At 44.0% G+C, this 144,179-nt stretch overlaps 1 protein-coding gene across 1 annotated transcript; it reads right to left on the bottom strand.

The window, feature by feature from the left end:
* Window positions 1–9,801: 9,801 nt before the first annotated feature.
* Window positions 9,802–78,208, bottom strand: Frmpd3 (FERM and PDZ domain containing 3). Its single transcript, XM_026402639.2, has 14 exons — window positions 78,061–78,208; window positions 74,199–74,301; window positions 71,341–71,386; window positions 57,111–57,215; window positions 53,084–53,191; window positions 50,151–50,282; window positions 48,114–48,233; window positions 41,966–42,102; window positions 41,512–41,638; window positions 39,108–39,197; window positions 36,824–37,003; window positions 25,948–26,092; window positions 14,669–15,490; window positions 9,802–12,854 (listed from the first exon to the last, which is right to left on the bottom strand). The coding sequence occupies exons 1-14, from the start codon at window positions 78,206–78,208 to the stop codon at window positions 9,802–9,804; spliced, it is 5,316 nt and encodes a 1,771-aa protein (XP_026258424.1).
* Window positions 78,209–144,179: the final 65,971 nt, after the last annotated feature.

A 144,179-nucleotide genomic window follows, 5' to 3' on the forward strand; every position in this document is an offset into this window, starting at 1 on the left:
GTTTATCAGTATCCTCTTGCTTTCCTACAAATTCCTGCGTTCTGTGTGGCCAAGGCCATATAGCACTTTTTTTGGCCTATGAGTCATACTAGGAAGCAGGAATTGCAAACAACTTGTCCGTACTGCAGATTTATATGAAGTAGAGAGAGACAGATGAGACCCTTGTTTTCTTGTTTATTTATTTATTGAGGTACTGGGGATTGAACCCAGGGATGCTTAACCATTGAACCACATCCTTAGCCCTTTTTTTAATTAAAAAAATTTTGTAGTTGTAGATGGACATCATGCCTTTATTTTATTTATTTATTTTTATGCAATGCTAAGGACTAAACCCACAGCCTCACACATGCTAGACAAGTGTTCTGACAGTCAGCTACAGCTAAAGCCCCCATCCCTTTTTATTTATTATTTTGAGGCAGGGTCTCTCTATATTGCTTAGGGTCTCACTAAATTGCTCAGGCTGGCTTTGAATTTATGATCTTCCTGCCTCAGCCTCCTGAGTCACTGGGATTACAGGTGTGTGCTACTGCATCTGGCTGAGGCCCTTGATTTATAAGGGAGCAGGTGTAGGACTGAGTGATTAGGGTTCTAGAGAAGGCAAAGAGAACAGATGTTACCTCAGTGGCTTGGGTATTCCTCGCTGTCATATCCTATAATTGAGAGAAGGAATTTCTGACAGCCACATTACCAGGATCATACAGCATGCATATCAATTAAAAGATCATATTCATCACATCTTGCATTCAGTGTGAGTACAGTGTACGTGACTTTGTAGGAAATCCTTAGGCTCAGCACAAAGTACTTTATTCAGTTAATCACATGACTCAAAACCTAACATATGTCCTTAACGCCAGTTTTTTGCTTTTGGAGAGAAAGTAGAGGAGGACATTAGTTTGAAGCCAGGCCCAGGAAAAAAAAAAAAATAAAGTGACTGTTCTTTTAAAAGACAAACATTTGGGTATGATAACACCTGCCTGTAATCCCAGCATCTTGGGAGTCTGAGGCAGGAGGATTACAAATTTGAGGGTGGTTTCAACAACATATCCAGGCCCGGAACAACTTAGTAAGAATCTGTCTCAAAATAAAAAATAAAAAGGGCTGGGGGTGTAGGTCATTGGTAAACTGCCCCTGGGTTCAATCCCCAGAAAAAAAAAAAGAAAAGAAAAAATAGTCAATACCCACCCACCCTCCCTCCCTTCCTTCCTTCCTTCCTTCCTTCCTTCCTTCCTTCCTTCCTTCCTTCCTTCCTTCCTTCCTTCCTTCTTTCTTTTTTTTTTTTTTTCAGTGCAAGGGATCAAACCTGGGGCCTTGTGTATGGCAGCCAAGGCTCCCACCCCCACTTTTTCCAGCAAGGTAAGTCTAAATGTTGAAGAATAATTAGAAATCCAAATCTCCTTTAATGATAGCTACTTGCTACTTCTAGCAAGGAGGATAAAGATGACTAAAGGGCAGGAGGGCCAGGCATGGTGGTGCAAGCTTAATTACTTAATTACTACTCCAGGCTGAGGCAGGAGGATTGCAGGTTTGAGGCCAGCCTGGGCAACCTAGTGAGAATTTGTCTCAAAATCAAAAATAAAAAAGGGCTGGGGATGTGGTCTAGTGGTAGAGCGCCCTTGGGTTTAATCCCCAGTACGTGGGGGAAAAAAAGAAAGGGCAGGAGGAGGATGTCAGAGAAACAAGCCACAAGCCAGGTAATGGCCAAAGGCCAAGAAGAGCCTCCGTTCTGCCTGGCTTTTCACTTAGAATAGGGATTCTCCGCAGAGCTAGCCGGGAGCTTTGTGATTTTAAAATGAGGGGCGGGGCAAGATCTTGCATGTTGCTTTTGTTAATACTCCATTTCTTTAAAACTTACTCATAGATAGGTAGAGAGGAAGGACCCTCTATTTCTTTTTTTTTAATATTTATTTTTTAGGTGTAGATGGACAATGCCTTTATTTTTATGTGGTGCTGAGGAGTACTAGGCTAGTGCTCTACCACTGAGCCACAATCCCAGCCCCCTTGCATGTTGCTTTTGAAGGGAACTGACAGAAGATGGTTTTGCCTTGAATAACTATTTGGAAGAAATAGACCCCTAAACCTGCTTGGGCCAAGTTGCCAGTTCTAGGACCTTGATGTAAGCTTAATTAGTTTCTGTGGACCAACTGCAAATGAAATGGCTGGATTTGCACTTGTTAAGCTTGTATAGCTAGGAGTCAGGAGTTTTTATAGCTGCTTTTTCAGCATCACCTTATTAGTCCTCACAGCTGCAGGGGGAGGCTGAAGGCTCAGTCTTCTTTCATTTTAGGGAAGAGGCCCAAATAGAATAAATGACTTGTACCATCATATAGCCAGTCGTTGGCTGATTTCAAAATAGAACCAAGCTCCAATTCTGAAATGAATGGCTCAATTTAGTCCACAGAACCTTCCTGCTCTGCTTGCTCATTGTATGTGCAGAAACCTCCAACTTGCAGGGAGCCTGGTTCCCCCTGAGTCTGTGTTCAGGGCTGACCCTCTATTTAAGCATGTAATAGGCAATATGGGGTGGGGATGGAGGAGGAGAGGGAGTCTTTTTGTTTGTTTGTTTGTTTGGTTTGGTTTGGTTTGTTTTTTGGTACCAGGAATTGAACCCTGGGGTGTTTAACCACTAAGCCATGCCCCCAGCATTTTTAAAAAAATTTTAGAGACAGGGTCTTCCTGAGTAGCTGAGTTGTTTAGGGCCTCACTAAGTTGCTGAGACTGGTTTTGAACTCGCAACCATCCTCCCTCAGCCTCCTGAGCTCCTGGGATTATAGGTGTGTACCACCGCACCAGGCTAACACTGTCTCTTCTCTTGGTCTCCTTCTGTGGCACTTCTCCTGGTCTCTTACTCCTAGTCTTCATTCCTTCCAGGTCCCTTATCCCTGAAGAAGTGCCTCACACTTACCTGTGCCCAGATTCATGGAAACAGACCAGTCTTAGATGTCCTTCCCTTAGGGCTTATGCCACTAGCTGGAGCTGATAGACCTTAAGTGTGTCCAATGTTTTCATGAAAGCATATCTCATAGTAGAGGAGAGTGAACTGGAAGCCATGTGGGTGGGCATGGGAATGTAGCTAGAAGCACCAGACAGTCTCAAGTGTCTTTGAAATTACACATATTCTTTAAAAGGCATGCAACTCTTGCATTCCTCACCATGATATTTTTACATAAAAATATTTAACATGTCATTCAAATGGTATTTTCCTTCAAAATCTTTGAGAAAAACTCATGTGTCAGGAGTATGGACCACACTGTAACTGTGACTTTTAATGTCTGCCAGCAAATTTCCACATACCCTGAGAGATTCAGACCCCAGTTGAGGAGCACATGGGGGTCCCATAAAAATGGGTAGATAGGAGAGTGTAAGGGCCTATGTGAGAACTCACATGTGTATTTTTTTTAGGGGGTTAATAGGGATTGAACCCAGGGGTACTCAACCACTGAGCCACATCCCCAACCCTATTTTGTATTTTATTTAGAGACAGGGTCTCACTGAGTTGCTTAGTGCCTCATAGTTGCTGAGGCTGGCTTTGAGCTCAAGATCTTCCTGCCTCAGCCTCCCGAGCCACTGGGATCACGTGTCTATTTTGAGGGTGGCTTTTGGAAGCATCACTGCTCTATCCACAAATTTCCATCCACATAAACTGGCTCCACAAGAGACATACAGTACATGGGTAGAATAGTAAAGAGAAGTTGGGGGAGGTGAGTTTCCCTGTATCATACATTTCATACTCCAACATTACCTACCACTTGTTACCTACAGGCTGCCTGGACCCTGAGCAACAATTCCAATCCATCTTCTGATCAATGTGGTTGTATCTCTGCCTGTTTCCAGGGAAGTGCTTTAAAGGTGGGGCTGGGCTGAGTACTGGAGGGTAGCAGTTGGAAGTATGGCTGGATTTGCCAACTGACTGGTTTATCACTTAATGTTGTGTGACCTTGGGCTAGTGACTTAACCTCTTTGGGCTTCAGTTTACTTCTCTGAGAAATGGTCATAATAACAGTGCTTCTCTGAAAGGATTTTTGTGAAGATTAAATGAGCTTCTGTGTGTAAAGTACTTAGCAGAGTGCCTGGCATATGGCAAGTGTTCATACACAGTTGGTTTTGCCTACTTAAGGGCAGAGATCAATTTTTCTGTGTTACAGAGGATCCCAACATAGTACAGACACATGTTCCTTTCAGACAAAGGCTAGAAAATAAGAATGAGGAATGATTCCCTGAGGGAAGGCCTTCCCAGACGGGAGAGCAAGGAAGCTCCAACTGAGCTCATTCCTAAGTGGTAGGTCCATCACCTGCAGCTGAAAACATCAGCACCAGCACTGGAATATGTCCCTGTGATGCTGGGACATGGATGCCACCCAAGGACCTAGTGTGTGGGTGTGTGGGCATGTGTGAGAGGCAGTCACCAGAAACAAGCTGTCCTGTATCTTGTGAGAAAGCAGACCTTCATTATTTCCTTCTAATGGTGGTTTGTAGCAGGTCCTGCCTGGAGTCCAAGACATTTCTCCAGGGCCCAAGACTGAATCCTCAAAGGTCACTTCCTCCCACTTCATGGAGGAGGACCTCCTCTTTGCTCTAGATGCACACCCACAGTCTGGCTTGCAGGCTGCAGAATGAGGAATAGGATGCGGTTTTCTCCCATCCAATTGGCTGCTTGGAGGAATTTGATTCTAAGACCTACATTTATGCCCCTTCCCAGTGTCAGCAATTGATCTGTCCCTGTCCCTTTGGCAGTAAAAATTCTGGCTGAAGCAGGTCCTTTCAATTCATTGCTGATGAAATTGCCTATTACCCACAGTGCCTTGACAACAGCTTTAAAAATATGACTGTACCAGCACCACTGGCATTTTGGACCCATACCAACAGTCAAAACCCGTTTTTCCTTTAATTGGCTGAAGTCAGAAAGGCGGGCTCAGCCTCCAGGGGGCTGGCATGGGGCAGCTGGAGAGCATTAGCTCCAGGCTTTGGCTCAGACTGAAGATGGTGAAGAAGATGCTGGTGGGAATATAGTCCCCCGCCCAGTGCTCCTAGCTATTTAAGAGAGTGGCTCTGGATCCACAGAAAGGGAGACCAACAGTCACCTCAGGGTGACTTGGGAAGTAGTTGGTGGAACACTGGACAATGGCCCTGAGTCTTCCTTCAATAGAAGAATGCTAGGCTGCTCAGCCACAGTCAACTACACTGCTCTAGATTAACCATTCCCAGAGCAAAGGGACCTTTTCACATGGTATTGGGGCCTGAGAGGGTTCTCTTATGAGGCATTCAACACTCATTCAACACTCATTCACTCAACACACATTTGTTTGAAGACCTACTATGTGCCCAGTACTATATAGGTAGGTATCCAGAATATAGAATCAAATAAAAATTCTCTTTTTCTGTAATTTGGATTGAACTCGGAGGCATTTGACCACTGAGTTACATCCCTAGTCCTTTTAATTTTTTTTAATTGAGACAGGATCTTGCTAAGTTGCTAAGGCTGGCCTCAAACTTACAATTCTCCTGCCACAACCTCCCGAGTCATGGGGATTACAGGCATGTGCCATTGTACCTGGCTATAAAAATGCTTTCAAGCTGGGTGCAGTGGCACACCACATGTCTATAATCCCAGTGACTCGGGAGGCTGAAGTAGAAGAATTGCAAGTGTGAGGCCAGCCTCAGCAATTTAGAGAGACCCTCAGCAACTTAGTTAGACCCTGTCTCAAAATAAAAAGAATAAAAAGAGCTGGTAATGTAGCTGTTATGGTTTGGATGTGAATTGTCCCCCAAAAGCTCATGTGTGATACAATGTAAGAAGGTTCAGAGGAGAAACGATTGGGTTGTAAGAGTCTCAACCCAATTAGTGATTTAATCCCCTGATAGGGATTAACTGAGTGGTAACTGAAGTGGTGGGGTGTGGCTGGAGGAGGTGGGAACTGGATCGTGGCTTTGAGCTATATATTTGTATCTGGCAAGTGGAGTCTCTCTACTTTCTGATCACCATGTGAACTGCTTCCCTTTGCCACACTCTTCCACCATGATGTTCAGCTTCACCTTGAGTCTTGAGGAATGGAGCCTGCCTTCTATGGACTGAGACCTCTGAAACCGTGAACCCTCAAATAAACTTTTCCTCCTTTATAATTTTTCTGGTCAGATCTTTTAGTCACAGCAGCAAAGAAGTTGACTAAAACAGTAGCTCAGTGGCAAAGCATCCCTGGGTTCAATCCATAGTACCAAAAAAAAAAAAAAACCCAAAAAACAAAACAAAACAACAACAACAACAAAAAAAAACAACCTTTTAATCTCAAGGGGCTATCAGTGTAGTTAGTGCAGGGCCATAGGGGCTCAAGTTTTTAGACTGTTCTTAGGCCATTTTAAGTGTCAGTCAATAGGATTCACTTTATACTGGCATTGACTTCCACTGAACCCCAACCCTGGTGTTGTGGGCCATCATAAGAAGAGCACTGCCCATAGTCCTAGACAGTCACCTGTGGTTCCTTCTAATGTGCTGAATGCACATCACTTTGGCATTGGGGAACCCACAGAGCAGCCCAGGCTGCTGGGGCTGCCTCTGGCTCCTCTTTCCTCAATACTTTGCTTCCAAACCTCTTTAGCAAGCCCCCCCCCCCTTTTTTTTTTTTTGGTATCCAGGATTGAACCCAGGGGCACTTAACCACTGAGCCACATCCCCAGTCCTTTTGTTATATATTTTATTTCAAGATAAGGTCTCATGGAGTTGCTCAGTGTCTTGGTAAGCTTCTGAGGCTGGCTTTGAACTCATGATCCTCCTGCTTCAACCTTCTCAGCCGCTGGAACTACAGGCATACACCACCTTACATGGCTTAACCAGTACCTTTTCAGACATAAAAAGAAGTCAATCTTTGTGAGGAAATTACTCATCAAGGCCACTGTACATGATTGTGTGGTCTGTGTACCTAGTCAATGAGGCAAGTGGGGCTAGACAGAGCTGAAACTACCAAGCCATGTGCCTTCAGGGCTATCATTACCTTAAAGGCCTTTCTTTCTTTACTTTTTTCCATTCTTTCCTTTTTTCTTTTTTTGGAATTGGAGATTGAAACCAGGGATATTCTATCACAGAGTTACATCCCCAGTCCTTTTTATTTTATATTATTTTTTATTTTGAGACCGGGCCTAGCTAAGTTGCTGAGGCTGGCCTCAAACTTGCCATCATCCTGCCTCAGTCTCCAGAGTCCCTGGAATTACAGGTGTGTGCCATGGCTAGAGATTTTCTTTTCTTTTCCAGTTCATCATGGGTGAAAGCAGCAGGGAGAACCTTTTTTTTTTCTAATTTGCACAAAGGCACATTATAGACCAGTGGGGACCTGTGATTCCCAGAAACAGTGAAGAGAACAGGAGAAACAAAATAATTTCTCATCATTAAGTAATTCAGAAAAGCCAGAGAGGTTGGCCCTGCTTAGGGTCCTGATGTTTCTATCCTATCTAAATCAGAGGCTATTGGAGGGGATTTGCTGGCCTCAACTTCAGGGGGCCAGTCCCTTTAATTTCCCAATCCCAACCCAAATGCTAGCCAAAAAAACCTGTGTCCTAACTCCCAGATCATCTGGCACACTAGGCATGGAGCAATGTTTTTGTCTGCCCCTAACTTTTCAGCTCTAAATTCACAGCCACGATGGTTAGTTGAGAGAAAAGGGTAGACAACATCCAATACTTGTGACAAGTGGCTTTAGCTTCTAAAAGAATCACAGAGGATCCCTTGCATATTGGTAAGGACATGGGAGGAGGAGGATCCTTAGCTCTCATTACCCACTGGGGCCCCGGTACCTGGGAGTAGAGACACAGGTGGAGCATTCACAGGGCTGCCACTGAACAATAATTCAAGGACACAAGGACACCCACACAGAGGCACTGCAAAGACTTATTGGGATAATAAGATGAATAGATTTAATCATTCTTGTCTGAAAAACAAGACATAAATTAGTGTATATATATATAATTTATATATTTATGTAGTATATATACTATATACAGACATTAGAAAATGTTCCCTCTCTATGAGGCTGAGGGAGAGGTGAATGATGGCAGTGGAATGACACAGGCAGGGCCTGAGTGGTGAAGGTATAGGATCAAGAAGTTGGGAGAAGAGGAAGACCACGCGAGCGCTCTGGCTGGCAGTGGTCGTGGGGGACAGGGTTCCCCACTGGCTGCATCTCTGGCCCATTAAACAACTTGGTCCTGTGGGAGCAGGGGCAAGGAGGGGGGGCTGGCTTCTTCAGAAGGAGCACCCCCCCCTCCTTGCAGGGAGGGAGAACTAACCACTCAGGGGGGTTATTGCGCTAGGGGTTACCAAGGATGGGCAGGGGTTCAGCACAGTGTACATCTTTATAAAACTCACAGAAGAACGAGAGATTTCACATGGGCCTCTCGCACAGTGATGAAAGAGAGGCAGACACAGAGCCTGAGGGCGCAGGAACAGGGAGGGATGGAGAGGTGAATGAGAATCAATCTATACAGAAGAAACATTGGCTTTCCTTGTTCCCTACAATGAGAGGATTGGTAGGGACTCCGTGTCTTCACTCCTAGGAAGGTTGCAGGGGGTGGGGGTCGGGGGAAGCACTGGTGGTGGTGGCGATGGCAGCGGCAGCGACGGAGGTGGTGGTGGTGGCAGTGGCGGCAGCGGCGGTGGTGGCAGCGGCAATAGGAGATGTGTCGAGGAGGATGCTAAACAGTGTGAATTCCCTTCCAGATGGCTCTGGAGAGGGAGAGAGAGGTGCAGGGCTGCACCGGGTAAGGCGCTCAGCTTCTTTTCTTAGAGAGACAAATCCACAGGGTCAATACACAGCCAAAAGCATATACTCAGGATTAACATATCACGCTAGCTTCCAGAAATTTAAGATATAGTCATCAACGCCCCCCCACCCCATCCCCTTCCCCCCTCCCCCCACCCCCCACCCCAACCATAGCTAAGTCAACTCCTAAGGACAGTCTGTCTGGTAGAGATGTCGAAAGAGGAGCCACACACCTTTGGCAACAGCCCCTGTGTGGGGCTGGGCTGCACCGTGTGGACTCCCAGGCCTGCGCTGGGTCTCCCCAGGGCAGACGTTTTCACCAGGTACCTTACCCAACGAGTGGAGTGATCCCAGAGGCTTGCTCCCTAGTGGACTGAGCTGCCCTGCCCATCAGTAAGGGGCAGGGTGCTTTGGAGATGGCTGGTGTGGAGCTGCTGGACCTGGGGGCAAGGGCTCCCAAGGCTACCAGCCTGTTGGGCTGGCCGCTGACAGCCAGGCACGGCTGTTTTCCGCACACAACCCACCTGGGCATAGGCCCTTGGGGTGGCTCCTGCCTGGTGAGCGGGAGCCCAAGGGTGGGCGGGCAGATCTGGACAGAGCGCCTCTCTCCTCAGCTTGGCGCTGTGGCCTACTGCTACTACCACTGTTCCCGGGAAGGGAGCAGATGCCAGGAGGAGCTCGAGACCTTGGCTCCCCTGCTGCCCAACTCGGAGCAGGAAGTGAGCCTGATGTCACCTCTCAGCCCCAGAGAAGAGATAAAATACAGCTCTGTGGTGAGCGTAGTGGCGAGGGGCCTCTGCCCTCACAGTGACACCAAGAGGCCAGGGAAGGGGTGAAGACACCCAGGGCGGCAGCTAGGCCTGCAGCCCTTAAGAGAGAGCCTCAGTCAAGGGAATTTTCACTCCCTGGAGACTGATGGGCTCTTGGACCCTGATTGGCCCAGCGTGCGCACACACACGCACACATACACACACACACACTCACCACAAGATGCAAGGACCACAAAGCTCAAACCTGGGGCTGTGGGTGGGGAGGGGGGCAGGCCTGGGCAGATGCCCTACTTAATAATGGTTTTTAAGGAGCGGGTGAATGTGCTCATAACAGTCGCTGAAGTTGGGGAGCCTGGTGGGGGCCCTGTGGCTGCCCCTGTAGCTGCTGCTGCTGCTGCAGCTACCTGCTGCTGCTGCTGCTGCTGCTGCTGCTGGTTAAGGTTCCGGGCTGTGGACTCCTCAGCTGCACGCAGCAGGAAGGTGTAATTCCTCACCACCTCTTCCACCTTGGCCAGAAGCTCTTGGCGCTGGGCCTCGGAGCGCACGATGAATACCAGCCGCACGAAGGTCTCAATGAGGCTGCTCAGCACCTGGAAACTGCCTGTGATGGCTGCCAACATGTGAGTCGGGCTCTTGTCCACATTGGCCACCCGGCGGCAGGAGGCCCGGAGCTCCTTGAACTTGAGAGCTAGCTCAAGCTTGTACTCAGAGATCTGAGAGACATAGGGCTTAGGGGCACGAGCCTCGGGGCTGGCCACACACTGCCTCAAGACTGTCAGCAGTTCATTGGTATCTAGCCGGGCAGCCAGGAAGCCATCAGGGAGGCCATAGGCATGGGCACGCAGGGCATTGATCTTGGCCAGGCTCCCCTCGAAGGTGGACACCCGAAGGTCAATCTCCTGGGTGCGGGAGGCCTCGGGGCTGCTGCTGCAGGTGGCAGCATCCAGCACCTGCAGGGTCCTGCTTACTACAGGCACCACCTGCTCATCCAACTTCATGCCAGGCAGAATCTTCATGGGGATGGAGTAGGAGAGCTCATCCTTGCCATCACTGGCATCATCTGCCATATCACACTTGCGGTAGTAGAAGCAATAGCGAATGGAGCAGCACTTGCTAGTCTCACTGTCCTCATCTAGATCGGCAGGCTTCCGGTACACCTCCTCTGGCAGTGAGAACACGGCCATTGGCCTGGGGCCTTTGGTCTCAGGGGTAACCTGGACATACGAGGGGTCTCCCAGGGTTGGTGATTCCACAGACTTGCTTTTGGGACCCAAGCCTAGGGGGAGGCCTGCCTCTACCTCCTTGGCCTCCCTGGGCAGCATGCCCAGGGGTGGGTGTGGGTAGACATCTGAGGTCAGCGAAGCCCTGTCACCTTGGTCCAGCTCACTGATGCTGTAACGGCGCATCAGCTTCCTGTAGTTGGGAGCTCCCAGACACTCACCCCCCGAGGCACACGTGGTCAGGCACGAAACACCACTTTCTGGGTCCGATCGGCACTCTCGAGATTCCAGGCTGGTGGAACGGATGCGTCGGATATTGATGGGGCTACCAAGGCTCAAGCCTGGGCCAGCCTCTGGCTGTCTCTGGGTAGGGGGGACCCTGTCCCTCTCCCTCCCCTGGAGGCCAGGCACCGGTGTCTGGGCAGCCTGTGGTCGGCCCCCTCGGCAGATGCGCTTGCAGTCACAGCTACGCCTTTGCTCGCGGGACATGCCAGGCCCCTGTTGCACGGGGCTGCTGCGTAGCTGGCAGCTGCAGCGGCCAGGTGCGGGAGGTTGCAGGTACTCAGTGCCTGGTAGCTCCCCCTGGCTTGGTGGCTTTAGAAGTTCCTCGAGGAACTCCAGCTCATACTGCTTTACCTTCTGCAGCTGCGCCTGTCGCTCGTCAGTCTCCTTCTTCTGGCGGGTGGGGAAGGTGGCAGAGAATAAATTGCGTAGCCGGAAAGGACCACGGGATGACTTGGGCTTTGTGGGACCTTCAGAGGATGAGTGGGCTCCATCCAGTGTCGTCTCAAGCTTCCTGGAGGGCATGGTGCTCACCTGCCGGCTGCTAGCCTGTGGCCTTAATGGACTCTGGCCTTGAGGTTGGCAGCTAGGGCTCTGGCCTCGCGACTGGCTGCTGGGGCTGTGACCACGGGGCTGGCAGCTAGGGCTGTGGCTTCGAGGCTGGCAGCTGGGGCTCTGCAGAGCCATTGGGTACCCAGCTCGGGGGGCCAGGCTTGTCTCCTCAAGTTTGCTGCTCTTGGAAGTACTTTCCAGTTGCCCCTTCTCTCCCTGGCTGGAGACAGTGCCCTGCTTGTGTGGCGGAGGCTTTGCACCCTCTGCTCCACCCTTGCCTGCCACCTCCCCTGGAGCTTGCTTGCCCACTGACTCTCGACTTGCTCGTGAAAGATGATAGCTTTTGGGAGGGAAACTTGGAACAGGAAGCCTATCCTCTTGTGGGGAGAGGTGTAGGCTGTCAGCCCGGCTGCCTGGGGGTGCTCTGGGGCTGGAAGAGACCTCTGTGCCCAGCTGCTGCTGGGAATTCCGTGAGGTCTCTGGAGCACTGGGGCTCATTTTAAACTTCAGATTCTTATTGGCGCTGCTGCTCACCATGCTAACTTCTGGTCTGCCCATGCTGACGTCTGGCCTTCCCCCACTGGCCTCCAACTGTCTCTCCCCTCTGCTTGGGGGGTTCACCAAAGCCCCGCCAGGAGTGGCTAGACTCTTACTGTGAACCACCTGTTGTAGGGCAGCCGAGATGATGGCTGGGGTCACACTGCCTTTTGGGTCCAGGATAAGCTTGGGGCTCAACCTGACCTCCTTGGGCAGATTCTCTCTCATTTCTGAGACCTGTTCTTCACTAATGGATGGTGTGGCTGCTCTCAGTGACATCTCTAGGCCTGCCTTAGTGTGGCCAGGCCCTTTGTCCTCAGGAACTGGGGGCAGTAGGCTCAGATTCTTCTGCTCACTAAGCTGTGGAGACAGCGCTGGGTGCACTGCCAGGGAGTATGATCGCTCTCCCTGTGTTTGGGTCTCTGAGTGGGGCAGCTTTCTCCGAGCCCCTGGGGGGCCAGGACTCTGGCCTGTGACAGTTGGCTGGAGGGATGGGTTGGGATCCGGGCGCCCAAGAGAGTAAGGGGCCGTGAGAACGGCCTGGGCTGCACAACTCTGGATCCGGAAGGGCAGGTCCTTGCGGGCAAGGAGGCTGTCCTTGTTGAGGTGTTGGGCCAGGAAGTAGGTGGTATTCTGGTGCTGCTTCATGGCCGACATCATCTCAGACATGTCTGTGAGCTCTGAAGAGTTAGTTTCATGGCCCGAGTCCAGCGATGATTCGGGAGTGATTGTGGCCAGCACAATCAGACCTGAATGAACAGGGATGGGATTTGTTATACTTACTGATATCAAGTTCTTTTCCAATCAGATATAGAGTTGGTGGAGGCCAAGGTTAGCCAACAGTGTTTAAAACTGGGGAAAACTAAGGCCTGAGAGGAATTCAGGGCTGAGGATGGGAGGAGAGGTGGGGAGGGGACAGAGAGGAGCAAGTTGTAAGAAGGGGTATGAAAGGATGGAATCCAAAAAAAGTAACAAAAGAGGTGAAGAGAAGATCTGGGCAGTTTGGTGGCAAATTAACATGCAAATCACATGCAAAAAACAGCCATGCTGATCAACATTATTTTTAGATTCAACAGCTAGGAAATTTCTGTTAATTGTCCTGAAGAGGGCTGGCAATGAGAGAACCCTCTCTATCCCTCCTCATCTGGCCAGGCTGCCCACAGTCTTTGCAGCTGAGGCCATTTAGCTGAGCATGTCCCCTCTCTGGCAGTCACATGGGCTTCAGGCCTGGGAGTAGCTAGCTCTTGAAGCTTCAGAGTCTAAGCAAAGAGAAATACTGGCCCCAGGGTTGGGGGAGGTGATAACAAACATGTAGGGGCTGCCCACGTCAAGGGGGCCCTCATATACAGAAATGGCAGGCTTCCTCTGATGCAGCTTCCCAGCACCCTCTCTGTCCACAGTCTTCCTGGCCTCATGTGCTTGTTCAGATCCCTTATTGCTCCCTATTTCTTTTCTGTTACTATGTCATTTATCTCTCTCTCTCTCTCTCTCTCTCTCTCTCTCTCTCTCTCTCTCTCTCTCTCTTTTGCACTGGGGATTGATTCCAGGGGTACTTTACAATGAGTTACATTCCCAGCCCCTCAGCCCCTTTAAATTTTTATCTTGAAATAGGGTCTCACTAAGTTGCTTAGGGCCTCACTAAGTTGCTGAGCCTAGCCTTGCTAGGATTCAGGTATGCACTACTGTGCACAGCTACCTCTTAAAAAAAAAAAAATATATATATATATATATATATATATATATATATATATATGGAGGTGTGTATTTGTAACTATGGGTACATGTCTGATGTGTTTGTCTAGAATGAACATACATGTGACTATTTCAGCCATGTTTGATGACTCTCCTATCCACTAATAGTTAATAGCAGTAGCTCCCACTTACTGAGTCCTTACTGTTGTGCAAAACAGTGTTTAAGTGCTTTGACTAAATGATTGCATTTAATCCTCACAATAACCCAACATGATGTGACTACTGTTCTCAAACCAATTTAAGATAACAGAGAGGCTCTGAAACAAAAAGTGCCTTGCATCGGGTCACACTGTCTGTGAATGAGGAAACCAGGACTCTGATGCCCCTGACTTAGAGCCATGTTCTCAGGTAAGATGAAGACCTTAGCCCTTAGCAGTGTTGGCTTCCCCAATCCTAGGTCACTAGGTGGTTAGTTAGTCCTGTTGTTTTTCTTCCAGTCATGTGCATGCTGATATTATTTGCCTAGCTTCTGTATATCTCAAGATTTTTTCTCTCATCCTTCCTCCTAGCCTGGCTCTGTAGATGTCATGGCTCTAATCCCTGGGTTCTATCTGTAAGACATGTCCAGAGAGATGGACTAGAGATGGAATGGTAAGGGCCAGACCTCTGGCTAGAGCTGAGGAGCCCATCCTGGTCACAGCACTGTTGCTCTGCAAACACTAACTGGATGACCTCTGTGGCATCTACTGCTACTGCTCTGACACACCATAGTGACTTTAATGTCTGTTTGAGAAGAAGCAACATTATCTGTTGGCTCTTCCTGGCCGGAAGAAGGAAGAGGAGGAAAAAGGGAGAAGGAACAGGCCATTACCTGCAGTCTGTGGGGGTGGGGGGTGCGGTCCATCTTCTGAAGCAGCCAGAGCTTCCAGAGCCTGCAGGGTGGACACTAGAGCATCATCTAGCTCCTGGGCATGATCTCGAACTGTCCGGGTCTGCACACTGTCAATCAGCGTCACTGGAATCTCATCATACAAGAGCCCACGAAGGTGGCGTCCTTGCTCCTGGCTTTGGACGGCTCGGCGCTTGGGGTCATCCTCATCAGAGCTGTTGTCTCGGAAACCAGGGGGTGGGGCGGCAATGGCAGGCAACAGAGAAGTTGTTTCATCTTCCTCTTCCTCCTCCTCCTCACTCCCAGGTGGTGGGAGGGACATCAAGTCTACCATATTGTCACGAGAGGAGCCAGGCCTCCCTCCTTTGCGAGGGCCCTGCTGCTCCTGGAATTTGGCTTTGCATGAGTCACAGTAGAAATTCAGGGCTTCAGCCCCTAGGGAATTGTCCAAGGTGTAGGACCGGGCCCTGCTGGCACAAGGCTCGTGGTCTAGGCTGGCTGCATCAAAGTCATCAGGGACCACGTCGTAACCTTGGCCAGAGCTTTTGGACGTGGGGTCAGACTTGGTCCGGGGCCTGGTCTCCTCAAAGAAGATTAGGTTCTCGTTGACATCTGTCCGGCTTTCCTGCTCCTTCCTTTGTTCCCGCATGTGGAGGTAGCAGAAGCTGACAAGCTCAGAGTCGGTAGGCGGGGGCGTGCAGCGGCTCGACTTCCTGGGGCTGGCGCCCACGCTGCCCACATAACTACTCTCCTTTTTCCCCAGGTGGCCCCCAGTGACAGGGCGGTGGGCACTGTGCATGTAATCTAAACCCAGAAAGAGAATCAACAGATGAGCCCTAATGCTGAGGACAGTGGCTGAGCTCCCTTGACATGTCTGGATCTTGTCCCTGTTGCACAGATGGCAAGCAGATACCAAGAGAAAGCATTATCTGGCTAGAGATCACAGGGAGGGGAGTTGATGGGCCATGTCCCTGCTGACCCTGAAAGTGGAGTGAGTGAATCTTAAGGCCTGAACTGCTAATAACCCCATCACCTTTGAAATGGGAAAAAGCATGGGGTGAGGTGGGGGTGGGGAAATGCCTGACAGCTGAGCACTGCTGGACTCCTACCTCCGGTATGCAGTCAGCTATAAACATTTAAAGAGGTGAGGTTTACTTTACTCCTTTGAGAACTGTCACTGTGGGACCTGCACTTTTTCAGAGCTATCTCAGCCTCCAGTGCTCTATTGCTCCTGTTATCTTGGTTCTCTCCTAGCCCAAGGAAATGCATCTGACAAGCTACTAATACTTTACTGAGAAAGTGTTAATCCAACTAGTGTAATGCCCAATAATTTGTGGTTCAAAGTGGGCTGTTGACAGAGGGGCCCTAAAAGAATAGCTATCTACTTAGTAGAATTCTGGGTATCTGAATGTGTAAAGGGTATGGCAGATATGACAGGATGTGCTATGTGGAAGAAGGGTGGGGTTGAATTCTCATAATTCTTCAAAGCTTATTACTTTCCTGTGTTCATGCAGGGCTAGCCCCGCCTGCTACACATACATGTGATAAAATGCTCTTATCAATAGTTTGTTCTTTATTTTTGGTACTGGGCATTGAACTTAGGGGTGCTTTACCACTGAGCTACACACCCAGCCCTTTTCAATTTTACTTCTATTTTTTGAGACAGGGTCTCAGGTGCTTAGGGCCCAAGTACCTGAGGCTGGCCTTGAACTTGCAATCCTCTTGCCCTAGCCTCCCAAATAACTAAGATTATAGGCATGTACCACCCCACTGGCATTAATAGCTCTTGATGGTAGGTGCTTACATCTGAGAACTATTTGCAGCAAATGTTTTATTTATTTTTGGGGGGTAGGTACTGGGGATTGAACTCAGGGGCACTCGACCACTGAGCCACATCCCCAGCCCTGTTTTGTATTTTATTTAGAAACAGGGTCTCACTGAGTTGCTTAGTGCCTCACTGTTTCAGAAGCTGGCTTGAATTCATGATCCTCCTGCCTCAGCCTCCCAAGTTGCTGGGATTATAGGAATGTGCCACTGCATCCGGTAGCAAATGCTTTATTTCTGAATGGCTTCTCTCTCATGCTGTTTTGGGAGCCCTTCTGCATGTTATCTGTGAGGATGCACTCAGACAGCAACAGCTCTTTCTGCTATCAGCAGGTAGACAGCAAGCATTAACAGGTCAATTTATTAAACATGATCCCATTTAATCTTCACAATCCAATGAGAGGAAGAAACTGACCCAGATGGTCACATGACTTATCTAAAGTCACATGAGTCATAAATGACAATTTGAATTTGATCCCAGATATGAGGGGCTTCAAAACCCATGTTTTCAACCATTACTCTACAGTTTATCATTGTGGTCAAGAATCTATAAAACAAGACTTCAAAATGCTTTCCAGCTGGGGATGTAGCTCACTGATAGAGCACTTGCCCAGCATACACAAGGCCCTGGGTTCAATACCCAGTACTATAAATACAAACAAAACACAAAAAAATGCCTTTCCATCTCCAGTTGAATAGGGCATGGTGGCTCATGTCTATAATCCCAGAGACTTTGGAGGCTGTGGCAGGAGGATGGCAAGTATGAGGCCAGCCTTGGCAATTTAAATAAAATAAAAAGGGCTAGGGTTCAGTGGTAATGTGCTTCTGTGTTTAATCCCAGTACAAAAACAAGAACAACAAACAAACTTTAGTTTGGCAGGGTCAGTATGTCAGTGTTAACTCTTGTTAGAGTTCATAGCTTTGACAAATGCACAGCACTGGAACTAACAACAGAGCCCCAAAACACATGAAGGAAAAACTGAATTTAAGGAAGAAATACACAATACAACTGTAATTGGAGAATTTATCTTTTTTTTTTTTTTTTTTTTTTTGGTACCAGGGATTGAACCCAGGGACATTTAACTGCTGAGCCACATCCCCAGCCCTTTATATTTTAAATTTTGAGACACAGTCTTACTAAGTTGCTGAGGGTCTTGCTAAGTTGCTGAGATTGGCCTCAAACTTGTGATCCTCCTGCTTCAGCCTCCTGAGCTGCTGGAATTACAGGCAAGCACCACAATGCCTGGTTGTAGTTGAAGAATTCAATATTCTACTTTTTATAATAGTTAAAACAAAAGCAGATAAACAAGGAAATAGAGGACCTGAACAATATTATAGACCAACTAGATCTAACACATCTTATAGAGCACTCTCCCTAACACCAGCAGAATATACATTCTTCTTAATTGCACTTGGAATGTTGTCCCAGATAGACTATGTGTTGGCCATAAAATAAGTCTCAATAAATTTAAAAGAAATGAAATTATATAAAGCATTTTTCCTGCACAGAACAGAATTCAATTAAAAATCAATAATAGAAATTTGGGAAATTCACAAATAAGTGGAAATTTAACAAAATACTCTTAAATAACCAATAGATCAAAGAAGAAATCACCAGAAAAAGTATAAAATACTTTGAGATCAATGAAAATGAATATATGATATGCCAAAACTTTTGGGATCTAGCTAAAGCAGTTCTTAAGGAGGTAATGTAGCTATAAATGCCTATACTTAAAAAGAAGAAAGATTTCAAATCAATAACCTAAACTTCCACCTTAAAAAACCAGAAAAAGAGCTATCTAAATATAAGGCAAGCATAAGGAAATACTGGAGGATAGAGGATTGGGAAGTAGAGAAAATTAACAAAACTAAAACTTGTTTCTTTGAGAAGATAAATCAAATTTATCTTTTTGCAACCATCAATCTGAAAAATAAAATCAGAAAACAATTCTATTTATGATAGTACCAAAAGAATAAAATAAATATGAATTTAACAAAAGAACACTTGTATCCTGAAAACTACAAAATATTTGTCAAAGACAGTAATGAAGATGTAAATAAAGGGAAAAGATATTCTATGTTCATGGTTTGACAGGCTTAATATTAAGATGGAAATACTTTCCCTAATTAATCTACAGATTCAATGAAGTCCTTATCAGAATCCAGGCTGAATTTGTAGAAATTTACAAGCTAATTCAAAAACTCATACATAATTGCAAGGGACCCAGAATAACCAAAATTATCTTGAAAAAGAACAAAGGAGGAAGACTCATGCTTCTTGATTTCAAAATATAAAACAAAGCAATAATAATCAAAATAGTGTAGTGCTGGCAGATCAATGCAATAGAATTGAGAGTCCTGAAATAAACCCTCATATTTATGGTTGAATAGCTCAATTTAAAAATGGACACAGTCAGGCATAATGACACACACCTGTAATCACAGTGACTCTGCAGGCTGAGGCAGGAAAATTGCAAGTTTAAGGCCAGCCTTGGCAATATAGAAAGACCCTGTCTCAATTATAATTTTTTTCACTATTTTATATATTGCCTTTTAACTTGATTTTCTGAAATAATTACTTCACTGTTTATGTTTTTTAAAAAGTTAATTATTTGCTGTTATAATTTTCCCTCTAAGTTCAACTTTAGCTACATTTCATGTTTTTGTTGTAAGTTTTTTCTTATTACTATTTCTCAATAAAATATTTTTAAAATGCAATAAAAGAAAGACCCTGTCTCAAAAATAAAATAAAAAGGGCTGGGGATGTAGCTCAATGGTAGAGTACCCCTGGGTTCAAGGTTCCTCCCCAGTATTACATAAAAAAGGGACAAATTATTTGAAAAAAAGTTTCATCAAAGAAGATATATAAATAGACAATAAATGCATGAAAGATGTTCAACATGATTAGCCACCAGGGAACCGCAAATAAGAACTGAGAGTTTGCATATCATCATTTCACACCCAATATGATGGACATTAAAAAAAGACAGACAATAACAAGCGTTAGGCTATGGTGAAATTGTAACTGTAATCCATTGCTTGTGGAATGTAAAGCGGTATGGTCACTTTGGTTGTTCCTCTAAAGGTTAAACACAGGGTTATCAGTTGATCAGCTATTCTGTTCCTAAGTAGATAATGAAAATACATGTCCTTGGGGCTGGGGGTGTGGCTCACTGGTAGAGCACTTGCCTAGCATGTTTGAGGCACTGGGTTAGATTCTCAGCGCCATATAAAAATAAATAAATAAAATGAAGTATTATGTCCATCTTCAACTAAAAAAATATTTAAAAAATATTTTTGGTACCAGCTTATAAAAAGCTGGACATGAATGTTTATAAAATTATTATTATTTTTTTTCCTTTTTTTTTATTGGTTGTTCACAACATTACAAAGCTCTTGACATATCATATTTCATACATTAGATTGAAGTGGGTTATGAACTCCCAATTTTACCCCAAATGCAGATTGCAGAATCACGTCGGTTACACATCCACAATTTTACATAATGTCCTATAAATTATTATTTATAATAGCCCAAAAGAAGAAACAACCCAAGTGTCCATCAACTGATGAATGGATAAAGAAAATATATCCATTCAATGAAATATTACACAGTCATAAAAGGAATGAAGTACTGATATATGCTACAACTTGGATGATCCCTGAAAATATTAAGCTAACTGAAAAAAGCATGTCACAAAAGACCATATATTGCATGATTTCATTTATATGAAACATTCAGAATAGGCTAAGCTATGGAGACAAAAAGTACATCAGTGATTGCTTAGGGCTGTGTGGCAATTAGCGGGAAAAGAGGAGTGACTACTACTAGTGTGTGTGTGTGTGTGTGTGTGTGTGTGTGTGTGTGTGTGTGTGTATTTTTGTTACGGGGATTGAACTCAGGGCACATGACCACTGAGCCACATCCCCAGCCCTATTTTGTATTTTATTTAGAGACAGGGTCTCACTGAGTGGCTGAGTGCCTCACTTTTGCTGAGGCTGGTTTTGAACTTGTGATCTTCCTGCCGCAGCTTCCCAAGCCGCTGAGATTAGAGGTGTGCTTTTTTAGAGGAGAGGTGAAAATGTTCTAAAATTAAAATTTGGAGATAGTTATACAACCCAGTGACTATACTAAATATATTTAAAAACACTGGTTTATGTACTTTAAATGGGTAAATTGCATGGTTTGGAAATTATGTCTAAATAAAATTTAACTATTTTTTTAAAGAGAGAGGGAGAGAATTTTTAATATTTATTTTTAGTTATCAGCGGACACAACATCTTTGTTTGTATGTGGTGCTGAGGATCGAACCCGGGCCACACGCATGCCAGGCGATCGCGCTACCGCTTGAGCCACATCCCCAGCCCCAAATTTAACTATTTAAAAATAAAAAGTGCTGGGCACATGATAAACTCTCAATCCTTATGAGAAGCAAAAAAAAAAAAAAAAAAAAAAAGTGCACTGCACTGTGAAACCACTTTGTGCAGTTTATCTCATGTAATCCTGTCAAATTCCCTGTGAAGTAGATAATATTATTATCCTCATTTTACAGATGAGGACACTAAGATTCCATTTAAACAACCAAGATATGGCAGAGCAGGGACTGGAATCCAAGTCTCTGTCTTCAGATGCCAAGTTCTTCTGGTTTTCTAAAGCTCATGGTGCCCTTCCAAATAGAAATTCAATAATTAGATTGAATGGGTTCATATCTGGCCTTACTGGTTATATCTATGGACCTCTGGATCTCTTGGGGAGATAGTATTTAATGACCCTCATACCAGGCCTCTGAGGCTTATGGAAGAAGCGCTCCAGGGGAACATTGAGCCAGAAGAACGAACTATCTATATATGATGTCTATCCACCTCAAGGTATTGTCTGCAGGTTTTTGGGGATGTACCGGGTGGTAACTCCTCTTAGGCAAAGGTTGGAGTTTTTTTGTTTGTTTTGGTACTGCTTATTGAATCCAGACCTGCTTTACCAATTAACTACACCTCCAGCCATTTTATTTATTTATTTTATCTTGAAACAGGGTCTTACTAATTTGCCTAGGGCCTCACTAAGACTGAGGCTGGAATCAAATCTGTGGTCTTCCTGCCTTAGCCTCCTGAGTCACTGGGATTACAGATCTGAGCCACTGCTCCCAGCCAAAGGCTGGAATTCTCCCTATAAACTGGAAGCATCTCCCAATAGTAGACTGTCAAGGCCAGGTCATGCCCCACCTACCACTTGGTACTGTGACTTTTAGGTCAGAGAAGAGAGTATGCCTGGAGAAGCTCAAAGCTCCTCCATGCAGAAGGTTAGAAAAGCCAGTGAAACTAGGTGTGTTTGGCGGATGGCTGGGACACCATGCCTCCTAGATTTCAAATCTTTGTAAATTGCTCATGAGCTTTCCCTGAGGGGGGGTGTCCTAGTTTATTCTTCTATATTCAGCCACTCAGAAGATTGACTTAAAATGCTTACAAAGAACAGGACAGTAAACTGACAGGAGTTACTAAACAGTATATGTAGATGCACACGCATATATACACAATCTGAATAACATTGACTCATCCAGCTTTCTAGTACTTAGTTATTTTGTATTCTACAATCCAATAATCACTGGTCATAATGATGACTTAGGGCCTTGCGAGAAACTCATGTTCTTTCTGAATCATCAAAAAAAAATTAAAAATCAAAAGGTCTATTTAGTGGCAGAGTACTTGTCTAGCATTGGTGAGGCCCTGGGTTCCATCTTCAATACCACCAAAACAAATGTCTATTATATTCAGTCTAATTTTAATATTCCATGCATGTTGCTGGGTTTTACCTACATGAAAAGTGATAAGTCATGTGTAGAATATTCAGTAGCCATTAACTAGAATATTCAATTTACCACAATAAACTGTTTCTAGCCATGATAGAAAATGTAGAGTGAATTCCTCCAACTGAGGTTCTAACAGGGGTCCCCAAGGCTTTATTTTCTGGGATTCCCTCAGGATATAGGGAGCTCAGGGTTAGAGAGAGATGGCAGCTGCCTCTGGATTTTCTGACCCCTCAGACTAGATGGAGAATTGGCATTCATGTGAGCCATTCTCTAAGTTTACAGCCTTTCTGGGCCTTCAAACACAGGTGTTGTTTTGTTGTGACTATTGAATTTCCCCTCTAAAAATATAAAGATATTAACTATATTAGCATTCTCCCCTTAATCATCTGTCTGTGTATATTTACCCCCACTGGACTCTAAGCTATGTAAAGTCAAGGATCATGTCTATTATTCCCAGCTGTGGCCCCCCAATGCCTGGTACAAAGAATATTTGAGAAATGTGTGCATAATGAACAAGTAAAATACCAACTTTGGTGAAATTACTGAGAGGGAATTCCTTCCTTACAACATCCCATTCTCCTTTTTTCCTGAGTATGGGAGTGGTGATGGCTTCTCTTTCCCAGTTTTTGGTTTAAAGGTCACGTAGGCTAAACACCATGTTAGACAAGCTGGTACCCAGAAACTCCTGTGGGATAAGAATACAGAGCTAGCCATACATCTTCCTCCTTTTGAGAGAGACAAGGTCCTGAGTAGGCTAAGGCTTTGGCTCCTCAGGAAAAGGCCCAGCTGAGGTTGGGTGGAGGCCTAAACCCTAAAGGCTTTTGCTAAAGAACAACAGTCAGCACTGGGGCATTGTTCTGGAATGAATGTTGAGAGGAAATGGATCTGAGCTTTGGATCTTGGTCCTAGGATTCTACAAGAGCAGAACTGATAATCTCTGCAATATAACCTGGGCTGAGGTCTCCTCAATAGCATCCTTTCTTTCCCTGGGACCATGAAATAAGAAGTGCACCCCATCCCTCCTTCTTTGCTGGGATAGCCACTGTTCTGTGAATTCATGCAGAGACAGGAAGATCACCTCACAGCACCTAGTAGCAAGAGTTCTGGGTACCTGCTATCAACCCAGTATCTAACAGTTCAGAAGGATAAGAAACCAAGGCCCTGGTGAGGTGCTACCAAGCTCAAGTTGTGGCTCTTGTCTATTTAGCCAGAAGAGATGGGAAAGGAAGATCAGAAGCTATTTGCATCTGTCCCTGAGCTATTTTTACACTAAGAAGAAAAAGCCCTATAAACAGCAGAGACACCACAGTGGTCTGTTTGGCTCCTGAATGTTCATAAATACACTGAGCCTCTGTCAGTTTGCAGATACAAGGGTTTATCAGGAATCAGGGAGGAGGGCTCTAAAGCTATGCCTAGCTGTAAGAGAATCCCATGAAGCAGATTTGCCTTTGGAAAAGTGACAGGGAAGCAACATGGGAGGTGTTTGCTCAGTAAGGCTGCAGGGACTCGTGATACCATGTCCTTCACTTGGTGCTACTATCCCAGAGCAAGGGGAACACTTGGAGCCAGCATTGGTTAAGGTGTTGATGGGATGTCAAACTTTTTCTCAAACAGATTGGGACTACGAGCTATCACTAGCACCTGCTAAAAGTGGATCCCCCTGAAAAACTCTGTCACATCTGGTCCTTGGCTGGGTTCCAGGTTCTTTCTTCTGCCTTCCCATTTCCCTTTTTCTCTCTCCCTCCTGCTCAGTAAGAGGTACAGTTTACTCGGATGTGATTAAACAGAAGAGGACCACAGGTGACACTGATAATGCTAATACTGGCTTTTCTAATTTTTGGCCATCTGTAGGTTTGCAAGTATGCACCTGCCTCTTCAGAGCTATTCACCTGAAGATGTGTAGCACCACCCTCCTCTGGTTTCTTCATATTCCAACTCAGCTCTTTTGCATCTCTCTGTGAAGCCCCCTTCATGTGCTTTGGGGCCACCTATCATTTCCCAAATATGTTTAGCAGATTTTCTTTTAATTCTTATGGACAATATTTTGGGCTTGTCATGAGATTTGTGATGGACTTGTTTGTGATAAAGAGAGGGAAGAAGACATGTATGTAGGGAAATGACACACAGGCAGGACATCCATCAGGACTGTGTTTCTATTCTCAAAAACACCTCAGGGGGCTGGGGTTGTGGCTCAGTGGTAGAGTACTTGCCTAACATGTATGAGGTACTGGGTTCAATCCTCAACACCACATAAAAATAAATAAAACACAGGTATTTTGTCCATCTACAACTAAGAATATATTTTTTAAAGAGAGAGAGAGGGAGAGAAGAGAGAGATAATTTTTTAATATTTATTTTTCAGTGGACACAACATCTATATTTTATTTTTATGTGGTGGTGAGGATTGAACCCAGCACCCCGCGCCTGCCAGGTGAGCAAATTACCGCTTGAGCCACATCCCCAGCCCCAAGAATATATTTTTTAAAAAACACCTCAGTCTAGATCAGAAGTGAAAAATTCTAAAAACCAAGAAATTATTCTTTTTAATTAGTTAATTATTTTTTTTTCAGTGCTACAGATTGAACCTGGTGCTTAGTGCATGCTACAGAAGTGCTCTATCACTGAGCCACATCCCCAGCCCACAAGAAAGTCATGAAGAGAGAAGAAATAGTCAACAGGCAAAGGCAAGTGGATCAAAAGATTTAAGCATGTGGAAAGGGTGACTACTAGATGTTAAGTTTCAGCTTTGCCCATGATACTTGGGAGCTGGGGTGGGGGAGCACTTCCTGCATGTATATGAGCCTGAGGTCTAATATGTGGAATACCTGCTCTTAGGGTCACCTTTTTCTCTAGCTTCAGTTCTGGGCAGCAGTGTCTGGACTAGGCTAATTTTTCCCAAGGTCCCTGGAGAGCTTTGAGAAGTATCTACACTGAGTTGCCTAACTGTTCAGAGGCTGCACTTGTTCTTCATCATAATCCTTTCCTACCCCAAAACCTTCTTCTTGGCCTGCCCAGACTCCCTGCCACCTACCCCACTCCAGCCTTCAATGGCCTTGTATTTCAGACAAGTTTGTGAAGCCCCACTATGATGATCAAAAAAGGAGGTCTCTCCTCATTATCAATCCCACTTCAACTAAGCCAGAACATGCAGGAATCTCCCCCTGGCTTACTATACCTCTAAAGCTTTGTCTTAGATCCATTGCAACTGTTATTTTGAGACAGGATCTCACTGTGTTTTCCATTCTTGTCTTGAACTTGCAATCTTTCAACTTCAGTCTCAGGAGTAGCTGGGATTACAGGTGTGCACCATTATGCCTTGCCAAAGCAATTCTTTAATTGGCTCTCCTGTGTGTGTGCTATTTTTATCTTATTCACCAATTTAATCAGAATGTGTTGCCACAGGCATCCTTTGTAGAATAGGCACATGCAAAGTCCTGCTGTCTTTCCCATGGGGTCAGGGTGTGCCAGTTAAGATGCATGCTACAGTGCTCACTAGTGGGAAACCTGGTGCTGTTTTTTTTTTTTTTCTTTTTTTTTTGCAAGGAGTAAGTGCTATGGCAGCAGAGCTCCTCCCTCCACATCTCTAGGGTCCAAAGGGCCTCTGGCACATGGAAAACTGAGGCTGAGCCCTACCTGCCTTGATCATTGGAGGTGGAAGAGGCTGGCTGGCAGGCCTAGAGAAGACCATCTTCCTGGAATCCAGCAAGAGGCGGCAGTACCCCGCAATCAGGCAGGCAAAGTTGGTGGCTTCAGGCCACTCCATCAACAGCACCAGAGGCTGCAGAAAAGATGCAAAGAAACATAAAGTTGTGAGAAAGTGGAAGGCAAGTACATTTCCAGGAGGATTGTAACAACACCAACAAGAAAAAAGATGGCTTCTATTGTTATAAGAACCATGTTTTCTGAACCAAAAATTGAGGCAAATAACCTGACAAACAGTTTCTTCTGATTTGAGAATTTCTGTGTAGTATTTTCTTACCCACATATCAAAATTCAATCAACCTTTACTCACACATTTGATGAAGCACCTTTACTGAAAAAGACCAGAATTATATAACATCACATAACTATTGTGGCTGGTTGTATTTGTGCTTTTCACAGCTCAGCAGATGTGCAGGCCAGTTGAGAGAGCTGGGGGTCTAGGCTAGGCTGAGGAATGACCTGGAACATCTTTATTTGTGTGTGTGTGTGTGTGTGTGTGTGTGTGTGTGTGTGTGGTACTGGGGATCAAATCCGGGGCCTTGTGCATGCAAGGCAAGTACTGTACCAACTGAGCTATATCCCCAGCCCAACCTGGGACATCTTTAACTGTAAGCAACTTGTGTGCAAGAATCATCTCATACTCATCTACATAGGCCCCTATAATACCCGGAGCAGTCCCTGAACATAGGGGACACTCTATGGAATCAAGTCCTAACTGTCCTTTTAGGGCCAAATACTTTCTGGCCTGCAGTCCTGCTCAGATCTTCTTGAATGCCCTCTCTTTCCCAAAATGGCCTTGAAATTTGCATTGGTGCTGCTTTTTATGTTGATACTGGGGATTGAACCCAGGGCCTTGTACACGAGGGCCCTACCACTGAACTACATCCCCAACCCTTTTTATTTCATTTCCAGATAGGGTCTCAGTAGGTTGCTGAAGCTGGCCTCACACTTGTGATCCTCTTGCCTCAGACTTCCAAGTAGCTGGGGAAAAAATAATACACACACACACACACACACACACACACAATTGAACCCAGGGGCACTTAACCACTGGACCATGGATCCCCAGCCCCTTTTTGTATTTTATTTAGAGACAGGGTCTTGCTGAGTTGCTAAGTGTCTCCCCAAATTGCTGAGGTGGGCTTTAAACTTGCAATCCTCTTGCCTCAGCCTCCGCAGTCACTGGGATTGCAGGTGTGTGCCATGGTGCCTGGCTAGCTGAAATTATAGATGTGCAGCACTGTATGCAGCTATGGTTTGGATGAAAAATGATTGCCAAAGATTCAGGTGTTGAAGGCTTGGTCCTCAGTGCAGCAGTGTTCAGAGGCAGGGCCTTGGAGAGGTGATTGGATTATGAGGGCTCTGAATTCATCAGTGGATTAATTCATTTATGGATTCATAGCTTCAAGCATTTTGGAGGAGTGGCTTTGTTTTAAAAGCGAGCTCTTTCCTTGCTTCTTCACTGTCGTGATGTGACAGCTTTTCTGTACCATGTGCTCCCTGCCATGATGTTCTGCCTCGCCTCAGGCCTGGAAACCATGGACCTCTGAAATCATGAGCCAAAATAAATCTTTCCTCTTTTAAATTGATTTTCTCAGTAATTTTGTCACAGTGATGGTAAGCTGGCTAACATAGATATCTAGCAATTATATACAAAAAAAAGTACCCTTTCAAGAAAACTTTCTAATATCTCTACTATAGTTTTAAAAGTATGACTTGATTACCTATGGATCACACTGAAGTCATTGAGGGTTCCAATCTCCCTGGTCTTCATATAATGACTACTGAAGACTGTCTAAAGAGGGAGCCATGGGGATGTGGGTGGCCACAGCATTTTGGAATTCCTAGACCAGGCATTAACAGATAGAAGAAGTAGGCTGGGTGTCATGGCACACACCTATAATCCCAGTGACTCAGAAGGCTTGAGGCAGGAGGATCACAGGTTCAAAGCCAGCCTTAGCAATTTAATAAGGCTCTAAGCAACTTAGTGAGACCCTGTCTCTAAATAAAATATAAAAAGGGCTGGGGATGTGGCTCAGTGGTTAAGGGCCCCTGGGTTCAATCCCTAGTACCAAAAAGGGGGGGCCCTTGGGGAGGTTTGTACCTTTAGTTAATGGATACCTTTCAGTCACAGCAGAATGGTCAATCTTACATATAAGGAAAAAGACACTGGGTATGGAACTGGGCAGGGTGAGTTAGATATCCCTGTTTTACACCCTGTCACCAATAGCAGGACACACAGAGGTTTGGGTGTGGATGGCTGCTACTACCATTACTCTGAGGGACCAAGACTCACTAGCTCTGCCTCAGGAGCATTCATAAACACCACGGCCATCTCTGCTGTCACCACTTCATTTGAGGCTCTCATCATCTTCCTCCCAGGCCCAAACTTCTCAAAGGATATGTAAATGGTTGACAAGTGTGCTGATACCAAGCCTCTCAGGCTATGGTGAAAAGCTGCCTCATCTGTGGGTATGTATTGCTGTATAGATTGTGACATTTGCTCATGATAAGGAGAAGGTTAGGACACATAAACCTAGGGACCTCCTTCTAATAGCCTCCTGATTGGCCCTCTGCCTCCAGTCTCTTCCCACTTCCTTCCACTTCACCTTCATAATGCTGCCCAAGGGGTATTTCTAAAGTACAACTCTAATTGTCACTTAAAATCTTCCATAGTTCATCACCTATAGGGTAAAATCTTAATGCCTTACAATGGCATACAAAGCCCTTTGGAACCTGGACCCAACCAATGTCATACACACACACATCTTCCTTACCTCTCTGTGTCTTTCTCATCCCATCGCTGTCCCTCACCCTATGCTCCAGCAATGACACATCATTTACAGTTCACCATGCTCTTTCATACCTCCAAACATTAACCTATGCTGTCCCTCTGGCTGAAATGCTCCTGTGCTGTTTTGTCCACCTGGCCAGATGCTACAAATGGGCCAGTTGCCCCCTGGAGAACATGACCAGTGGATGGCTACATCCATTCATTCCAGAACAGGCTGTCCCAGTCTCTATCACATGGACCTTATAATCTGGCAGGAAATAAGACTAATCAAATACTCACACAAATGAATATGACTGCAAGGTGTGATAAGCACTACGAAGGAAAAGTACAGAGAGCTATCAGTACATAGAATGTCCTAGAGCAGTGAGTGGGTGGGTGTGAAGATGTGTGTGTGTGTGTGTGTGTATGACATTTGATTTTGGAAGCTGGAGGAAGCTTCTTTGAGGAAATGGCACTAACAAATAGAATGAGGGAAACACTTGACCAGTGTACAGACTGAGTGGCTGGCTGACTGATGGACGGACAGGCTGACTGACTGCAGGGCAGTCTGACTCACTCTGGCATTGGCTGCCAAGATGGCTGCAGGAAGGCAGAATACTGAACAGCCTCCCATTCTGCCTGCGTAGTTACCTGGCTGGCTGGTTGTTTGGCTAATGAACAGAATTACTGACTGGAGGCTGGTGACTCACTGGTCAATTGACTTAACTGTCTGACTTTAATTCGTTTCCATTTACCCCCAATACAGCATGATGTCGGCACTATAACAGCATGAAGGTGAAATCCTGTGCACAGAGAAGGCTAAGCTCATCTCCAGCTGGCTCAGCACAGCACATCAGAAACCTCTCCTTGACATATCCCAGATGGTCAACTGGGCCCCAGCACACCAATTGTGGCTTGTAAAAGAAACACAGATGTGCTTTTTTGCCAACAGGGGTAAAAATCAAAGCAAAGGCAGGCCAGCAAAAAGGTTGGGTAGGTTTCTTAGAAACCTTCAAAAACAACATTTTACTTTAAGTAAGATTTTAATGATCAGGACATCTAATGTAATGCTTGTCCCTACAGAAAGTACTAGAGCAATACAGTTCAAACATGACAATGGCAGACACACAGGGCCACAAGAGATCCCTTGGGACATTTGTTTGACAGTTTCTTTCTTCCCCTTATGTGCTTCTGTGGTAATAGGGTATGGTAATGGCCCAGTGGTGTGTCAGTCCCAGACTGCTATCTCTTAAAGAAAGATATCTGAACACTACCTCATGTTCACTCCACGACAAGCAAATCAGCTGAGTGAAAACTGTAACTAAATATGCTCAGGCCATCTTCAAGTGGAAAATAAGATAAGGAGAATGGAGTCTGAGGCATGAGTCAGCCAGGAAAAGGTACAGCAGGATTAATTTGGCATGCTCCAGCCACATCTCCTTCCTGGGGTGCCGTGGAGTAGCCTCAGTTCACTCTAGCATCTCTGACAATAGAGAAAGGATGGAAATCCAGGGGTCTGGAGAGGCAAAAGCACAAGATGGAGGTCCTTGAGTCCCAGGGGATTAGTGTCTTTCAGTTCTTGCTTTCAGTTCCACAGTGCTGGGAAAGGCTAATTGGGTATAGTCAGCCAATTTGGGGATAAGGCAGAATATCACTTAAGGCAAGAGTTCTTGGGCCCAGTGTACATTAGAATCACCTGGGAAGCCACAAAGACCTATATATCCCTGTGTCCTACCCCCAGAAATTTTTATTTAAATGATTTGAGAGGAAGAGCTGGAACATCCAGTGTTTTTAAAAAATCTTCATATGTGATTCTTACGTGCAGTCAGGGCTGAGAATAATAATCTTTTTAAAAAAAAATTTGACCTGCCCAAATTGAACGAAGAAGATACAGAAAACTTAAGCAGACCAATATCAAGTAATGAAATTGAAACAGCAATCAGTGAATAATCTTAATTTCATCAGGCCCTTCCAGAATATTCCCAGACCAGAATGGCATATCTAGGGGGAAATGGGCCAAATTTGGTCTTTAACTTACATGCCTCTGTTAAGAAAATTTAGATCTCTGAAACAGAGTGTTCTCTACACAGTGGTGCACTGGCAAATGTTTTGTAATCAGTTCTTCCAAATCTTGATTTGTAGTATTTGCCATGTTCTCTGGTGTGCATATTCCCACTATGGCAGCTTTCAAGCTAACAATATGATGCAATCCATCCATTTTGCCTGTTGATTTATCTGAAAAGGGTTAAAAAGTGTCCTGCCCATCTCACAGAGCACAAATTTATAACCAGTGATGAATACAGAAGACATCTCTGATTATAGGTGTGTCTGATTTTACGTAACAGAGGTTTATCAATGAAATCATATTGATTCTTGCTATTTGAAGGAATCTCAGAGTCTATTAATTTCCTGTTGCTGCTATAACAAATGGCTATGAATTCAGTGGTTTAATATTATGCTTAGCAAAATAAGTCAAACTCTGAAATTCAAGAGTCATATGTTTTCTTTCATATGTGGAAGCTAGAGAGGAAAAAGGAAAAGAAAGGTGGGGATGGGGAAAATCTCATGAACATCAAAGGGCGATCAGTAGTCTATAGGAAAGGGACCAGGGGGAGGGAGCAGAGGAAAAGAGGAAATACTGGGGAATGATATTGACCAAGTTATATTGATATATCATAAATATATCTGAATATGTAACAATGAACCCCACTATTCTATGTAATTATAATGTACCAATAAAATATGAAAAAAAATTAGTGGCTTAAATAATACACATCTACTCTCTTTCAGTTCTGGAGGTCAGAAGTCTGAACTAAAATCAAGTGTAGGCCTGTCTGTGTCCCTTTTGGGAGCTGTAGGGCACAATCTGTTGCCTTGCCTTTTCTGGCTTTCTGGAGGCCTCCCACACTCTTTGGCTCAGGGCTCCTTCCTCTATCGTCAAGGCCGGCAAAGTTGGGCTGAGTCCTTATACCACATCTCTCTAGGGCTGGAGATGTAGTTCAGTGGTAGAGCATTAACTAACAGGTATCTAGGCCCTGGGTTCAATCCAAGAAACAATACATCCACAAAAATCTCTCTGAACTTCAGTCTTTGTTTTTCATATCCAAGAAATCTTGTGATCACATTGGTCCTCCTGGATAATCTAGGCCACCCTCCCTAGTTTATGGTCAGTAGATTAGCAATCTTAATTCCACCTGCAACCTTAATCCCCCTCTTGCCATATGCATACCATATCACAGGTTCTGACAATTAGGGCATGGACATTTTAAGGGGAGGCATTATTCTGACTACTACATAGGGTAAATCTCATTACAAAGTAGAGAAATTTTGACATAAAGTGGCTAATTTTTCACAGGCATGTTATCAGTTGCTTAAAGTGAAGTATACCTGAACCATCTACCACCTGACAGTTGTGTCTTTAAGCATTCATATCATCTACCTAACCATTAGCTATTTCCCACTTGCAAAGTGCAACCTTCTAGCCCCATCCATTCACTAATATCATCTCCTGTTTATCCCATAATGTAGTATCTCCTCGACACCCACTCGTGACACCCACAATAATCTTGAGGAAGTACTGTGCATGCAGTACTGTTCTTCAGTGCATTTGGGCTGCATGTAGTAGGCAATGGGGTTACATATATCAAAACATGTGCATTGTATGTGGCACAGAGGTGTATGTGGGAGGACACAAAGGTACATTTGCAGGTGGGGTACTGGGGACTGAACCCAGGGTGTTTTACCACTAAGCCACATCCCCAGCCCTCTTATTTTTTTTATTTTTGAAACAGGGTCTCACTACATTGCCAAGGCAGGCCTTGAACTTGCCATCCTCCTGCCTCAGCCGGACATTACAAGTGTGCACTACTGTACCTGGTTACACGTGCATCTTAATGAGTCTATGTGCTTCACACCTACTCTTTATCTTTAACCGCTGCTATTCTTCCAGCTCAGGCCCTTATTACTTTGCCCATGGACTGGTACCACAATCCCCTCCTCACCTCCCTGGCTTCACACTAGCCTTGTTCCCACCCATCTTGCACTCTAGTTCAAATCAGCTTGCATACCATCACCCTTCTGTTCAACAACCTACTATTCCTACTATCCTACCTAATTCAATGTAAATTCCTTGGACTGACCCTTGAGGCCAACTTATTCTGCCTACCCCCAATCTGTTTGATCTCCGTTCTTGTTATTTTCCTCTCCAGCCAAGCAACTATGCTTATCGACCTGCACATATGGCTTGCTTATTTCCATGTTTGCTCCTTGCCTTTGAACACATCTCACTTCTCTCTGCTAATTCATGCCTATCACTTCAAGATCCAGCTTAAAACATCCTCTTGTGGGAATCCAGTTCTGGTTAACTCCTTTCTGTTTTTGTGTTCTATGTTCCATTGCACACTAATCTATAATATTTATTTCCTATTATTGATGTTTTTCTTTTGAAAAAAACAATATGTATCATTTGTTGGGCACCTACTATGTGACAGGCAGTATACTAAGCCATTTTATGTGTATTTTATCATTTAATGGTCTTTTTCTTCCTTTGGTGAGTACTGGGGATTGAACACAGGGCCTTAAACATGCTAGACATGTGATCTACCATAGAGCTACATCCCCAGCCCTCTCACTTTATATATATATTATATGTACTAGGGATTGAACCTAGGTGTACTTACTCACTGAGTCACATCCCTAGCCATTTTTGTATTTTATTTACAGTCAGGGTCTCACTAAGTTGATCAGGGCCTCCTAAAGTTGCTGAGGCTAGCTTTGAACTCACAATCCTCCTGCCTCAGCTTCCTGAGCCGCTGGGATTACAAACATGTGCCAGCATGTGCATCCCTTCTCATTTAATCTTTTTAAAATTGTTATTGTATTTTTTATACCTTCATTTTATTTATTTTTATGTGGTGCTAAGGATTGAACCCAGTGCCTCTCATATGCTAGGCAAGCACTCTGCCACTAAGCCATAACCGCAGCCCCCTCTCAATCTTGATAATAACTTTTTGAGATAGGTGCTCCATTTTGCAGTTGAGGGAATTAGAATTTAGAAGTTAAGACACTTTCTCAAGATCACAGAGCTAGGAAATGGTAGGCCTGGAATTTGAACCACACTGGTCTGATTCAGAAATCTACAGATCTTTCTCTGTGCTCCTCCCTAATATCTCCCCATTCCTAACCTCAGGGGAAACAGGATTACCTTTCTTCCCCATCCTAAGCAGAGTTATCTGTCCCTGAGTACACACCCACTGTAGGAATGAAGTAATCCACTCTTTGGGGATGGTACTAGAAATCTCAGAAATTACTATCTCCCAAATTAACAAATGAATTACAACTCCAACAGAGAACAGGTGAAATGTAGCCTTTAAATCATCTTTTTAAAAGCCCCAAGTTCCCTCTGAACAGCAGAATCACAGCCTTTGGGATAGGAGTCCCCTGTGTTTTTCCTTTGCTAGCAAAGCAATAAAACTTCTTTTTCCTTTTTCTCAAAACCACGTCCTCATTATTGGATTGACATCTGGGGACAAGAACCAAACTTTTGGCAACAGTTGGCTGCCTCACTTGTAGAATTGGTCTGTTTCCTTGCAGACCTCTGGTGACACAGGTTTTAAACCTGTGTGCTCTCAAACTGGTTGTACTACAAAATCACCTGGGAAACCGAAAACAAAACAAAACAAACAAACAACCTAGGGGCTGCACCTCCAACCAATGAAATCATCCCTTCTAGGAGTAGACCCAGACATTTGTATTTTGTGAAAGCTCTCAAGAAAATTCTGTTGTGCAACCAAATGTGGAAAACTACCCATAGAACATAGAAGGAGACTCAGAAAGCTGATTCTCAGTTTTAAACCCCTTTGCTTTCTCAGGAAGCCACACCTCCCCTGCAGGTCCCGTCTTTCCTCCCCCTTCCCTACCAGTTCACTTGGCTTTTTACCTAACAACATCTGAGGAGGGCAGCGATCATTGGTTGAGGAAGTGGCTACAAGCCAATTAAACCTAAGCACCAGGCGGGTTCCTAAACCAATGGGAAGCCTGTGAATCAATTAACATACTAAAGCTTTCTGGGTTTCACAAATACAAAATAAAGTAAATAATTTGCTCTTTTGGAAACAGCAAACACTCCACCTCTTAATCTGCTAACAACATGGCCTCCTGGGAAATCCTTTAAGAAAAGAAAGCTGCACCTTCTCTAAACTGGCTTCTGACAGCTGGCAGGCAGGCCTGCCCCCAGCCCACGCTGGTCACTGTATTCAAACAGAGAGCTGTGGAGGAGGCAGCTGACCAAAGCTGCCAGGCTTTGCCCAGGTGAGACAGCTGCTTTCCTGCCTGAAGGCACTGTTCTGTGGGAAAGGTTCTGAGGTTCTGGAAGAGCTGGGCTCCGAGATGTGAAATGAGGATGAAGCTCTATCTGTTCCCCCCTCCCCCAGGCCCTCTTGGTTCTGTCCACATGCTCATATGCCCCCCTCCCCCCCCTGATTCAAAGTGAGTGCTCCCTGGCACATGCCTGTAATCCCAGCAAATTGGGGAGGGTGAGGCAGGAAGATTGCAAGCTCGAGGCCAGCCTCGTCAAATGAGCAAGACCTCGTCTTAAAAATTAAAAAGGGTTGGGATATGGCTCAGTGGTAGAGAGCCCTTGGGTTCAGTCCTCAGTACTACAAAGTGGGTGTTCCCCAACCAGTGTATGTGGTGGAGTGGGTAGAAATGAGCCAAAACATCCACTCCTTCAGCCTTTGAGGCAGCCAGGTGGGGCCTGGGATGGCTAGTCTATGGGGCTGCTCCATTGACCCCAAAGGTCCATGTGAATATAATTTTCTATGTGTGCTATGACATGAGAATGAATGGGAAATAATGGCCTGGGTTAGCTCCAAGTTCTCCAGGTCCCTTGCCCTGTGTAGAATGGAATCCTGCTGAGTTGACATTCCCTATCCTTCCCTCGTGCTGGCTTACCTTATAAGGTTAAAGCCCATGCCCCAGAGGGATGAGAAAGGAAAGAAAGAGGAGCCCAAAGGGGCCCAGGGCCTGAACCATTTTAGAATCAGTGAACTTAATTTTGAGATAGTAATTAAGAGAGAGAAAAATATCCTGAGTCTCCAAAGGTAGTGCCCTTGAACAATAAGAATGATGGAATGAACCTTTGAAATGCAAAACAAGCAACTCAAGAGCAAACCAACCCAAATCTTTAGCCCTCATTTTTGGCCCACACCCTGAGCCCACATCTTTGCTTGCAAGATGTAACCCGTAGCAGGCAGTATGAAAGTGCAGGGAAAACTGGTGCAAAATTGAGATATGTCTTTTATTTTATTTTTTACTTTATCTTTTATGATGCTGAGGATGGACCCCAGGGCCTCATGCCTGCCTCATGCTCTTCCCCTAAACTACACCCCTGGCCCACTGGTAATTCTCCTCTGACTACTCCTCTAGTCCACCCCTAGCTACTGTTCTTCTGTAAAATATTGACAACCCAGAACAAAGGGTTGCTGTCTCTCTGTTTGGAGATGGGCCCCATTCTCCCTTGAACATGTATTATTATTTTTTTTTGGTAGTGGGATTGAACTCAGGGGCACTCAACCACTGAGCCACATCCCCAGCTCTATTTTGTATTTTGTGTATTTTATTTAGAGACAGCGTTTCACTGAGTTGCTTAGTGCCTCTCTTTTGCTGAGGCTGGCTTTGAACTCAGATCCTCCTGCCTCAGCCTCCCGAGGCTCTGGGATTACAGGTGCGCGCCACTATGCCCGGCTGAACATGTATTCTTTGACTTACCCCAAAAGATGTCTTTCCCCTAAGATATCCCACATTTCCTCTTGAATGTGTCTTTGCTTTCCTAAATAAATCTGTCTGTGCCTCTGACTGGCACATGTTGAAATTCACATATGCCAAGGACCCCACTTGTCCTGAGTTGAGGTCCCCCTCTCCAGAAACTCCTCTAGTGACAACTTCAGAGGCTCAAACTCTCTTCAGAAGTTTAGTTCTTCCTCTGGTCCCAAAGCCTGTTCCTGGAGAGAAGTAATCTGTCAAAGTAGGGCTTACCTTGGCATCCATGATGCTGGTCTCCACACGGGCCACACCCTGGTTCTCCCGGAACAGCTGGATCTTACTGATCTTGCTGAACTCGGACAGCACAGTGGTGAGGTTGGTTTTGAGGTCAATAACATGGCTGATGCCGTGACGGGGTCCCACTAGGAGAGTGGTGGCTGACTGCTTCTCGTCCTGGTGCCCAAGTGTGGCAGGCAGCATTAACATAAAGAATGGGATAGGATGTGAGGAAGAAGAAGTAAAAGGAGAAAACACAAAATATGCATTGGGCTGGTTCTGCTGGTAGGGCTGGAAATATCTGGGGTTCAGTTCCAGGGCCAGAGGACAACCTTGAGGGGAAATGGTCTGGAACCTCTCTATTCCAACATAGGAACCCAAACCATTGTCTAAATCAATACCTTAGCCTCAACAGCAGGCTAAGTGGACAGCAGCAGAGCTGGTTCTAGCAAAATGGTGAGAATAAGTGAAGTTTGTTTTGGGGCCCTTGGAGAACCTTCCCTAACTAAGCCCTGCTAAACCTTCCAAGGTTACTATGGGTCATTCAGTGTCCCCATCCAGTGCTCTGCCTAAGCAGGCAGCATTGTGTCTGGACTTTACCTTCCCCCCTCCAACAGCTACTCAAACCTGAACTTCTCATCCAAAGCCAAAAGCTGAACTGACCAAGTAACTGCCTAAGGTGTTAAGGGTCGATTGAGTGCTTAATGGAGGCCTCCTTCCCTGAGGATATGTACCTTTTAATAGGCATTCTAGCAATCTTTATTCAAAAGAATGGCCAATGGGAATTTCAGCAGTGGCGGAGGGCAGAGAGATTTGATGGTGTGTGTAGGGGGTGGGGCAGGTCAGTGGGCTTTCAGTGTTCTGCAAATTCCAGTATGTAAAATGGCTACCTCTCCACCTGATGGACTTGATTCTCTTTAATGGTTCTGACAAGCTCCTTGGAGCCATCAAGCCTGAGCCCTTGGCTGGCCCATTCCCAGGAACCTCTTGTGTCTGGTTATAGGCACTTTGATAAGCTGCTTTCCTCCTGTGTGCTCCCTCCAGAGCTTGGTGAGCACCTGGATCCAATCAGCAGGATGATTTGCATTTCCTTTTACAGGGGTCAACTAGCCTGGGGCACATCTTGTGGGTGGAGCAAGCTGTGCCAGCCCTGCTGTGGCAGTGGAGGTGCTGGGACAGGGGGAGGGGGGGCAGTAATAAGGACTCAGGAAACCTGGGTAGAGGCCATTGGGAGTATCTATAAGGGCAATGGTTATGGCAACCTATGGCCTAAGGGCCAAATGATTCCCACCACCTGTTTTGGTATGGCCAAAGAGTTAAGAATGCTTTTTACATTTTAAATGGTTGTAAATAAATCAAAAGAACCATATTTTGTGATGCTGGAAAATTATATGAAATTCAACTTTCTGGGTCCCTAAATAATTATTGGCATGCAGCAAAACCCATTTGTTAATACATTGTCTATGGGTGCTTTTTTTTTTCTTTTGGGAACCGAGAATTGAACTCAGGAGCACTCGACCACTGAGCTTCATCCCCACCCCTATTTTGTATTTTATTTAGAGACAGGGTCTCACTGAGTTGCTTAGCTCCTCACCATTGATGAAGCTGGCTTTGAAATCAGGATCTTCCTGCCTCAGCTCCCTATCCCCCACCAGCTGCTGGGATTACAGGCATGAGCCACCATGCCAGGCTTCTGTGAGTGCTTTTATGCTAAGACAGCAGGGCTAAGTTGCCACCACAAAGACCCATTTGGTCTACCTGCAAAAGCCTAAAATATTTACTATCTGGTCTTTCACAGAAAAAGTAAAGTGCCAACCCCTGAAATAGAGGAAGGGGAACACAAATGGGGCGATGAAGGGATGCTGAAAACAAATACAGTCAGCCCTCAGTATGCATGGGGAATTTGTTTCAGGACTCCCTTGCAGATACCAAAATGCATGGATGCTCCAGTCCAGTAGAGAAAATGGCATAGTATTTGCCTATCACCTATCCTCCTGCATACTTTGAATCTTCTCTAGATTACTTATAATACCTAATCCAATATAAACATAAACAATGGTTATGCTATGTTGTTTAGGGAATAGTGTCAAGAAACATTCTGTACACATTCAGTACAGACACAATTTTTTTTGAATAGCTGTGATCCATAGTTGGTAGAATCAATAGATACACGACCTACGGATATGGAGGGCGGACTGTATTTTCCTCTCTTGTTCCCACCATGGACAAACGTCAACAAAAGGATGACACCCCTTCCCCCTCCCCCCTTTACCCCACTGACCAGACCCACAGTGTTGAACAAAACGCCGGTGAAGGTGGGAAGTTCATTCAGAATTCGAAGGTACTGGAGCTTTGCCTGAATTGCAGAGCCCTGTGGAAACAGCCCACCTCAAAATATGAGAAGCACAAGGAGCACAGAAAAAACAAACCATCTTCTCAAACAGGAGTCTTGACATACTAGGACAGGCTGAAGGCATTAAGCTACTACATTGGAAATGTGAGGAGGCCTGAGTAAAATAACAGGAAGGTTCCAGTTCAGAGAGCTTTCACATCTAGCATCCCATCTCACTTTCTAAACCCTCCTCTGACCCCCTGATCCTCATTTCTAAAGCATCCAGCTGACTACATTTTTCTTCTTGGATTCATTCCAACACTTTCCCAACTCTTTGTTTTTGTACCAGGAATTGAAACCCAGGGGCACTAAACCACTGAGCCACATCCTTTTTTATATTTCTATTTAGAGACAAGTCCTCACTGAGTTGCTTAGGGTCTTGCTAAGTTGCTGAGGCTGGCTTTGAACTCATGATCTTGCCTCAGCCTCCCAAGCCGCTGGATTACAGGTGTGCACCACTGTGCCCAACTCTTCCCCAACTTTTGACACCCTGCCCAATCTATGTATCTCTCCTAAGATTCTTCAAATCCTCAGAACCACCTAGATACTGGCTATCTCCAGATGGGGGTGTCTCAGTTAATGCTTTAATACTGAGCACCCCTGCTTCCCAAGGGTGATATCCATCCATTCCAGGTCTCCATCAGCATCTCTGGGGCAACTGAATCAGAAACCTGAGAGTGACACTGGACTCCTCCTCCATCCTTTGATCTGAGGGCCACTAGTCACCAAATTATCTTGATTCTTTCCCCTAACTCCCTCTCCAATCTACCCATCCCTCTTCTTTTGCTCCACAGTCACTGCATGGCATTCCTACCTGTGTCAGGGTGGCAGCCAGGTTACCTTTAGTACTAATATTTTTCCCCTCAAACACTTCCACACACTGTTAGAGGGGACATCCTAAAACATAGTAATTTAATCATATTGGCTTCCTGATTAAACCCTTAGATGGCTCCCTGCTGCCTACAGGATGAAATATAACCCCTTTTCATAGCACACAAGGCCCTTTAGGAACTGGCTCCTGCCCACCTCTCCCCTACCCAGCCTCCTCTCTTGTTCCCCACCCCCTTACCACATCCCTTGCATTCTGCGTACTTGCTTGGGTCCAGCTATTTGCATTTCTTTCCTCCACCAAGGTCTCTCCTATCCCTGGGCATTTGTATAGATGGATCTCCTACCTGGGAGAGTCTTCTTCCTACTGACCACCCCCACCATCACATCTAGAAAAACTCCTGTCTGCCTGTCCTCCAAGACCCAGCTCTGGCTTCAAATGTACCAATTCCTGGCCTTATTCTCCATTCTCAATCTAGGCTTGGGATCCCTCCTCCATACTAGAGCACAGTGCCTACAGCACTGTTGAGTCTGCTGATTGTGTTTCCCCACTAGATTGTGCTTGCTTCCAGGGCCAAAGTCAGGCCTTATTCATCTTTATATCTCCAGGAGGAGCATTGGAGTGCCTCCAAAAAAAAAAAAAAAGGAGCCAGTGAGCACTGGTGCTCTCAGCTGAGGAAAAAACAATCCGATTAAATATGCACAGCAAGGTGGGAATGGCTTAACTCTCCAGGGAAATTTGAATCTTAAAAGAGAAGCTAGTTGATAATACAAGAAATCTGGAATGGGTGGAATACATGGGGGTGACTGTGTCCTGTGTCTACATCTGCATGCTGATGCTAGTACCTCTCACCATCTTCCTGCCTCTTGGGCAGGAAGCTAAAGCAGAAAGAGCCTTTGAAGCCTAAGAAGGGCTTGCATGGCTAGGAGAGGTAGGGAGAGGGAGTTTCTCAGAGGCAAAGGGTTGTGTCCTAGTATAGCAGTGGCCTAAGCCCTCCTCCTATGCTTGCCCAGTGACCCATTCTCCAGGTCAGGCTTTGTCATACCCCCCTCCCCCCGGGGGGGGGGGCTTTTACCTCCAGAATTCCATATACCAGAACAGATGAATTAGAAAGCTAGTCTGGAACAGAGTGATCATTCCCATGGAAAATATGTGTCTCCCCAGGGTCTAGTGCTGTCCACATGACAGGTGCTCAATCCACACTAATTGGTAAAAGAACCTGAGGATGATCTCTGGCATTGGTCTCTTTGCTTTCAGGACCCAGAGGTCTGTCAGTGCCACTGAACTGTTTTTGGGACAGGCTCAGGCTTGGGGAAACTCCTTTCCATAACTGTCCCCATTCCCAGACATGATGGATGTGCACCTGAGTTAAAAAATGTGGCGAAGATCACCAGAGAAAATGCACCCCCCCACCCCAAGACCTCTAGTGCCTGAACATGGTACCCCATGGCCTCCTCTGGGTACCTTGGTGCCACTAGAAGGATGCATTTGGTGAGCCTTCAGTTGCTGTGAGAGAGATTTCCGAAGGTTCTTCTCTTTGATGCCTTGTAGGAGGGAGGGGGGGAGAAAGGGTTCCAGGCCCCACTCCTTCCTAAAAGCAGAAGAAAAGTAAAAGATTAGTGAGAGACAAAATGTGACAGAGAATAGAAGATGGTAAGTCAGAAACTGAATCTGAAAAGTACAGATGGAGGAATAGAGACTAGGAGAAAGAAAAAGAGGGACTGGAACAAGAGAACATTGGCCACACTTCTCTAATAGAAGCAGTAGCATCATGGGCTAGAGCAAGGTGTGAGGAACTCCAATTCTCACTCCCATTCCACTTCTTGCATTCCTGATAAAGGGCAATATAGCTCAACCATTTTACCTTCTTCCTACACAGCTATTTGCCCCCAACCCGAAGGGTCCCAGCCCAACTCACTCCACATTCTTGAGTGAGATCTTCTGACTAGGCCGAGTGGCTGAGACAGTGATATAGATGTGGAGGGCAGCAAGGCCCAGAAGCATCTCCGGTTTGGGGTCCATTCCAAAGCGTTCTCGGATAACATCATTCCGGCTCTGTGAGAGAAGGCAGTCCAAACCTGTTAGTTAAAGGCGATGTTCCCTCCCCACCCCCTATCTACTCCTTTATATCTCAGAAAAGAACCACCATGTTGGTAAGACATGGTAGATTAAAGGAAAGAGGAAGATGCTGCCCTTGGGGAAGAGACAACAGAGAAGTCTCAGGTCACAGAGACACTATTAGCTTTATTCAGCAGATAGTGGACAGTTTTCTCAGTGACAGGTGTGCACAATGGTAGGGTGCCAATGGGCATAAAGTAGTTACAGCATACCACTCCCTTTCTTTCCTCCTGTTAAAAAAGACCCTCCCACATTTGGGGTAGCAATACTCACCCCCACAATCATATAAAACTCTTCCACAAGAGCAGATGGGAACAAAGAAACAGAGACATGGGGAAGGACTCTGTATAGTGTTCTGGCCTAGAAACCCAGGGTGAGAGATGGATTGCAGGGATGAGGTAGACATTATGTTCCTTGGGGTGTGAAGGACAAAACATTGATGGGCCAATCATTCCTAGGCTGTTTTCATGTTGGTCTCCTGGAATTGCTGGCCAAGCATTATGGTAACCCTCGAACTCTAAGGACCAGGACCCCCAGCTATCAATGAATCTAGCTCGGTTAGAACAGTTGTCCATTTGGTTGAGGTGGACCCAGTTAAGGGACTAGGGAGTCACAGTGGTATAATTATAGCATGGGAGAAGGTAGAAAAGGAATACTTTTGAAATGATCGTCTATGTAGAAAATCCAATGGAATCTATAAAAAACTACTAGAACAAATAAGTGAGTTTAGTAATGTTGTAAGACATAAGGTTAATATATGACAGCTAATTGTATTTCTGATAGCAACAAACAATTGGAAATTGAAATTAAAAATCCAAATAATTGATAATAGCATCAAAAATATAAAACAATTAGGAATAAATCTAACAAAACATGTGAAAGACTTGTACACAAAAAACTATGAAACACTGCTGATGAAAATTAAAGACCTAAATCAATGTAGAAATACTGTGTTCATGGGTTAGAAGATTTAATGTTTTTAAGATGTCAATTCTACTCAAATTGATCTATAGATTTAACACAATCTCAATCCAAGCCACATCAAGTTTTTATCAGAAATTGATGTGTTGGTTCTAAAATTCACATGAGAACAAAAAGGATCTAGAATAGCCAAAATGACTTTGAAAAAGAACAAAGTTGGGGCTGGGGTTGTGGCTCTGTGGTAGAGTGCTTGCCTCACATGTGTGAGGCACTGGGTTCAATTCTCAGCACCACATACAAATAAATGAATAAAATAAAGGTCCATCAACACTAAAAAATATTCAGAAAAAAATTGGAGGACAAATACTACTTCATTTCAATACTTATTATAAAGCTACAAAAACAAAGTAGTATAATGTTGGCATAAGGACATATAAGTAGATTAATGGAACAGAATAGAGTTCAAGAATACCTCCACAAATATATAGACAACTGAATTGTTTTTGATTTTTTTTTTTTTGCATTACTGGGGGTTGAACCCAGGGGCCCAAGCATATGGGGCAAATAGTTCTACCACTGAGCTATATTCCAATTCTTAAATTTTATTTTGGGACAGGATATCACTAGGTTGCCCATATTAGCCTCAAACTTTGGATCCTGGCTCAGCTTCCCAACTACAGTGTGCCAGGTTAAATGACTTTTGTTTTCTTTTGTTCTTTGGCAGTACTGGGGATTGAACCCAGGGGCCCTCTACTACTGAGCTACATCTCAGTCTTTTTATTAGTTTGAAACAGGGTCTCACTAAGTTGCTAAGGCTAGCCTCTAACTTGCAATCTTCCTGTCTCAGCTTCCTGAGTCTCTGAGATTATAGTTATGCATCACTGTGCCCAGCTGGACAACTGATTTTTGACAAGGGAAATTCACTGGAGAAAGGACAATCTTTTCAACAAATGGAGTTGGAATATGGATATCCATATGCCAAAACACACACAAAAAAACTTTGATGGATACCTTATATGAAAGTCAACTCAAAATATATCATAGATCTAAATACAAAACCTAAAATGTTAAAACTTCTGGGAAAAATATAGAAGAGCTTTGTGATCTTGAGTTGACAAAGATTTCTTCTACGTGACACTAAAAGTACTGTACATAAAAGAACAAATTAACAAACTGGACTTCATAAAAATTCAACATTTGTTCTTAGGAAACACACTACTGAGAGATTGAAAATACAAGTCACAGACTGGGAGAAAATAATTGCAAATAACATATCCAACAAACAACTTGTTTCCAGAATACATAAAGGACTCAAATAACAATAACAAGAAAACAAATAGTCCAATAGAAAAGGAGGCAAATAATTTGAACAGATATTTCACCAAAGAAGATTCAAGATAGCAAATAAACACATGAAACATTGTTCAACCTCATTAGTCATTAGGGAAATGCAAATGGGAACCACAATGAGATGCTATTTTACACTAATAGAATGACTAAAATAAAAAAGTACGTGTGTGTGTGTGTGTATACACACGCACACACATCTCAAGTGTTGAAAATGGTGTGGAGAAACTGGAACTCTCAAAATCATCATGCTCATGGGGCTGGAGTAGTGGCTCAGTGGTAGAGCACTTGCCTAACATGTGTGAGGCCCTGGGTTCGATAGTCAGCACCACATAAAAATAAATAAAATTAAAAAAAAATCCATTGGGCTGGGGATGTGGCTCAAGCGGTAGAGCGCTCCCTGGCATGCGTGCGGCCCAGGTTCGATCCTCAGCACCACATACAAACAAAGACGTTGTGTCCACCGAGAACTAAAAAAATAAATATTAAAAAATTCTCTTTCTCTCTCTCTCTCTCTCTCTCTCTCTCTCTCTCTCTCTCAAAAAATCCATTGACAACATTTAAAAAAATCATCATGCTCAGCTAAAGAAGCTAGTCTAAAATAAGTATACATACTGTATGATATATATATGTAAATTTTAGTAAATGAAAACTGATCTCCAGTGATAGAAAGCAGGTCAGTGGTTGCCTGGTGATTAGAGGGAATTAATTACAAAGGAACCTGGGGAAACTTTTAAGAATAATAGATATTGCCATCTATCCCAGCTGGTGACATAATGCTGGGTTCACGAAATCTCACTATTCCAATAACTTAAGAAAACTGCAAAGAAAGCCTGCAAACACACAGAAGTACCTTTTCAAAATCCAGGACAGCTCTCTGACCTTAGAGGTCCGTGGAAAGAGAGAGAGCCAAAGTTATTGCGGGGTACAATAATTGTTCAGTATCTCTTGCTCAGGACTTAAGGGCGTGTATTTCCGGAGAGGCTCCCAACAAATAAATATGTTCAATATTTTGAATGTGTTGATATACACATATGGGTGTATACATATATGTGTCAAAATTTGTCACAGTATGTACTTTATTGTTTCAATTATTTATTTATTTTTTGGTGCCAGGTATTGAAACTGGGGGCACTTTAATCACTGAGCTACATCCCCAGTCCATTTTTTTATTTTGACACATGGTTTTGCTAAGTTGCCTAGGGCCTTCCTAAGTTACTGAGACTGTATGTGTGTGTGTGAACACGCACACACACATCTCAGGAGGATTGAAACTGTAATCCTCCTGCCTCAGCCTCCCAAGCTACTGAGATTATACACATGCACCACCATGACCCACACAATGTGTACTTCAAATGTGCAGTTTGTTGTATGTCAATTATACATCAATAAAACTAAAATATGAAAAAGAGGGAATAAATCTGATATCCATATCATCATAAAGGGGAGAATTTGGGTAGATATGGTCTTGTCATCAAATTTGGAAATATTAGAACCAAGGTGGTCCCCAGAAGCTTAAATGAAGATGTTATATCATATGCATGTACAAATATGTAACAATAAATCTCATCACTATTTACAAGTATAGTGCACCAATAAAAATGGGAAAAAGGAGGCTTGAACAAAGAAATTCAGGGTAAAACAAAATGAGAATTAAACTTCTAAAATTCATAGAGCATCCACACAACTCATTTCCCCCTGGAGGGTTGGTAAAGGAACTTAAGGCAGAGAAATGTTCCTAACATTTTAAGTTGTCAAAAAGGGCAGAAAGGACAATGATGATGTCTCATAGCATATTCCCAGTTGTCACTATCAGAGACAGATAAAGTCTGGGTTTATTTTTTCCTCTCATCAAGTGCTGTGTACATCCTGTGGGCATCTAAAACTCCACATGTCCCCGAAAGATCTCCTCTTGTCCCCAAACCCATTTCACTGCCTTTGTTTCTTAATTTGAGGAATGATACCACCTCTGCCAGACACTCATCAAGTCAAAGTCTATTGAATCCTCATTTTAAATATTTTTAAAATACCTTTATTTATTTATTTATTTATTTATTTGGTGCTGAGGATTGAACCCAGTGCCTCACATGTGCTAGGCAAGCACTCTGCCACTGAGCTACAACTGCAGCCCTTAAATCTCTCTTGATTCCCACCTACTCTATCATAGTTCTGATTCTGGCCCTCATCATTTCTTCTCTGGATAACTGCCATGGTTCTCTAGCTGGTGAATTTCCTTGGCACTGTGTGATCTTTTGAAATTGCTCATCTGACCAAGCTATTCTCCTTTCACCATTTTTGTACCTCCACATAATTTCTTTATCTGGATTGCATATTAGAATCACCTGAAGAATTTTAAAAATAGCAATATTTGGGAGTCAGCTCATAGGTCTTGATTTAATCAGTCTTGAGGGTGGCACAGGACATTTTTATGGTCTTGAAATGTGTGAATTTTAATAAGAAAATGAACAATCAGCCAAAAGCAGAAAAAAGCAGGGAGAGTGGGTCTCTTGTCTGATAGGAAAGAAGAGAATATTAACTTTGAGAGCACCTATATATTTCCTGCTTTGACACTGTGGGGCACAGAGCATTTTTTTCCAAAACTTTCCAGATAATTCTAATGTGCAGTTAGGGTTAAGAACCACTGTCCTTAAGCAATAATTCCCAAACTCCTTTGGATATCAGAATCCCATGGAGGGCTTATTAAAGCAGATCACTGATTTCTAACTCCAAGTTTCTGGCTCAATAGGATTGGGCTGGGCCCCAAGAATTTCCATCTCTAACAAGGTCCCAGTTGATGCTGATGCTGCTGCCTTTGGGACCACACTTTGAGAATCACTGCCCAGCCTCCACCGTAAAGCCTATACTTGCCATGGCCTGCCAAGCCCTTCACTGTCTGCTTCCTGTCTCTCCCACTTCATTTCCTACTGCTCTGTACATTACACCCTGTATCGCAGCTATAATAAAATCACTCAGTTCTCTCATTATACCATGCTATTTAGTGCCCCCATTGCTCTTGTAAAAGCAAAGTCCTTTGCTTAGAATATGTTCCCTCTACTCTGTATCTCTACACAGCAAACTTCCATTTATCTCATTGCGAGGAGCATGTGTTTATCACTTCCTCTGTGAAGCCTTCACTATCTCTCCCATGTGCAGTTGGCAAACTGCTTCCTGGGTGCCCTCATTGACAGTAAACCCCACCATTGTCATATTTATTTACACACAGACTAGCTTAAAGGAGCCAAGATAGTTCTTTTGTCATCTTTGATCGCCAATACCTAGGGTAGGGCCTGGAATAGAGTAAGCACTCAATGTTTTTGGGTGAAGTGAGTTGGGAATCATCTCCTTATCAGAGCATGGTATTGGAGGTTGAGGACCCCTGCAACCCAATGTGCTTGTTAGACCTTGCGATCCTGTGAAGGAGCCAGAGTTATTTGGGTTGATTGTTCCTGAAAACCAATGAGCTGCATGGTCAAAAAGACAGGACATTGAGCCACGGGCAGCTCAGGTCACCAGGCCAGTCAACTTCGCCATGGAGTACAATGGTAGTAGAAAAGAAAAGGGCCTTCAGAACTACCTGGAGGTTGAAAAAACTTACATAGTGACTTCACTGTGATGGCAGAACAGCCTGCCTGCTTGTTTATGTACTAGCTGTTTGTCTGTATCCCCAAGCCAGATTCTACCTGGATGTAAAGGTACTCGAAAGCAGCAGGATCCCGACGCAGCAGCTCCACGGGGTCTTTGGGAAAGAAGCTTATTCGGAACAGGCATTTCATTCCATGATAGTGTGTCCTCTGTACCACCTAAATCCCAGGGGTGAGAGGTGAAAGTAAGGATCTACAATGCTCGAGTAGTGGGCAGTCAGTTTGGTGGCTCCTTCAAGTGGGGCTTAGGGGAGAGTTAGGCTGTTGTTTCTCACTCTGTCTCCCACCTGGCAGATTCACATTCAGTAAACTTCGTCCAAGGTTTTGCTTTCCCCATATTCAGTTAGACATGGTCAACTGTAGTCTGAGAATATTAAATGGGAATTTCCAGAAATAAACAATTCATGTATATTCTTTCTTTCTTTCTTTATTTAGGGCAGTAGGAATTGAGCCCAGATGCAATTTAACCATTGAGCCAAATCCCCAGCCCTTTTCCTTGTTTGAGTCAGGATCTCACTAAGTTGCTTAGGGCCTAAGTTGTTGAGGCTAGTTTTGAACTTGCGATTCTCCTGCTTCAGCCTCCTCAATTGCTAGGATTATAGGCATATGCCACTGTTCCCAGCTTATTATTGTTTTTAATATCTTACTGTACTTAGTTTATAAATTAAACTTTATCATAGGTCTCTATGTATAGGAAAAAAAAACCAGAACATGTATGGTTCAGTACTATCTATGGCATCCACTTGGGGGGGGGGTCTTGGAATATATCCCCTGTGGATAAAGAGGTACTATTGTACCCTTAGAGGAAAGTAGAGCAAGGTCTTTTCTGCCCTTCTGACCCAAAGTGACTGCTATTTTAAAATCACTTATCTATTGCTTCTCAGCCTTTGGGCTAAGATTGCGTGTAAAATCATTTATTTAAGACATGGACTTTATCAACAATCAGGTCTAAGTGCTTAAACACTAGGTAGGAAGAGAGGGCTCTTGAGAACTTCTCAGGCTCTTTTCTTGCAGAGGGGCTCAGCTTCAAGCACAGTAACAGTTGCCAATTAGAGGTCAAATCAAATTGAATACCTATTTGGAGGTATAGATGAAACACTATACCTCCCAATATACTGTTAATGGTTGAAGCTGGGGATGGCTAATAGAGTTCACAATACTATATTCCTTCTACTTTTGTGTATGTTTGAAATTTTTCATAATAAAAAGTTTGAAACTTCTTTTGAAGTCTGGTTGTATTCAAAGTGCTGCTTGGGGAGGGGCTCTTAAACCTCCTCCAAGCCACTTACCCATGGCCTTGTCTTTCCTACTGCTGAGGCTCTTGTTTGGATCTGGCTGACAGCTGAGCTTGAAGAATTTTTCTTTCCAAGAACTCATTTGTGTGTGTGTGTGTGTGTATGTATGTATGTGTGAGATCTTGTTTTTTGTTTGGCTTTCATGTAGGCTTTTAGCCATGGAGTAGAATTTTTTCCCAATTGTCCTTCTCCAATTCTTTCTCATCCTACTTGGGAAACCTGTTTGCTACTCTGATAATTCTTGGTGCTTCATATTGGTAAAATCCCATCCAGAGTCCTAGATTTCTTCAGCCTTTTTTCTAAATGGTGTGGGCCAGGAAGATCACTTTTTCCTAGTCTACCTTGGAAGATAATATAGATGTCAGGGTGTCCATTCTTGGCCCTACTCAGCCAATTCCCAACTCTCACTTGATTCCATTTCCTGACTTTTCTATATCACAGCCTCATCTGAAAGGCCAATTTCTCTTCAGGAAGGAGAAAAATTTAACAGGTGGGCTTTCTGGGAGACAGAAGACTATTTGTCAGTTCAACATTCTGGGTGCCATGCAGTGAATCACTCTTCTCCCTAGAGACCAAGACTAATGAGCTTTCCTTAGGTCACAAAGGGCATTGCCCAAAGGCCCTCTGTGATGGGTAGTAACAAACTTAGGTATGAAATATGTCTTCTGGGAGCTGGCTGAGCATATCATTACGAATCTTCTAGGGAGGGAGTGCCTTGGGTCCTCTTCTCTAGTACAGGCCACATACAAAGCTACTGGGCCAAGATAAAGGAGTTACTTACATAAGCCAGGGGCTGCTTGTCTTGAAGAAGCAGGAACTTGTGACTTTGTTCTGGCCCAGCATATTCAAGAACAAGAGCAAAGTGCTCAATGTACCTCAGGGAGAGGCGGTCCTGTAATGTCACCATTACATCCTGTGGAAGAAAAAGAGCCATGAGAGGGTGATCTTTTTTGGCTTTAATTGACTCACAATCATGTGAGGAGGGGATTGAAAGCCAAGCACAGAAGTCCCATGGAGAAGGCTGAGACAGACACTAGCCTTTATTGTGGCCCAGGTACTGGGCTCCATGAAGGCTGCCCAGTGGCCTGGGCCCTGGAGAACACCACAGGTATAAGGGATGGAGGCAGGCATTCCAGAAACTCCCCAGGTGATGCATATGGCAAAAGAAGGTCATGTCCATCTCTCCTTCCTTCCTTTCCTTCCTCCCTTTCTCCTTCCATTTGACAAACTATTCCCTGAGTGCCAGGCACTGTGTTGGTTCTCCCCTTATCTCTCATAAGTCAGAATGCCCACTCGAGTTTGTGTGTCAGCTCTTTCCTTTAGGAATTAGCAAAAGCTACATTTCTATAATTTAAAAAAGTATACTATTTCCAGATTCATAATCTAATTCAAATGACTTCAGTTACTGGCAAAATGTTCATTTTTGACCATTGCTGGCTTTTAGAGACAATCAATTTAGCAACTTGAAAAATGTGTCCATGCAGAGGAACTATGTCACGTGTCTGGTTTACAGTCATAAATCTGACTACTTCTGGGCTCCGTCTGCTCTGCTGCCCTACTTTTAATACTAGGGCGTCTGGAAACATATTGGTGGGGGCTGTCCAAATGTCAGTTTGGAGACTTCTGCCATCTATTTGTTGTGACTTCAGCATATCCGCTGGGTTCCAGTGTGTGTGTTCAGCATCTCTCAGCCCCCAAAGCCTGGAAAGAAGCAGGCTTGGGAATGCAAAGCTACCTGACAGCCAGCAATGCCAAACAAGCCCTTCAGTGAACACAGAAAGGCGTTCAGCCATTTAAATAGTAGGCTGGAAATTGGTGGGTACTTGAGAGGATCTCTTTGTGTTATCCAAGTAGTCACAGAGGCACCAGTGTTGCTGGAGCTCTGGCAGGGACAGATGAGGTTTTCTTTGCAGTTCAGTTGCACTGGGATTGTGGACAGCCAAGCCAGCAATTGCCAACTGGTGTTACAAGTGTAATGGTCCCTGTGCCAGGCTGTCAATTCACCCAGGTACCTCTCTGGGACAAGTGGCTTGGCAGCCTGTCAAAGTTCCAATGAATAGCCAGTGCACCCTTACTGAAGTCAGAGTGAGACTGCAAGTGAGGAGAACACTGCTGTCCTGGAAGGCTGGGGCTATGGAGAAGCCATGGTAGCAGTGACATGTTGGGGGAAGAATACTCCGAGAAGCCTCCAAGGGGAAAGAGAGGGGGTAAACACTCCACTGTGGAGACAAGCTACAATGTGCATAGCAACCCATGAACAAACACCAGGGAAGATTTTGACTCAATAAGATATCCACATCTGGAGGAGTGGACATTCAGATACCCAGGGCTGCCCTAATTAGTTCTGCTTCACTCATCCCTCCCATATCCTGAGACCTTCAAGAGCTAAGAGACCATCCCATGACTTCCTAAGGAGTACATTTTGATCCTAATTCTCTGGGGGACCTGCCTAGGCCTAAGCCTTCCAAAGAAAGCTTTGATTCAATTAACATGGATTAAGTACTATAAATTGTACCCAAGATGCTACTGGAACTTTGAGAAGCACACTTCTTGATCTTTCATGGACTATCCCCTCGCCCTGGAGAACATTTAGTGTCTCTGACCTTCAGACACTAAACACTAGTGGCATGACAAATCATTGGGATAATACAAAACTTCCTTGGACATTTCCAAAAGCTTTCTAGGAATGTGTAGTTCTTACCCTACTGGAAAACTACTGGCAAGGCCCATTCCAGGCATCTGTTATCTCTTTTTTTGCAAACATTTACTGGCTCAGGGGCTTTTATATTTATAGGGTTGTCTTGGCCCCAGTGTGGGAACCATAGGTTATCTATGGGTCAAAGCAGGTTTTCTGGGTAGGTGCTATAGCTACATAGCAGTTTGGGCAGCATTGATTGCATTAAAACATTAATTCTGGGGATGATATTTTCTTTCTGGAAATAGTCTAGAAGAAGCAGAAAAGATATTTCTGTCCTATAGTAGAGTGAACCTTGGGGCAAATCATATCATGGCTTATACTCCTAGGCACTAAGAGAATCAGTAGGACTTTCTGATACCTGGCTGATCTGTTAACAATCACAGTTTTATTAATTGCTCTTCCTGTGTAAATAACAGCCAGGACTGAGGGTATAGCTCAGTGGTAGTGTGCTTGTCTAACATATGCAAGGCCCTGGGTTTGATCCCTAGAACTGAAAAAAAAAAAAAAAAGCCAAAGCAGTTGTGGCCAGACTTTTAAAATCTTGGTTTGGTGCTTAAGATGTGGTTGTTATTTAAAAAGCAAAGCATGGCTCAGCTAATTTCCCAAGAGACCGCATTTGTTTATTTCTGTGTGTAAACTTGTGTAGGTGTTATTGTATCAATATAAATTGCTTTTGCTTTATAAATGGCTTAATGATCTTCACACTCCTTAGTTCCTAAGAGTCCTGAATGACCCTGTGTTACATGAAAATAAAGCAGGTGACAAGCAGATGTGTACCCATGTGCCCACACACATTTTGACAATTATAGTCCACAATTGAGCATGCAAATTTCTGCCATCAGCCATATCTGAAGACTATGCATTTTTGCAGCTTTGTGTTCATAAGCATCGGGAGCTCAAAGGCCACCTTGCTCCAGCAGTAGCAGCATGTGCAGTCTCAGAGGAATGCGAGACAAACAGCTGTGTGTCCTCTGTAGAGGGCAATGTTGACCCAGGAGAGGAGACTCTGAAGGTACCTTAACAGTGGTCCGGCCATCAAATGTGAATGACTTGATCTGCCCGTTCTCTAAGAAAACCTTCAGGACGTTGGGGATGAGGAGGAGAGCTTCCTTCTTCATCATTTTCTAAGAACAGGTAAGGAAAAGTCAAGGAGAAGGCTCATTTAGAAGAAGGGGGAAGCCAGCGAAGGGTATGGAAAGGAAGGGACAGAAGGTTAAGGAGACAGAGAGTCAAAGGGACGGCAGGGCAGAGACAGAGAAAAAAGATCAACAATAATGTTATGTGGAGACAGAGGCAAATTCCCTAAAGACATTGGAAAATATCAAAAGTACATCTCTCATATGACATCACAGTGCACTTGCATTCTCCTGTGATTCAAAGTGTGGCAGCTTTGGGCAGTGCTTGGCCCATTTGAGACCACTGTATACAATCTGAAGACTTCCTTTGGAGCCCAGCTTACTCACCTCAGCTTATCACCTATACCTCCATTTCCACCAGGTCCTTCACAAGCCAAGACCGCTTCCTAGTCTGTGCCTTTGCTTTACTGTTTCTGCCCTTCTATGGCATCCTTATCCCTCTCTGACCTGGCCCCTGCCTACCTCTCTGGAGTCATGTCTTACCATTCTTGATATCTTCATCTTTAATAATTCTTTGTCCTTCAGGGACTATCTTGCTTCCTACAGGATACTCAGCAACTCTGACCTTGAGACACTAAATGACAATAGCATGAAAAGTCAGTGGGATGATACAAAACATCCCCATATGGTTCCAAAGCTCTTGGAGGGTGGGCAGTACTGATGTTGATAAGAACCACTGGCAAGGCCCCTTTTCAAACATCTGATAACTAAATAGCGACAGTTTTCCTGGTCCAGTGTTTTCTTTATTTATAGAGTGGTGCATGCTAATTTCTCAATAAAAATTCATTAAATAAAAGCTATTCATTCTGCTTTCCTCTTTTCCTTCTTGGAAAACTCCTATTCATCCTTCAAAACCCACCTTAAATATGTATTCTATAAAGACTTGGTCCAATATCATCATATACTTGAACCTTGTCTCCCCATATGTTCCTATAGCAACCTATACATACCTTTCTCAGTGTCTGCATACACACACACACTCACACACATGGTTTCTCTAATAATCCACATGTACCATAATATATGTATGTATATTCAAATATATATATATGAAATTAGAAGTGGGCTAGGAGTTGATTCAATCATTCCATAAGTGCTCATTTTTTGTGTGTGTGGTGGTGTTGGGGATTGAACCCATGGCTTTGCATATACTAAGCAAGTTATTTACCTCTGAGCCACATCCCCAGTCCAATAAGTGCTCATATTTTTGAAGACTATTTGTCTTTCATAATCAAACAGTAAACTCAGAGTACAATCACCATGTCTGTTCATCTTTGTAATTCCAACACTGAACTGGGTTCCTGGCACACGCTTGGTTCTTAACAAAATGGCTGCTAAATGAATGAGCAGTAGGTACTTACTTGAATAATTAGACTCATCAAGAGGATCTAACCATTTCTCTGGGCCAGCATCATCAGTTTTCTATAGAAACCCACAGGCTGAATAGATGGCCAGACTTCTTGATTCAGAGGGCATTCACTAAGCCTCTCCTCTCTATCAGCCCTATGCTAAATCCCCAGGATGGTGACAGCAAAAATGGAGGACTTGAGTCCTGCCTGACACTATTGTTATAGTGACCCAACATTCACATACTTTATGAAACCAAAACAAACCAATAGCATAAAATGGTTAAGGTTTCCAAATAAGCTGCATTGGGTTTTGATTCTCAAGGAGATGGTAGATGTGGATTATTAGAGAAACCAGATGAGAACAGTGATTGGTCACAGACAAAGCATTTCCACAGAAATAAATAAGTTCTCTGGACTTGGAGTACTGGCTGGCAGTGGTGGGAGTCAAGAGTCAAGTGTGTCTGGGGTCAAGCCAAGGTGGGCGGTGATGGGATATAAAGTTGGAAAAGTGTGACTCCCTGATCCTGAGATGACTCTCTCCTGCCAAGCCCAGAGGCCCCGGAGCCCCAGGCTGATGACGCTCAGTGGTGGCAGGTTTTATTTAGCACACTGGGTTGGACTCAGATAATTACTTAATTGATTTTGCTTAAAAATAGAGTTGACAAGAAACGCCCACAGGATTTATTTTTGCTCTGGCTGCTTAATAAAGCCTTGGAACACAAGGGGAAAGAGATGATAGGACAGCCCGGAATCACCTGGACTTGGACTCACCCAGGTCCCAACAGGCTGCTATGGTCCACACCAGTGGCAGTGGTGCAGTGGGCATTGTTATGACTTTACATGATTTCCTGAACATAGAGAGAACTAGAAGACTGATGTGCGTACCTCTCCAGATAGGAGTCTCAAACCACACTTGGTGGCCTGTCCAAGAGAAAGAGAATTAACTCTGGATTGGTTGTAGCTACTACTGTGCATTCAGGTTGGGCTGGAGTGAGGTCTTGATTCTACCTGTGGCCTACCTGGGAGGTATGGAGAAGGGAGTCATAGTGGAGGAAAGACAGCGGAGAAGGGAAAGAGGAAGGGAAAAGGAGAGAAGGAAGAGAAAAGGAGGAGAAGGGAGGTCTTTGAGGGAGTTCTGTACTGGATGTCCTGGTCTCAGTTGATTCCTCTGTAATGTTGAGAAAGGATAGTCCATACTTTCCAGATTCAAGTCATATGTACTTGGGGTATCCAAGGATTCAAGACACACATGTCCCCTTGGTGAGTTGGACCTCAGGATCTGCTTCACCCTATCTGCAGGAGCTCCCCCTTCTCCCTCTTCTCTCTGTGAACCAACTCCTGTTACTCTTCAATCTTTTCTTCCAAGATTGAGATGGATCTCATCTACCAATTATTCAAATAGCTTGTCAGTGGGGTCTGTTGTTTTTTCCAGCCTTTTTCATACAGGGATAGAGGAGGGCACGTGCTAGGTTTGGAGATGAGTATTAGGGAAATGGAGATGGAAGACAACTGTGTCCTCTATCCTTTCTTCTGAGTGGCTTTAAAGAAGCGCCTGGCATTCTGCTATTTTCCTGCTCATTTTCCTGCTTGTTCTGGGCTTGCTATCTTCTCTCAACAATTGCAGCTGTGCCTCAGTACATAAATGCTAAGGGCCCCTGACAGCTCAGCCTGTCACTGCCTACAAAAGCATACAAGAGCCTGCTAGCTCCAGTTATCCCTATCCACTGGGATGTCACCAACTTCCACAGATTCCTAGGGGACTTTGGCCGGGATCCATGACGGCTGGACACACATCTTTTTGCTCTCCATTCACCTCTTCTCATCTGAAGCAGACAGCTGACTGCCTGTAAACATCACAATGCAGTGAGAAACACTGTGGGCTGGCCAGTACCCCCCAGATCAGCAGCTGCATGACATGGGCTGTCAAATATTACTGCTTTTCAATATGCTACTGCCCAGCAATGGGTTCTCTATTGTCTCAACTGAGTTGCTTGTCCCCCAACACTACTGAGAGGTATCCAGTGCCAGGGATCAGTTATTTACTTTGCATCCCTTGTGGGGCTGGGAACACAGCAAGTGCCTAATAAAAACCTCATGATTTAAGAAGAGCCTGAATTATTTCCTTTTGGCAGATTTGCCCATCGCCACAGTCTTCTCCAGTCAAGATGTGGAGTTGCAGGAGCACTTCAATGTGAAGAGAGCTCAATTTCACCAGCTGCTTGTTCTCTGGATCTTCAGAAAATCATTACTTCCTTCCTGCTTCTATCAAGTAGCCAAAAGATGTTTATGGAGCACTTGCTCTGAGTGAAAGCTATTGTACTAGGGACAGAAATTTCTCTGAGCACCAAGAGCATCCTGAGTGAATCAATATATGATTCTTCTCCAATGCCTAGGGCCTCTCTTCTTTCCACTCACTATCCACTCACTCACAGCACCAGGATCCTCCCGCTCCGACCCCTTCTGAATGCCATCCACTGAGAGGAGCCCCAGAGCGAGACTTTGACAGCCAAGATGACTCTGGCCAAGGGCTGAGAATAGGGAGTTGAGACTATACTTACTGCGTCTATTTCTCCAACTGCCACCTGCTCAGAAAATCGGACCTTCACAGGATTGGACCTCAGCTTGGCCTTCTTCGCAGCACTGATGAAGGCAGATTTGGGGGACTGGAAAAATAACACAGAGAGCTGGTATGTTCTCCATCCCTGGGAGAAACTTGACTTTGTCACATCATAGTTAAGATGTTTTAGTACAGTTGCACTTTGCCTTACTGATCATGAAATCAATAAATAAGTATTGATTACCTACTAGGTGCAAGGAATCTGCTAAGGATCATCTCTCTATGTGATTGGTGAGTGGTGCAAAAGCTGAGCATGAATCCAAATTTGGGTAAATTGAATCCCATTATTAATGCTCTAAGCCTAGGGGAGTTTGCAAAAATTCTTTAGTAATAACATATATTGAATTTTTATATATTTGGTTTCCTTAATATGGGATATGCCTAAATGGTGGATTTTATTACATCTGAATACAAGCTTCCCAAAGGAGTTACAGAAATGAACATATTCATTTCACAGCTATGCCCTGCCCCTAGGAAGGAGGCGCATAACAAATATTTTTTAGATGTGGGAGAAAGGAGATTCAGCACTCCAAAATGACTCATCTAGTTTCCACACTACTCAGGAATAGAGATTTGAGAGATTTAACCCAGGTCTCCTGGATTTCTACTTCTGGGTTCTACCATTTTGTTTATCCAATTTTGTAAGAAATGCTCAAAGAATCAGCTAAGTTCTGTAGTTCTAGAAAACTCTCCCAAAAATTCAGCAGGAAGTATGATCAAGAAACACTTGAAATTACAGCCAGACCTCCATATCCACAGGTTCTGCATCCTTGGATTCAACCAACCACAGATCAAAAATATTTGAAAAAATTGCATTTACTCTGAACATTTACAGATCTTTTTCTTGTCTTTACTCCCTAAATAATACAGTATAACAACTACTTATTAAACACTTACATTGTGTTTGGTATTATAAGTAATCTAAAGATGATTTAAAGTATACAGGAGGATGTGGGTAGATTATATAAAAATACCATGCAATTTTATATAAGGAAATTGAGCACACAAGGATTGGGTATCCATGTGGGGAGGTTGGGGGGGGGGTGTCTAGGAACCAATGCACCATGAATACCAAGGTGATTTTTAGATCCCAGACAATCTAGCAGCCAGGAAACACAAGTGGAAGGGCATCCTCATGTCTTTATGGACATTTATTCATTTGACAAATTTAGGAAGGTCCTACTATGTATGTACCCCAGACACTGTTGAACAACAACAACAAAAACTTCCTGGCCTTATGGAGTGTCCATTCCATCAGGGCCAGACAGATGAAGAACAAGTGTCTTGAAGGTAGCAAATAAGGACTATAGTAGTCTCCCCTTATTCATAGTTTCAATTTCTGCCACTTCAGTTCCCCATGGTCAAACTCAATTTGAAAATACTAAATGGAAAATTCCAGGAATAATTCACATGTTATAAATATATTGTTACTCTTGTTCTATGATTAGTTATTGTTGTTAACCTTGTACAGTGCCTAATTTATAAATTTAGCTTATCATAGATGTATAGGAAAATAGTATATTTATAGTTCAGTACTATTCACTGTTCTTGGTATCCACTGAGGAGAGTCTTGGAACATATTCCCTGCAGATGGGGGGTGCTACTATATGAAGAAAACTAAAGCATGGTAATGAACTACACAAGAGAATGTGTAAGAGAGGATGGGAGTGGTAGGGGTGTTACTTTAGCAATTTTGAAGCCTATAATACATTATTATTAACTAGTCACCCTGCTGTGCAATAGATCTCAAATAGATCTTCAATGTGAACAGAGCTCCTGATACTTCGTATTTGAACAGCATCTCTCTGTTGCCTCCTTTTGCCCCAGCATCTGGTAAGCACCGTCTGCTCTGCTTCTATGAGTGTGATGTTTTCAGATCTCACATATAAGTGAGATCATGCTCAGACAAGCAGCTGGGAGCTGGGTCATGTAGGGTCTTGTAAGCCCGGGTGAGAACTTCAGATTTCACTCCAATGGCCAGTTTTGAGCAGACAGTGTCTGATGTGCATTTTAAAAGATGTCTCTGGCTTCCATGTGGAAAATAGAGTGTGTGTATTTGGAAGGGTGGGGCAGTGACAGTGTAGGAAGACCAGTTAGGCATGTCACACTGCAATATTGTAACTGTATTTGTAATACAATTAAAATATGATGGTAGCTTGGCTGGAATGGTTAATAATGGAGATGATGAAAAGTGGGCTATTTCAGGATATAGTTTGAACACTAAGCCAAGATCATATGTTGATGGGGTGGATATGGGGTGTGAGAGAGAGAGGAGTCAACTAGAAGAATGGGGTTTCCATTTCCTGAGATAAAGACTAGGGGCAAATCAGGTTTGGAGCCACTTCAAACCCCTTCCCCCAAGGGCCTTGCCATGGAGAGACTGTGAGTCCTACAATTAGGAATTTCTTTGTTATGGCCCTTGCAAGGGTCTCTGTCAGCTGGAAAGACAATATATTAAGCTATTATATGCCATTTACACTGTGGTTGGGATTCATTTGCCAAATCAGCCATAGGAGGGCAGGGCCATAAGATAAAGACACACCAGAAACAAAGGTCCTTATCTGGTCATGGGCCTCTGGCCCAGCTCTGGTTGGAACCAGCAATCTCATTCCATACAGAGGGCAGATTACAAAAAGCCACTTGTTCTACCTGAGTCCAGCAGGAACTTGAGCAGTGAGTCTTGGTCCTGGCTGCACAGTAGAAATGCTTAGAACTTTTAAAATTTCCAGGGTCCAGGTCCCACCCCAGACCAATTACATCAGAAGTCCTGGTGTTGGTCAGGCACAGTAACACATACCTGTAATCCCAGCAACCCCGGAGGCTGAGGCAGGAGGTTTGCAAGTTTGAGGTCAGCCTCAGAAATTGAGCAAGGCCCTAAGCAACTTAGTGACACCCTGTCTCAAAATAAAAAGAGCAGGGAGCTGCTTGGTGGTGCATGCCTGTAATCCCAGTGACTCAAGAGGCTCAGGCAGGAGGATTGCAAGGTCAAAGGCAGCTCAGCAACTTAGTGATGCCCTGTGTCAAAATAAAAAAAAGGGGGGGGCTAGGGATCTCACTCAGTGGTTAAACACTGTTGGGTTCAATCGCCAGTACCAAAACAAACAAACAAACAGCTGGGGTTGAGGCCAAAGCATCAGTATTATTTTTTAAAGCTTCTGATGATGTCAAGGTGCAGCTAAGACTGAGAACTGCTGAGCTAAAGGAACCTTAGACTTATCCTGAGCCATGGAGGCAATTTGTTGGCAGCTGACGATATAGCGCAATGAAATCCAGGGCTGGAGATGGTTGTAGAGAGTGATTACAGTATCGATTGTTCATGGAGTCAATAAATGCCTTTGTGTGTTGCACAGCCAGGTGCTCAAATCCAGGGTGGGGGCTGCAGGCTGATGCAGAAGTAAAGGGAAGGGGCAAGACAGAAATATCTGTAGTTCTGCTTAACCAGTGCTGTTTGACTCCATCTCCACAGTCACCCGACTTCCCACCAAGGTGCCACAGACAATTGGTGGGTGGAATCTTTGTTGTACCTGACAGCCACCCTCTCGCTTCTCTGTGATCATCTGCCATCAGATGGCTCCATGGCATAGTGTGGAGCAAGGCATCTCTAGAGACCTAAATGGGTTGTGCAGTACACTCTTCATCTAATTTTTTTTTAGTTGTAGATGGACACAATGGCTTTATTTTATTTATTTATTTATATGTGGTGCTGAGGATCAAACCCAGGGCTTCACCTTCAGTGGTAGAGGCAAGCACTCTACTACTGAGCTACAACCCCAGCACCCTACCCTTCATTTTTATATGTGAAACAGAGGCCTAGGAAGAAGGTATGGTTCATCCAAAGTACCAAAATAATTGAAGAGCAGAGCTGAAATTAGAACCCGGAGTTCTTGAACCTTGGATTAGTGATTGTCTCCCCACAGCAGGCTGAAGCTGGAAGTCTATTCCTTATCTTTCATCCACTGATTCTGGTTGCACCTTGGTCTGATTTAATGATTTCGAACAGATGAAGAACTCCAACTGGTATCCTTTTATGTATTTCCCCACAGTGGAGGGGAACAGCATTTTTGTTCATCCTCCCCCAAATCCTAAATTAAATTCTGTCCTGGAGATGTTTTGTTTCAATCACTATAAAGTGATAGATTCAGATATTTACAGGAGCAAAACCACAAAGGAGGAAGTGGAATTGCCAATATTTTCAGGGATTATAATCATTTCTGGTGTCTGTTTCAGAGCTATTTTTAGCTTGTTTATGCCTCATTCCTCATTGACCCTTGTCTTGTTGGTCTCTAAGACACCATCATATTCTCAGTCTTCAGCCTCGATTGCTAATGGTGACTCACACATTGCCAGCCGGTCTCTGCTAGATGTCACGGAGTCATGTCTAGCCTTATGCTTAGACACACAGGTGGGGCCTGTCTTACTGGGGGACATAAGGCAGCTCTCAAAGGTCTCCCTGTCCTGAAGCATCGTCAAAGCTCAGTTGTGGGGCCTGAAATTCTTAATACTAGGATCACTCTTTTGAATTAAAATATTGAGAATTGGGAAAGCCCAGGTCAAAATGCAAATGAGATATCAGGGAAGGGTGACAAACACTTCAGGTCCCAGCAAATGGCTGGACTGCATGGGCCAAAACTTGCCCAATTATCTGTTTTTGTAAAGAAAGCTGTAATTGGAACACGGCAGGCTGTGACCTTCACTTATATATTGACTGAGGTTGCTTTGGGGTTACCTCCATTGGTCTGAAAAGTCAAAAATATTTACCATATGTCCCTTTATGAAAAGTTGCTGACCCCTGCACTAACTTATTAGTAATGTGCTAATCCACTGCTTCTAAAACTTGCCCAAAGAATCAAATCACTGGGGAGTGTTTGTTAAAATACAGAAGCCTAGGCCCAAATCAGACTTAAAAAGGCAGAATCCCTGAGAGAGTGGGGCCCAGGAATCTATATTGGTGAAGATGTCCTAACCCATTAAGCACAGATTAATTGAGTGTCTTAAAGCTGGGACATCTGAGCTCTTCACTGACCCTATTTTCCTCCAAGCAGCTGGGAGTCTCATTTTGCAACAGGCACCCTTTCTGGCTAAAATGAATTTTGGCTTGAAACACAGGAGTAGAATTGCTAAGTACCTCTGGGGCCACTGCAAGCCCCTTGAAGCAAATATGAAGCCAGCAGCTAGGTGGAATAAGGAATTGGAGAGAGAGCCTGCCTCTCCCTCAGGGATGAATTTAGCAGCTGGTGATTCTTTGACCATTTTTTTTTAATTTGGTGGCTCTATTAGTACAGATTTCAGAGCTGTGATCATTCATATCTTGGCCAAAGTCAGGTATATGGTCAAACCTTTTCATGCAAGATAGGAACCCACTTTCTTAAAGTTTTATTTTTATTAATACATAATAATTGTACATATTTATGGGGTACAATTTGATGTTTTAACATGTTTTGTTTTAGTCAGCTATTTACTGCTGTGACTGAAGGATCCAACCAGCACAGGTTTATTTAGGGGCTCACAGTTTCAGAGGTCTCAATCCATAGACAGCAGTCTCCATTCCTTGGGGCTTGAGGTGAGGCTAAGCATCATGGTGAGAGAGTGTGGCGGAGGGAAGCAGCTCACAGCATGGTGATCAAGAAGCAGAGAGTCTCCACTTGCAAGATACAAATATATACCCCAAAGCCATGCCCTAATTCCTACCTCCTCCAGCCACACCCTACCACTTCAGTTAATCCCCATCAGAGGATTAATTCAGTGATTGGGTTAAGACTCATACAACCCAACCTTTCTCCTCTGAGCCTTCTTGCATTGTTTGATGCATGAGCTTTTGGGGGATACCTCACATCCTAACCATAATATATACATTGTATAATGATTAAATCAGGGGAATCAGCAAATCCACCTCAAACTTTTATCGTTTCTTTGTGATGAGAGCATTTAAGATAATCTCTTCTAGCTCTTTTGAACTATACATTATTATTAACTACAGTCACCCTACTGTGGAACAGAACAGCAGAATATATTCCTCTTATCTAACTGTGAAATTTAAAAAAGTTAATCTCAAGGAGTAGAGAGCTAAATGGTGGTTACCAGAGGATAGGGAAGGTAGGGGGGATTGGGAGAGGTTGGTCCACAGCCCCACTTTGATTACTGTAAATGGCTGGCACTCAGGTTCCTGCATGAAGCTTTGATGGTTTTCTGATTTTGCCTTTTTGCTGGCTCATTGTCTTTGACATCTGAGCCTACTTACAATCAATTCCCATAGCAACCATTGTGGGCATCTAGGATAATGGAGGGCGGTCATGGTTTCACCAGGCCATTGATGAGGGTACCAGACAACCTTTCTTCCTTCACTCAGGACTGTCTGGCGATGAACCCGACTTCCAAGGCCTCCCATAAGCTACACTTCACTCTAACCTCCTCCTTCACCTATCTCCAATATCACCTTCTGTTGCATTTGGTGGTTCTGCCTACAGTTTTGTGCACACAGTGGGTTTATTCCCATTTCTGGATTCACTTCATGCTGTTCCCCTCCCCTCCTTATCTTTCATAGCACCCCACCCCCACCCTTTGCAGTACTGGGGATTGAACCCTGGGCCAGTACTTTTATTTTTATTATTATTATTTTTGAGGCAAAATTTCACTAAATTGCTGAAGCTCCAAGTCTCTGGGATTACAGATGTGCATCACCACACTTGGCTCCCAGTGTCCCTTTTGACCAGCTAAATGCCATTTCTCTTTAAAAACTTAGTTCAGGTTCTAACTTGGTCTTAAATCCTTCCCCAATCCCTCCATTCTCCTCCCTGGATTTCTTGCAGTATCCCTATTAATCCACACTGATATAGCTTATCTCGCCCATCAGATTGTACAAGAAGAGATTATATTTTATATTAGCATTTCTCCCCCTATTACTAAGCACACAGTAAGCACAACATAAAATATATTAATTGATAGCTAAGATTAATAATAAATTAGTTCATTAATTCAGCAAATATGGTTTGAGTACCTACCATCTGTCAAAAACACTATACCTCAAGCAGCTCTGTGCAAAACCAGTTCTTCTGTTGTGGTTTCCATTATTTTGTATTTCCCCCTGGGCAAGTGGCTCCAAGCACTGGGGATTCAGGCTCTTTTGGTATAGGCTAAGTTTTCAGTATCAGAAAACTAGGATTTCCTTTGAAGGGACTGTCTGGACCTGCTTTACCAGAGCCATTCTAGGTGACAACCCAGTATTTTGTTTATCTATTTTAAAATATTTATTGAGGACCTACTATGGGCCAAGGCCTAAGTGTACCAAGACTTGTAAATATTCAGTTACTCACAGGAAACAGTTGGTCACTCAAAGATTAAGGAACACTTGTAGATACACAGAGGCTTAGTAAGTGCCTATGTAGTATGAGTTGAGGAGTCCTGGGAAAGGACACTGAAAATAGCCCCACAGTGATCTTCCATGGTACAAATCACTCTGTTAAAAGGAAAATGTCAAATGAAAGATTTCACATCAGAATCATTTGAGGGAACCTTTTCAAGAGCCCCATTTTCAGATTCTGATTCAATTAGTAAGGGTTAGAGCCTGAGTATCCATAGTTTTAAGAGCTGCTCAGGTGGTTCTAATAAATAGCCAGGACCAAGAACCATTACAACTGCATGCAGCAGTAGGTATTAGACCATTATCAGTTATGGAATATAGGAGCAGGAAGAAGCCTTAGAGATTATCTAGTCCAGTGTTTATTAAATTCTACTGGTCATCAGAATCATCTGTGGATCTTATTACAAACATTGATTCCTAGGTCACATCCTAGATACATCAGGAGGCTGTTTTCTGGAAGAAATGGTAATCAAGCTTATTTATGGCAAGAGTTCAGTAAGAGGCAGTAGTCTCCTTAAACCCATGAGGAGCAAAATGCCTGTGATGGACACAGTACTATTTTCTGAGATGCAGGAATATAACACTGAACATGTTGGGGGCTGTCAAGAAAATTTCACTATACCTTGAGAGAGAAGATTCAAGATTCTCAGTCAAGTCTTGTTAGTCACATACAGTGACTGTGTACACTGAATTAGTAAATACTGAACTGTTGTTCCAGATTTCATACAGGGTATAATCTTACCCCACCCCCAAACAACTCACCCTGGTATTCTGTGTGTATGTATGTGGTACTGGGAATGGAACTCAGGGTCTTGCACATGCTAAGCAAGTGCTCTACTACTGAGTCACAACCTTAGCCTTTATTATTTTTTTTTGAGACAAGGTTTCACTAAGTTGTCCAGGCTAGCCTCAAACTGGCAATCCTCCTATTTCAGCCTCTGGAATAGCTGGTGTTACAGGCATGCCTGGTAACTTATTCTGGTAGATTCTTTTTTCTTTGTTTCACAAGAGAAAATGAGGATCACAAATATTAAGTGACTTGTCTGTGGCTGTCTCACACACAGGTACCAGAGCAGAGATCCAAACCCTGTTCAACTGGCCCCAGAATGGGAGCTTCTCACTATCATGCACTGCCCCCTACAGTTTCCATCATCTGGGCATCTCCATATGAAGGCTGACTCAAGAAGGCTGGGTGTTGTCTTGTTTGACTTTAGCTGGGAACTGTGTGCACTGGACAACTCAAAATTTTCATGCTCTGTGCATGTCTGCAAAGGACAAGGAAGGTGCTGTGATTATTGATTTTGCAGGTTACTCATAAATTTTAGCAAGTAGGCAAATTTGCAAACACAGAATCTGTTGATAATGATGATCAAATGAACACATGCAAGGCAGCCATTCAATTGGAATGCGCTGGAATGGCCACACTGGTTGTAAAATATTAAAAGATTTTTTTCACACTGGTTGTAAGTAGATGCTGCCCTAATTTCCTGGGTGCCATCTGACCTCTCTCCTGAGACCTCTTTACCAATGTAGATCAAAACCTGGTACAACTAGGATTCCTTCAAGACTATGTTCCAGTTGTTTTTGCTGGTTTACATTCTGATTGGTTGGCTCCTGTATAGGTTATTAAAGATGTATTTTGAGTACTGGAGATTGACCCCAAAGGTGGTGAGTGACACCCCCAGTCCTTTTTCAAAAAATTTTTCTTTGAGATAGGTTATCACTAAGTTGTTCAGGCTGGCCTCAATCTTGTAATCCTCCTGCCCCAATCTCCTGAGTTGATGGGATTATGAGTGTGTGCCACCATAATCCAGCTCAGGTTGTTAAAGGTTTGACTATCACCTGTGTGTGATGCATGCATGTGTGTGTGTGTGTGTGTGTGTGTGTGTGTGTGTTTGCTCACTTCTATACTCCCAGGCTAAGCACAAGGCTAAGAAATAGAATGAAAACTTTTGAGAGGGCAGCAACTATCTCTGCCCCAAGTACTGCTACATTCCCAGCCTATAAGATTGTCCAGAACAGAGGTTGAGGCAGGAGGATCACAAGTTCAAAGCCAGCCTCAGCAACTAAGGTGAAGCCCTAAGCAACTTAGTGAGACTCTGTCTCAAAACAAAAAGTGCTGGGAGTTAAGCACCCTTGGTTTCAGTCTCCAGTGCCCCCCCACCCCGAAAAGAAATAAAAGACTATCCAGAATAGCAGGTATACAACTATTTCATGATGAATGAATGAATGAATGAGAAACTCTCATCGGGGTAGTCAGGTAAAGCCATTTGGAAAACTTGAGTATCCAGCCAGATTTTAAAGGAAACAGATGTTATTAGAAGAGATGTGGAAGAGTGCAAGGACAAAACTCTGCAGGGCAGAAGACCTAAAAAGTGTACAAGGAAGAGAAGAAAAGTAGTCTGGTCATAGCAAAGGGGCCACAAGATGGGACAAGTGAAAGTATTAGAACTAGGTGCAAGGGAGTGTTGGAGGCACTGGGATAGGAAAGTTGGATGGAAATGGGGGGTGTTAGGTTCTTTATTCTGTACCTAAGTTTGGGCATTTGGGTTTATGTTGCTTTTTTAGGAAGCTGGTTTTCCTTCATTCTTTCAACCTATATTTATTAGTGCTACTCTGTGCCAGGTGCTGTTTCAGGTGCTAGGAGATACAGCAATAATAGTTAAAAAAAATTCCCTGTCCTTTGTGGAGCTCACATTCTAATGAGGGATATAGATAATACACATATAAATATAACATTTCATGGGAATGTAAATTAGTCTTAAAGTTCCTTGATAGACTAAACATACACTTACTATATGAACCAGAAATCATGCTCTTGAGAAATGAAAAATTATGCTCACAAAAACCCCATACACAGGGCTGGGCGTGGTGGTCCACACCTGTAATCCCAGTGGCTCAGGAGGTAAGGCAGGAGGATCTCAAGTTCAGAGCCAGCCTCAGCAAGAACCTGTCTCTAATAAAAATACAAAATAGGGCTAGGGGTGCAGCCCAGTGGTTGAGTGCCCCTGAGTTCAATCCCTAGTACACCACTCCCCCCAAAACATCCCCCACACAAATGTTTCTAGAAGCTTCATTCATAACAGGAGAGAGAGAGAGAGAGAGAGAGAGAGAGAGAGAGAGAGAGAGAGAGAGAAAGAGAAAGAGAGAGAGAGAAATAGTCTAGATGCCCTTCAATGGGTGGATGATAAGCAAACTGTGGTACAGTCACACCATGGAATATTACACTGCAATAAAAGGAACAAAATATTGACAAGTTGGATGACTCTTAAGGGCATATGCTGAGTGAAAAAAGCCAATCCCCAAACATCAACAGGATATTATACTACATTATTCCATTTGTGCAATAGTCTTGAAATGATAACATTGCTGAAGTGGTTGACAAGGATTTTCAGAGGGAGTAGGGGAAATGGATATTGCAGTAAAAGAATGACATAAGGGACCTTTTTGGTGACAAACTTTTTCAGTATCATTTTTTTGGTATTGGAGATTGAATACAGGGGTGCTCTACCACTGGGCTATACCCCCAGCTTTTTTATCTTTTTGATTTTTTAGACAGGGTCTTACTAAATGGCTGAGGCTGACCTCAAACTTGCAATCCTCCTGTCTCAGCTTCCTGAGTTGCTAGGATTACAGATGTACAGCACAATGCCCAGTACCACATTTTCTTCATTTATTCATCCGTTGATGGACATCTAGGCTGGTTACATAATATGGCTGTGAACTGTGCTGCTATAAGCATGGGTATGCATGTATCGTTATAGTATGCTGACTTTAATTCTTTAGGATGAATTCCAAGGAGTAGTATAGCTGGGTCATATGGTGGTTTCATGCCTAGTCTTTAGAGGAACCACCATAGTTATTTCCATAGTGTTTGTACTAATTTCAGTTCTGCCAACAGTGTAAAATTGTTCCTTTTTCTCTAACACTTAGTATTGTTTGTATTCTTGATGACTGCCATTCTGGCTGGTGTGAGATGAAATATCAGTGTAGTTTTGATTTACATTTCCCTAATTCCTAATGATGAATATTTTTCATGTATTTGTTGCTGGCCCAATATCTTGATTGTGTTGGTGGATTCATAAACCTACACATGTGAAACACATTGTGTATGCATGTGTAAAATTCACATTGAACTATATATGCACATTGAAAAAAAATGTCATTTTCCTGATGTTGATATTGCACTATAGTTATAGAAGATGTAACCACTGGGAGCAACAGGCTAAAGGATACATTGTATGTCTGTACTAGATTTGCAACTTTCTATGAATCCACAATTATTTCAAATAAAAAATTAAAACTATAATATTTTACCAATGATTAAAAGTTAAGCAGTATCAGGAGATAATGACGGTAGATACTCTCTTAGAGAAAGAGTAGTCAAATCTGGGCACTGGGGCAAATTGCCCAGTAGATTGGGAAGCTGAGGCAGGAGGATCACAAGTTCAAAGTAAGTCTCAGCAACTTAGAGAAGCCCTAAGCAGTTCAGCAAGACCCTGTCTCTAAATACAATACAAAAAGGGCTGGGGACATTGCTCAATGGTTAAATGCCCCTGGGTTCAATCCCTGATACCAAAGAAAAAAGGTAGTCAAAGAAGGTTTCTGCAAAGAGGTGACATTTGAGAAAACCTGACTAACCTACAGAGTACCCTATAATGTGTCTCTGATCAGACTAATATATTCTAACCATACAAAAAGCATGTTTTGGGGGACCATTGGTAGGCATTTTCTGTTTCTTTAGTGGGGTGTACCAGGGATTTAACCCAGGGGCACTTGGCACTGAGAGCCACAGCCCTAGCCCTTTTTAATATTTTATTTAGAGACAGGGTCTCACTGAGTTGTTTAGGGCCTTGCTCAGTGCTGAACCTGGCTTTGAACTTGAGAAACTCTTGCTTCAGCCTCCCAAGCCACTAGGATTTCAGGTGTGCGCCATTGCTCCCAGCTCTTGGTGGCCATTTTCAAGACAGGAGGTTGTGGGGAGTGGGAACTGACTCCCTATTGACCATTTGGCAACTGCACACATGCAATGAAGTGAGAAGGGAACTATTCATAACACCCAGGAAGGGTGGGGTCTTCTGGTTAGAGTCAGAGAATGTAATTGAGTGAGGCCTGTCTGCCTGGGAGCATTGTATGTGTGGGTGTATATATATGAGGGGTTTGTGTCCAACAATGTGAATGTATAAGTGTGTAAGTGAAAGTATATGTAAGCACGTGTGTGTGAGTCTATTGCATGTATATAAGAGTATGTGTAAGCATATATATGTATATATGATCACATACATGAGTGTGTGTGTGTGTGTGTGTGTGTGTGTGTGTGTGTGTGTGAAGTTCACACAGACTCAGAAGAGGGCTGGGGGCCTCAGGGTGAGTCATTTACTGTTGGGCTTGATTTGAGCCTTGACCCCCTGACTCTTAAGGTGTGAGCTCAGGCCTCACACCTGTGCTACATTGCTGGCTTTGCATAGATATATTGTCTCTCTGAAAAATCTTCTCCTTACTCCATGTCAGGGAATTCCTTCCCCTCCCTCAAGGTCCACTTCAGGTATAGCCTCCTCCAGGGGTTGGGCTATTAGTGCTGGGGAAAGATGGGCTGGAAGTGGAATAAAGGCTATGTGTTTTGCTTGTAGAAGTTTTACACCTACTTGATTTGAGCATTCAAGTGTGATTGCGGTAAGTAATGGACACTGAGGTTTCTGAATTCAACTTGAGGAGACCTGAAATAAAAATATATTTACTTTTAATATTTAATGTAATTAATTATTATTTTTTTGGTGGTGATGGGGATTGAAACCAGGGTCTCACACATATTACACAAGTGCCCTCAGCTCTGTCTTCATTTCTTTTTTTTTTTTTAATTTTTGAGATGGAGTCTCACCATGCTGCCCAGGTTGCCCTTGAACTCCTGGGCTCAAGAAATCCTCCTGTTTCAGCTTCCCAAGTAGCTGGGACTGCAGACACATACCACTGTGCCCTGCTCAAAAGATTTTTACTTTTATTGGGGTACCAGGGATTGAACCCAGGGGCACTTGACTCTCTAGTCCCCCTATTTTATATTTTATTTAGAGACAGGGTCTCACTGAGTTGCTTAGCACCTAACTTTTGCTGAGGCTAGCTCTGAACTCATGAGCCTCCTGTCTCAAGCATCTCAAGGTGCTGGGATTATAGAAGTGCACCACTGTACCTGGTGATTTTTACTTTTAATAAGTGTTCTTATTAAAAAATACTGTTCTATGAACTTCTTAATTTACAGATGAAAAAATAGGTTTAGAAAAGGGAACTGACCCACCCAAGCTCTCACAGCCAGTTAGTGACTGTCCCAGGACAAAGATGAACCTCTTTGTCTAACTGTACCTCTCAGGATTTTATATGAAACTCCTTACATATGGTGCTGTATCTTAGATGTCATAGGTTGCTTAGTAAATACTTATATGCATGAATAAGACTACCACCCACCATCTGCCAGGACTTTATGAGAGTTGGACACTGGATAGATACATTTGTATGATACACAGCAAAAAAGAAGTAGGAGTAGATTTGGAATGGAGGCAGTAGGCAGTTTAAGTGGGTAAAGCAGGGGACAAGGGAGAGAACACAGTCCTGTACAGCCCTTTAAAATCTTTAGCCTTCAATATTAGAGTAGACAAGATCTCTATAAAATATTCTTTAAATTTACTCCTACATCCTTGCCTCCTAGGACCATCCTTGTTGGTCTTAATCTCTGATCCCCCCTTTTCTCATGCTGTTGCTTTCTAATATGGGGTCATCTCTTGTCAGTCAGGAAGAAGAACAGATGGCAAAGAGGCTCACTCACCTGATGAGTGTGCAGAACTGTAAGAACGATGAATTCCTTAGCGCTCCTACAGAGAAAAGAGGGAACAGGAGAGCAGTGTATCATGCACTAGGTATTCATCTAGTATAGAAAGCAACACCAGAATTTTCCCCTGGGTTGCATTCAAGGATATGGATTAGGACAGGGGGTAATCTGAGTGTCTGCATGGATTCCTTGCCTCTCATCATTTGTGGAGGCTTACACAAACCATCCATATTGGTTCATGCAGGCCTCTGATGATGGTATTACCATTACCTCTGGGCTTGTCATTTTTCAGGTCTTCTTTTTATATTTCTTCTAACATTCTCTCTGTAGAAATCCTCAAACTTTAGGAGCAATTTTATCTGTAGAGTAGAACATTCTCAAGGAAAACTAAAGGCCTGAATTATGGAACACACAGGGCATCCAGCCACTGGGTCCTGGGAACCATGTACAATGATTATTGGCAATTTGGTATTTAAGCAGGAGGAGAAACTCAAAGGAAAAACCCAAAGGAGGTCATTTGGTCATCATGACTCATATTCAGCAGATTTGTTTTAATTGAGGGAGCAAAAAAAAAAAAAATGAGAGCCAGGAAGCAACAGATGGAAGCCAAGACTCTGCAGATAGCAAATATTCAAAGGATGAAAAATTTGAAACTCTTCCGACAAGAATTATACCAGCGATCAAAGAGCCTGTGAGGTATGAAAATTCTCTCCCAGGAATCCATAATCTTGTAAAAGAACTAAAATAAATGGAAATAGTTTGCCTGAAGGAGCTTCTCCTTTCCTTGTTGGCTTTGTTCAAATGTTTGTGGGAATAAAGGCATTCAAGAAGTTAAGACAGCCTTGATGCTGGGTATTTGAGAAATGCCTATGCCCCTTGCCTAAGGACTCTGAACAGTTCTCATATTCCATCATGCAAAGTCCAGGCATGAATCAGCCTCAAGGTCTTGAAGTTCCCAGGAAGAGTTATGTTACAAGGAAAAAACCAAGGAAAATCCTCTGTCTTGAATAGGGAAGGGGCATAATGCAAGTTGTGTTTCCCATTCATTTACAATGGCTTATAAGACTTTCTATAATCTGGACTTATCTTCCACAACTCTTCCCCTTCCTTAGCTGATGCCAGTCACATTGGCCTCTCTCCCCTTCCTCAATCAGGCCAGACACATTCCTGCCTTAGGTTCTTTCTACTGGCTCTTTGCTTTCTCCAACACCTTCACCTCCTTCAAGTCTTTCTTCAAATGACACCTTCTCAATGAAGCCCAAACTGGCCATGCTGCTTAAAGTTCCAATGTGTAAATTTGTGTCCAGCACTCTCAACCCTCTTTACCCCAATCTACTTTCTATTCTTCAATAACATTTATTGAATTCTAATACAGTATACAATTATTTATCAGGTTCACTGCTAACTGTGGGTCTCCACCAGAATATAAATTCCAATGAGCCAGGGATTTTTGTCTCTTACTTGCTGCTATTTCTTTAGTGCCTAGACTGGTGCCTTGCACATAAAAGATGCTCAAGAATAATTATTCATGGAATGAATGAATGACACACCAGTCCCTGAAGTTATCAAAAGAGTAAGTTCTGTTTTGATCCTGAAAGAGCCCTGGAATCCCTCAAAAAAAATTAGGCTACTTTGTTCTAGGTACAGAGATGTCTACTTCCAGGAGATCAGGCTTAAAGAATTCCAGTATACCCTGAAGGGGTGAAAAGAATTCACCCCATTTCAATGTGGTGGTGGAGGGTGGAGGGTGAAGAGTGGGGGAATGCATAGACAACTGAACTTGGAGAAGAAGCAAACTGAAGGTCATCAGGGCCCAGACACATGTTGAATTGGAGGGAGAATGCTGAGGAAGACTTGTTCTGGACTTCAGGATGGATCATTCCAAACCCCTTTAGAGCTGAGAAGAGCGTGCTATACCACATGCAGAATGCTAAGTCTGCTTTTGAAAGCTAGGGAGGGGCTCTGGGACCAAGTGGGCTTTGGAAATTCTCAGAAAAATGAGTAGAATGAAAATACTCTGAATTAACAGGGATGGAGGATTGAGGGAGATGGAGGCAGGTCTGGAGCCAGACTATACAAGTTGGGGAGGGGGAAAAATACATTGAGGACATGGTTCCATTTGAGGATAGCCAGCATCCCCAAAGCCAACGTTAACACATGGTCTTTAGAGTCTTCACCTCTATCCTCCCATTCCTTATCAACAAACTATGGAAGTGTATGAACATGTGGTATGAGTGAGGGGAAGGGGATTTTGCACACTATGTGGGTGGAATGTGTATAGTGGTGAGGGACAGGCAAAGACAATGTTATTACTCTCCATTTACAGATGGTGGAGGTCCCCTGAATGTTCCCGTCCTCTCTTACCTGCTCCTATCTGGGGAGGATGGACATTAAGGTGTTACAAACAATGAATACAGAATCTGCAAGAGTAGATTCCATTTCTCAATCCACTGGGAAGGGATCTGATTTTCTCTCTCTCTCTCTCTCTCTCTCTCTCTCTCTCTCTCTCTCTCTCTGTGTGTGTGTGTGTGTGTGTGTGTGTGTGTGTGTGTGATTGTGGGATGGGTGAGGAGATTAGTTGGGGAGGGTAGAGGTGAGGCTGTAGCAGGAGATTCTTCTTTGTGCCTACTCATATCATCACAGCAAGTTTAAGCCAGAGTGTGTGAGGCTTATGGTAACCCTGACTGGCTGTGCCCTGAAGTTCTGGGTAGACAGGAGCCCTGGCTTGGGGCTGCTCTGCCTGGAAACTCTCGTCTTTCAGGGCCAGGGAGGATAGTGGTAGACCCAGGCCTCTGGTGGGGCAGGGGTGGGGAATATTACTCAGCTCCTGCCAAGGCCCCAGAGGCCCCTGTTACCTGATGAGTTCTATGAACCTCTCCCTGGGGGCTTCACTCACGTCCTCCTCATTAATAGCCACAATCTGGTCACCAGCCAGGAGCTTGTCCTCAGAGGGGCCTCCTGCAGAGGAGAGGAGAGAGGCGTGAGAGCTTCGAGCTACTGCTGGGAAAGCACAAGTCTGGGCAAGAGCCACAGTGCCTGAGGGATACTTGCAAGGCCTGCAGGAAATGATGCTCTTGGCAGCTGCATATGGAAAATGAGGGGACAGAGTAAAAATGAAAGAGAATCCAGTGGGCTTCCTTTGATTGGGCATGGTGTGGTAGCAAAAGGTCCCAAGCGCAGACCTCATACTCAGACAAGGTTAGTGTTTTATTGGCTTGGTTCTAAAGAGGAACACAGACTTTCAGACTGCTGGCAATGTTACAGGTGACAGGAGGAGGGGGAAGAAACTTCTTCTTTGAATCTTTTTAAAAATTATTTTTTAGTTGTAGATGAACACAATACCTTTATTTTATTTGTTTTATTTTTATATGGTGCCAGGGATTGAACCCAGTGCCTCACACATGCTAGGCAAGTGCTCTACCACTGAGCCACAACCCCAGCCCATGAATATTATTCATACTTTCTGGTTTGGAATGGTTTAGGTATTCACTTGCTTGGAGACAGGGGTTGACTGAAAGACTTAAAAGGCTTAATCTTTTCTAACATTGAAAGATGCTACTGTTCAATAAATGAGGAAAATGATGCACAGACTTTTGGACAGCTGAAAATTTATTTGGTTTCTCCCTTTCCCATCTCTACTGCTGAGCTTAAGAAAGTAGATCTAGCTGAGAGCTATACTTTTTGTATGGTACTGGGGATTTAACCCAGGCATGCTTTACCAGTGAGCTGCAGTCCCATCCTTTTTTTTTTTTATTTTTGAGATAGGGTCTTGTTAATTTGCTAAGACTAGCCTCAAACTTGTCATCCTCCTACCTCAGCCTCCCAAGTCACTGGGATTGCAGGCATGTGTCACTGTACCCAACAGATATACTTCTTGGTTAGGGGAAAGGGTAGGGATAGAGGGGTGCTATGAGGCTGTGCTGCTTCTGCTGTTCAGCAAAGACCTTTTTGGACAAAAGCTTTTCAGCCTCAGAGAATGAGAGGTCAGATCGTCCCTGACTCAAACCAGAAAGAAATGTTTAATGTTTAAACCAGCTTCAACTCTTATTTGTGTCTACTTTAAAACGCCAGATCCTAACTTCTCTATTTCTCTACAAAAAAGGGTGCTGCCCAAATTCTGAAAACATGAACATACACAGCAAATATGTCACTTGAGGACAGCTCAATGGCTCTGGAGCCTGGGCCTTATGTGGTGAGGAAGGCTGAGCCATCATGGCCAGCAGGAGTCACAACTCTGACAGCAATTGCCCTGAACTTTCTAGGCCAATACAGTCTCCTGCCAGAACAGGAGTGGAGAGCATGGTGGTGAAGAGCAAACTCTTTGCCGTCAGACAGACCTGGCCTCGAATCCTGAACCTGCAATTAATTCACCAGTTATATGACCTTGGGTGAGACAGTGAATGTCTCTGAGTTTCTCTTATCTTCTCTGCTAAATGGAAAAATAACAGTACCTACACATCATAGGCATATTGGGAGGATAAATGAGATGATGAATATATAGTCCTTCAAACAGTTAATTGATGTTGGTTAGAATTTGATGAATGGTAGTTATCATATCCTTTCAAGGGACAATTTCTTCAACTCATTTCATTCTTTTTATCTATTTCTGTCAAAAATTTGAGGCTCTACTTATTGCATTCCTTCCTTCCCTCCCCCCTTCCTCCATCTCTCTATCACTCCCTTACTACAGAAGAGGTCCTCATAGAATTTTTCCTCCTCTGCAGGCCTGGGCCCGTGATGACACTGGTAACATTCAATCTACTATCCTTTCATGAATGGTTTGTTGGATTACTCAATTGCAATTGCTCCTGTGTAGAATCCTTCTTTGTCTTTTCTTATGTCCTCAAACACTGAACCACTTGGCAGCTGCCTGAGCAGATGCTGCAACATGGTTCAGCCTGAATCTCTAATAGGGCTGTGCCATTTACTGCACGGCTTTTTGTGGCTCTCTCCTGGGGTCTTCTCTTCACCCCTCCAACTCCTCCTTCATCCTTTTTTTTTAGGGATTGGGGGGTTTACCAGGGATTGAACTCAGGGGCACTTGACCACTGAGCCACAATCCCAGCCCTTTTTTTTTTTTGTATTTTATTTAGAGACAGGGTCTCACTGAGTTGCTTAGGGCCTCACTGTTGCTGAGGCTGGCTTGGAACTCGCGATTCTCTTGCCTCAGCCTCCCAAGCTGTTGGAATTAAAGGTGTGTGTCACCATGCCTGGCTTCTCTTGCATCTTTATCTTATACCTTTTGCAGTTAACCCTCTCTAGGCCTAGGAGCTTTCTTTGGCCCTACAAATTATGATTCTGTCTCCTTTGAAGCTAAAGCAGGGGTGCCTGGTGGTCCATTACCAAGTTTTACCTGGTCCTTTTTTCTGAGGACAAATTTGATTTCTGATCAAAGATTCAAAACTCTCCTGTCAAACAGCAGGACTGTCTTGGGAGCCTTAGGTCAGCCCCTAACTCCTGAATTGATTTTTTTTCTCTGTGGCATATAGTTGAAGAGGGTTTACACAATCTTTTTTCTTTTCCTTTGAGGATTGCAAAATTCATCAAATTTCTGCAAGACCAGTTTGTACTCTGGCTGCTTCTCTTGACTGAGCGAGAAACTGTTGTAAACATCTAAAGCCTCAGGCCCAGCAAGTCAGGAATAAAGCTCCTTTCTGTCTATCTTCTGTCAATGATAGCAGATTTGGAACAAAACAGTGCTTCAGCCTTTTCCTGTATCATTCACAGTTTAGGGGAGCTTTTGCTTGTTCCTTTCCACATGGTCCCTATCAATTCCCTGTATCCCCCTCATGGTAACATATAGACCCTGGAGCAAACACTGGCTCTGCTGGTTCCTAGCTCAGTGGCCCTGGACACATCATTCCTCCTCCTCTGTGCCTCGGTTTCCTCATTTGTACAATGGGAAAGGTATCACTTATCTTGTAGGCTTGGCTGTGAGGATTAAACAAGATGATGTAAAGTGCATAGTAGCAGATGCTTAATCAATGGTAGCTATTGTTGTTGCCACTGTGGCATTCAGATATTTCATTCTCCTCCCTCCTCCTATCCCATCTGTGGTCTCTATCCTAATTCCAGTCTGTAGTGGCTGATGTATTTTTCTTTTTTCCTTTGTGATAGTGGAGATTGAATCCAGGGATGCTTTACCACCAAGATAATTTCCCAGCCCTTTTTATTTTCTGTTTTGAGACAGGGTCTCACTAAGTTGCTAATGTCAGCCTCAAACTTGCAATCCTCCTGCCTCAGCCTCCACAGTCACTGGGATTACAGTTGTGTACCACTGTGCCTAGCTTATTTCATGAGTTTTTACCAGTCTCCACAGCCTGATGATTAGATTCTTGTGGACAGGAACTGTGTCTTGTACTTCCCTACCACATTTCTGGGCTTAGAGTAGGTGATCTATAAATACTTGTTGAATTGAATAAATGGCACTTTGTCATCCAAGGCATTGTGGCTCTTCTTTGAATGTACTATGCAAAGGGAAGCTTTATTAAGACCCATGTCCTATGAAACAATCAACTACAGCCTCTAAGGCTCCAAGCTACCTCAATGGTTTGGGCTAATCAGTCTTAAACACTGTTATTGGTAGGCAAGTCTTTACCTACTCTTCATGAATTCTTTAGGAACACAGTGTACTTGGGCACTGTGCTTTCTGGGCAGACCAGTTAGGTGTGGGGGGATAGGAGCTAGGGCTAGAGGGACACTACGAGGGACACCTACCTGGCCTCACAGATCGAACCACCACAGGCCTCTCACTGCCGGCCACGAAGCCAAAGCCATATATAGGGTCTCGGTGAATGGTCACTTGACGCAGCGTCCCTGCTGGCAGTTGCTCACATTCCATATCATTTGCGCTCTCTTCCTGCATCACATGACTGGGGGAAGGGGAAGATGGGAGCAAAAGAAGATGCAAAGGGAACTAAACCTCAGAACCAGCTGGGTGAGACACTGGTTAGGGTTCTGGCCATGGCACCTGGGAGGTCACAGCTTAATTTCCTACATCCTCTAAAATCAACAGAAGTGATGACAGCCTCATATTTCCGATTGGAGAAAGAGGAAGCTAGGAAGGAGAAGTCACTTATCTTCAGGCCTGGAGCCAGTAGAAGAAACTGGTGCCATGAAGTCTGAGATTAAACTTCAAGGCATTGGGATGCCAGAAGAACCCAAGTGCAAATGGGTCATTCTGAAGTCCACTGGCATTACCCATTTTAATTGGCTATTAACTCCCTAAGGGAAATCAAAACTTTGAGGGAATGGGTAATGAAAACAGACAGATAAGTGGGAAAAGAATGTGAAGTCATTCCAGAATGTGGAGCATCTTCATGAAGTCCTTGTGTCATTTGAAACTTTAATATCTCTTAGGTGATATCTAAAAAGGAACTATCGGGGTGGCATATATAAACATGTATGCTCATGTTTAGGACCACTACTTTACGTAATGGTACATTATGCCAACTTACTTCACCTAATGGGACAGCTGGAAAATGGCTCCTGTGGGCTATATGGGGAGCTGTATTCTGAGGCTGCTCACAGACCTGAAACCCAGAGAAACTGGCAGAAGAGAAAGTGCTCCCCTAACACCTGGGAGAGATTACAGATTGTTCTCCAGATGCCCACAACTTAAAAGTTACTGAAGCTTAGGAATTACACAAGAGCTTTATAAAGCTTCTACACCAAGGGCCAGGGTAAGATAGGCCTGAATGTCGTGTTCATATGGAAAGCCCTGAGGGTGATGGCACTGGGGCACTGTGAGAGCACAGGGCGCCAGGGGAATGATGGCCCAGAAAAAGAGTAGGGCAGGTGGGGGTGGAATAGAGGGGTCCAGAGCCAAGTGACCCAGAGCCTTGGCTCCCCAACTTGGCACCACTTCACCCCTAGACTTTTAGGCCTACCAAATGGGCTTAGGTTCCCCTGCATGAGTATGTATATTCTCTGAATTTAAGATCTCAGGCGGGGCCCTTCAGAATAAGATACAAAGGGCCAGAAGTTAATTGATCAAACTAATACAAGGTTTGTAAAAGAAGTAGGAGGTTTTGACACTATGAGAGTGAGGTAACTGTTGACTAGCTAAAAATACTAAATTCATCAGTGGCAAACAATTTCAAGCAGTTAGGTTGTTTATCAGGACACAAATCAAATAATTATAGTGGAGCATTAGGTCTACTTGTGGGGGAAGTGTATGACTTAGAGTAACTGTATGAAAGAGAAATTCATGGGCCAGCAAAGAAGACTGGAGTTGTTGCCATCATAACAGAACTTGGGAAGGAAAACAGACCGTGTCTGACTTGCATCAGGCCACATCCACTCAGGCTGCACCCAAGCTGGCTTAGAGATTGTTTCTCACCCCATAGAGGAGAACAGGGGGGGATGCTAGGATGAGGTCAAGCCTCCAGAAAGTGAATTCAGAAGCTGGCTCTCTCGGTCCCACCCTGATGAGATAAATTATCACTTTATAACTGAAAACACTCAGAAGTTGGAACGTGGCTGGCCAGTGTCCTTGATAGGCACCCTCCTGGGACAGGGACTTTGCAAAGGTGGCTTCAGACTGGCACTTCTCTCATTTTTGCTGCTGGTGACAGGCAGGAGCTCAGTTTTGAAGGGAGCCAAAGAACATCTTCCAGCAGCTGCCATCTTGCCTCATCCTGGGGACTGCTTCTCAAATAAGACTTCTGACTCCTGCCAGCCAACCTCATCAGTGCTAAAGGGCCTCTTCCTGAGAAAACACTAGCTCATTTCTCATGTGGGCATCAGGTGGGGCAGGTTGGTGGACAAGTGCCTGTGAGGCTGCAGAGCCCCTGGTGTAGAAGCAGAACACTGGCAAGGGAGATGCCCACATGCTGTGGAAGCACTGGGTACATTGTCCTATACTCAGTACCCCCACTCACTGGCCACTAAAGCCTCAGCTTTGCCCCTTTTTCTGAAGTTGGGAACACTTCAGTCTCTAGTGGGCCTTGAGGTGGCACCAGCACTAATAAAATGGGCCTTCCTAAAGCCAGAGCAACTGATGAGCCTTTTGTGACATGAATATTTTGCATTTGTTTTCAACTCATGTTAGTCAATCAACAAGTATTTATTCAGTGCCTACTCAGTCCTGAGGTCTGTGGGATACAAGAGAAGTCACAGATCCCTATCTACAAAGAGCTTCTAGGCAAGGTGCAGTGGTGCACACCTGTAATCCCAGCAGCTCAGGAGGCTGAGGCAGCAGGATCACAAATTCAGAGCCAGCCTCAGCAACAAAACAGCAAGGTGCTTAACAAGTCAGTGAGACCCTGTCTCTAAATGAAATACAAACTAGGGCTGGGAATGTGGCTCAGTGGTCGAGTTCTCCTGGGTTCAAAAAAAAAAAAAAAAAGATTCTAAAAGAGCTTCCAGTTCAGCTGGAGGAGAAGACTAGTGTCCAATTCACAAGAGATTGAGAGTGCTGAGATTAGCAGGCAAACTCTAGTGCCAACTTGGGTGCTAAGAGGAGGGGTGGAAAAGTGGAGAAGAATCCATGGAGGAAGTGGGGATTGTATTGGCTGGAAAGATAAGAACCTAAGCACTGCCCATGGGCATGCCCCATCTTCCCATAGGGGGCCCGGTATCTTTCCCACCATGACAGGCACTTCCCCAGATGTGACTGGAACCTATTTGATCCCTGCTTAAGGTTGTCCCAAATTGGACTGGACTCATCATCCATAACTGCATCCTCCCTCAATTCTGTAAGCAGTCCCTTCCTCACACTGTCTGGGCCTTCTTGGGCATCTAGGGTGGGTAGACAGGTGGGGGAATGCCTCCATTCACAGACCAGAAGGCCATTTTACAATTCAGGTGGAGGCTGTTACTTCCCTCCTGGGGTTTGCATCTTTCAGTGTCTGCGGCTCAGTCCCTCTGAAATTTGCTAAATGCCTGGAGACTTGGGAGACACTGAAGGCAAGCAGTGATGGATGACAGGAGCTCAGCTGTCCGTGAGTCACATGACTTCCCTCCTGGGGGAAACAGGCAATTTGACTTTGAAAGATGTTTAGCTTCTAGTCCCCTCAAACAGGGCGACCCTGGACAAAATTGGGAAGCAGCCAAACTTGTGCTCCCTGCTCCTGCTTTATTTCTGGGACCTGCTATTTTCTTCTCTTCCTTTGCACCAAAGCGTGCAATGCTTTAATTCTGTCTCCTTCCTACTTGAGATCCCTAAAGGTCTCCCATCACCCTGTGCCAGGCTCATCCTTTTCATTCAGTGACCCAGGTAAGGGTCTATCCTTTCTCTTCTGCCTAATGATAACAACACTTTAGATCCATGTGGTCCTTTGCATTTCTACACCCATTACCTCATTTGAGAAAAGGTACTTTCACATCCATTATCCCCTCTCACTGTCCTGCCAAACAGACTAGGTGACTCCTCCTCCTCCACCCCAGGCTCCAAGGTAGATGAAGAAGGAAAGGCTGAGCACATTAGCAGTCTAGCTGGAACCAAATCTCTTGGACACAGCTCACAAGCCCAGTACCCCCACCTGCATCTTCTTAGGGTCCTAGACCCTCTCAGTATCTAGAGTCTTCCACTGCAGGGCTGCTTTGATCCTATGGCCAGCAGCACTCTATGTTCTGGCCCGGCTTGGATGCTCAGCCCACATCATAATTAACCTGTCTCTGATCCCATTCACTCTGTGTTGTTGGGAAAATGAAGTGAGATCATGGCTACAGAAGCACTTAGGGAGGTTAAACATATCACACAAATGTAGAGGTGTCAATATTACTGGTAGCATTATTCAGGGTGGTCAGAGGAGCAGAGAAAGGGAGCTGAAGATAAACCTCACCAGTCTCATACAGTCCTGGCCCTTCCTCCATCAACTCCTTACTTCTAAGAGACAGCCCCACAATGCACTCCATCCCCTTGTTTCCCAGGCAGCCCTTTCCCTGACCCAGCTCTCAGTTGACCTGACTCCATCTGGATGCCCTGACTCCTCTGTGGGCTAAACTGAACCTTGCCCCCATCACTGTCCAAAAAGGGACTGGTAGCTGGAGCTCATACTAACTACTGTTGCTAGGTAGGATGCAACAAAAGGACAGAAGAACAGAGAAGACGACAAAATGGTTCTGAGCTAATGCTCTTCCTCCTTGTACTTCTAGGCAGGGAGATAGATTTGTAAGAGTTACATTTAAAGGTGTCTGTTTTTATTTCTCCATCCCTCCTTGCTTTTGGCTCCCTTTTCTTTACATTTGGTTGGATCCTTGGGGAGTCTTGTCACTCCCCTTGCGAGTGGCAGGATTTGGCGCCACGTGGGGCCAATTAGCCCTCTGATTCCAGTAACTGGAGCCTGACTCTCCTCGAAGCTCCAGAGATCCAGCATGGCAGATTAGCAGCTGGGTCCTCATGAGAAGCCACGTTCTCCAAGTGGCAGCAATGAGAGCTCCATCCCCAGGGCTCTGAAGTAACTGCTCTGGGTCCCCTCTTTGTGTCCACAGCTTTTCTTCCTGTAAAGGAATCCTCACCTGTTACTTCACTTAGCTGTTCCTTACCATAGAAGTGCTACTCACACTTTTATGGGTACAGGAATCGCCTGAGGTGTTGCTGAAATAATTCCCAAATAGTAGGTCTGGAACAAGGGCTGAGATTCTGGCAAATTCCAGGGTAGTGGCCATGCTGTTGGTCCACAGACTCTGAGAAGCAAGGATCTATCTAGAATGCTATTCTCAGACAATGGCTAAACCACAGCCAGGTGAGGGGGGAAGTTGATGTGCTTTTATTCCATTGGATTATATCATCAAAGGCCTCAGTTAAAGCACAATTGTTATCTTTTGAGGACACATAAGTTCATGCAAACAAAGGACTAGCTGGCTGAATCAGATTCACCCTTGGGGAGACTATGGAGGATTCTGAACCATATGAAGTAACATAGGGAAGGGTGCATTAGGGAAAATCAAAGATTTGGAAGATGGGGCACTGTTTAGCTCTGATGGAGAATTTGGTTAAAGAATACACTGAGGACTAGAGGCATCTGGAATAAGGTGAGGAAGATGCCGAAAGAGAGGACAGTGCAGAAAACAGTAGTATCGACTACCATTTATTGAGGACTTACTACGCTTCTGGTGCTGTCCACATATGATCTCACATCATTTTACGAGCAACCCCCTGAGTGAAGTGGTATATTTGGCCATTGTATAGATAAGGAAACTGAGGATTTGAGAAGAGAGATTAGGTAACTTGCTAAAATATAGACACCTATATAAACTGAGTGAAACGACAATATGAACTACAATGGCTAACTCTAGAGTTAACTATTGTATGCAATTTTTGCCGAGAACCTGTGAATCAAGCAGTTTCCCAGAAGGCAATGAGGTTGGCTCAGTGGAAGTATTCAGTAGACTACTGCTGCCCATGTGGACTAAGAGCTGCTCCAGTGCTATCTGTAAGAGCAGACTCCCTCAAAGCCAGCACAGCAAAAGTGAGATATCAGGCCTGCTAGCCATCAAATGACTTCTTATGTGCCTGCAAGTCACTCTCTTGTATGGGAGACTCATCCCATCAGGCTTCACATTCCTGTTAACTTCAGTCACCAACAAAAAGAAATTTCCTTGTCTCTGGCCATTCCTCAGAGTTCAGATTCTCATCCTTATATCTATTTTTTTAAAGAGAGAGAGAGAGAGAGAGAGAGAGAGAGAGAGAGAGAGAGAGAGAGAGAATTTTAATATTTATTTTTTAGTTTTCGGCGGACACAACATCTTTGTTGGTATGTGGTGCTGAGGATCGAACCCAGGCTGCACGCATGCCAGACAAGCACGCTACCGCTTGAGCCACATCCCCAGCCCCTTATATCTATTCTTAACACCCTGCAGTCAATGCCTGAAACCAAACTCTATAAACTGTAGATAGTACCAAAGTCTATATATCTGTTTTTTCCCTATACATACATGCCTATCAATAAATTTAAAAATTAGGCACAGGAAAAGATTGACAACAATAACAAAAGAACAAATATAACAACATACTGTAATAAAGTTATTTCAAACATGTGAATTGTTTATTTCTAAAATGTTCCGTTTAATACTTTCCGACCATGGTTGAATGCAGGTAACTGAAATTGCAGAAACTGAAACCATGGATAAGAGGAGATTACTGTAGTGGTCTATTCATACTCCAATCTCACCCTTTTCTTCCCTTTCCAACTCTTCCATCATGTCCTCTGGAACTCTCAGTCAACAGCAAACTGTTCCATAGTCTTAATTTATTCACTGAAAGTACCTATCACTTTCTTTCCCAATTGAGACCTGGTTATTTCTCAAGGATACTACTTTCCCACCAGCCCTAACAAGTGTACACTGGCTTTTTGTTGTTGTTGCTATTTAGATGGACATGATACCTTTATTTATTTATTTATTTTTATGTGGTGCTGAGGACTCAGTGCCTCACACATGCTAGGCAAGCAGCTCTGCCACTGAGCTACAACCCTAGCCTGTACAGCGACTTTTAAAATTTTGTTTTTATTTTTCTCTCTCAAATGTCAAGTCCTCCAGGACCTGGAGGGAAGGTAGGTGTCTTTTGTGCTTGCTAATGCTGCCTCTAGGCCATTATTCCTCCTCCTTTCTGCAAAAAACTCCTTTTCCTTTGAGGAACCTGCCTGCTGCCTATCTCTACCATTCTTTCTTCCTCCTCATTGCTACCTGTGGACTACCTAGATAGGCCCCATGATTACTTAGTTCCTAGTGACATCTGATCTTCCCCCTTGACTCTATCTCTTTTTAAATTTTTATCTATCTATCTATCTATCTATCTATTTATTTATTTATTTTGGTACTGGGGATTGAACCCAGGGGTGCTTAACCACTGAGCCATATCCCCAGCTCCTTTTTATTTTTTTTTAAATTTTTTCCTAGCTCTTTTTTATATCTTATTTAGAGACACAGGGTCTCATCTCTCTGAGTTTCTTAGGACCTCACTATGTTGCTGAGGCTGGCTTTGAAATCATGACCCTTCTGCCTCAACCTCCCTAGCTGCTGGGATTATGGATATGTACCACCACACCCAGTCTATCTCTTTAAAAAAATATTTGTCAGATACACATAACATAAAATTTATCATTTTAATCATTTTAAGCATACAGTTCAGTGGCATTAATTACATTCAAACTTAGGCAACCATCATAACCATCTACTTCTGGAACATTTTCTTCTTCCCAAACAGAAACTTTGTCCCCATTGAACACTAACCCTCCATTCCCCTTATTCCCAGCTCCAAGTAACCACCACTCAACTTTCTGTCTCTGTGAATGTGACTACTGTAGGAACAACATATAAGAGGAATTATACACTATTTGTTCTTTTGTGTCTGGCTTATTTCAGTTAGCATAATGTCTTCAGGGTTTGTCTGTGTTGTAGAATGTGTCAGAACCTCCTTCCTTTTAAGACTCCATAGTAATCTATGTATGTGCCACATTTTATTCATCAGTCTATGAATACTTGAGTTGTTTCCACCTTTTGGTTATTGTGAATAATGCTGCTATGAATATGGCTGTACAAATAACTGCTGGAGTCCCTGCTTTCACTTCTTTTGAAAGTGAAATTGCACCTAGAAGTGGAATTGCCAGATCTTCTGGTAATTATAGGTGTTTAATTTTTCAAAGAATAGCCATACTGATTTCCACAGCAGCTGTACCTTTGAAATTCCCACCAGCAATGCACAAAGATTCCAATTTCTCCACATTCTGGCCAACACTAGCCATTTTCTCTTTTTTGTTTGGTTTTGTTTGCACAATAGCCATCTGAATAGTTGTGCCCACTCCAACTCTTGATATCATTATTGGAGAGTTCAACATCCACATGGTGATGAGGAAGGATCTAACAACTGCTTCTTCCACTGAACTCACTCCATTATCAGCCAACTAGACTTTAGGCCATATGCCACCTCCCAGATTTCCATTGCCAACATCTCACTCCCTTCTAAACCATCTATTCTGCCAGTTTCCCTCCACAAGGGTTTCCACTGTAAAAATCACCTGAATACATTATGGTCACCAATTCACTTCCCACTTGGTATCCCTTTCCCTAGAAATCTCTTCACCCATTCTTTATCTGACCAACTCTTCAATCTTTGTGTCTCAGCTTAAATGTCACTTTTTCAGGAAGGCCTTCTATAAGCACTTTCCCTTAGTTATTCATTTTCTTTCTCTTCTTTATTTCATACCAGGGATTAAACCCAGAGAGGCTTAACCACTGAGCCACATCCCCAACCCTTTTTATTTTGAGATAGGATCCCTCAAAGTTGCTTAGGGCCTTCAAAAATTGCCAAAGCTGGCCTCAACTTGCCATCCTTCTGCCTCAGCCTCCCGAGTTAGGATTACAGGCATGTGCCACCATGCCTGACTAGTTATTCACTTTCTTAACTCTCCTTCAAGCTTCTCTTTTATCCACTTCCCTTCATGTCCATATTGGAGATTATAGTCTAACTAGCAATAGACCATTCATTGCAAACATCTTCAGCTCCCTTATTTCCTCTCCCTCTGCTATACTTTTGTTGCAAAACCCCATTCCTTGATGAACTCAATCATTTGTATTCTCCATGCCTGCCTTACAGTGGGCTCAAGGTAGCTGGAGAGAAACCACGCACCTGGGTAGCTGGTTTTCATTTTTAAATTCATGATCTCAAACCTGGCCTGAACTCTCAATACTTTCTGGCCACCATCTTCTCTCCCTCTAAAATGCCTATTTCATAGCTCCCCTTCTCTCCTCAATCTTCCTCACCATTCCATGTGAGATTCTAAAAAGTCACATCTGAGATCTCCAAAAGCAAGTCATCAGATGAGAGCACCTTCATCTTACCACCACCAAATCTATACACTGCAGAGTGTTCTACCCATAATGTCTCTACTTCATTTCTTTTTTCCTCCTTGATCCACTATCATCTGGCTTACACATCTATAATGCTACATTTTCTCTTGTTAAGGCCCCTCTGGCCTCCAAGGTCATCGCTCAGTCCCCATCCTACTCAACTTCTCACCAACTGTAGACTCGGCTGACCACTCCCTCTTTTCTGACATATTCTCCTCTCTTGGATTTTGTGACTATCTCCTGACTGTCCCCCTACCTCTTTTGCCACTTTTCCTTCATCTTTGTGGGTTTCTCTTTCCCAATTTAAGCACTGGATATTGGAATTTTTCAAACTCAGTCCAGGGTCTTCTTTCTCTATTCTTTCTTTCCCAAGGTGATCTCATCCAGTTCCCTGGACTTAAATACAATCTACAAGGGCTGGGGATATAGCTCAGTGGTAGGATACTTGCCTAGCATGTTCCAGGCCCTGGATTCCATCCCAGTAATGCCAAAAGGAAAAAAAAGATTACTATTAAATACAATCTACATGTAGACAACTCTTAAATTTGCATTCTAACCACACCAATTTTGGAGCTCCCAAACTCATAGACTTTGACAATGCTACCTTTATGTCTCACAGGAATCTCAAATTTAACATGGCCAAAATTGAATTCTTGATGATTACCAGTTCAAGCCTAGGCCTTTCTTGGAACTCCTCATCTCAGTGTGTGGTACCATCATCTCTTCAATAACACAAGCCAGAAACCAGAGCATCATTCCTGAGGCCTGTCTCTCCCTTTTCCTGTATCCTCTGTGTCCAATCTCCCAGTAACAGCTGTGGCTTCAAACACAAGCAAAATCTGACTTGCTTTCTCCATCTCCATGGCTGTCACCAATTTAAGCCACCATAATTCCTCCTGTGGATTGCTGAGGCAGCCTACTTACTGGTGTCCCTGACTTCTGTCCCTTCTCAATCTGGTCTCTACAGCTGTTGCAAAAGTAAGGTTAAAGCCTGACACTCCTCTACTTAAAACCCCTCATCCATCCCCCACAGCAAGTGAATAATTACCAAACTCCTTTTCCATGTCTCACAGGCCCTGTGTGATCTCCTGCCCTCCTTGCCACACCCTCCCCCAATAGTATTTTTATCGTAGCTGGCTTTAGTCTGGTCCCTTTGAGTTTCTTGATACAACCAAGCTTTTTGTCACCCCGAGGCCAGCCCATTTGGTATCCCCTGCCCCCCCTTTTTTTTTCCTGGAAACCTTTTTGTCCATTTTCCATGTGACTGATCTTTTATCCTTTATCTCTCTGCTTAAATGTCACCTCCTTACAGAGGTCTTTCCTGGAAAATCTGTTTGGTTATTTTCTATGATTACAACCTGTTCATTTCCTTCATAAAACTCATCATAATTTGTAACTATGTATTTAAGTGTTTATTTGGTTGTAAATCTCATTAAGAATAGGATCCATGTATACCTCCCCTACCTACTATGACACCTGGCACATTTTATAAGTGGACCAATACATAGGTGGATAGGAATGATTTTGAGGCATCCAGAATAGAATCCTTTGGTTACTCCATGCAACTCAGTATCAAATGCCTACATATTATGCTCAACCCATGAAAGGCAGGTTTCCAGATGGGGAGTCTGACCCATAGGAGAAATCCCTCAACATCTCTGGCTAAAGACAAAAATAGAGAGATTATGGAGTCAAAGGAAGAGTCCAAGGCTACAATCTAAGAAGAAATGGGAGATAGTCGGCTTCATCCCTTTTAGAGTTTGAGGGTAGGAAAATTGAACAGTTACAGGGAAAGAATTTTTTAAAGGTAGAAAACTACCCTTTCAGAATAATAAGAGGCAGTGGGATGAGTAGAGTGGTATTGGATAGTCCTTCTCATTTCTGAAAGTCTTTAGGTAGATGATTTGGTTACTTTCCTAGGGCTGCCTCCCTCTTTACCTTACAGGTCTTTATGGCCCTGCAAATTCCTCTTATAATAAAACCTAGAAAAGCATCTTTTGGAAAACCTTCTGGTGCCTGGGTTATTTTTTCTGGTTGTCTATACAATAGCTTTTCCCCAGTGGTCTGGAATGGAAACACCTGTCACCTGTTCTAGCAGGTTATAAGGGGGTAGGTAGAGAGACCAAGGTGAGCTATCTTTTCCCAAATACTGGGGGCCTGAAGTCACCTTGCAAAACAGCAACCCCATAATGGTTCTGAGAGGAAGCTGTAGAGGACCCTCTTGGAGAGCAGCTCCTCTTTCTCCTCCTCCTCCTCCTCCCCTCAGTGGCTACACATTCAATAGATTCCGACATGTTGTCTAATAGGCCCAGACACGCTCCTAAACCCTCCCTGCTGGGGCTGCCAGCCGGGTGACAGATGTGAGGGCTGTGCCAGATGTGAGGCTGATGCCATATGGCACCCTGGGTCATAAGGTCTGAAGCTGCTGCTGCTGAGCTGTGGCAGAGTTAGTGGGGAGATCCTTGCATTTCAGCCCCCACTTACCTGTCACTGACTGAGGCACTGAGGGGGAACTGGAGCCATGAAATATTCATGGGAGCTTGAAGAAATTGTCATGTCACTCCAAAGAGCCCTGGGCACCCCAGCCCCCACCCTCCATGTACCACACCAAATATTTCTGAAGGAGGCAGAAACAGAATGACTGAGCCAGAGGGGGAAAGATGAGGAATGAAAGGAAAGACAAGCAACAGGGAAAAACAGCTGAGCAGGAAAGGGGGCCAAACAGAGCCAAGGGGGAGAGGCCAGGAGAGGCAGCGAAATACAAGACAGAGAAGGAGAGATGAGACAACAGGGCCTTGGAGACAATGAAGGACAAAGGGCAGGCTTGGGGAAGGTGAACACTAGAGAGGTACTGTGCTGCCAGCTCTGGTGGCCTTAGCTTTTGGGGGACCCTCTCCAGTTCCTCATTTGTTCTCTAAATGCTCTTAAGCTGTCCCCCAGCACTGCTCTGAGGGTTCGCAATGCAGCTCAAGGGCCAAATGACAATAAGAGTTTTCTGCTAGAGGACTTTGGGTGATGAAGCTCTTCTGGGATGGGGGACTGGTTTTATGCTGTACTGACAGCATGACCAGTCCCTACCTGTTTCACAGATGGGGTTGGAATGAGCAGAAAGCAAAGAGAAACAGTCAGAGGGAGAGACCCAGACACCTTCCTGACTTAAGCCAATCTCCCAGTCACTGGAGACTGATTTTTTGTTGTAAAAGAGAAGGAGACCAAGAAGAGCCAAATAGGAAGGGGGAGAAATCCAGAAGGTGGGAGGGAACAGTCATGATGGGCAAAGTGGAATTGGCAAAGAAAGGAGCAGCAGGCCTAAATTCTTCCCCTCAGTGCACACAGCTCTCTGAGGCCAGACTGGGACTGGGCCACAGAGCTCTAGCACAGAATGCCAAGCCAGGAGAGGGTCCCTGGCCACCCTTCTCTCTCTTCTCTTGGATCCCAGCCTTTAGTCTGCCAAGGGATGAACTGTAAACAAAGCTTGGAGGGCGGACAGGGGAGCAGGTGTGGGCAGGAGCTTCTGGGAACTTCCCAAGTAGCTGCCTCCAGCAGCCAAAGACCCAGGGCTCAAATAGCACCCCTCTGGGGGCCACTTGGCAGGCGCTGGCTGCACAAGGCTCTGGGAAAGGCCTCCTGAAGCCAAATGAGGGCCTATTCAGCTGGCTGGCTGTGCCATCTCTCTCTTCTCTGTGAGGCTGCTAGGCATCAACAGCCTGGATATCTTCAACCCCTGACTCTGGTCAACTCCTAGAAAATCTCAGAGTTGGCAGGAGCCTTCAAAGTTATTTACTTGCCCCTTGTAAACCTTCTGTAGATTTCCAGAAGCAGCAGGAGGAGGTTTTCTAGACAAGGACTGCAGCTGGTACTGCAAGAAGAGACAGACTTGGGCCAGTCAAAAGGGAGGATGTTGAGAACAGACTCAGAGACCAAAGGGAACAGAAAGCGTGTGGCAAGAAGCAGGAAAATGACAGCCTGAATGGGTTAGAGGTTAGCTGGGAAGCAAGATCCTATAGCTGACCCAGTGTATACAGTGAGTGGGTCTTTCCCTTGCTTATCTCTCATGTCTGGCTCTGTTGGGGCACAAGTTCCTTCTCACCAGTGTCCTCAAGGGGGTATGTAAGGAGAGAAGCCAGTCTATTCAGAGCTGGACAGAGAAAGGCACAACTGTCCCAACACTTTGCTTACATGCCTGACATGATGCAGGTGGTATCTGAAGCCCAGGCCCTATGCCCCGCAGGTGCCAACCTGAACTCCCTTGAGGGAACAGCCCCCCAGCTCCTTCTTGTGTACCCTCTCTAACCTGTGCAATCAGTACATTCCAGGGGAAGGACAGGAATTAGGGCAAGAAGTCCCTAGACATAGGAGAGAATGTGACAGAGGCCTGATAGAGTCTTGTTACCCCTATGGAGGTGTCCAGAGGTGCCAACTGAAGCCTCAGTATGAAACCCCTTTGACTCTGCGTAATTGCATCTTCCTTCTGAGAGGGAGAAAGGAATGATAAGGTCTTTCCAAAACTGGGGTTACAAAATGGGGAGTGAAGTTGGTGAACCCTCTACCTAAGAATAAAATCCAAGGGCAAGAGCACCAGCTGAGTTACCAGCTCAGAGGGCATGAGTTAGCACCCAAACACCCTGTACCTCTCCCATGCTATTTGCTTCCTGAAGTGAGCAGCAAGGAAATTATAAGCCTCAAAGTCTCCATGCGTTTAACTCTAGGTACAGCAAGAATAGGCAAGATCCAGGTGCTGTGGCACACACCTGTAATCCCAGCAGCTTGGGAGGCTGAGGCAGGAGGATCATGAGATTAAAGCCAGCCTCAGCAAAAGCGAGGCACTAAGCAACTCAGTGAGACCCTGTCTCTAAATAAAATACAGAATAGGGCTGGGGATGTGTTTTCAGTGGTCAAGTGCCCCTGAGCTCAATCCCCTTCCCCCCAAAAAAGAATAGGTAAGGGTTAGGGATGGTGGGAGGAGATTGAGTCCCAACAACCAGGCTTGGGGCAAACTGAATCCTGGGTAATCCTGAGAACCCACAGTCTCCCAACTCAGCCACATATATTTATCGATAGATCCCAGACAAAGGTAGAAAAGCAGGCCCAGATCTTTTAGAAAGATTCAAAAATGGTAAGGAAAAATGATTTGGGGGGACAAACCCTGTTCCCCAAGAACATTCTATTAACTAGGAAAGACTTTCCCCCAGCATTCAGGTTTTGGCACTCAAATGCATTTTTTTTCCTGGTGATTAAAATCCATAGAGCTGGGGCTTTCTTTTGTAGAATAATTCAAGCTCTGCTCCTAACCTCCTTCTTATAAAGGGAACGAATGATAGCAGAGTCTCTTGCTGTGAGTCAGGGGCTCCCTCCACCAGCATTTAGATGTAGTAATTCACTCCTTCATTCATATATGGGACAAAAATTGACTGAGCACCTACATGTTCCCAGACTCTGCCTTCAGGAAGTTTGCAATCTAAGGTGGGGCAAGGTATGTAAACAAATATAAAACTAAGTGTCACCTGACTCCATGGGGGGCAGCAGAGGATGTTATGGAAGCACAAGGGAAGGTATGCCTCCTTCACACTGACAGCAGAGTCTCTCCACCCCAGCCAAGCAGACAGTGAAGGTGAGAAGGACATTCCAGGAAATGAATGTCAAATGTGACAGCAAATGAACAGTTAGGAAGATTTGCTAAGGAGGAAAACCTCTAGGTATTTAAGACTCTACAATTAAAAGAAGAAATCAGAATAAATTCAGGTGAAACTTTGAGTGCTGTTCCCCACTGATTCCTTTCATGTGGCCTTATAAAATGATGCAGTGATCTCTGAAGAGGCTGCAGAGACAATGAGAGACACAGCTCAGCACTGGGGTCACCAGCCATATGTCTTATGCACCATCACAAAGTTGCATATGGAAGGGCCCCCTCTCGTGGGAGGAGCAGGAAGGGTGGACTACAAGCATCTGCACTGGGATCCAGCCATAGTAATGGAAATCAAAACCATTAAGCTCATACATCCTGTTATGCCCACAGTAGACAGGGTCCATGTGAGGCTCCCTATGGACAGGTAGGGGCAATGGTGGGAAGTTACAAATAACCCATCTGCAAGGCCAGATGTAACCCGCAGGGGCAGCCTCACAGTTCTTAGCCACATTCAGATTTCAGTATAGACTGCAGTATCTGCTACTGAAGTCCTGGCTGAGAAACAAGCCCCTTCCCTCCCTAGGAGTGGGGAAGATGACTTTGCCCAGCATGCAAATATAGCTCTAAAAACTTTTCAGAAAATAACTCCTAACAGAGGTACTCAGATAGAGTCATAATATCGGATTAACAACTCCAAGCCAGCAGACCAGACACTTGTCTAATTAATAAAACTTATAAAGCAGAACAACTTATTGATGTTAGTGGCATGGCATTTAGTACGATAACAAAACCCAAATCCATGCAGAACACTCCATCTTCTCTAGGAAGCCCTTTCTCTGCCAATCTTCCTTGATGTGGAAGGGGGCTGGGGAATGGAGAGGAACAGTGTGGAGCTATGGGCAAATACCTGGGGAGAGGGGTCTGTAGGGAAGACAAACCTTCATCATACACAAATCTGTCAAAGGGAAGTTCCAAACTGGGCTTTGGAATTAGCAGATCTGCTCTGGAATCCCAACTCAGTGGTAAGTTATTTCACCTCTTAACCCTCAGTTCCATTATCTATACAATGGGATTCATGACAGCACCAACTTCAAAATTCGTACAGGAATATTAAATAGACCAAATATGCTGGTGCAAAGTAAAAGCTCCATAGCCACTATTATTAGTATTATTGGGCATCTCTGCAGAGGTGAGCACCCAGTAGGGGGCCCAAGCCAGCACTGCCCCCAACTCACTTTGAGGGACCCGTGAGGACCCTAGCACTTGGCTGCAGATCATCCAACCCCACCGACCCCCCGCTTTCTGGCCCTTTCCTAGACGAGTCCCAATCTGACTGTTCCCAGCGGCACTTACTGTCCAGGCTCTCTCGCGGCTGGGGCTGGGTGTCTGCCCGGCCAGGGAACCCTCCCTCTTACCGTCTCCCTCTCACGCTGCCCCTCGCTGTGCCCAGCACCGTCAGCAGCAGCGGCAGCAGGCAGCGTCTGTAAGAAGAGAAAGATCACGCCTGTCTTAGAAACCCAGCCCCTGCTGTGACTAGAATTATAAAGTAGGAGACGACTGGCTCTGCCCCAGAGCCTAGGCTGAGGTGGCCAACTAGGAAGGGAACTGGTAAACACCGCGTCTGCTGTCTCTCACCCTCCCGCAATCTGGCTGCCGGGGGCCGTGGGCGCCCCCTGGAGGACCCCTCCCGTTGCGGACAGGGGTGTGTGGATAATCCAACTGCTGCTTGTTGAGCACTGAGGTGCTGGGCACTGTGCTTTACATTCATTTTTGTCCCTCCAACATCTTTTCCATTGTACAGAGGAGCAAAGTGAACATCTCCCTGATTTGAAACCTGAGAGACCTTAAATTCAAAGCACCTGAGTCAAAAACCACTTTGTGTTGCTGTGAAGCATCTTTCAAAGATCTGTGTTTCACCTCCTGTTTCCCTATTTTTCTGACTGGAATAGGGGGATAAGTGGCAACTTCGGATCAGTTTACCTGTGAAGGTGGAGTGGGAGCCTGGGAGGCAGGATCCTGACTGTAATGCTTACAGCCAGGTAGAGACCTCTTTACCATGAGAACAAATTTACTCATCTAACATTTATTATGCCCATACTATGCGTGTCAGGCCCCATGGAAGACAGAAAAAGGAAAGGGGGTTGGAGTCTGGGTCTAGGTGGTGTTCCAGAAGAACAGCTCTCAGCTTGTGAGGTCTGGGTTATGCTAGAAGTGTCAAGGAGTAGGGGTGCTGAGGTTATAAAGGAGTGGGCAACTAGTATTCTCAGACACCCCTCCCAGCAGAACTGCAGGAAGCCAGTAGTTGGAGATTTGGGGAGAGAAGGGGCTTGCAGAAACAAAGTGGGAGGATCTTCTTCCCATTGGGTTCCTACTGACTCCTTCCTGCTTCTGGAATGAGGACCCACAGTATTCATTTCTCTGCAAAGGGTGAGTGCAGGTCAGCCTTGTTGGGAGATTAAGCCCCATAGCTTCCCTGTGGGAGCTCCCCAAATGTTCATACTTTGGCAATGACATCTGTGAAATGGGAAAGATCTTTTACTCCTTCCTTTCTGGTCAAGATGATGAAATAAAACAGTATGCTTATCCTGTTCTGATCATTTAAAAAAGAGCCCAGTATCTGGGCTGTTTGGTGGGTACAGTAATCCTATAATCCCAGTGACTCAGGAGGCTGAGGCAGGAGGATATAAAGTTCAAGGCTGACCTCAGCAATTTAGAGACACCCTGTCTAAAAATGAAAATGAAAAGGGCTGGGGATGTAGCTCAGTGACAAATATCCCCATCCGCATTCAATTCCTAGTACCCCCCCCCCAAAAAAAAGAATTAAAAAATAAAGAGAAAAAAAGCCCTTGTAGATCTTGCATTCCTTCCTGCCTTGTCCTTGCTAATCTATTCAATCATAAATGTACCAAATGTCTATAAGCATCTAGCCTGTCCCAGGCACTGTGCTGGGGGCACAATATGTCCACAGAACTGTGGGGGAGTCCACATCAGAGGTGGAAAGATCAAAGGTCTGGAAGTTAGAAAACATTTAAAGTCCTATTCTTTCACTAAATAGCTGTGTGACCCTGGATGAGTCATGCATGTATCCTTTCAGGACCTCAGTTTTCTTGTTGATCAAACAGGGATAATAACACTTTCCTGTGTCCTAATCTATGGGGGTGTATGAGAGGCCTGATGGAGATAATGGATGTGAGGGAGCTTTGAAAAGTATAAAGCCACTAGACAAATGTCAGGGATTAGTCTGTCTCCAAGGTGGGAGGGGGCTGTTAGGAAGTAAAGCTTAAAAGAAATCCTGGTTGACTCTCCCAAATTGATTGCACTGAAGCCCATCTTCTCCGAATCACTGAGCCTGCACCTGGGCTGGAGTCCCTGCTCTGTGAAATATCATTCTCCCTCAGTGGTGCCTATGACACACCGGTTAGTGATGACCTGGCCTTGAGCCGGAGAGATTGTTTTGGGGACTTGAATGGAACCAGCCGTACAGTCTTGGCTCCAGATCTCTGATTTCTGGCAGTAGCTGCTTCCTCCCACCTGAGCCCATCTATCCCTAGAACTGCAGGTATCTGGGTAGAAACCACTTGAGGCCACCAGAGACTCTCCCTTCAGGAAGCACAGGGTTCATGTCATACAGCAGAGGGTGACCATGAGAAAGCTGGAGTTTCTGTGTTCTGCCTCAATAGCTGAGATCCACCATAGAACTAGTGGAGACTGTGGGAGAGACTTCAGCTTGCTCAGCTTGCCCCTATAAGCCACCTCAAATATACCTACAATCTAAATTACAATATAATCATCCCTCTGTATCAGCAAGACATTGATTCCAGGACATCCTCCAAAATCCAAGGACACTCAAAGTCCCTTATATAAAATAGTGTAGTATTTCAATATAACCTATGTACATTCTCCCATATACTTTAAATCATCTCTAGATTACTTAAAACACCTAATACAATGTAAACACCTAATACAATTTACTCTGTAAATTGTTTGTTATATTGTATTGTTTAGGGAATAATGACAAGGAGAAAAGTCTGTACACATCTCCAGCCATTTTTATTTTTTATTTTGAGACAGGATCTTGCTAAGCTGCTGAGGGCCTCACTGAGTTGCTGAGTCTGGCCTTGAACTTGTGATCCTTCTGCCTCAGGCTCCAGAGCTGCTGGGATTATAGGTGTGTGCCACTACACCCAGCTCTTTGGAATATTTTTAATACAGAGTTGGTTGTATCTGAGAATTCAGAACCCAAGATATGGAGGACCAACTGTAGTATGTTTGCTATGCAAACACAGCTTCAAGACAAGTTCCCAAAGTACCAGATGCACTCTTTCCTACCCCCTACTCCCCCAAATAAACACACACCCTAAGGAAACAAGGGGTCTTGCTAGGAAAAACCAATTTTGAGACAAATTCACTAGCCTCCTACTTCCCTTCTCCCTTGCCACAATATTGTCACACTGAAAGCCCTTGGTTATAAAAATGCTAGAACTGATGGAAGAATAGAAAGGCCCAGGAACCTGGGGATCACAGCCAAGGCCTGAACTGCACTGCATAGCCCTGGAACAGAACTTGAATGGAAACCAGAGGAAGTGACAGAAAGCACCCCAGCATTGGGCCAGGGCACCAGCAGCCAGCAGGTTCCTAAGGAAGGCACAAAACAGATTCTGCACCCAGCCTTCCTTGGCAGCCTCAGAGCCCATCCATCCCTCTTGTGGCTCAGGCTCCTCTCAATGTCTTCATAGATTCCCTTGTCACATCCATCTCGCCTAGGCCGCTTCTCTTAATAAAGTGCCCCCACGGCCACTCCAGACAGCCTGGTATTATCCTTCACTCTCCCGTCCTTCTTCCTGGCATGGACCACACAGCAGTGATTCAGACCTCCTGGGTCACAATACAGTTTCCTGGGGGAAAGAATTCCTGAGTGCCCAAGTCAGGCTTGATGGAAGCTTTGGATGTGAGTGTATCAAATACCCCTACCTCGATCCATCAGGGTGGCCTGAGCCCTGAATTCAGATTGTTGCTCTGAGTTCCCATCCTTCTCTGAGTTCCCATCCTTTCCTGGCCTTGCATCTTCTTTTTATGGACCAGCGGCAACTGCTTTTCTAATTTGCAAAGCCTTTCTCTTGGTGATTTGTCAATAAATCCCCCATCTCTATCCCCCTGAAAGAGCAGAAAGCCTCAAGATCCAAAGGAATGAATCACCCATGGTAAAATTTCAGGCACAATGACAGGCAATCGAAGAGATACATTTGATCACATCATGTTTACCTATGTGTAAGGCTGGCCCTGAGGATAGTCTGGCATTTTCCCTCAAATATAATGAAGACTTGGGATAATAGTGAAGAAGGCAATAAAAATACACCAGGCTGGGAACAGGCACAGCTTGTTGCTCATCCCAGCTCTGGCACTAATTAGATATATGGTCCTATACTATTCCTTTCTAGGCCTCAGTTTCCCCATATGTCAAAAGAGAACACTGGATTAGCTGATTTCCAGGGTTCAGATTCCAAGCTCTCTGGAAATGAAACAGACTTATGTTCCTTTAAGAATGCATACTGATTCCAGGACACTGGGCATGGCATTGTGTATGATGGGAGTTAGACATAGGGTTGGCACTGTGGGGTATGGGCCTGGCACTGCTATTTAACAGGGCAGCCAGTATCTGACTAATGCAATGCATTGGGAGCAAAGGGAAAATTTGTTCCTTTGCCACCTACCCTGTCTTTCAGACCAAACCCTTCAGGTTTTCAGTGGTAGCTGTCTGCCTATGAATCGCTCAGGCCCTCCAGGACTGATTCCATCTGCCCCAGGATCAGGGTTGACATCCCCCCATGAAACACCTGCACCACCATCCCACTTGTACAAATCTTACATTCCTTTCTTAGTGATACTAAACAGATGTTTACCCAAGCCTCTCAGAGTGCCTCCAAATATCCTGGTACTCCCTGTCCCCTTCTGATCCAGCAATTAATGGGTTATTAATGCCTGGCACATTAGGGATCCACTAGAACACTGTTCCAGTTCTAGGGGCTATTTTTCTGACTGGTCAGTGCACTGTCACATAGGCCATAAGATATTTTTAATAGTGCCCTAGTCTAGGGTTCTACTCTAGTTGAATGCCCCCCCCCACCTCACTTCACAGTTCATTTCTCTCTGAAGATTTGTTGAGGGCTTCTATGAACTGAAGTATGCCTGACTCCCTGCCTCTGAGTCAGGTGGGTCCCTGGTGTTTCACAGAATGAAGAAAAAGAAGACAGCTGAGGTGTGGGGAGGAGACTGGCTTGGTAGTTAGTAGCAGCTGCCCAGGTAACCCTCTGTCCTATGTTGTAGATCCAGTTGCCAGAGGATCAAGCCAAATTTGTTGAAGTTGGAGGGACACTCCTTCCTGTCACTGACCCCCCAACACATATCTGCTGGTTCCCTCTGCCACGAGCTGGCAGGTGTTCCCCATTTGCTCCCCAGATCCACTTGGGGTACTTGCTGTTTCCTTTCCCTCCTTTCTCCCCCTTCTTCATGGTTGATCACTTCTTTTCTGCCCCTAGCCAGAGCAAGTCTCTCAAGCACTTAAAACCCCCCTCACTTGTTCTCTCTCCTTCCTCCCTCTGTTATCCCACTTCCTTCTTCCTGCCAAGTCCTAGCTGCTCCAATGGGTGCTTTGCCCCTGTGGTGTGAATGTTCTGTTCTCGCTGGGCCTGGTATTAATTTGCTCTCATTTGTGAACTGCTTTGTTAACGTGCATGGCCTTTTCTCAATGTGTAATGCTGCTTCCCGCTGCCTCTGTTGCCTCCCCACCCACACTCTCCTTAACCTTGTAATAACAGGTCCTCCCTTGTGAAGGGGGGGGCTGGGCTTTTGCAAAGCACTTTCTTATGCATGATGTAGTAGTTCACTACATTCTCACAACCACCCGAGGAGCACGATGACTGATCTGCAGTATAGCTACTATGTGACAGCCAAGCAGGCCTAGACCCACAGTTCTTCCCATAGTACCCACGTGCTTGCACCATTCATCTTCTGCAATGCCCTCTGCAGTCTTGATTGAATCCCCAGAAAAGTGTACATGTGCATACATGCACTTAGGCAATTTGGCTTATGATTATGTCGGGGACAAAGAACCTTTGAGGGGACAGGCCCATGCACCTTTGTTTTTCCTTTATAGTACTGGGAATTGAACCCAGGGGTGCTCTACCACTGAGCTCCATCCCCATCCCTTTAACAATTATTTTAAGAAAGGGTCTCACTAAGTTGCTGAGGATGGCTTCGAACTTGCAATCTTCCTGCCTCAGCCTTGTGAGTTGCTGCAATTACAGGTGTGCATGACCATGCCTGGCTGCACCAACATTTTTTAAAAGCTCCCCAGGTGATTCCAATGTACAATCAAGGGTGAGAAATTCTGAAGTAAAAAAACAAAAACAAACAAACAAACAAACAAAAAATCCAAAGAGAGGTAGATAGAGAGACAGACACAAGAGTTGGCTTAGAAGCCACCAGCTTTCTTAAAAAACCTTGAGGATCCCCAGTAAGAACTAAAGGTAGAGTGGATGTGAACTATGGCCTAGCTTACCTGCCTCAGTTTCCTCCACTCTGCCTATTGGGAATTATTCTGTAGGACTTCTCAGTCCATCCTCAGTGTTGGATAGGCTTTGTAAATAAGATGGCACTATGTGAGAGGGTACAAAGAAAGAAAAATACTCCCTCCCCATTACATATGCTTGCCAATTGTCCAAGTGTATCTTTAGTATCTTCTGCCTGCAAGGGTAGAGCTAAATTGCCCTGGTTAAGGTATGGGATTTATCTGGAGGTGAAGGATAGAGATTTTCCTATCAATCAATTAGAAAGAGATGCTCCTCAGGTAAGAGATTGAAACTCCTAGGAATAATAATCATCTTAATATCTACCATGTATTTGTCACTTATTCTGTGACAGGCATTCCAGTTACATGGCCTCATTTAGTTTTCATAATCACCTTCTGAAGTAGATATTAGTATTGTCCCTATTCTACATATTAGGAAACTGAGGCTCAATTGGTTAAGTTGCTTTACCAAAAGTCAGCCAGCTAGGTGAGCAAGAGTGTTTTATTTGGCCTGCATAGTGTTTTCAAGTAATTTCTATTATGAACATATAAAAAATCCTCAGATTTCATATAAGAATCCAGGTTCCTGGCTTCCCTTGAAAGATCCTATCTGACAACCCTGGGGCTTCAAGGTCCAATAATAATCTGTTGGAACCAAGTAGCAGTGCTATCTTTATATGAGGGTTGGGCTTCCCAGGTTACCCCAGTTCCCACTACTCTTCCTATACTGGCATTACAGGGTGAAGTGTCAGTTGTTGTTTAATATTGCACTTGTACCACTGCGTTGCTGTTGTTTTTACGAAAAGAATAATAAAGAGGAAAATAGAATGTTTCTTGAGCTTCACATCTGAGTATACTGATTCATTTGAGTCTGGCCTCATAGGCATATGGGTTTAAGATCCCTCTACTATCTTCCCCGTGGAAAGAAGAGAAGTGAAGCACCCCCTGTCCTGGGTTCTCAGTGGTTGGGAGAGCACACTTGTAGGTGGCTGCAGTTAGAGATAACCTCTGGCCCACAGAGGCAGGTCAGGTGTTGGGAGGGAAGAATGGGCCCCCAGAGGGAATGTGAAGGTGACTGAGTTATACCTTCTAAGACTGATTATCTAGTCTAGCTTCCTGATTCTCACTTGTGAAATAGACCCAGAAACAACAATATTTCTTATTATTGTTATTAGACTACTGACATGTCTACTTCATGGGGTTATTATGAGAATTAAAAGAGTATATATAGGGGCTGGGATTGTAGCTGAGTGGTAGAGTGCTTGCCTGGCGCGTGTGAGGCACTGAGTTCACATAAAAATAAATAAAATAAAGGTACTGTTTCCATCTACAACTAAAACATATATATATATATATATATATATATTTAATATACATGTATATATGTGTGTATGTATGCACATGTATTTATAACAGTGGCTGGTTCAGAGGGAGAGTTCAACAAATGTTAGCTATTATTATTATTACTCTTCGTGTTGATTTCCCTTTTGTCATCCTTTAGCCTTTAGCATCCAGTTTATCTGAAAGTTTCAGCAGGATATAGAGACTACTGTGGGGCATGACATAACCCCCAGGATGGGTCAGTGTTACAGGGGAAGGGAAATCTCACAGATGCTTTTTCCTGCTGGAGCAGTCTCCTCCTAGGGCCAACCATGGAGGTTCTGGGTGAAGGAAAATGACATTTGCTACTTTAGGAAGAAGGCAGTATTGCCTTTCTCATGGGGACCACACAGGTTTTTTTCATAACCCACACTTTGACATGCTTGATGTTTCTTTATTCAGAATGCCCTCTACTACTTTGTCTACCGGGCAACCTCCAACTTTTCCTTCTGGACTCAGTTTGAGTCACTGTTGGGAGCCGGCGACCGCACCCTGAAAATGGCGCTGGCTTCCTGCTTCTGATGACTCAGCAGTTAGAGTTGTTAAACAACTCCTTGTTGGGCTGTGGGCTGGGCTCTGGCCTGCTTCCGCTGCACTGCACCTATTAGACTCTTCTACGTGGTGCTGGTTCATTGGCAAGGCTGGGTACTTAAGCTAGGGCAGACCGACCGCTCGGGCGCGCGCGCTTTCTTTTCTTGTTCCTGTCTTTTCATTATGAGTAAACTGCTGAAGGAAGAATCCTGTGTAGTTTTTTCCCTTGCCGGCGAGGGGTCGCGACAAGTCACCTCATCTGAGAAACCATCTTTGGACCTCACCTGTCTCCCTAGGCACAGTTAACTTAAAAGTCTACCCTCCATTAGAATGTGTCTTTGCTGAGGGCAGGCAGGACCTCTGTTTTGTTTATCATATCTCTAGACCTGGCATAGGAATAGGTGTTCAATAAATCCTCTTTGAATGAACTGGGAGGAGGAGCTGTGGGGAAGGGAAGAGAAGGGAAGGACATGTTAGAGGACACGCTAGGGTTTTCTGGTTCCTAGGAGCCCCCTACCTCTGTTTCTGCCTGCCATTCCAAGTTCTTCCAACAGACATAACTTCTCTGTGTTTGTCCCAGAACTATTTTAAGGCTCTCCTTAGAATGGAGACATAACTGTTTGGGGAGCTTTCCCCCAAATTTTAGTATGGTCTTACTCCCTTGAACAGACACCATGATGGAGCCACATGTTTCTTCCACCCTAGGATTTTCAAGTTACCCTCAAAGCAATGAGAATCTCCTGGAGATCCTTTTGGGGTATCAGATATTTTCTGTCTCCAACCCCTTCAGGCTCTGCTCTTGCACTACAGTCTTCCTTCCCAGAAAACATTTGAATCTTACATGCTTTCACCAAAAGGAAACTTTTAGTGCTGGGATGCTAGCTGGGGAGCGATTTCTGGGTGAGTGGGTTCTAGGACCCCTTCAGTCATACCCTTCAGCCTGCCCCCTTAATCAGGACAGCATTTTATCCTCAAATTGTTGTAACAGTCTTTTGAAAAAGCAGGCCAATACAGCTGGGTTAGGTTTATATCACTAACCTTGTCACCTCTGATAAGAATAACTTGGCCGCAGCCATGGAGCCCCCTAGGCCCTGCTCAGCAGTTTTCCTTCTTTAGCCCACTCTCTTGTGTAGTCCTGATCACTATCTCCTAGCTCAAGGCAACTTTCCTATTCTATTTCCTGTACACGATCAGAGTTCCTTTGCCTGGAGCAGCCTGACTGCATGAAAAAACAACTTGAGAGCCATTAACAGGAAAGTACATCTTTCCAAAAGCCAAATGATTCTGAGGCATTAATGGACACCTTTGTGGATCCCGTCTCAGGAGGAGCTAATATCTCTGCGTAAGCTGGCTGGCACTGGGCCAAGAAGTACTCAGGCACAGCAGCCCTCCAACTTTGAGAACACATGCCTTAGGACCCAGGGTGTGCTAGAAGTGCCAGGTGAGACTGGGGATCAGTGAGAAGACCTAGGATGTGAGTTCCTATAGAGTGCCAATCCCAATGATGCAGGGGCGTGCATGCACGCATTCAGAAACACAGGCGGGGCTACACATTGGCACAAAAACACCACCCACACTCTTTCTATAAGACCCACATGTGATTTTCCAACAAATTGCAAATTAACCTCCTAGTGAACAGATTAATGGTATTCATGGTAATTTACACTCCAAGTTTCATAGCAACAGACTTTGAGCATTCTGGTTGCATAAGAATTCAAGGATTTTTAAGTTCCTGGAGACATTGTAGTAATTAACCTGATATGCCTATGCAAATTAGCTCCAATTTGACACTGTCACTTTTGAAGCCAATATCCAGGGTATTGGTCCAGAAGGTTGCCAGTTCCTGCTCCAGATCTTTGGCTTGAGGTGTTAAACTGACAGATGTCAGTCTGCATTTGTCTATGCAAATGAGGCCCCAGAGCAGAATTCCCCATCAGGCCCGGAAAGGGACTGGACAATTACAAATGGGCCACAGCATGGTGAGAAGAATGAAGTCAAGGCTTCTGGGAGAAATGAATAGGGGGGTCACAGCCAATCTGGACAAGACTGACAGAGCTATCTTTTTAAGGTCTTTGGTTGAGGACACAAATGCCTGACTTACACAGGAGTTTGGGCTTACCACCTGAAGGTCATGAAGAAGTGGCCTCTTTGTGGCATATTGTCAAGTGCCACTAAAATTTTTTTTTCCCCAGAAAGATGGCTTCCTAAAATAAAACCAAAAGCTGGGGTTCCCAGCTTCTTCCCTGGGAAAGTGAGATTTAATTGGCTCTATTGCCCATTTCGAGCAAAAATCACAGAATGTACTCAAGTCCCTCATCAAATCAATCAGCCTATGAGCACAGCTTGTGTGCGCTCTCCTCAGTGGACTAGTTCCTGTCTAATAATGTGTAGCTTCAGGGGGTGACCACTTCCCCCACCCTCACACTGAGCTCCATCCTTGACCTCTTTCTTGTTTGATCTCTTGAACCACCAGGGCTCACTGAGCTCCCTGGTTAATCCACCCTGTGCTTCACGATCTGCAGGGCACAGCCATGAAGTACAGAGGGGAGAGCATCTTTGCCTACTGGCTACCCACTCCTGTTATCCAGTGCAATTCTTCCCAGGACCTCAGGTGGTTGCTCTTTGAGCTGCAGCCCTGAAGAACAGCTCTCTTGAGTTTTCATTTGTGGTAGGAGGTAAGCAGGGAAATACTGCAGAGAAACTGTTAGGTTATCCAGACCCAACCTCCCACTATTGGGCTACCACTTAGAACTCAGAACTCTTTCTGGAATGCAAGGCTCTATGGAGTGATGATCAGAGGAGGCTCACCATGCTTGAAGAACTAACACTCCAAGGCAATAAGACACTTGAAACTTATTCAGTAATAATTATCTTTCCATTCAAACTTTAGCTAAGTCAGGATTTCAAAGGAAGGCCTCCCATGCACCTGCTGGCTTCCTCTCTGAATGCATCCATCCTAGGCATTGTTCTAACATGATGTAATTCTTTCTCTGGTCTCCCTTCCCATTCTCACTATGCTCATGCCCCTATCCACTCCGGGTCCAATCCATCTTCTTTGACTGCCAGCAACACTTAGTGTCTGCTGCACTGGCTCACAGTCCAGCAGACTCAGGAACCCTGGGGTACTGAAAGAGGGATGTAAATCCATACACATGGAAGCATTGCCTGAGGACTCAATAACCCATGATGATGATGATGATGATGATGATGATGATGATGATAGTAACAGCTCTCAATTTGAGAAGCATTTACTATATGCCAGTCACTTTACATGAGCTCTTCGTGCAGCATCTCACTGAATCTTCCTTTGTACTCAGCGATACTTGACACTTTTGGGAGCTCCCTTTTGCAGACAAAGACACTGAAGCAAAGGTTTAAGCAACTTGCTCAAGATCACATAGGTGAAAATTTGCAGCAGTGGGAGAGAAACCCTAGCTGCCAGATACCAGAGACTAGGCATTTTTGTCCTGAAACATCTCACAAATGTATGTGTATCACTGTTTTCCAAACATTAGGCAGATGTCATAATGATTAACAAAATCCATATTCATTTTAAAACATGATTACATGGAAATTGATTCATTGTCATGTGTTTTGCAGTCAATGGATGCAAAGAGCAAAACTTCTGTCAAGAACCATCTGGAATATGGGTTCTTGGTTTTTGCCAGATTGGGAACCATGGACATTTTGTGCATAGAGTTCTCCTACCTCATGTTTTCTTGAATCCATAAAGTCACACATTCTCATCTACTCACCTTCTATTTCATCTCTAAGACCTGTGTGTCTCTGTATATATGACAGGGGTGGGGTGCTGTGTCTAATGCTACCTTCATATTCAATTCATTCAAGTATTTACTGAGATGATACAGCATGCCAGACTGTTCTAAACACCAGGAATATTGCAGATAAAAATCCCTGTCTTTGAGGAGCTTGCATTTTAGTGAGAAAATACAGATAATAAACAAATTAATAGGTAAAATTATATGATAGTTTAGAAAGTAAATGCTTTGAAGAAAAATAAAGCAAGGAAAAGGAATACAGGTTTAGGAATGAGTGGTTACAATTTTAAATAGGGTTATTAGGGAAGGTACCACCTGACACAGTGACAACTGAGCAAAGCACTGCAGGAAGAGAGGGAGTGAGTCACATTGCTGTAGGGGGAAGAGAGTGTCAGACACAAGGAACAGTATGTGCAAAGACCCAGGAATGGAGTGTGACTGGGGTAACCAAGGACCATGAAGAAGGCCAGCATTGTTTGAACAGTTCGTAGCAACGAACGTGAATGCTTTTGCATAGAGACAGATTCAGGAGTGGGCTCTGTGGGCCATCTCAATCTCACTACTCACAGGGCTAGTCCTAGGTAAACTTATGAGGCAAATGCAGGTATCTGCCAATCTTCAAACCTGTAATCATTCCTTCTGCCTCCTGGTGATGCCAGTCCCCCAGTTAGAAGAATAAAGAGTACAACCTAGGAGTTCCACAGACTGGTGCTTGCCTCCAGGTTCTGTCTCATACTAGCAGTGTGATTTTCTTTGGGTTAGTTACCTACTTTTCTGAGCTTCAAATTTCTTATCTGTAAATGAAGATAGTAAGGCATTGTGAGGATTAAATGAGATAATGTACATACACTGCCAATGTACATACCAGTGCCTGGCACACAGTAAATGCTCACAAAATGGTAACTGCTGTTATTCACTCATACCCAGGTATAAATTCCAGAGAACTATCTATGCATTTGGTCTGCTGAAAGGCCTATGGATCTCTTGCAAAGAGAATTCTTAAATATACAAACTGTGGATTGTTAGTAGAGAGAGAAAAATTCGAGTAGAATTACTATGATAGAATTACAATTTCTTGAATGTTTAACACTATGAATGGACATTGATATTTAGAAAGTTTAGGAACCATTGCTATCAAGTTACCATTTCCAGGTGGGTTTGCATTTAGTTTCAAACTGATAGAACTCTGAACTATGGCATTTCCAGCATCATTGAGCTGGTGAAAAGTTCAAATGAAGCTTTGGATCTCCTGATCCACTCTAAGGAGGTGATGCCACCCTCTGCCCTTTTTACTCTGTTGCTTCTGTTTCAATGGGAGTAAGAGAGATAGAGGCTAGAAGCACCACCAAACTACACCAGGTAGCCTCTGGAGCTGGCAGGCCCTCTTGACCTAGAGGACCAATGGGGCAGGCTTCCTCAGTTTCAGACATCTCTAGGTACCATCCTGCTGGCTCATCTCACTTCTTCTACTTGTACTCTAAACAGACAATCCTGATCAGCCACAAAAAGTGGCCACTGAGATGGTACCTAGTGACAACCTCCATGAAACCTTGCTGAGAGTTTTGCCTGTGTCCTAGCCAAAGTTTGGGTATGGCTGCACCTTAGTGTCCAGAACAGTTGCATCCTGGACAAGTGTCTTGCAAATCAAAATTTCACAAAGCCTATTTTCTCTTTAACATTTAGCATAAAATTTGAGATGTGTTTCTCCAAGGGGGAAAAATAGGGCCCCAAGACTTAATAAAACTCATGTTTATGAATGCAATGCAGCAACACACTTGAAAATCACAAATATGAATGGAAAAAATGAGAATTTTCCTATAAAATATTAACAATGCCCCCAAATGAGTTGCAAGATCTGAATACAAAATGCAAGTGTTATTTTGATGTTTGGCACAATAGCTTAAAGGCCTAAAAGAAAAACAACGACAGCTTAACTGAACAGAATACACCAAACTGAAAAGTTGCCTGGCTTCTATGAAATTGTCTTTATAATGTTCTACAGCAGGGGACCACACAGCATTCCTTGGATGCTCAGATCCTGAGATCCAGTACTCTAAAGAAGCTTCTGGGTTCAATGAACAGGTTGATTTGGTCCATAGAACAGATCAAGAAGCACAGCCATGGCACTGCTTAAAAAATGCCCCAGGAAATGAGTTAATTGGGAGCACGGGGGGTACGGGAAGACTTTCTAGTAACACAAGATGCAGAAGTCTTGAAACTTCTGTAAAATGAGACTTTGGGTAATATATAATATATAATATATAATATATAATATATAATATATAATGAATAACCCCCCCAATTTCTAAATGTTGCTTTTCTATGGTGTCTCCAAACAATAAAAATTTCTGCCAGGTGTCGTGGCACATGCCTGTAATCTCAGCAACTCTGGAGGCTGAGGCAGGACGATCACAAGTTCAAGACCATTCTGGCCAATTTTGTGAGCCCCTATCTCAAAATACAAATGATAAAGGGATGGGGAGGTAGCTCAGTGGTAAAGTGCTCATGGGATCAATTCCTGGTACCAAAACAAATAATTAAATAAAAATTATATTTCCACATTTTTATTGGTGCATTATAATTGTACATATGGTGGGATTTCTTTTGCACATTCTTATATGCACACAATATAATTTGGCTAATATCAGTCCCCAGTGTTACCCCTTTTCTACCCTTTTCCCTTCCCCTGATCTCTTTTCTCTACTCTATTGATCTCCCTTTGATTTTCATGAGATTCTCCCCATCTTTTTTTCCTTTTTCCTCTCTAGCTTCCACATATGAGAAAAAACATACAACTCTGATTTTCTGAGTTTGGTTTTAAATAAACACTTCTGTGAAGGGCTTCCTAGCCTTGGATTTTCCCCAAAGTACGTTCCAGGGAACACTAGTCCCATAGAGGCTGGATAAAGGGATGCCGTTGACAAAAATTTTTGAAAAGTGCTGTGCACTCTAAATTGGTACTTCTCAACATTTAATGTGCATACAAATCACTCAAGAATCTTGTCACAATGCCATTTTAAATCAGAATGTCTAGGGCGGAGGCTTGAGATTCTGCATGTCTAATGAGCTCCCAGGTGATACCTGTGCTGGCAATACTCACTCAGACCACATTTTGGATGGCAAGGCTCTAAGAGTCCTCTTGGAGATGCATTATTCTCATTAGTATATTAAGGGCTCTGCAAAATCCTGTAGTCAAATATTGCTTCTCTAACCCAGTATTTGTCAGAGTCATTTGTACTCAGAAACCTTTTTCTCCCCGGGGTACCTATTAATCCCTCACAGTTGGGGTACCATAGAAACCAATTTGGGAAATGCTAGTCAAGCTAATACTACTCCACCTGATGTGACTTCACATCATCTGAAAAATGTATATTTTGGGTCATGGCCATAGGCCTCATCTATAGCTAGCTAATAGTTCTTCAGAGCCAAGGGTATGCCAGGGTGGTGAATTATCATTGGTTTTCAAAGCTCAATGACAGCAAAATATCATAGAACTCTATTTACCATCCTGCCATACTCACTACTTTCCAAAGTGCTTTACAACCTTAATGTGGCTTAAGCTGAAATGAAAGCAGAGGAAAGTGAAGAGATTTGGAGCAGAGAGGAGCTGGTATTTTCAAAAGAGGAATGAAGTGAGATGATGGGCAAATAACACTGAAACTAGAAAGGTGGTAAGGGACTCGGTTTAGCAAGGAGAAAGAAGGAGGCATCAATAAGAGATGCTAGTGGGTGGGGTGGACTGGGGAGTATAATGAAGAGAGGATGTTTAGTTGATAAAGTCCTGCTCTACCAAATGTGGAGGAAGGAAACAAAAAGAGGAGTCATCTTGTTTACCTGGCCTCGGCCTATAGAGGTCTCAGCTACTTTATTTTCTCCAAGTTCTGTTCTGCAAATTGTTTGGCCAGGAGGCCTTCTCTGGGGAGATTTCTTATTCTTATGACATTGGCTGCCAGATGGAAAGGGTCTGGGTTGTCACTTCATCAGGAAAGCATCTGTTTATGCCCATGATGGCCCACCACTCCAGCCCATCCCAGTTAGCAGATGGGTCAGAGAATTCTCCAGTGATCAGAAGCCAGCAGCAGACACTGCTCCTAAAAGGGTAAGAAGGGAAAAATGGAAACCTCTCTGCAGGCAGAACAAATACAAAAGGCAGTGTGGCATATGAGGTAAGGTTTTTAAATTTTTTTTAAGTTGTTGATGAATCTTTATTTTATTCATTTATTTATATGCAGTGCTGAGAATCAACCCCAGTGCCTCACACATGCTAGGCAAGTGCTCTACCAATAAGCAACAATCCCAGCCCTGAGGTAAGGTTTTAGAGTCAGAGGTTATATCCAAGCTTTGCGGGCTGTGAAGTCATGGAGTAAACTGTCCTATGTAAACCTAGTTTTCTCTTCTCTAAAATGGGGCTAAGAATAGTATCTATCTCCTAATAATATGGTGAGAAATTATCTGTGTAATCCTTGTAAGAGGTTTAGAACAGTGCCTCACACATAATGAGAACTCAAGCTGGGCATGGTGGTGCATGCCTGTACAGCAGCTTTGGAGGCTGAGGCAGGAGGATCTCAAATTTGAGGTCAGTCTCAGCAACTTAGCAAGACCCTGTTTCAAAATAAAAAAATTAAAAAAAGGGCTGGGGATGTATCTCAGTGGTAGAGCACAATGGTATCAATCCCTAATGTAGAAATAATAATAATAACAATATTTTTAAAAAATCGATGACTATAACTGTTATTAATATTGTTTTATTTTGGGGGGAGTACCGGTGACTAAACTTGGGGGCACTCGACCACTGAGCCACATCCCCAGCCCTATTTTGTATTCTATTTAGAGACAGGGTCTCACTGAGTTGCTTAGCACCTTGCTTTTGCCGAGGTTGGCTTTGAACTCGTGATCCTCCTGCCTCAGACTTTTGAGCCACTGAGATTACAGGCATGTGCCACCATGCCCAGCTGTTTTAATTATTAATGAAGGTATTTAATGTGGCACTTGACACAAAGAAAAGGCCTGGCAAATGACATGATGACAAAGACCATCATGATAGCACTGATGTTATGATTGACAATGAGGGAGTGTGTTTTCCCTCAGTTCTGCTCTGGAGGTTGGTAAAGGAATGTGTTCTTTGAAAGGCACTAGAGTCAGTTAGTCCTGGGTTTGAATCCAGACCCCAATACTTGATAGCAGGTGGTCTGTTTTTACAGTTGTAAAACAGATGATAATACTATCTATCACACAATTGTGAGAATGAAATGAAATGCTGCATGTGAAGTAGCAAACCCAATGCCAAGTCCCTTGTGAAAACTGACAGCAGTCAAATAGCTAGCTAGTGATCCAGTGTCCTAGGATATGAGAGACATCTGGGAATGAAAATTGGGGGAGTTAAAAGTGCTCTGACAGTCCAGTTTGAGAATCATGTATGGGGCTACAAAACACTTATATATACATATTCCACATGCCTTTCCACACAGGACCATTTCACACTCACAGGGAAATAAAGTGTACAGGCCTATATAAGGAATTGGCTTGTTTGCTGAGGCGAATTTTCACTGCATAGAACTTCTTGATTTAGGGCTTAAAGTGTTTTGGTTTTTATTAGATAGTGCCTTTGAGTTCAAGAAGAGATGTTCAAAAAAGAAATTAATAAAACCCACCAGGCTCTCAGTGCCAGGCATGGAGGTTGAGATCACCATCAAATCTAAAGCACCTAGCCCAGCAACTGGAAAATGATAGGGCATAGTAAATATCCACTGAATAAAATGTTACATTTTCATCACAAAGTATTTTTGTGGTAATAATGGTAATGAAATCTCTGGTCTTTTGTTCTGTTTTTTGTTAGTTTGTTTGTTTTTTAGGTCATGAATCAAAGATGCTTCTTTGCACTTGGGAAAGTCCTGTCAGTCTGTGAATGGGCCAAATTTGAATATTAGCCATAAGGACTAGACACCCACAAGTACACAAAGACTCCCTCAAGTGGATACACAGACAGTCACTCTCTAAATGCTTTGCCAACTTTGGGCCTCCCCTGCAGGATCTGGGCCCTGCTTCTTTGGATGGAAATAGCAGAGCATGAGTCTGTGATGATTCTCAGTGCCAATGAAGATGTAATGATGTGGCCATTCAGGGTCCTTGTCAAAACTATGTGGATCTGGGGTGAAATTTCAATCATCTAGCCAGCTGGTACCAGAATCCTTCTTAGGGAGGAAACTGGGACTGTGTTTAGGAAAAGATTTTCATAAGCTGCTTGCCTTGACTGCATGGGTAGGCAGGAGACAAAGCAACGAAAGAGAGAGCTTAATGCTCTGTGGTAACATTGTGCAGGACTTTGGGGTTTCAAAGGGAACAGAGAGGAGAGGGATAGAGAAGAAAATGGAATAGAGGAACAGAATGGGTAGCTGGACCCTGACTAAGGAACTTCTTAGGATCAGGATTCCTAACTTTAATTCTGTTGTGGGTGTTGCCACAAGGTAAATCCTCCTGTTTCTCGCAAAGCCTTCTATTCCTGTTTTCTTGGGTGAATAGTAATTTGGGTAGGATTAAAGAAAAAGGTGAAGCTCCACATTTTGGTTGGCATGAAAAGATGTCATGTCAACCATTTAACCGTGCCCCCCCCACCTTTAAACTCTGGCTGTACATTAGAATCACCTGGGGAAGATTTTAAAATCTAACATGGGACTGGAGATGGAGCTTATTGGCAGAGTGCTTGCCTAGTGTGCATGAGGCCCTGGTTTCCATCACCAGACACAGCAAAAAAAAAAAAAAAAATTAAATTAAATTAGAATAAAACCTAGAGAGGTCCCCAGGGCCTCCCCTCAGAGACACTGATGTAATTGATCTGGGGTGGTGCCCGACAGCAATATGCTCTAAAAGCTCCCCAAGTGATTCTGTCAGGCAGCCAAGGTTTAGAAGCATGATGGAACTCTTTAGGGAAACCAGGCACTTGTAGCTAGGGATTGGGTAGGGGGACAGGAGAATGGAAGTCCTCCTGGAAATGTAGAGATTTAGATGGGCATGGGCATGGGTTTTGAAGGAACTTTACCTCTATCTGAAGCACTGAGGAGATCCCATGGATGTCTAGATTACACGGATAAAATGATACCATTTGTCTCTGCCTTCCCTCTTGGCTATCCAGTTCTCTTTCCCAGCCTGAGCAATGATGACTCTCAACTCAGCTATCCCCCAGTGCTTCACTTCATTGCAAACATCTCCTTTCTCCCCTTCCCATCAAGTATTATTTGTCCCAGACCCCATTTCTCTGTGAATCTACTCTTGGGCAGCTGAAAGCCAGTGAATATGACATATGAACTTTTCTCAGACAGAACAAAAAATGTTCTTTTTAACTAGGATCTTTGGAGGGAAATGGCTTGACTCAAGGCAGTAATTTTCTGACATCATGGCAAAGCATGGATAAAATTCTTTGTGGTCAATAGAAACCTGGGGGAGAATCTCAGAGCACACTGGGTGGACATATACCCATGTGGGTGGACCCATGAAGCATTATAATTGGAGATCCACATCTGAGAAATATCTGGAGCATTCTTATTGGGTCCTTGGAGATGGCACCCAGAAGATCCAGTTTACCAGGGCTCTTTTCACATCCAATCATAGTGCCTGCCTCTCTACTCCTTCAGGTCCTTCCATGATTTTATGCAGCTCTGAATAAAGTAAGCTTCACAGGCCAAGCTACCAGTTAAAAGCTCCACTCCATCATGGACAAGGCAGGAGTCAGCATTTTAGCAGCAGTTTAGCTGCAGCCAGAGAAGGCAAAGGCAAAGAATGGCAGACTGCAGGTGCCAATTCCCTGGTTTTTATAGGCCCAGGCCTGAGGAATGGATCATCCTGTCTTACCTCCTGAAGGTAAATGTGACAAATGAGTGCTCTTCCGTGGGAAAACCATTAAACAAGATAGAACCAAGCAAGAAGGAACAGTTCTCTTTCTCTATACCCATTCTCCCCTACACTCCTGCCCCTAGCACTGGGGCAATGGCCTGATTTAAGGGGGATTAGAGAAGGTCAGGCCTCAGTGGCTACCAGCAGGGACAGAGTGGCTACAGCTTCCATTTTCCAGGATAATTTGCTGAGGGGCAGATACTTGAATAGAGTAGACTGGGAACTACATCAAATGAAACCTGTTAATTTGTTGAACTCTTTTAGAACTTCATGATACCTTTCTTATTGAAAGGTGTGTTTTAAAACCTAGTAAGCCAATGAAGCCCAAGAAACCTGCATATTTTCTTACATGATTGAACAAATTTTAAACAGTTGTTCCATCTGAACTGGACTAAAACATTATTTTAGTCCAGGGTCCTTCCCAGTAGCTGGAGATACTTGTTTGGGCATTCTCTCCTCTGCTTGGAGACCCTCCCCCACTCACCTCACCTCCCATTAAAAAAAATCCTGGCTGAGCAGTTTCTGCAGTAGGGCCCCTGCAAAAACCCACCCAGTCCTACCTAAACCAGTTTCCTGAAAAACTGCCCCACCAGCAGAGGAACCCAAACTCAATGCACAAGAAGCTCACTTTCAATCTAGATCACCTTTCCTGTTCTTTCCCCCTTACCAAATTACTTGGTGGGCTTAGCCCACTGGTGTGACTAAATTGGAACATTCTTTTACTGTGTGAGGTTCTTTCCAAGAGAGTTCAGAAGAACTAGGAGGCAGACATTTCTGACAGAGAACAGAATCTGGGGTTCTCTCCTCTTTATAAACCTCAGGTTTTGGCATGACCAGATGTTTGGCTTTGCTAATTAGCTAACTGTATCCTTTGGGATTCGTACCCACCTCTGGGAGATTGACTTAACTGTTAGAGGTCCTGGAGGTGGAGGTGGTGGCAAAGCAGCACTGGGAAATCCAGCAGCTTCTAGTTCTCAGAGGCAGCAGAGAGAGTGTTACTAGACTCTACAAAGCTTGGCTGCCTGTTAAGGATCCATTCAGACTGAACTTGTCCCTGGTCTATATACTCCCTAAAGAACTCTGAGTTATTGGACAGAAGATCTGTATGATTCTGGCCACTCTGGGATGGATACCCCAGCCTTCAGCACTGGCTGGGGCCCTGGCTCTAAGACTCAGTACCTGGGCTGCCTCCTGTCTCTTTTTTCCCCTGGTTCCTCCTGGCCAAGACCCAGTCCGGAGCTGCTGCCTCCTTGCCCCAGGGGAGCCAGCTAGAGCCTGGTGATGACGCAGCTTGTCAGGACAGGAGATTGATGGCAGGCCCTCTGCTAGCTTTCCCCGCCCCTTCTTCCACTGTCTAGTTCCTTCCAGCTCTGGGGTTTGGGAGGAAGGAGGAGGCAGAGAGGGAGAATGTTTAGCTGTTCCATTCACATTCTTCTTTATTCAAGGGCTTTTGCTAGTCTTCTCTTGAAAAGGCTGGGCTGAGAAGATTCTGGTCTCCTTTTCAGAGTGGAGAGGTTTAGGGAACCTGACTCCTTCCTTGTCACCTTCCCCCTGGCTGGCCCAGTGCTAGTTCAGATGCCAGGCTCCTTTCTTACTCAGCTGTACCCTGTTGGGCAGTTTACTTCAGGTCCATCTGGCAACATAATCTTCTGGCTGTGGGGAGAACCCAGCGAGCTCATTGGAAGGCCTGGGCCTATGCTGTCAGGAAGGTGGGGGATGGGGGAGGGTCTGAGCAGAGCCAGAAGAAGCTACTCTGATCTCAAGGACTGACCTGCCCTCTCACTCTCCTCACACACATACATTTCTTCATCCTGTTCCAGGTCGTGCCATAGCCCCTCCCCTGCAGCCCAGGAAGGAGAGGTGGGTATCTGGTGGGGTCTTAATACAGCACTATGTGGACACGACAAAGTCTCCAGCTGAGAATCCCTTGCTGCTGTCATCCCCTCTGCATACCCAGTGGATATGCACTTTTGCAGTGAAAAGCACCGACCTCCATCCAGACATGCAGGCAGGCATGCAGGGAGTAAGAGCAGGGAGCTGGATGGTGAGCCCTATCCCCACCAGCCCCCACATTAGGGCCCTACAGGCTGAGGCTGAGAATGTGTTCTGGCTGTGACAGCTGATTCCAGAGGGGCAGCAGGAAGGGCAAGGCACAGAAAACAGAGGACACAGCAGTCAGAGTCACGATTCAGACACACAATTGGCACCCTTCTACCAGGAATGAAAATGGGCATCCAAGATGTTGTGGCTAAGCCAAACAGGTGGGCAGAGCACAAGGGCAGAAAATCCAGGGCTGAGAGAGAGCAGAAACTGGGTGTCATCATGGTGGTGAGCCTCAGACCCCAAAGGATCTGCCTGGTTGGATCCCCTGGCCTTGAACTCAGAAGGTAGCTGAATTCTGTCTGCCCTACTCTATGTGGTAGCCTTGACTATAGCAAATAATTCCCTTCCTCCTCCATATTGGGACTCAGGGAGACTGAGTGCTGGGGCATTGTCTGCATCCCACCCTCATTGGTTTCAAGACATGAAAAGGGATGGGTCTTTGGTCAAGGACAATGTGGCTGGGGAACCAGACTAGTGGAAAGCTACACTGAGGCTGAGATGGAGATTCCATTTTCTTTATGAGGGATTTTTTTTTTCCTAGGGTCTTCTGTCCATCAACAACTTAGCGATTTTTAATTTTTACTGTGCTTTATTCTTTGGCGAAGATAATGCATGCCTTTTGCATCCTCCAACCTGTCTCTTGGACTCTCTTTCCACAAGCTGTCACTTAACTGCCTTGCCCAATAGTATCCACATAACTTATCCACATAAGTTCTTCAGGGACCCTGTTCCTTCATGCTCTGCTGTACATTGGAAATTAACTCCATTACTGTGATGGTGATCCTCGGTTTCCCTATCTAGACATCGAAACAGATTAAGGCCCTTTCCTGTTCTGAGGCTCTATGACTCTAAAATGTCTATATTACTCCTGCCCTAAGGTGTTTTCTGGCTCCTCCTCTCTGGCAAACTGACAGAGGACATGCGGCTCTAGAAACTGAACTGAAGAAAAATATGGATTCTGGGACAGAATAGGGTGACCCTTGTACTCAGAGTCACAAGCTAGAGGAGTTGGGCCAGGTGCAACAAAAATCAAGAGACTCAGATGGAGACCAAGGGAGATGGCCACGTCTGTAGGCAGTCAGCGGTTACCTACTAACAAGCATTTCACTGCCATTATCTTCATTTCAGAATGGCCTTTCCAGTAAGCCTCTGCTGACAAAGGAGAGGGAGGGGGAGTAGGCTGGAGAGAGAGCAAGGACCTACTGAAGCTTGGCCTGAGTCCAGAGCATGGCCACCTTACTGTGGTAAGACAGGGAGGAGGAGGGAGAAGCCCTTTCCAAGTCTGGGTTTCAATCAGTGCCGCCTTGCAAAGGTGTTTGAGGGAAAAAAGAACTCTTGGCTGGAGGGGTTTTTGCTTGCCAGAAGGATGTGTGTTATGATTTATTTAAAAAGGACTGTATTAGGATTCAGGGGCTCTACCTAGACTAATTAGCTAGGTGGCCTTGGGTAAGTCCCTTCCTTTCACTTAGTCTCAGTTCACTTATGTGCAAAATTAGGAAGGAAATGTAACTAGTGATAAATCTCAGACATTCTGGTCTAGCCTCCTGTGTCTCCCACCTGCATTCATTTGTTATAACGACATTGCATCAGCCCTTGCTCACAGCCTGATTTCTTTTAGATCCAGACTCAATTATTTTGGAACATGGTGATCAAACATGACTTGGAAAGAGATTTGATTTTCAAGAGGCTGAAGTCCCAGAGATTCAGGAGAATCCCCAAGGATTCATTCTGGCCAGTTCTTCTCCAGTCCAGCTCGCTCCCCTCCCATTAGGCCCCACTGCTTGCTCAGTAGCTCTCTCCTTTTCCCTCTCCCCTCCCTCCCTCCCTTTCTCTCTCTCTCTCTCTCTCTCTCTCTCTCTCTCTCTCTCTCTCTCTCTCTCTCTTTCTCTCTCTCTCTCCCCCCATTCTCTTGGTGGCATTTATCCTTTATGGTGATTAATGTAGACACAAGGCAAATGCTGGCCAAAGGAAAATGCAAATTAGGTCCCTGTCCCTTTCCTTTGTACATTGGATGGGTCAAAAGCCTTTCTGTCTGATGGGATAGGGGCTGAGCAAGCCTAGCAAAGCAGCATTAGAAACAAAGTGATCCTCACAAATTACAGTTCATCATGGGGATGGGAGGCTGGACCCCCAATCTAACAGTTCTGTTTGTTGCATTCTGAACTAGCTCTCCAGTCCTGCCAGCTGTGAGATGGATGGCATTTCATACCGCAGAGAAGAACATCTGGAGGGCCCTTGTGCTGGGCCAGATTCCCCCCCTGTCCCTTATCAGCAAAGTTTCAAATAACCAACAAATCATGAAGAGATAGGTAGAGCAGGGTGACTAAGTCACAGGTCCTTCCTATTGATCCTCTTACCAAACCTTGGGCTATTGAGTCACCTTTCTGAGAGCCCTACTAACTTCCATCTAAAGGATATTTGGAGTGACCAGATTTCAAGCGTGGAGCTGGGTAGAACAAAGCCAACCTAAATGAACTAATGAGGGTTTCAGTAACTTCTATTTCTCTGCTTTGTTCATTCATGGAGGGCTCTCAAGCACCACCATGGCCCATAGGAGATGTGGTACAGAAAGTAGACAGTCTGAGAAACTCAGAATCCTTGAGATACTCCTAATTATGAGTCCCATGTTATTTCATGACCTAAGTACCCCAATGTAATAACCTTCCTTGTTTAATATGCTACAATAGCAACTGGTTTGGCTCATCCATCTTACATTGCCCCCTCTCCATCACTGTGCTCCCATCTTCCACGTACTCTTGGGACCTGTGACTCATCTTTGGTACAATCTTTGGCTGCTACAAATAGCTACATGTCCCTTTCTCCATAAGCCTGCTTACATTAAGAGTTTCTTTTATTCCCTACATTTCATTATAAATATTTTCAAATACACAGAGCAGTTAAAGCAATCTTAAGATTAATACAGTAATTCCTTTAAATTCATCATCTAGACTCAATACTTATTAATATTTTGTCAGTTTTACAATCTCTCTTTTTCTTATATAATTGTGATAAAATATACATAACACAAAATTTACCATTCTAACCACTTTAAGTGTATAGTTCAGTGGCATTCAGACACTCATGATGCTGTGAAACCATCTACATTGTCCATCTCTAGAATGTTTTCACAATCCCAAAGAGAAGTTCATTAAGCAATAACTCCCCACTCCAACCCCCATTTATATCTTTTAAAATGCTATACCATTTTAAAGTATCAAATATCATGACACTTTACCCCCTAAACATTTCGTCATTTATCTCCTAAAAATGAGAACACACCTATATAACCACAGTACCATTCTCACATCTAAGAAGTTAACAAAAATCTCCTCTCTGGTTGGTAAGATCTTCTTAAATAAACAAAGAGTTCTACACTTAAAATGAAAATAATGAGTCACATCGAGTCATTTCATAAACCATGAAGTGCTATATAAATATGAGGCATTAATAATCACATTCAATGATCTTGAAAGTTTGTTTCATCTCCAAAATTCAATTAGTGTTTATGATTTTCCCCAAGGATTCTGCCTCCAGAGTAGCTGTTGTGGCCAGAGGCCGCTCACGACTCCTCCTCATCTCCCTAAGGCAGGGAGACAATCCCTGTGGGTAGAAGCAATGGCCTTAATTCCAACTCAGCCTCCTCTATCCTCATAACTGATTAGCAACAAACAAATACATCAAGTAAATCCACAAAAATCCTAGCACTGTGACTCCACAAATAAGTAAAAAGGCATTGGTTCAGTAGTGGGGGAGTGACTGATGCCAAGAACTTAGTGGGGTACCAAGGGGCCTCACTCCCACTTCCAGCACCATCCCCACCCCATCTGCAAACAAGATTCTCAGCTCTGTTAACTTAGCCCTGAGCACAAGTCCCTCACATGTTGGAACTCCTTCCTCTCTGTATTTGTCTCTGCCTCCAGATATCTGCACGTAGTCACCAATCACTTGAGTTTTCAGCTTTTTTTTTCCCTAGCCATCTTAACAATCAATTTCTGTACGATTGCATGGCTCAGTTTTACAGTCTAGCAAAACCAGGCACTGAGTCAAACATTTTCTTTTTCTTTATTTATACTGTGTCTTGTTTCAGAAAGGATTTAAAACGAGGAGACAAACATTTAGTAAACACCCTGGACCAGATGCTCAAAACTGTGCTAGGTGTTGCGGCAAATGGAAGAGAGAACACATGGATTTTTTTTTTTTTTTTTTTTTTTTTTTTTTTACCCTCAGTTGAGTTTACAATTCACTTGGGGAGAAAAGACTCTCTCAGGAGGCAACTCAACCCACAAATGAACTGGGATCCTGGGTACCTGGGTCCTATTCCCAGCTCAGCCACTAGCCCACGTGATCTTAGAAAATTCACATTCCTCTCTGGGCCTCAGTTTCCTTATCAGTAAAATGTATACATGTGTATATGAGGATAGAGACTGAACATAGAAACTGGTAACATTGGTTTTCTGAAGGAATGGAATGTGAAGGTTTCTAGAGGGAGATTAATTGCTTCTTTAAGTCTCTCTGTATTTTTGACTTGTTATAATGAGCATGTGTTCCTTTTGTGGTTAAATAAATCTAGCATTTACAAATGTGGTTGGATGGAACTAGATAAATTCTGGTTTAGCTTTAACCATGGTCTGTGATTACCTGTGGTTGGAATAATACTGAGCCTTTGGAGTGGGGAAATGGGAAAGCTCACTGAGGACTTCAATAGTCAGGGAAGACTCCCTTGAGGAGGTGAAGCTCCAGGTGGGTCTTAAAGGGCTGGCATGCTTTGGATTGAAAGAGACAAGGAGAGGACATCCTTGGAATTAGGTGGAGATGAGTAATAAATTGGCAAAGGCCATAATAGGAGGTGGAGGGCAAAGATGAGCATAACTTTTCTGAGGCCCAGATACATTGGAGGTTGGGAGGCATCTCGGGCTGGGGAGTAGGCCTGGGAGGTGGAAGAGCTTAGCTCAGTCCCTCTCTCCAGGGGGTGGCCCGAGGCCCACCTGGCATTGGAACAGCTGCAGAATCTGAGCAGCAGAAAGTCCAGAAGGCCCCAGCCTGATGCTCTTGGATCACGGAGTAAGCATAGCACTTGGGTATTAGCTAATCAATCTCGTAAATTCATCTCCCTTTTACTGGGATCTGTCAGGAAGCTGATTAAATGCTGTGCGAGTGGGATTTGGCTCAGATGCTAGCCGGGAGCTTGGGGCTGAAGTTTTTCAATGTTCAGCTCATGCATAAAATTCATAGTTTATCATTACCCAGACTTGCTTCTCTAGAACTATCCAGATGGGAATATTTCTATACGACAGTCCTATCCTGGGTGAGCTGGTTGCCTGGCCTCTCCCCCAACAGTTCTCTCTGCAGTAGGTGCTCCCCCGCCTCTACCAGCTCAGCTCTGCTTGCAGAACCAGGATACCAACAGCCCCCATGTACCCAGTTGTTTTTTTCTGTTTCCTGGGACTCCAAAGGTATTCTCTGGGGGCAAGGCCATCACCCTGCATCTCCAGCATGTGTGGGTAAAATTGGGGGGTAAGCTGGATGTCTTTAAGGAGAGACAGATATGTCACCACTACTACCCCCACCTCAGTTCATGGCTAGACTCTCTCCATCTGACCTTCTAGCTGGGGTACCCCACTCATTTTTGTACTCTTGTATCAAGGCCCCAAGTTCCCTCAAGTCATCTCACCTCAGAGGCCATTCCATCCTTTATCTTAAACGCTCAGCCTAATCAAGTGACGTAATCCCAGCCAATGGGCAGATGGGAAAGGTCCAGAGAAGGGGATTGAGTCTAGACTAAATTTCTTCAGCTCCTTCTTGCTTCATTTTCTGCTATTTGTTCACAAGAGAGTGGTTAGACTTACCTCTTGCATATGGCCTTGTTTAGGACTGTCCAACCCTTGTTTCCTACTCTGGAGGGCCTCTTCCAGATCTAACATTCCCTAGCCAGGATTATTCTTACAACTCCAAAATCACAATGAAATTAGAAAGCCAGTGTTCATTTTGACTGTCTTCCCTAGCTGTCTTCTGGGTAGCCCCCAAAGAAGAATGATACCATTTACTTTGCACTCACTGAAAGCCAGGAGTTTTGCTAGTCTAGAGATGTCAAAGCAAAGACCCTGTCTAAACCTGCAGCCTGGACCAGTGGTGAAGTCACAAAGGCATTAGTGCTGACACCATTGTTGAACATGACTAAGCATCAGTGAGGTATATGCAACTGAACTGAGAGCTGAGGGATTCAAATGGTTCGTGGGGACACAGTATATCCTCGGAGATTAACACTCTAGTGAGGGAATGGGGCAAATGGTAAAATTTCAGCCAACAAAATTCCAATCTATTTGATCCATCAATTAAGCATAAACATTTCTTCTCTACTCAGCTGTTTGGAGCAAGAGGCAAAGGAAAATGAAATAAGCCCACATGAGGGAATAATTGAAATAGGTAATTTTCAAGGGGTGGTCTGGGTTCAATAGATATTTTCACCTATGCTTTCTTTATCTAATAAAAACAACATAACTTCATTTTATAATTGAGGAAATCAAGGCTCAGAAAGGATGAGCCATGCCCAAAGTCACCTGTTAGTATGTGGCTTCACTGAAAGTGGAAACCAATTCCTTTGACTCTTAGAATTCAGTGTTCTGCCTACTCTACCATACTACCTTTCTGGGAAGCTAAACATTAGGGCTGATATTTTGAAAGTGTGGTCCTTAGTCACCAAACAGAATCCATTTCCTGGGGCCTTATATTCTTAAGGCAAGAAAGAGTTTTCAAATTTTAAGAATTTCATCCATGAATAAAAATAAAACACTTGATTCACAAGAAAACTCTGTTTTTATCTGCCCATTCTCAAATATTCTGGTCAACAGAGGTTTTATTCCATCTCCAGATAACTCTCCTTTAGGCAACTGGAAACAATAGCTGAGCTGACATTTCATTGGCTCGGAGATTCTTCTCAAACCAATGATTGCTTTCCCCTTTGGATGTTGTTGAGGAAATAGCAGCTCAGGCTAAGGTTGGGGCAGAGGAAAAAGGAATCATAGGAAACAAAAACACATCCCCAGCCAGGGCCCCTCTTCCACACAGCAGAGCAGACACTTGAAAGGAACTCAGGAAGGGAAGAGAGCTGAGATGAAGGTGGCCTTTACAGACAAAGTGAGGACCCACTGACACCAGGATGCCAGGCAGAATTTCTCTCTCTTATATACCATGTGTTATCCATGTTATCCATGGATTTGTATTGCATTTGTATGCCAGGAGAGAACAATGCTCCTCTTTGTGGATACAGGCACACACATACACACACACACACACACACACACACACACATACGTGTGCACATCAGACACATTTGGTGTCCACTCAACTTTAGAACTTATCATGCTTTTGGGGGATGTGGGCCTGATAGTTCTCTAAAAAAGATTGTGGGATATTCACCCATCCTTTTCTTACAGTCTCCCATACTAGGTCTTCTTCTTGTTGATTTGTCCTTGCCATAGAACACAAAGCCACTGTTACCACCCTTGCCAGAGTGGTGTAACCTGTGGCAGCCTCAAACCCATTAGCTATTTTGCCTTTTGTTTATTTTATGCTGTTTGACTTTCTTCAATCTCATTTTCTCTGGCACAGAGCAGGCGTTTTTAAATGCTGTTTGTTAGTGGCAGTGATGCTAAGGGGTGGCTTAGGGAGGAATCAGCCTTCCCATGTGAATCTTTAGCATCACCTGGCCCCTGCAAGCCACTCCCAATAAATATGTAATCCAAACAAAAATCATATGCCTAGAGAGATTTTGGACAAGTATCCTAAACTCCTCTACCAAGGAGATTGTTGACTTCTAGTTCTTTTTATTTGGCAATTCTAGTGGCCACTGTTTTAGTATTTCTCTACATTTTGTTCACCCTACTTATATTTCCTTCATTCCTTTATGTCTCTCAAATTACTCTTTTCCTTGATTTTCTCTTCCTTTGGCCTTATTCTTTCTCTTAACCTTTGTGCCTTTTCTTCTTCCTACCCCTCAGACTAGCAGTTTCCTCACCTAGCCTCCTCCCCAGACCAACCCTGAATTCTATAATCTTCTCTATCCCTAATCCTTTACTTCAAGCTCTTCCTTCTTGGCATCTCTTGCAGATAAAGGCTAAGCTTCAAGGCCAGGGCAAGTTGTGGCCAGTCCAGTTCCCCACCTCCTGATGCAGGGATTCAGGTTCCTAAGGTAACAGGGAAAGGGTATAATACCTGCATCTCCAGGAAGAAGACCATGCTTTTGGAACTTAGCATTTTGGCCCTCAAATACTCACATCTGCACCTGCTCTCCTGTTTCTTGGACTCAGAAATGGGTTCAAAAGGAATTGGCTACTTGGTAGAAAAGTATGTGTGCATGTTGGGGAGAGAGTGCATTACACAATTAAAAGTCCTATTCTGGCTCTCCCATATTGTGGAAGAATAGAAACTTCACTGCAACATCAGGTTTATGGTACTCTAAAAGATTGGAACACAAAGTCTTCTACCCTTGTAGACAACTTCTGGCACTTCCATCTACCTCTATCACATCCTAAAATCATATTGAGGGCCAATCAAATATGGGATAGGATAGAAAAAGGCCAGACTTGAAATTATGTCAGATTTGAGTTATGATCCCAATTCTACTAATTATTGGCTGTGTGCTCTTGAGCAAGTTATTTTACCTCTCTGAGCCTCAGATTCTTCTGAGATAAACTGGGGATCATTAGAGTGCCTAACTCATGTAAATACATGTAAAGTCCTTAGCAAAAGAAGACACTCACCCCTATGGAGGATATCTGTTTGGTTTGGGAAGGGGATCCTGGGCCAGGAGAGACCTATCTCTTTAGGACTAGGTGTCCTGAATGAGAGCTGGGTATATGAGTAAGAGCAGCTACCATTTATTGGTACTTTACTTACATGAGCTCACTGATTTCTGTCAACAACTCTGTAAGCTAGAGACTATCTCTATTCTACAGAGGAGGAAACAGAGGCACTAAGAAATAAAATAATTTGCCCTAGGTCACAAAATCAGCAAGTGGTAGAGCCAGGATGGGAACACAAGAGTGATTTAAAAAAAAAAAAAAAGGAAAACGAGGTCTAGCAGGCAGCTGCAAGCCTGCTGTGCTGTTTTGCCTAGGGCTGGGTAGGCCCCTCTACCCAAGACCTCAGATCCATCAGGTCCAACAGAGCACAGCTCACCTCCCAGAGAACAGAAGAGCGGCTTGAAGCTGACAAGGCGGCAACGGCCTGTGGGAGGCAGCCAAGGGCTAGCTCAGCAGAAATGACACACCCTCCTGCTTCAGCCCCTTGTGTGAAGCTAAAATTAACAACTTTCCCAAATGCAAACAAATGCAGTTGCTGAACCTGCATTCCCCTCTCCTGCTTCTGCTGCCATTGAGCTTCTGGGCCTCATCCCAACTCTCTCCTCTTTCCTTGGCCATTCCCACAGGCCTGGGGCTTGTGGGCAAGGGTACGTGATACCCCTGCATGACAAATTTGGGCTTGGATTCAAGGAGGGTCCCAGGACTTGTGGCAACCCCAGATATGGGTCAAACACTTTCCAGGCCTATGCACCCCACCTTTTGGTTCCATTCTTCACCCTTTTGGTATCCAACATCTTTGGCTACCACTAAGTCCAGTAGCTATTTATGCTGGCCACCAATTATCCAGGGGATTCCAATTTCCACTTCATTAGGGCCTTAAAAATACTGCCATCACTACTTACCCATCTGTAGTAGGCAGCTGATGAAATGGACCCAAATAATCTTCAGTTTTTGACATTTACACCTTTGTGTACCTTCTCCCCCTGAGCATGCGCTGGGCTTAGTGACTCACTTTTAATGAACAAAATATGACATAAGTGTGAGCTATAACTTCTAAAGTAAGCTTATAAAAAGACTGTGGCTTCTGCCTTGGACTGGCCTAGGCTTGCTTATTTTGTTTCTTTCCTCTTTTGTCAATCATACTAGAGGAAACAAGCTGCCATGTTGTAAGCAGCCTAAATAGAGAGACCCACATTGCACTGGAGGGAACTGAAACCCTCAGTCTAACAGCCTATGAGGAACTGAAGCCTGCCAGTCATCACATGAGTGAGTTTGGAGGTATATCCATCAAACCAGTTAGTGTTTAGATATGGCAACCCCATGAGACTCTGAACCAGAATCACTCAGCAAAGCTGCACCCAGATTCCTGACCCACTGAAATTGTAAGATAATAATTATTGTTTTAAAATATCTTTTTAGTTGTTGATAGACCTTTATTTATTTTTATGTGGTGCTGAGAATCAAACCCAGTGCCTCACATGTGCCAGGCAAGTGAGCTACCGCTGAGCCCCAGCCCCAGCTCATAAGATAATAAATTTAAGAAATAAAAGTAGGCAAATTTGGGGATAATTCACTACATAGTATTAGATAACTAATATGCTCTCTTGTGTCCATTCCCTCAAAACTGCTTTTTCCCAAGTGATAATAGCTGATGACTTAATGTTCAATCCTCCTTTTTTACTGCCAGATAACAACATACCTTAATTCAGTTAAAAATGCCTGAGTCTCCAGATGGTCATTAAGTAGCAATGAGGATTTTAGATGCTGATGAAAGGCTAGTGGAAAATATTATTGGGGCAGAGGGCCCACTTACTTTGTATCTATCTACTGGGTCCTGAGCCAAGGTAATAGTGACAGCTTCTTAGAATCCTCAGTGATTAAATCCTGACCAAATAATCCAAATACAGGGCAATATCCAGACTATTTATCCTCATACTATATTCCTCCTTGGATAATGAGAGCTAAAGTATTGAATACTAAATAAATATCAGGTACTGTCCTGAGCACTTTACAAATTATTCACTTATTTAATTATCACAAATAATTCCATTATAAAAAGGAGAAAACTAAGGCATAAAGGAGTGAAGTAACTTGTCCAAGTTCAGAGAGAGGAAGTGGCAGAACTGTGATCTGAGCCCATGCTCATGAACATGCTACTCTAGGGGAGCTCACATGTTTGGGGGGAGAAGGGGAGATTCTGGTTGCCAAAAGATATCAAGTTCTTTACTTCTTTTCATTTCCTTGTTCAAAAATGTACAGCATTTTCTCAACGCCTACTAGATCAAGTCCAAAATTCTCTCCATGACCCTTACTATAATCTGATCTCAACCGACATATTTTTCTCTATTCTCAACTATGTAATTTATACTTGTAGCTATAATAATCCTGATTCTCCCACCCATAAGCTATTTTTCCCAATTTTGTCTTACCCCCAAAGCCTCAGTGTTTCTTGCAAACTTCTAGGTGTGGCATATGAAAGAGTTTTATAGTCAGATCATCTACAAAGATCCTGAAGACCTTCTTCTTATAGTGGTAATCTCAGATTCCAAGGAGAAGACTAGAAGACCTTTATCCAAGTGGAGGTGTATCTCTTAGTTTTCTTAAAGTGAGACCAATGCTGTAGATGGTAGGGGTGACAGCTCTGTCCCGGTCAAACCCCATTGTCTACTGAAGGTCTTCCTAATTTTTTTCCTAATACATTTTCATCTTTATTCTTCTTTAAGCATCTTGTATTTATTTTTTTATTTTAAAAGCATTATTATCATGTAGATGCACAGTACATGTTTTGCAAAATCCTCATTGACTTTTGCTCATATGATCTTTCTCATCTCTGAAATCTGATGCCACTTGTGGTTTGAGACACACCATGCAGACTGTTCTTAGAGTATTCAATTCTTAGCACAGTGGCTGCCAATAGCTGAAGTACCTCCTTGTTATTCTCCATCACAGTCTTATGTTTTCTCCTCCTTAGCAGCTATCAATACCAGCAGTGATTATTTACTTGTTTACTTTTAAACACAAGTTCCCATTGAAATGTATTGCTCCAGTCTATGGCCCTACCACACTGAACACTCCCAATCTCATCTGAAAAGTATTGCTCTAGCAGGGCAAAGATTTTGTCTTTCCTGATCATCACTGTATCCCCAGCACCTAGAACAGGGCCTAGCACATAGGAGGTACCAAAAGATATTTGATGGTTGAATTAAAAAATATTTTACCATGAAGTTAATTGTATTTTTCCCCCTAGCTAGAGAACAAGTTTACTAAGGGCAAGGCCCATACCCTAGTCTTCAGTTTTTCATGGCATCTAGTAAATTCTGAGACCATACTTGGGCAATAAAACTATTGGGACATCTTAGCCATGCCTCAATATCTCCATCCATTTAACTATATTAGCCTCCTTTCCTAGGCTGCCTGGGATGGCAAGAAGTACAGTAGAGATGGATGTTTTTACTACAAAATTCTAGTCTTGAACTTTCCAAAGGGGTGATCAGGGGAAGCCTCAAGTGGGAATGGGGTTGTGTGTCAAATTTTCTGTAGTTTCTGGGTAGTGGGGAGTCTTTGCAGGGGAGAAGGCATAGAGAAACCAAAAGGAAAGATACAAGTGCCTATCCTGATGGGCAAAGCTTAAGCCCATCCAAATATGTCACAGAAAAATAAGTCTTGGTCCTGGAGCAGGAGGGAGCATTTGTTATTCAAAATTGCAAGGGGTTCAAGTCATTTTGAGGCTGAAAAGCAAACTCTAGGATTCTCCAAGTAGGAACACGGACTACTACCACAGGCCTAGTGTGGGAGAGTAAAAAGGAGAGAGGGAGAACAAGTGACTGGGCTCTTCGCATCTAAAAATAGCATCTAGAGAGAGAGGGGAAAAAACCCATTTCCTAACCTTAATGCAGTTAGGCGGCGGAATAAACTGCCTAGCGAAGACGTTGAGTCACTGGTATTAGAAGCATTCAAACTAGGCACGATCAGATCCTATGGGGGTTATTTGTACCAGCAAACTCATCTGTGTGCAGTGCAGAGAGGCAGTGGGGCCAGTTTTCAGAGGTTTCACACACACACACACACACACACACACACACGTACACACACACACATGTGCACACACAGTCACTCTGAATGGAAATGACCCTGCTCCATCTTCCTGCAGCTCATCAGTTTCATTGATGAAGACAGAGCTATTGCACTACACAAATTGTATTCCTTCTCCCTACAGATAAGTCACTTGTGATTCTGATGTACCCTTGCAAAAGGTCCAGCTATTCCCTAGGCCTCCTCAGTCAGAAAAAATTCAACAAGCTTGCAGATTTACCTTCGCACATACTGGCATATACAAAGACACATGTGTATACTTTCCTCTCTTTCTCTGACTCTGTCTCTGTTAAACACACACACACACACACACACACACACACACACACACACACCCTTACACACGTCTTACTTGAATCAGTTTCATTAGCTATCAGCCTGACTCCTTCAGCCTCATGACCTTTGGGAACCACCACCACTGGCCTTTCTGTCAACTCCTTCTAGAGGCTCTTGGTAAAAGGTGGGACTTCCCTGTACCTCCAGAGGTGTGGATGGTACTTCTTCAAGGGCCAGTGATGACTGTAGAAGGGCCTATTCCTGCTCTGAGAGTGCAGGAAAATATAGATTTGCCAGGCCCTGCAAAAGAGGCCATGCTCTTTTTTCTTGCCTTTCCCACCACCCCCATCATTCTCTCCTTCCTTTTAGCAGTATCAAAATGTAAGGCCTCAGTCCCAGTGAATGGAAGAGGAAAGGCCCATAGGAAATGGATCAACTAGTAGACTGAGAAATTGAAAATGCACTAGAGGCCCAGGGAGGGAAATGGAGAGCAGCAGGGCAGGGAATGAAAGTGGAAAGGCCCCAGCTGAGAAGCCAATGACCACAAATGGCCCTGCAGGGTCCATGCCTGGCCAAAGCTACTCTGCTTTGTTCACAATTGGCTCAGAGTAAAGAGCATGGCATCTACTATGTCTGGCTAGTGGCCAAACCATGAGGTAGGGAGAGCTGGTCTCCAGCACCTCCTGTTTTGTTTTTATGTCCATTTTGAGACTCCCTGTCCCAGACTCCCAAGGCTTTGTCCCTGTCCCAAGAGTCTTGTAAAACCTCCCCACAACAAAATCCACCTGTCCTATCATATTTCCATGCAATCTTGAATGCACTGAGTCATTTGTGTACTCAGGTATGAGATGGTGGGTCATGGCTGACAGCTGCATTCTCCAAAGATGTTATATGGATGTTCATAGCATATATCTGAAGAGGAAAAAAGGAGGATAATGATCTGTGGTCAAGTGCATACTGGAAGCCTCAAATGACTTTAGCAGGATTCTCTACTACAGAATTTCTCAGAGCTACTGTGCATTTTGAAGCTCTAAAACGGGTAGATAGCATTTCTCAAACATATCTGACCACATAATCTTTTTTTTTTTTTGGTTGGTATAGAAGCCTATAGGTCTAGTTTTCTTTTTATTTTGGTACTAAGAATTGAACCCAGGGGTTCTTAACCACTGAGCCACATCGCCAGCCCCCCCCCCTTTTAAATTTTTGAGACAGGGTCTTGCTAAATTGCTTAGGGCCTCTCTAAGTTGCTGAGGCTGACTTTGAAATTTCAGTTCTCCTGCCTCAGCCTCCAGAGCCACTGGAATAACAGGCAGGTATCACCACACCTGGCATGACTAGTGCTTTTTTTAATATTTATTTTTTAGTTGAACACAATATCTTTAATTAATTTATTTATTTTTAAACTATTTTTAATATCTTTATTTTATTTATTTACTTTTTATGTGGTGCTGTAGATCGAACCCAGAGTCTCACACACGCTAGGTGAATGCCCTACCACTGAGTCATAACCCCAGCCCCTATTTATTTATTTTTATGTGGTGCTGAGGATCGAACCCAGGGCCTCGCTCGTGCTAGGCAAGCACTCTACTGCTGAGCCACAACCCCAGCCCGACTAGTGCTTTTTTTTTTTTAAAGTATTTTCCCTGTCAAATAACTTAGCTGCATTTTCACAGTACTCCTTATTACCTCAACCTAAAATAGTGACTATAATTGTGAGGAAATCAGGCATCCTTATAGGTAGAGAAGGCAGTAACAGTCACCCTGGATCAACCACCATGCCATCTTGAAGATATTAGTGACAAGAGGACCCTAGTAGTGTGATTTTCTCATTGCACATATTATAGGTGGCTGTCACTTAGCAATTAGCCTGCTTCTAGTCTATAGGTCCCAATTGCCTTTAATACTTAGGTTTGGTTGTGCTGTATCTGGGAGACTAGTATGGAAGGAAGAGAAGGGAGCCTGTCTCTCCAAACTCATGTTTGATAGCTGGTTCTTTCCAAAGCATTTGATTTTGTGGAACTTGTCCTCCAACACCCCCATCCCCCAAACTCTATTCTTTTTAAAACTTTTTTGTAGTTGTAGATAGACAGTATATTTTTATTTTTATTTGTTCATTTTATGCAGTGCTAAGGATTGAACCCAGTGCCTTACACAGGTAGTGCTCTACCACTGAGCTACAACCCCAGCCCCTAATCTCTATTCTTGAAAGCTCCCTGGGCCTGCTGCCTCAAGAAGGGATAGTAGTGAGCACAGTTCCTCTTCTATATGTGTGGGAACCAATCACTTCTTTATAATGCACAGAACTGGAAAAATGGGGCCATTTATGAGAACTTGAAGACTATGCCCAGTCACACTGCTCTTTGGCTAGCCTACTAAATATCCTAACCAGATGGGTCCCCAAGGGACCTCCACTAGCTCCCCTTGAAATTTAGCTGAGATGCTCTTCAAGCTGGTGCACTGACTGGGATGGGCACTGAGGTGCTCTTCTAATTAAGGTGACTTAATCCTGGGAAGGGTTAGCTACCTTAGGATACAATGCTCTTGTCCATTAAACAAGAGCTCTCCAAAGGTGAGAACTGCAATAATAGACTGAATCAAAACAGCTTGGTTACCATACTCTGGACTGCTCGGAGCACCCAGGAGTACTGTGCTTGCTTCTGGAAAGGACCCCTAAGAGGACCCCAGCCTCACAAATTTTGTGGCCTAAATAAAGTGACTAAAATGCTATGTCAATAGGCTGGGTCCTTTTCAAGTTCCTGGACCACAGTGGAGTGCTATGACCCATGATGCATGAGATGTAGGGACTACATCCAATTTTGTACATAAAATTTCAGGAGGTTTATGGATCTCCAGATTAAGTATCTGTGGAACCACAGCACCAAAGGAATCATGGTGCAAACCACATAGATGTAGTCCCTCCTAAATGAAATAAAATTCAAGAGACAGACAGACTTGAGGAAATATGCTAGCTATATTCAGATAGTTTATAGGGGCTGCCAAGAGGAAGAAGAAGGGAAAGACTGCTTTCAGCTCCATATCAAAACAATGTTCTCATGAGACTTGTTCAGCAATGGAATGGGTGACATTAGGAGGCAGTAAATGCCCTGATGATGAGACTTACAAATCCAAAGGGAGTAAGACTAAGATGATCTCTAAGGTCCCTTGTCCCTTCCAACATCATATCTCCTCCCACCCACGTGTCTTCCTATTATGGACATCCTTCCTAGCTTATCACAGACTAGAATCACAATTTAACCACTGAACAAACTCCAGAAGGTGAGAGCAGATTGGAGGTGGCCCCAAACTCCAGACAGTGTAGCCCCTCACTCTACTCCCACCTTAAGAAATCACATCTTACCAATCCCCTTACCAGGGCTCTCAGGGTTTGCATGGCAAACAGCTAGTTAATCTGATAAACTAATCTGCACTAATGGGATCATGAATACTAATGAATTAATGCCTTACCTTCCCAAGTGACATATTTGCATTTTAACAGAGGTCTTCTGGAGATAATGCCTTAACTCAAAGGAGTGATTAATGTTGAAATTTCGGCTGTTTGGCAGTCTAGCAAAGGAGATATTTTTGGAAAGGGAAGCTTTTTCCACCCTCCACAGCAGACCATCTGCTAGAAGAGGAAAAAAAAAAAACATGTCCCTGCCCTTGAGGGGTTTATAGTTTATATAGTTGGGGAATTACAATGGCTAACATTTATCCAGCCTCTACCTAAGTGTCAGCCAGTCCTGCCCTAAGTGCTAAGTAAATATTATCTTTGAATCTCCACAACAAAACCCTCTGATTAGGCATTTTGCAGATAAAGAGACTGGGCATCAGAGAGGTTTAGTAACAGCACAGCATTTCACTGACTCCAAGACACTGTCAGCTGAAGGAAGCAACATTGTTTCAGGTTTCCTTAAGAAGGAAAAAATACCACCAATTAAATGACAATGCACCATGGACCTAAGAAGCATTTCAGTTTTAGAAATGTTAAAAATGTGTCTTTTAAACCATGAAAATGGTAAGGCAAATGGTAAGGCTGACTCCAGAATACTTTTTTCTTAATGCTCTTTATAGAACTCAGATGAGAAATAGCAGGGGAACACTTTGATATAATAATATAATAGCAAGTACATATTAATATTTTAAAACAAAATGATTACACAAGTACCTGAAAGATTGCAGATTGAGTCTGAGGTCAATGGTAGAACATGTCAGTTGGGGTCATGAACCTCACTGGTGAAAAAACAGGACAGACAGTATTTATGGTAAAAGGACCAGAATGAGCTGTGCCTGGGGCTGAGGTAGCAAGTAACCCTGGAAGTCAGGAACACTGGCTAACCTGGCTAAAGTGAAGGGGTTAATTAGGGAAACTATGGGAGATGCTTTAGTGACATGAAGCAGGCAAGTATAATGGCAGATGGTCCTTTCAAAGGCTAATGCTGTGGTTTGAATATAGGTAGCATCCCCAAAGGTCCATATGTTAAAGGCTTAGTCCTTAATGTGGCAGTATTGGAAGGTGCTGTGGACCTTTAAGAGGTGGGGTCTTATGTGAGGTCCTTAGGTCATTAGGGGTGTTCCCTGGAAGGAGATTTTAGGACCCTGGTCTCTTCCTGAATTTCTCTGCTTCCTGGCTCATGATGTGAGTGGTTTCTTCCTTCACATGTTTCCACCAGGATGTGCCACCCTCTCCAGAGCCTCAAAGTGATGGAGCCACCCAATCCTGGACTGAGACTTCCAGAACCATGAGCCAACTAAACTTTTCCTCTTTATGAATTAATTACCTCAAGTATTTTGTTACAGTGACTGTAAGCTGACTAATATGGCTAGGATGAGTGAGTGACTTCTGTTTAATAGGATAGACAAAGGAGACAATTGTGGATTCTTGTCAATTAGTATCAAATGATTAGGAAAAGCTCATTTTGATCACTTGGATGAATGAAAACATTCAGCCTTAAGACATGGGCTTCCTAAAGGAGTAAAGAATCAGCATTACATGGGGTCATGTCATCAGAGGCAGTAGAATTCTAGGGAATTATACACCCTGAATTATCAGCCCTCTCTGCAGGTACATCATTCCTCACTTGCAAGAGAAAGGTGCAGAGCCATGGCTGCATAGGGCATGAAACCTCAAGCCCTGCTGCTGGAGCATGGGCCCCTTTCCCCTCAGTCACTGTCACAGCAACAGCCTGGATGATATACTGCTCAGCTCCCACTGCAGTGACCACTGGTGTTTGTTGTGGCCCTGCACTGTGTGTCTGTCTCTGTCCTGGAGGATATGTGAATGAACAAGGCTCCAGAAGAGCCCACTCTCTAACTGGGGAGAAAGGTGACACAGAAAGTCAACACAATATGAGACAATAGAATCAGGTGCTGGACTATGGTGGAAAGACAGGTTGATTCCAAGAGGAGGGGGGATTGTGGGTGTTTTTATTCCTCTATATTTTTCTATAGTCTCAAAGTTTTCTACTATGCGTATATATTACTTTTAAAGTCAGAGGAAATGTAATTTAAAAAGAGGGAGAAGCTAATGAGGACTAGTTTAACAAAGAAAGGCTTCACAGCAGAGGCTGGACTTGAGTTTGTTGGGTAGAGGATGTAATGGAAAAACTTGAAGAGGTGGAGAAAAGGGGGCAATAAAAGATTGGGGGAGCTATAGAATGATGACTATAAAGAGGGGAGGAAGCACCAATGAGATATGGTGGAATAGTGGGAAGAAGGAGACTAGGGGAGCCTGGGTGATTTTTTTAAATAAATAAATACCTTTATTTTGTTTAGTTTTTTATTTTATTTTGTTTTTTTATGTGGTGCTGGCATTAACCCAGTGCCTCATGCATGCTAGGCAAGTACTCTACCACTGAGCTACAATACCAGAATCCTGGGTGATTTTTAAAAATAATGCAAATATATAATATTCATCCAATTGTTTTATTATATATATATATATATATATATATATATATATATATATATAATTTTAAATCCCAGTTCTTGTGGAAGGCAGACCTCAGATACCAGGGATAGCAACTTCTTTCTGATATAGTAAGCTAAGGGATGTTATTACAAGCTTTTGAGCAGGGAGTGACATGATGAAAGATGGTGTAAGGATACTCCTTTGGCAGCATTGTTGAAGGATCACTTGGCAAGGAGGGAGAGGCTGAATGCAGACAGACCAGTTAGGAGGCTGCTGCATTTAGCCAGGCATGAGGTTATAAGAAGCTGGGTTATGACAATGGCAGTGGGAATGGCCAAGAAGGGGTAGATTCGCGAGGCACCTGTGAGAGATAAACCACCAACACACAGTAGTGATTGACAGGAGAGAGGCGGGGGTGGTGGATCCCAAGGCTCAGCCTTTGGGCTACTGAAAAATTGACAGTGCTATGGATAGAGACAGAGACAAGGGAGGGTGGGGAGAAAGGGCAAGAGCTGGGGAACAGTACAGAGGGACAACTGAAGAGGAAATCCTGAGTTTGGTTTTAGCTGTGGTGAATTTAAAATGATGGTAAACCCCAAAGAGGAAATGTCCTTAAAGGTAATAATGAAATGGAACTGAACTCAGGTTAAAGGCCAGGCTTGATCATTTCCAGCAATCACCTAGAATTCCAAAGCAGGACAATTTATATTTAGATTAAGCATGAAAACCTCTAAGGTGGGTGGAAGGGGGAAGCAGACCCAAGCACTGGTCCTGATATGGACTTTTCAGGTGACAAGTCTCTGAACTGTGTGGCAGCAGTAGGCTGGTGGGTCTATTTCAAGATTCCCCTCCTTTTTCTCTGTCAGTGAGTGATTTCCCTACATATTAGAAAGATTACAGCTCAACTGTAGGTGATGAGATGAATATGGAACAATACTTGCTTTATTAATCATATCTGCATTCTCTATGATTTCACCGATGTTAGCAACAGAACCAGTATGACACACAGCACCCTCGCCAGCCCTGTGAGAGGGCTGGTTTTCTAAGTCCCAAACCACAAAGGCAAGATCAAGACTTCTGGACATCTTATAATAGGATCAGAGAAAGTATCATTTAAAAATCAACTAGGGGGCTGGGGATGTGACTCAAGCGGTAGCGCGCTCACCTGACATGCATGTGGCCCGGGTTCGATCCTCAGCACCACATACAAAAAAAGATGTTGTGTCCACCGAAAACCAAAAAATAAATATTAAAATTCTCTCTCTCTCTCTCTCTCTCTCTCTCTCTCTCTCTCTCTCTCTCTCCCTCCCTCCCTCCCTCCTTTAAAAAAATAAATAAAAATAAAAATAAAAATCAACTAGGTTCCTCAGTTTCTTCTGGTGTCAACTGGTAAAGCATTTGGAACTAAGTTGCTTAAGTCTGAGTGAGAAGCAGGATGACAAAGAAAACAATGATTGTAGGGGAAAATGTAAATTGTATAAACGAAAGACAATGCTTAGTTAGGAGAGAAACAATGAGTGCAGATTTCCAAACTGAGAGATCTTGACACTTACCTGGTTGGCTCCCAAGCCCAGTTGTTGCCACCATGTCCTCTTCCTTCTGCCTTCAGTGGTCTTTTGCATAAGAAGGGTGGTAAATAGGACAAGCACCCCAGGCAGCAACTCATGTTTCCTCTTCCCAATCCCTCAACGCATAAACATTTTCCACTCTGGGTACTTGCCTGCTTCTTAGTCAGCCTCCTCCCAAACATCACCCCTGCCTCAAATCAGCAACCAAAAGACTGAACAGAAATCAAAACAGAAATCGTCAGCAGGGAAATGCTGGAGGCCGATGTTTGACAGACCATACTCTGTGTGTGTGTGTGTGTGTGTGTGTGTGTGTGTGTGTGTATGTGTGTGTGTGTGTGTGTTTGTGCATTACTGTGTGCGTGTCCGTGTGTTCATCCACCAGTCTAGCCATCTGTTTCTCTGTTTCCCCAGTGGATTTGGATCAGAAGCAAAAAGAGGCCTGCTTGGCTGGGTGGTCCTGCCCCTAGAGTAGAGCTCCCTCAGGGGTTAGGAGCCTACAGCCTGGGCAGACCTATCCTACTTACTCATCTTTAGAAGGCATCATATCCTTCCACAAGAAAATCCAGTAAAAGGGGACTCAAATCTCACACATATCCCTTGATCTGCAGTTTTCTATTTTCTCCAATCCAGGACTGGAGGACTTGGCACCAATACCTGTCTGGAGCTGACACTCAGCAGGTTGGGTAGGGAGGGGAATGTTGGTGGGGAGACAGGTGAGCAGGCCAAGGCCTCTATAGTCACCCTCCCACCTACCTGTGGCCTCCTCACCTAGTTCTCCATACCAGCTGGAATGCCAGGACTCCAGCTGGTATCAAAGTGCTGTGGTAGCTCATGCCATACCCAGGCACAGGTGTGACCTCCATTGGGATGATTCCCAAGTGCTCAGAGGAGTTTTCAAACTGATTCTAACAGAGAAGTTGAAAGATGTCTCCTCACTCTCAGCAGCTCTCAGAGGTCTTGGGGGGCTTTAAACAGACCAGATGTAGGCAGGCTCTGCCTCCAGCCTCTCTGTAGGGGTAGGTGGCACTCAGCACTCTGGCTTAGCTGTCATCTTCACTGGACTCTGCAGCCAGATTCCTCTTTGCTCACTCCCAGGTCACAACATTGAAGGGCCCAGTGCAAATCTACTCCATTTGGGTTGGTGAACTGATTAACCCATTGTCAGCTTAGTTGCAGTGAAATTCTGCCAACCAAAGGCCCTGAGGGCATGAGGCAAAGAATGTAGAGTTAAGGCTAAGAGGATGAAGGGAATGGGACAGAAAGAAGTCAAGTAAATGTAGTTGGTGGTTTACCAGCCACACCAGTGCCTTTTGGATTTGACACTTCTATTTATGTCCACTGGCACTGCCTTCCTCACCTCTCATTCTGGATTGCTGTAGTAGCTAAAAAGCTGGCCTCAAGTCTCTCCTTACCTCACATAATTTCGCTTCCTATTTTATGGCTAACCGTCCTAAAACACTGTGCATAATTGTCTAGTAGCCCTCCAGGGTCTCTCCAGGTCCAAACTCCTTATTATGATGGCAAATATTTTCCAAATCTGAGTACCCCTTACTCAGCCAAGCATTTCCTCCCAAGGTGCCTCCACATCTATAGTATCCTCTAGTCAGACCTCCCTTTAACCCTTCTTTGATCCTACTCTGACCATATAAAAACTCCATCATTTTCCCCTATACCATGCCTCCCCCTACCCCTTGGAAGCCTGTTCCTTTTCTATTCCACAACCTCAATCTCTCATATTATGCAAAACCAAACTCAAGTTCAACCTCTTCTAGGAAGCCTTCTCCCTGCACTCTAGCCCACACTCTTGTTCTCTCTGAGCCCTGAACCCCTACAGTGCTCACTGTTTAGAGCAAACAATGTGGCATCTAACTGTTTTCCATCTTGTATTATTTTTAGTTGCCGCATATGAGTAAGTATTATTTTCTTTTAAATTATAAATTTCTAAAGAGCAGAGCCTTTGTTTTGCTCTTCTCACCATAGCATGGGTATAGGGTTAGACTCAGGAGTGCTCCATAGACCTCTGTCCGCATACTTCACCTCCAAAATGAAAGGAAGATGAGATAAATGAAGACCCTTTAAGGATCTCCTCTGTCTGTGCCCTCCCCTTATCTAAAAAAAATATCCGGGCAGTAGAGCTGAAGCTGCACTGAGAGGTCCAGGCAGCCAATCTGCTGTCAGATGCTAGCTTCCTGAACACTCCCACCTCCTAAGGTTCTCTGGGCGATCAATAACACTGCTTAAGTGATCAATCTGAGACACAATGGGCTGCAGGGGCCAGTGTTTGATTAACTGGAGAAAATAAATGTATGTTGGAAGAGACAGAGTAGAGCAGGGAGGGAGGAGCTGAAGAGAAAGCAAGAAGAAAGAAAAGCTGGAAGAAGGGAGAGGAAGAGGTTTTATGAATGAGGATATGATAGGATGGATCTTGGAGTAGTTCTCACCTGATCTGATTCAATAGCCTAAGCAAGTTCTTATTGAGGGGACTAAATGATCCTGGGCTTTCTTAGAGTTCAGGGAATATCCCAGGGATACCGAGCAATTTTTGGCTTAGGAAGAAGCACTGTGCAGACCTCATATTCAATGGAGAATTGGGTATAGGATGGAGACTTCCAGGTGTCTCAAAGGACTTGGGTCTTGAGGTAGATTCATTGGCTGAGTCTACAGAAATTCTAAGCATTGGCATCCCAATCTTCTACCCAAGCCTAATGACTCAGAAACCCAGGATGATATGGAACAGCAGGTTGATCTTCATCAGGGATATCAGCATTACTTTCTCTCTATCCAGAAGTGTACATCCATCTTTCCTCTCAAGGATCTGAGGCTGGAAATTTAACTTGACAGTTAAAAAATCAGGAATCTTTTTTTCTAATTTTTTTTCCAGAGGGCCCAAACATCTAACCATAATACTGATCATTTTTTTTTTTTCTGGGAGAGATGGTGTTATCTGGAAAAACCAGAGCAGATGGCTTCCTACTGTGAGAAAGTTCCTCCTTTAATCTAACCTGATTCCTGCTGCTCTCATTAAAAACTCATCCTTCACATTTGATGGCATCATTACCCTCCCCATCATGTGGGCTCAAAGCCTCAAAATCATCTTTGATTCTTCCTCTTTCCTCATCCCACTCAGCCAATTCGTAGGTAAATCAGGTTCTTTTTACCTCCAGATCCATCCACCAATCTCTGTTCTATTTCCATCCAGCTATTTTAACAACCTACTAAGTAGTCTTCCTATCTTTAGGATGACTCCCTTTTAATCAGTCTACCAAAAGGGAAAAAAAGAAGAAAACATGAAAAATAAACATGAATCTAATCAACCCATAGAGCTGATTCCCATTTACAGGAAATACAAGGGACAACAAAACAAGGTAAATGACAATAAGAGGACCAACCAGAATAATAAAAGACAAGTCAGAATATGGGATTTGAACAACTGGTCTGATTTCTCAAATAAGACAAAGACGGTGGGGCCAGGCAGGGGGTGGGGGTGCTATTGAAAGGACTTTAGGAAACAAAACAATCAAATGTAACATGTTGAATTATTTTTTTGGATCTTGATTCAAACAAGTCAACAGCAAAATGTTTTGAGACAATTGAGGACACTTGATTAAAAACTAGGTAATGATTAATACAAAAGCATTATTGTTAGTTTTGTTAGATGTGTTAATGTTATTGTGGTTATGTGAAAAAATGTTTTTCAGAGATGCATAAAGAAGCATTAGGAATGAAATGGCATGACTGATGTTTGGAATTTCTTTTAAAATACTTCAGCAAAGAAAAAAAAAGATAGATGAAGCAAATATAGCAAAATCCTGATAATTACTTAATGTGGATAGTGGGCATATGGGAATTATTTTAACTATTTTATTTTTGAGCCTGAAAATATTCACAAATAAAGAATAAAAACAATAGTCATCTACTGTACCCCAGTCTACCTTCCTGGCCTTAATTTCCATGCCTCTCATATTTCTATGACACAACCACCCTATGTCCTTGCTCATTTCTTCACTTGCACATTCATTCGTTCACCTAACAAAAATTTATTAAGTATCTCTTCCATGCACTAGGCACTGTAAATACAAAGATGACTGGGATTGCTTTAGAAAAAGAAGCATCCTTCATCTTTAGGTTCTTCACAGAAGTGAATACAATGCTTCACATGTAATATATGCTCAATAAATAATTATTGTCATGTGCAGTGGGAGAGAAAATAGAATACCTACCTTTTGTGAATCGACAAATATTCAATCCAATTCACCAAGTGCTTCTTGAGCATCTACTATGTATAAGGTGTTATGTGCTATAGTAATAAAAAAAATGAAAAACACCAAGCTCTTTCCTTCATTGAACTTATAATATAAATAAGACAAACACATGAAATGTTTTATTTGTATGTGAAGAATAGATGAATTAATTCAAGTGATACTAGTGGACAGTACTAGCGATGTACTTGTCAAATGTATTTTAGAATCAGCAAGTGCCAGAGGAGTCCAGAGGAGGGGGGGGAGAGAGAGAGAGAGATCACTTTATCTAGAATGACCAGAGAAGACTTCTTGAAGGAGGTGAATTTGAATGTAGGCTGAAAGGATAGGTATAGCGGTATTTGGATAAGAGGGAACATAGGCAGAATAGAATGGCATTAATAAAAGCATAGATGCAAAAAAAGTAGAAAAGGCATGTTTAAGAGACACTGAAGAAAGAAACTTAGCTAGAGTTGAGGGTCCACCTGGAGAAATGCTTCTCACGTATGTCAAGTACATCAGAACCACTTGGGGGAAGCATGTTAAAATTCATATTTCTGAACTCTAGCTCCAAGATCTACTGAATCAGAAGCTCAGGAAGTGACCAGGAGGGACCTAAGCAGCTGCATTATAACAAGTTCCTTCAAGTGATTTGGAGACATGTTAAAATTTAAGAATCAATGATGTGGACAAACAGTGAGAAATAAGGTTGGAAGAATAAACAGGGTTAGGTCCACTTAAGGATAGCCTTGAATGCTAGGCTAAGGAGGCCAAACTTCATCCTACAGGCAGTCAACTATCACCCTTCAGGGGTGTTGAGCAGAATTGTTATGAATAAATGGTATTTCAGAATATTAATCAGGCAGGTGTGTATATTATGGACTGAAAAAGAAAGAGAATATGGTAAGTGGCATGGTTGCAGTGTGGGAGGGGGTTAATCGGAGGTGGTTCTGGGTTTCTAGTCTAGGAGGCTTAAAAGGTCAGAAAAGTAAATCATCTTTGAGAGAGAATGAGATGTTTGTGAATGCTGAGTTGAAGAGATGGTAGAAATGTTCAACAAGTAGCCAGAAATTCAGGGCTAGACCTCAGGATCAGGGTTAAGTCTGGGCTAGAGAAGTGGGGATGGCCAGTATAGAGGCTAGTGTGGAAGCCTTGACACAGTTGCATGTTCTTGCCAATAAATAAAAGAACTGGAGAATATCCAGATTTGAGGGGTAGGAAGAAGAACTAGTAAATAGGAGAAAAGGGGGGGGCACAATAGAGCTATGGCATATGCACCAGGAATCCTGCTGATGTACACACACCTGATCATTCTCAAGTTTTTTAACAAAAACATACACTGGCACATGCATGTAATCTGTGACTCAGGAGCCTGAAGCAGGAGGATCACAAGTTCAAGGCCAGCCAGGGCAACTTAGTGAGATCCAGTGGTGTCAAAATAAAGAGAACTGGGGTGTGGCTAACTGGTAAAGTGCCTCTGAGTTCAATCCCCAGTACCAAAAAATAAAAATAAAATAAAATAAACCATACAAACAGTTTCCTAAATATATACAGTTATCCCTCCTTCCTCCCATCTCCGTGTCATACACATAGTCCAACTTGCAGGCTCATTTTCTGACTACCATGGAGTAGGTGTTAGTATGTCACTGGGATGTTAATGTTCCTTTGTAAGGTTGGTGCCCTTGGTCTCAGAAAAGAGAGTGCTACCTGTCATTGGTGGGAAATAAGAAAGAACCCCAAGATCTCACCCTTTCCCTAGCAGCTTGGCTGAGGGGGGACTGAAAGGGAGGAAGGAAAGATGACATGTTTCTCTCCATTTGCTCCCTGCCCTGCCTTTCTGCCCCTGGCCCTCAGATTTCTCAGCAGACAAGTCCAGCTTATTTTGAGGATGTTGCATTTGGGCTGCAGAAAACACAAGAGAATGTTTTGCTTTTTGAATTTATGGTATGGAGGAAAACAAGTCCTTGAAAGAAGAGCCAAATCAGAGTTTTCTGTTGTGAATGCAAATGGTTTTAAGGCTGGTGAAAAGTTGAACTGACTTGGGTGTGGTCTTTTTCTGGGGACCTGCTAAGCTCATGGTCTTCACTCAATGTCAGTGTCAAAGGGTACTGTTCCAGTTTCTCCCTAAAAGTGATTTTACGCCCTATGTGAAGGCATGAACCCTCAGGGGTCAAGTTTGTCTGCACGAACCTCACTTCCCACAATTTGTTCCAGGTTTATGAGTAAAGGTGTATTTGTAGAGAGATGGAGAGAGAGTAGGGGGGACAGGGAGGGGTAGGGAGGGAGATGCATACACACAGAATGTGTGTGTGTGTGTGTGTGTGTGTGTGTGTGTGGAGAGAGAGAGAGAGAGAGAGAGAGAGAGAGAGAGAGAGGCTTCAGCTAGATGGGAGGCTCCAAAACATCAGAGATCCTTCCTCTGATGTCTTGGTGTTGCCATCTCAGGGGGCTTGTCTGGGACTGATCATTGAGCCCAATCATTTATGCACAGTGGAGGCGGGGTACACAGTACCTCTATTGTCCTGCATCCACTCATGCTCCTTCTAAGAGCTGATGTGGAACTACTGCAATGAGGCAGTGCTGGTTCAATCCTTCTTTTTCACCCATACCCCCACCCCAGGACTCTAGCTGCTTCATCTTTACCCCCACCCCACCCCCACCTCCAGTACATTGCCCAGTCTGTGGCTGTCATCAGCAATTCCAGGGCTTTCTTGTTGCACTTTTTCAACCTGCTACTACTTCCAAAAGATGTTGCTGGTGACAAAATTCCCCAGTAGAGCCACATGGGTCAATTCTCAAGACTCCTGTACTACCACTTTACAGAGGGAAAGATCCTGCCTCATTCAAAATGAGGCTTGCAGCCTTCTAGAAAGTCTCCAGACCTCTCTCCCAGGGAAGCAGAAGCTCCATCACACTGTCTGAAGCCACTGCTTGTTACTTGAGGGCACTTGCTAGGTTTAGACTCACAGACTGACCATTCTGCAGGATGGCTCAGATCTATAAGATGCTTGAAACCAGAAGCCTGGGGCATCCAAACCCTTCCTCTGGCCAACCTCCACTCTGGTGTCCTTCAGCCCACACTTGCAAGGCAATTGTGGTGGTGGGTGTTAGTGAGAGACATGAGAGGATATCTCCACATGCAGCAATGAGTGTTTCTCTCCCGCTTAGATCACATCACCTCCCTTCTCAGATTCCTGCAGGGGCTCCCAGTTGCCTCTCAAATCAATTCAAACCTTCTCTCTTTGGGCCTCAGGCCTCCATAATTACATCCCACCTTCCCACATC

The sequence above is a fragment of the Urocitellus parryii genome, chromosome X, assembly GCF_045843805.1.
Source record: "Urocitellus parryii isolate mUroPar1 chromosome X, mUroPar1.hap1, whole genome shotgun sequence".
Taxonomy (NCBI): domain Eukaryota; kingdom Metazoa; phylum Chordata; class Mammalia; order Rodentia; family Sciuridae; genus Urocitellus; species Urocitellus parryii.

Coding starts and splice junctions, on each gene's coding strand:
- Frmpd3 (XM_026402639.2), bottom strand. CDS start 78,208: ATGCAGGAAGAGAGCGCAAATGATATGGAATGTGAGCAACTGCCAGCA. Junction 50,283..53,083: donor ATGGCCGGACCACTGTTAAG/GTACCTTCAGAG, acceptor TTTCTTCCACAG/GATGTAATGGTGACATTACA. Junction 15,491..25,947: donor ACCTCCAATGATCAAGGCAG/GTAGGGCTCAGC, acceptor TTCTGGGTTTAG/ATTACATGCACAGTGCCCAC.